The sequence below is a fragment of the Trachurus japonicus genome, chromosome 16 (genome assembly GCF_045865225.1).
Source record: "Trachurus japonicus isolate A0001 chromosome 16, Traja_1.0".
NCBI lineage: Eukaryota > Metazoa > Chordata > Actinopteri > Carangiformes > Carangidae > Trachurus > Trachurus japonicus.
In genome coordinates this window covers 34,066,747-34,188,642 of record NC_140922.1, presented here as the reverse complement: position 1 = coordinate 34,188,642, position 121,896 = coordinate 34,066,747, and the positions used below count along the sequence as shown (strand labels likewise).

General features: G+C 42.5%; 7 protein-coding genes across 7 annotated transcripts in view; 1 reads left to right on the top strand and 6 right to left on the bottom strand.

The window, feature by feature from the left end:
• Positions 1-993: 993 nt before the first annotated feature.
• creb3l4 (cAMP responsive element binding protein 3-like 4) lies at positions 994-23,677 on the bottom strand. Its single transcript, XM_085803122.1, has 11 exons — positions 23,526-23,677; positions 19,789-19,923; positions 16,169-16,469; positions 14,505-14,632; positions 12,188-12,277; positions 10,366-10,472; positions 10,175-10,243; positions 7,262-7,346; positions 5,343-5,436; positions 1,897-2,299; positions 994-1,329 (listed from the first exon to the last, which is right to left on the bottom strand). The coding sequence occupies exons 2-10, from the start codon at positions 19,918-19,920 to the stop codon at positions 1,941-1,943; spliced, it is 1,365 nt and encodes a 454-aa protein (XP_085659248.1). The 5' UTR covers positions 19,921-19,923; positions 23,526-23,677; the 3' UTR covers positions 994-1,329; positions 1,897-1,940.
• Positions 23,678-42,253: 18,576 nt separating this feature from the next.
• LOC146972732 (nuclear factor 7, brain-like) lies at positions 42,254-43,839 on the bottom strand. The gene has a single exon (XM_085803123.1). The coding sequence runs from the start codon at positions 43,655-43,657 to the stop codon at positions 42,254-42,256; it is 1,404 nt and encodes a 467-aa protein (XP_085659249.1). The 5' UTR covers positions 43,658-43,839.
• A 5,895-nt stretch (positions 43,840-49,734) lies between these two features.
• On the bottom strand, positions 49,735-57,362 carry LOC146972731 (E3 ubiquitin-protein ligase TRIM35-like). Its single transcript, XM_085803128.1, has 2 exons — positions 56,277-57,362; positions 49,735-50,049 (listed from the first exon to the last, which is right to left on the bottom strand). The coding sequence occupies exons 1-2, from the start codon at positions 57,360-57,362 to the stop codon at positions 49,735-49,737; spliced, it is 1,401 nt and encodes a 466-aa protein (XP_085659254.1).
• A 7,282-nt stretch (positions 57,363-64,644) lies between these two features.
• On the bottom strand, positions 64,645-66,370 carry LOC146972730 (nuclear factor 7, brain-like). The gene has a single exon (XM_085803124.1). It carries the CDS (start codon positions 66,170-66,172, stop codon positions 64,775-64,777), a length of 1,398 nt encoding a protein of 465 aa, XP_085659250.1. The 5' UTR covers positions 66,173-66,370; the 3' UTR covers positions 64,645-64,774.
• Positions 66,371-69,601: 3,231 nt separating this feature from the next.
• LOC146972729 (nuclear factor 7, brain-like) lies at positions 69,602-71,233 on the bottom strand. The gene has a single exon (XM_085803127.1). It carries the CDS (start codon positions 71,231-71,233, stop codon positions 69,839-69,841), a length of 1,395 nt encoding a protein of 464 aa, XP_085659253.1. The 3' UTR covers positions 69,602-69,838.
• Positions 71,234-75,146: 3,913 nt separating this feature from the next.
• Positions 75,147-76,750, bottom strand: LOC146972728 (E3 ubiquitin-protein ligase TRIM35-like). Its single transcript, XM_085803126.1, has one exon. It carries the CDS (start codon positions 76,748-76,750, stop codon positions 75,353-75,355), a length of 1,398 nt encoding a protein of 465 aa, XP_085659252.1. The 3' UTR covers positions 75,147-75,352.
• An 18,545-nt stretch (positions 76,751-95,295) lies between these two features.
• The window catches only part of LOC146972727 (atrial natriuretic peptide receptor 1-like), a 118,277-nt gene continuing 91,676 nt past the window's right edge, over positions 95,296-121,896 (top strand). Inside the window, exons 1-2 of the mRNA XM_085803121.1 lie at positions 95,296-95,346; positions 98,943-99,797. Coding sequence (XP_085659247.1) covers positions 98,999-99,797 — 799 coding nt within the window. The 5' untranslated portion in view covers positions 95,296-95,346; positions 98,943-98,998. The remainder of the gene's footprint in view (positions 95,347-98,942; positions 99,798-121,896) is intronic.

The window sequence follows — 121,896 nt, the reverse complement described above, 5'->3', positions numbered from 1 at the left end:
TCGTCTGTCACTATAGAGAATGTGAAGCTGACGTCACGCCGCTTTGCGTTGGGGAACGACGGCGCCATCTTTGGAGGAACGCAAACGTAAACGGAGAGTGGGGACTGGATTCAAGACCCAGATTTACTCCCTCCACTGACTTATTAGTCTACTTGCCAGCCCATAGGGCCCCATTGTGAACCCGGAAATGTTGAGTACCCCAAAGTTTTATGTTACAAATATATAGTATGGGTCCCCAGTATTCAGAAACTGCCGGATGCTAACTTATTGGACAATTAGCATAACTGACATAATTAGCATAAATTAGCATAATTGCCTATATGGGCAATATTTCAACAAAATTGACTTGGCTGATCTGGGCAATATTGGAGTGGTTTTAGGGGTTATTGATAATGCTGAATCCATTTCTGACATTTTCAAAATTCAAAATGGCTGTCTAAACCGGAAGTGACCAGATTTTAAGCGCCAGTGGGCTGATTTTGATGGATTTCATCTGGTCACTTCCGGTTTAGACAGCCATTTTGAATTTTGAAAATGTCAGAAATGGATTCAGCATCATCAATAACCCCTAAAACCACTCCAATATTGCCCAGATCAGCCAAGTCAATTTTGTTGAAATATTGCCCATATAGGCAAGTATGCTAATTTATGCTAATTATGTCAGTTATGCTAATTGCCCAATATATATAAGTTAGCATCCGGCAGTTTCTGAATACTGGGGACCCATACTATATATTTCTAACATAAAACTTTGGGGTACTCAACATTTCCGGGTACTCATTGTTGGCAAGTAGACTATAGGCTATCCAGACATCGTGAACTATCTCGTTTTTGGTATTAGTGCATACTACTTTGGCATTTTTTTACGCAGCAGTACTGTCCCACCATGATTACTTTTAAGCGACTTTGGGGAACTTTTTTTAGGGAGACGAGCAAGTGTTTACATCCGCGATCCTCCAAAGATGGCGCCCAACGTCCCACGGCGTGACGTAACTTCACATTCTCTATTGTTCTCATGCTGGTTTTCTACCCAGAAGTAGTTGTAAACAACAAGGCGATTCGGTCAATTGGGAATATTGTAGCACACCACACACACAACACGATCAAAACTGATCAATCAATGGTTTTTTATCTTCATGTGTGTGCGCTCTCACTGATAAAACATCTGTGTGTGTGTGTGAACCAGACTGAAACAAACCGTCTGTGTCTTCGTCTCCGTCCTCTTCAGCTCTCGGCTCATTTTCCAGTCTCATGTTTCACGATCAGCTCCGACCAATCAGAGCGCGTGTTTGTTTCCAGTTCATCTGTCGCCTTCGGTGCCGTTTGTCGCTACCCGATTTGCGACGCTACCCGATCTGTGACAAAACTGGTCTGCGCATGTGCAGACCGGCCGCCATCTTGGACAGCTGCCTACGGCAACTCCACTTGGACAAACTTCATTTGGGCACTGCCCGATTTGCGTACATGCTTAAAGTTCTGTGAATTTAAAATACGGTACTGTGAAATGATTAAAAAATAAAATAAAATAAAAACCGCGGAGGTCCGTCATAAGACAGCCGCGGCAGACTCGTTTATTCAGTGAGTGTTGTGGTAGTTGTGATTGTTTGTGGTTGTCATGGTGATGAGGCCGGCGAGAAAAGAGGACAGTAAACATTAAAAGTCTGCCTCTGTTCCTGTTTTCTGAGCATCAGGATCCTATTACCACCACAACCAACCCTCAATTTACATTACTAATAAAGTATTTAAAAAAATAAATAAAAAGATAAACCGTCTCTGGCGACGCACATAGGGCAGTGATCCTAAGTCAATTCAACTAAGTTTGTCCAAGTGGAGTTGCCGTACGTGGCTGTCACAAATCGGGTAGCGTTGCAAATCGGGTAGTGACACCGTTAACACGTCCCGACTCCCGTTTCCATGACGCCGTCCGTCCGTCCGTCCGTCTACATCTCGTCAGCGTGTCCCGGTTTGGCCGGATCGCGACTTCCCTTCCCGGCCGCCGACCCGCTCAGGCCGAGGGCGAGCTGAGCTTCAGTCTGCCCGGCGACAGCGGCCGAGCTGTTCCCCGATTGGCTCCCAGCCTCCCGTGGGCCCGCGCCGCCGTCCACCGCCGTCATCATTTCGAGCGATTCTATTGGTTCTCGTGGGACGGCGGCCGCGCCGTCCGGAGCTCCCGATTGGCCGAGATCAGAGGGAGGCGACGGGGATTCAGACTGAACCGCGGGACCGTCGACCTCGTCTGCTGACGGCTGAGAGGAGGAGGAGGAGGATGAAGGCTCCGTCAGGATGTTTCTGGAGATAACTGGGGAAAAAACAGAACAACCATTTATTACAAATAAAAATAAAATAAAACAGTTTCATCTTTGTTTGATCTGTTCATGACGGTTTTCATCGTCATGGTGAAGAAACCTCCGTCACCAACCAGTTTAAATAAAGGTTTAACCTTCCTGTTCTCCTCCATCTTTCCTTCTTTCCTTCCTTCCCTCCTTCCCTTTGTCCTTACTTCTTACTTCCTCTTTTGATCCAATTGACCCGATCTGTTCCCTCTCTCCATCTTTCTTTCCTTCTTTTGTCCCTTCCTTCCTTCCTTGAATGAATCTGTTCCCTCCTTCCATCTTTGTTTCCTACCTTTTCCCCTTCCTTCTTTCCTCACTTCCTTTCTTCCCTCCTTTTACCCAATTGACCCAATCTGTTCCCACCCTCCATCTTTCTTCCCTTCCTTTTTCCTCCCTTCTTTCCTTTCTTCTTCCTTCCTTGAATGAATCTGTTCCCTCCCTCCATCTTTCTTTCATTCCTTTTTCCCTTCCTTCTTTCCTCCTTGAATGAATCTGCTCCCTCCTTCCATCTTTCTTTCCTTCCTTTTCCCCTTCCTTCTTTCCACAGTCCTTTTTCCCTTCCTTCCTTCTTTCCCTTCTTCTTCCTTCCTTGAATGAATCTGTTCCCTCCTTCCATCTTTGTTTCCTTCCTTTTTTCTTTCCTTCTTTTCACAATCCTTTTTTCCTCACTTCCTTTCTTCCCTCCGTCCTTACTTTCTTTCTTTTTGACCCAATCTGTTCCCTCCCTCCATCTTTCTTTCCTTCTTTTGTCCCTTCCTTCCTTCCTTGAATGAATCTGTTCCCTCCTTCCATCTTTGTTTCCTACCTTCTTTCCTCACTTCCTTTCTTCCCTCCTTTTACCCAATTGACCCAATCTGTTCCCACCCTCCATCTTTCTTCCCTTCCTTTTTCCTCCCTTCTTTCCTTTCTTCTTCCTTCCTTGAATGAATCTGTTCCCTCCCTCCATCTTTCTTTCATTCCTTTTTCCCTTCCTTCTTTCCTCCTTGAATGAATCTGCTCCCTCCTTCCCATCTTTCTTTCCTTCCTTTTCCCCTTCCTTCTTTCCACAGTCCTTTTTCCCTTACTTCCTTCTTTCCCTTCTTCTTCCTTCCTTGAATGAATCTGTTCCCTCCTTCCATCTTTGTTTCCTTCCCTTTTTCCTCCCTTCTTCCTTCCTTGAATTAATCTGTTCCCTCCCTCCATCTTTCCTCCCTTTGTCCTTACTTCTTCCTTCCTTTTTGACCCAATCTTCTTTCCATCTTTCCTCCCTTCTGTCCTTTCTTCTTCCTTCCTTGAATTAATCTGTTCCCTCCTTCCATCTTTGTTTCCTTCCTTTCCCCTTCCTTCTTTCCACAGTCCTTTTTCCCTTTCTTCCTTCTTTCCTCCCTTCTTTCCTTTTACTCAATTGACCCAATCTGTTCCCACCCTCCATCTTTCTTCCCTTCCTTTTTCTCCCTTCTTTCCTTTCTTCTTCCTTCCTTGAATGAATCTGTTCCCTCCTTCCATCTTTGTTTCCTTCCTTTTTCCTCCCTTCTTCCTTCCTTGAATGAATCTGTTCCCTCCTTCCATCTTTCTTCCCTTCCTTCTTTCCACAATCCTTTTCCCCTTCCTTCCTTCCCTTCGTCCTTACTTCTTCCTTCCTTTTTGACCCAATTGACCCAATCTGTTCCCTCCCTCCATCTTTCCTTCCTTCTTTCCTTTCTTCTTCCTTCCTTTAATTAATCTGTTCCCTTCTTCCATCTTTGTTTCCTTCCTTTTTCCCTTCCTTCCTTCTTTCCTTTTACTCAATTGACCCAATCTGTTCCCACCCTCCATCTTTCTTCCCTTCCTTTTTCTCCCTTCTTTCCTTTCTTCTTCCCTTCTTCTTCCTTCCTTGAATGAATCTGTTCCCTCCTTCCTTCTTTCCTCCCTTCTTTCCTTTCTTCTTCCTTCCTTGAATTAATCTGTTCCCTCCTTCCATCTTTGTTTCCTTCCCTTTTTCCTCCCTTCTTCCTTCCTTGAATTAATCTGTTCCCTCCTTCCATCTTTGTTTCCTTCCCTTTTCCCTTCCTTCTTTCCACAATCCTTTTTTCCTCCCTTTGTCCTTACTCCTTCCTTCCTTTTTGACCCAATTGACCCAATCTGTTCCCTCCTTCCATCTTTCTTTCCTTCCTTTTCCCCTTCCTTCTTTCCACAATCCTTTTTCCCTTCCTTCCTTCTTTCCTTTTACTCAATTGACCCAATCTGTTCCCACCCTCCATCTTTCTTCCCTTCCTTTTTCTCCCTTCTTTCCTTTCTTCTTCCTTCCTTGAATGACTCTGTTCCCTCCCTCCACCTTTCCTTCCTTTTTCCCTTTCTTCTTCCCTCCTTGAATGAATCTGTTCCCTCCTTCCATCTTTCTTTCCTTCCTTTTCCCCTTCCTTCCTTCCTTCCTTCCCTTCGTCCTTACTTCTTCCTTCCTTTTTGACCCAATTGACCCAATCTGTTCCCTCCCTCCATCTTTCCTTCCTTTTTTCCTCCCTTCTTTCCTTTCTTCTTCCTTCCTTGAATGAATCTGTTCCCTCCTTCCATCTTTGTTTCCTTCCCTTTTTCCTCCCTTCTTCCTTCCTTGAATGAATCTGTTCCCTCCCTCCATCTTTCTTTCATTCCTTTGTCCCTTCCTTCTTTCCACAATCCTTTTTTCCTCCCTTTGTCCTTACTCCTTCCTTCCTTTTTGACCCAATTGACCCAATCTGTTCCCTCCCTCCATCTTTCTTTCCTTCCTTTGTCCCTTCCTTCTTTCTACAATCCTTTTTTCCTCCCTTCGTCCTTACTTCTTCCTTCCTTTTTGACCCAACTGACCCAATCTGTTCCCTCCCTCCATCTTTCCTTCCTTCCTTTTCCCCTTCCTTCCTTCCTTCCTTCCTTCCTTCCTTCCTCCCTTGACCCAGGAGGACAGGAGGGTTAAATAAATGAAACTAAACTGCTGCAGAAACTTCATCAGACTCAGTTTTAGACCCAACGACACGTCTGAAGTCCAGACAGGAAGTGACATCATCACAAAGCACCGACCTCCTGTGGGTCTGTAGTCGTCGTCTGCAGACGAGTGGCGGCTGAACGGACTGAAGCTCGGCATGATGATCAGACCCAGAGAGACCAGGATGATCTGAACACACACACAGAAAACAAATCAGCTCATATTATGTTAAAGGGATAGTTCAACATTTTGTCAAATTGGCCCATTGCCATAATCCCTATAGTCATAGCAGTAGGTTCGTTACCTTTAATTGTCGGTGCAAGGCTGTTTTTAGAACGGCGGAGCAGAGCCGTGAGCTGCTCAGAACTACGCTACGGAGGCTCATTATGGGATTTCTTGGTTTCCCTCATCAAACTCATCAAATACACAATCCAACAACTCCACAACAACGCTCTGGTGGACAAGTTGTGACCTGCACATTCACCACGCTATGAGATAATAACACAACGTTACCACACAGAGTTGTTTTAGAGGGAAATGCAGCCGGAACTAGGGATGTCCCGATCCGATATTGATATCGGATATTTGTCCGATATCAGCCAAAAAAACAAATATCGGATTATATCGGACTGCATCTAAAATCTCCGATATAAACGCTCCGATAAAAGCAGTCCATTCTTCCGCTCCAGCACTCACATAAGTGACTCGTTCACACTCCAACACAGTAGGTGGCGCTAATACACCTTAATGTTGGTGCGCCGCCGCCAGAGAAGAAGAGCGCCCGGCTCCAACATGCAGAGATCACATGATTCATCCATGGTGCGATTGTAGCAAGGAGAAGTGATGTCGGCCATGTGGCACGTAGGCTACACACACACAGACACGGGTGCATGGACAGGTCGCGCTTGCCCGCTAATAAACGGTAAATGCGCTATATTGCTCTAAAGGTCGGTGGTCAGATTCTTCTGGAGGAAGACCAGCTGGTCCACATGTTGTGCCGTGTTAACAGGCTAAAGCCAGAATTAAATTAACGATGCTAATTTCTGTTAGCCCGTCTATGGCGTTTTACATTATACGTTAGCATTAAGCTAGCGGGCTTTATGCTTAGTTGTGACACTGGCTGTGTGTTTTGAACGTTGTTTCAAACTATGTGGATTTGATTAAACATATTTGATGCTTAAATATTGCTGCTTAATATATTGCTTTACTCCTCTTTTTATTTTATGTATGCCATTTTTACTGTAGGGCAGACTATAATCTTCAATTTGGAGTGACAAATAAAACCTTGAAGCAAGAAGATTTTGCCTTTTGTTTGACATTGATGTAATTCAATAACAGTTGTAAATAAGGTTTATTTTTTAATATTTTACAGTTCAAAAGTAAGCTCACTACTGTCTGTCCCATAGAAGAACATGACAGCTGTCAGCCAATAACAGGAGGATCTCCTTTATATTAGAATTTGAAAAATATAAATAATCGTTTTTTTTCACCACTCCTAATGTCGGATCAATATCGGTATCGGGCCGATATTGAAGGCTGCAATATCGGTATCGTATCGGAAGTGAAAAAGTGGTATCGGGACATCCCTAGCCGGAACTACATTCCAGACACGGCTGCTGGGCGGAGGGATTTCAGAAGAGAAAGTAGTTCAGAGTATTTGCTACATGTGTCGTAATGTTACATGATTATCTCATAGCGTGGTGAATGTGCAGGTCACAACTTGTCCACCAGAGCGTTGTTGTGGAGTTGTTGGATTGTGTATTTGATGAGTTGGATGAGAGGAAGGTAAAAGTACCATGCGCCTCCAGCTCACGTCTCTGCCCCGCCCATCTCAAAACAACATGCACGATAATTAAAGGTGATGATGAACCTACTGCTATGACTATAGGGATTATGGTGAGAGGAGGATCTGACTGAAATGTTGTGAACTATCCCTTTAAAAACAGTGCGGTAAGAGGTGAAGGGCTGGAACATGAATGAATGAATCAGATTATGGTGAGTGAAGGTGTCGTACCAGTAAGCAGGTGGAGGTCTGGGCTCCTTTACTGACCGTCTGCTTGATGAGCGACTGCAGCTGGCCCAGCTGAGCCAGCAGAGACCTGAGCAGCAGCAAAACATCTGGATTAACACTGAAACATCTGGATTAACACTGAAAACATCTGGATTAACACTGAAACATCTGGATTAACACTGGAAACATCCGGATTAACACTGAAAACATCCGAATTAACACTGGAAACATCTGGATTAACACTGGAAACATCCGGATTAACACTGAAAACATCCGGATTAACACTGGAAACATCCGGATTAACACTGAAAACATCCGGATTAACACTGGAAACATCCGGATTAACACTGAAACATCCGGATTAACACTGAAAACATCCGGATTAACACTGGAAACATCCGGACACTGGAAACATCCGGATTCACACTGGAAACATCCGGATTAACACTGGAAACATCCGGATTAACAATGGAAACATCCAGATTAACACTGGAAACATCCGGATTAACACTGGAAACATCTGGGCCCAGTTGTTCAAAGGTAATCCGATCAGATTTTGGATAATGGATTGGATCAAATCTTGAAAATGGGTTGTTCAAAACCAAAAACGGATTCTGAGATCGGATTAGATCACGTAATCCAATCTTGGTTTTAATCTGGATAAAACCCTCAGTTTGTGTTTTCAGTAGGATCGGGATAACTTTGATCCAAAAAATCAGGATTATTCTGATCCCAGCAGTTTGGTGGATTCAGGGGGGATTTCAGGAACAAAACGTGATTTAAATTAAATTCAAACTGGTCAAATAAACAATATTCATAATGTAGCATATATACATTTATTGATTTATATTTTGCACCTAATTTTAAACCACAACAGTGATTTGTAAATAATGTTAACTTTTGAATATTCTACAACTGAAAAACTTTTCCCCAACTACTTTTCCCCCAAACTGAATTTAAAGAAATTTGAAGTTTGAATTTTAAAATTTGAAGTTTGAATTTTGAAATTTGACGTTTGAATTTTGACGTTTGAATTTGAAACACATGGGGAAATAGTCACAATTTCCCTAATGTAGTGTATATTTGCGTTTTTAAATTTATTTTAACAGCCCAATCAGATGGAGTCTGGCTGTTTTGATTGATTGATTGATTGATTGATTGATTGATTGATTAGTCTCTATTACAAATATATTAAAAAAAGATGAAGAAAGAGAGAAAAAAAAGTCATATAAAATAAGTAACACATTATAGCGTCCTAAAAAACAAGTCCCAAACAAGTATTTAAATCATAAACAAAGTCTGGCTGTTTAAAAGACATTGAAGAAACAACAAAGAGCACAGAAAACAATACATACACTCCGTTTTCAAATAAATACACTTTGAGAGACCTAATGCTGCTGTTCTACCTGTTGTTTACAGTCCATCAGCCTTCATTGTGATGCACAGTCCCATCTAGAGCACTCACTATCCGGATTTGGTAATCTTGAAAATTTGGATTTGGATCTGGGTCAGACTGATCCAATCCAACTTTGCGTTGAACAACTGGGATAGAAGTAAGTAAAACGGATTACGTGATCCAGGATAGCAAAAAAAGGGATTTCAAAATCCGGATAAATTTTATCCAGATTACACCTTTTGAACAACTGGGCCCTGGATTAACACTGAAAACATCCGGATTAACACTGGAAACATCTGGATTAACACTGGAAACATCCGGATTAACACTGGAAACATCCGGATTAACACTGAAACATCCGGATTAACACTGGAAACATCCGGATTAACACTGGAAACATCTGGATTAACACTGGAAACATCCGGATTAACACTGGAAACATCCGGATTAACACTGGAAACATCCGGATTAACACTGGAAACATCCGGATTAACACTGAAAACATCCGGATTAACACTGGAAACATCCGGATTAACACTGGAAACATCCGGATTAACACTGAAAACATCCGGATTAACACTGAAAACATCCGGATTAACATTGGAAACATCCGGATTAACACTGGAAACATCCGGATTAACACTGAAAACATCTGGATTAACACTGGAAACATCTTCTCCACAGACACAAACCTCCACTCACGCCATCAGCTGAACGTTTTAACGGTTGGATGAAGTTAGAAAAAATATCTGTTTGATGAGTTGTGCTGCATTTCCTCCTGTTCGGTGATGTCACAGTTATGGATTTTCTTGTTTCTTGGTGCGATTATTACTTATTGTTTTCATTGTGCGGCTTTTATTTTTACTCACGTTGTACACTGCAAAAACTCAAATATCTTACCAAGAATATTTGTTGTCTTATTTCTAGTCAAAACAAATCTCATTATACTTAAAATAAGACTCATCACAAAAAGTAGCTCGTTTTTAGACACTTTTCTTTTGCTTCTTTCAAGCAGATTTTCACTTGAAATAAGTAGAAAAATCTGATAGTGGAGCAAGTTTTTCTACAGCACAAAAAAACCTGCTTTCACTGGCAGATTTTTCTACTTATTTCAAGGGAAAATTTGTTTGAAACAAGTGAAAATGAACTAAAAACAAGTTAACTTTTAGGTGATGAGTCTTATTTTAAGTGGAAAGAGATTAGTTTTGACTAGAAATGAGACATTTTGACAAGAAATAAGACAAATATTCTTGGAAAGATGTTGAGTTTTTGCAGTGTATGACTTTTAATTGATTTTATTTGTATTTTAAATATAATTTTAAGCCTTATATGAGCTGTTCTGTCTTTTATTTCTGATGTAAAGTCGTATTGGATCATTGTCTCACTGCCAGATGATGAGCAACATCTGTCCGAGCAGCTGGAGACAGAGACGACGGCTCCCTCTGCTGGACGCAGTCTGTCACTACACACCCACTGATCAATAATCAATCATAATAATAATAATCACAACGTGCTCGTACATGTTGCGTTTCTCCAGCTGCTCCACCGTCCTCTGCAGCTCCTTGTTCTGGGCCGAGCAGGCTGCTGCCCTGTACACACACACACACACACACACACACACACACACACACACACACACACACACATTTTAGTGTTTCCTGCAGGTGTGTGTCAGTGTGTCGGTATCTGGTGGTTGAGTCGGGAATCGAACCTGCTCTCCAGCCCGTCGATGTACTCCTTCCTCCGCCGCCGGCTGTCCTGAGCCGACTGCTTGTTGCGGATTTTCCTGCGAACTTTCTTCAGGATCCGTTCCTCTGCCTGCAAAATAAAAGCCCCGTCACTTTTTCTTTTGTTTTTCAAAATAAAAGCCCCGTCACTTTTTATTTTGTTTTTCAAAATAAAAGCCCACAGCGTACGTATCTTTACTTCTATTCTATTCTATTGTATATAAATCCTAAATTGTTATAGCATATGCATATTTTTTGCACTAGAATATTTTTAAATATATTATATTTACATTTTAATTTTATCGCCACCTTTTACTATTTATAATTTTTTGTACCTTTTGTGTTTGCACCTGACACCACGTGAGGCAAGACATGAAAAAAAAATGTTGGCGTATCCCTTTAATAAAGTACTATTCTACTCTAAAAAGACCAAATATCGTCCACATCTGAAACCACATCCTGGATTGTGTTTAGTTTAGTTTATTTATTTATTTCATTCATTTGTCAAGCATAAAAACAAAAAATAAAATAAACAGTGACAATACTGTAACTCTTGAATGAAAGGGGGTAGAAAGAAGCGAACTTATATTGTCTACCCCTTGTTACAAATTAATTCACAAATTAGATAATACCTACATCCAAGCAGAGAAAAAATGGAAGTGGAAGAAGAAAAACATCAACAAACGTTTACAACAAAAGTGACATAAAATAAATTGGACGGCTGCAGCCCAGCCGGCTACTCATCATCTTAGTACATTTCTGTTAAGTGTTGACATGCTACATGCAGTATAGACACATATGTGACCCGATCCATCAAAATGAGTCACAGTGACCCAAATTTCAAAGTTGAGATTTTGGTATCAATGGAAAGATTAGAAAATAAGCTTTAAAATGATACCCTAGTCAGAGTCATACATTTGATGGTTTTCGAGATGTTGCCATTTGAATTACGATCTCCTACTCTCTTATTCTGTTCTAAAACCTGAGAAAATAGCAGTTAAAGTTTTTGCCAGTGACTCTGGCATCTGTTCCTGTACCACGTGATTACACGCACCCTATACGGTCCCTTGTTGTCATAGAGGCAGCATTCAATGACCGTCGGAAAGCAGAGAATCTCACAATTCAGATGCTTTTTACAGCTCGTTTCTATCATAAACGGTTCAGAAGTTGTCATGTTTTGTTGACATTTTGTAAAACATGTGCAAGCGTGTACGTTCGGGTTAGCATCGATGCTACGTTCGGTTTAGCATCGATGCTACGCTCTGTTAGCATCGATGCTACGCTCTGTTAGCATCGATGCTACTCGGTTTAGCATCTGTTTCTGTACCCGTCCCTGCTCGTCATAGAGGCAACATTCAATGACCGTCGGAAAGCGGAGAATCCTGCGATTCAGATGCAGTTTACAGCTCGTCTCTATCATGAACGGTTCAGAAGATATTTCATGTTTTGCACCGAAGCAACGCTCATTTTCAGAGGGTTTAAGTTGCAGGTCAACTTTAATCATCATTTACGTGCCTTTTCTCAATTATCTGGACTGTGAAACTTTGGGAGATTGTTTTTGAATGTCATTGCTTTGAAATTAGGGTAAAATTTTTTTTTGGATTTTCTATGGGTTTTCCATGTTATCAGCTGATTATCTAAAAATAGAACGTTGCGACTTCCGACTCATTTTGATGGAACGGGTCACATATATGAATTTACTGTCACATGCGCACATATACACATAAATAAATACATAAACACCAATATCTGTGTATAAATCCATACAAACAAAAACCATGTGTCCATCCCTGTTGTTTCTTTTACCTTGGTGAGCGGCAGGTTGTTGGGCAGAGAAACTCCCTCCTGGTTCAGCAGCTTCTGCTCCTCCTCGGTCAGCTGCAGGTCGGGGTACAGCTGCAACCCAGACACGGGTCAGTCGGTGCTAAAGGTCACGGGCGTCTACACCGCTCACAGCTAGGGGTGCGTGCACCGAATGGCATTTTTTGGCCGAAGCCGAATAGCGAATAAAATCTAAACGCTTGGCCGAATAACCGAATAATACCGAATACCGAAAGTGGTTATAAAGTTTTGGAATAAAATATTTTTTTAAACTTAATTTTCAAAGAAAGTTAATGTTTATTGACTATTCTGACAGTTTTTGAATATTCCAGTTGCCGTTGCTCATCAAAAAAGCACAACAAGTTAAATAAAGTTTTTCATTTATATCGGCCCATTGTGAGTGCTGAAGTACATCCCAAAAAAACCCAAGTGTCTTTTAAAACAGTGGTTCCTAACCTTTCTTGGTCAGATTTCTTTTACTTCATCAATTAGGCTACTAGACATTTCAGGCGACCTCATTTGAATTTCAGGCGACCCCACGTGGGGTCCCGACCCCAAGGTTGGGAAACACTGTTTTAAAAGCTGTCGGCCACGGACGGAGCGGGCGACATGCTGGGACGAGGAGCTTTCGTTTTAACTGCTGCAGTCGTCTCTCCCTCTCGTAGCCTACTCAGCATGCTGTTCAGGGTGTTTGGTTTTTAATAGGGCCGGGACTTTAACACGTTAATTACGATTAATTAATTACACGAAAATTAATGCGTTAAAAAAATTTACGCATTTTAATCGCACTTATTAAAAAAAATTGATTTTTTTTAATTTTTTTTCCAAATTTTTTATTTATTTTTTTCTCACGTGTGTCTACGTGCGGTGCGCCCACACGCGAGAGAGGCGGCAGTTTGAGAGGCTGACTGGCGGAGATGAGAGCTGGTGAAACACTAGCATGGTTATTTAAAACACCATCTCTGATCTCTGCCTGCACATAGATACACAGACACGGGCGCACGCTAAATGCGCTATATAGCGCTAATTGCTCAGCTGCAGCGCTATATCTATGACCTGTCACTGTCACAGGTGCAGCTCATCTCATTATGACAGGACTTCACCCTCAGAGCTCTGTCTTCAGACTGTCCTGACCTGTCCCTGAACATCACACAGGGACAACATGGAGCTGCCTGTGTGATTGGTTACTGAGTTTTATTAATGTTTACATCAGGCTGAGTTCAACAAATCAGTTTATGCTACTGTGATTTAAGTAGCCTAGTTAAATACTACAGTAATCATCACAGTGTATTGGAAGGAAAGACCATTTAATCTGTATGTATCAAATATCCATTAATGAATTAATCGATAATTTGCATCCCTAGTCTGTTGGTCTTGGTTAAGTACCACCTTGAATGCTTAAGCTTATGTATTCAGTCATTCAATGGTATACTAAAATCCATGTGAAAAAAAAATGCTTCTCACTGTTCTCAGGTCAAATATTTATATGCGATTAAAATGCGATTAATTGCGATTAATTAATTACAAAGCCTCTAATTAATTCGATTATTTTTTTTAATCGAGTCCCGGCCCTAGTTTTTAAATGATTCATTAAAAGACGCGTTGCTACGGTAACGGTCCCGTCACTCAGCCTCTCAGTGGCCGTGTCTCCGCTGCAGACAGGACGCACCGGCACCGGCTCTTGGAGCGACGTGCAGCGGTGCAGCTTCCCCCCTCTGCTCTTGTTGCTGTTGTTTTTCCAGCAGTAGGAGTCACTTACTAATAAAGCTCCATGGGGTTGAAGCTGCCGTTTCCATCATCGCGGGATCGCGTATTTATCAGACTTTTTTTCTCTTCTTTTTTTTAATATTCGGCCTTGCTTTGCGCTCATTCCACCGAAGGCCGAATGTTGCTTTTTTTTGCAATATTCGGCCGAATATATTCGGTTACCGATTATTCGGTGCATCCCTACTCACAACACCAGAGTCTCAGTAGTCAATACCGATACCAGTGGATTTACACGATTCTTGATACTAATTAAAAAAAAACACAAACCCAGAACAAAAAAACAACCCATGTGTTACTACATTCAGGAGTCATACTTTACTGTATGTAAAAAAAACTGTTTCACATCAAACCTTCTCGTACTGAAGCTCCACTGTGATTCAACAACTTCTCAAACTGCGCACAATTTAAAGAGCAGCAGCAAAATAAAGTTACACAGAGTATTGAAGAAGCAGGTTCCCACGTATTGTTTGTGTGGTATGGAAGTATCGGTTCAGCTCTGAAAATGTTTTCTTCGTTTTTGTGAATGAATTCTCACCAGGTCGTCGTCGGGACTCGGAGGATCCATGGGTCCGTTGAGGCGACCGGCGGCGGCGGCGGCGTTGACCACGGGAAGCTCGTTCACCACACACGAGTCAGAGAACAGAACCTGGGAGCTCCACTCGTCTGCACCGGGACAGGAGAATAAAGGAAGGAATTTATTTATTTATTTATTTAGAACAAAACTGACTAAAATGAAAAAAAATTACAATAAAATAAATTATATATATAAGTATCATCAAATCAAACTATGCAAGTTTGCAAAAGGAGTAGGAAGAATTCCCACCCCTTTCTACACATCATGGTAAATATATATATCTACAACATAAATGTCCATATAAATAAACATAATACAGTATACTCAATCCATAAAATATAAAACTACATATTAAAAATAAAATAAAATGAATATACTACATAAATATCCATATTAAAGGGATAGTAGCATTTTTTAAAAGTGGGGTTGTATGATCTACAAATAGCCCCTAAGTACTTTAATTGCAGTAGAAGACTCTCTGCACTCCTCCCGTTAGCAACGCCAGCCCATAATAGCCCTGCCCAGAGATTTACAACATACATTGTTGTGAACAGACCCAAAGAAACGGCCTATTTTCACGGCCTAAAAGAGGTTTTACCTGAAAAAAAATACACAGTTCCATTGTTCGCTATAATATAATTTTTTCCAGCCCTTCAAAGTGCAGGAAAAACACAGTTTTTATTTGGACCTAACCAACTCACGTATCCCTCCGCCCAGGGTTAGCGCCCGCCGATCAGCAGTTGGTTAGGTCCAAATAAAAACTGCGTTTTTCCTGCACTTTGAAGGGCTGGAAAAAATTATATTATAGCGAACAATGGAACTGTGTATTTTTTTTCAGGTAAAACGTCTTTTAGACGTTTGAAAAATGCTGCATTCCAGGCAGGCTTTTGAAATCGTAAATTACAGCTTCAAGTCACGACTTACGACTTTGTAGCGTTCCAGGCAACCCACTCGTGTTTTTCCGACCTGTTTTACCTGTGAAAGTCACTATAACGGCCACTCGTAACTTCTGACCCGTGAACTCGTACCAGATCGAACTGGTATGACTTCACAGGTTGGAAAAAACACGAGTTACGGGTTGCCTTGAACGCACCATAACGTCTTCTCAGCCGATGGAGTTAGCAGCCCCCGCCCTCGTCATAGATCTATTGGTCCTCGTGACTACCTACGTCACCACATTCACGCGCATCCCTTGGCTGCACACACAGAGAGGACTGCCCCTTTATGCCGTTCTCTCTCCTCATTGGATAAAACTTGTAGGATACAAGGAAAGTTTTCTCCTGGGCTCAGAGCAGAGCAGAGTGACTGACAGACCCGTGTTTCAGACCAAACACTCTATAGAAGTGATTGCTGTCGGAAGATACAACTATTTAAGACTTAGATTAACACAAAAATATCGCTTACTTCTGCTTTAAGACATTTTAATGCCAATTAAGGCCTTGTTTTTAGATTAATGAATTCAATGCCTTTTAAGACTTTTTAAGGATCCGTAAGAACCCTGTTTTAACAATTTCTAACATTTTATTGACCAAACGACTAAATCGATCAGTGGTTTAAATAATCAACAGATAAATCAATAATGAAAAGGTGGTTAGTTGTAGCTCCAGTCTGTGTTTCCTCCTCACCCAGCTCGATGGAGATGATGTTCTCGTGTCCGGGCTCGGCCTTCACGCCGCCCAGCCCGCTGATGTCATACACCACCTGGTAGACGGTCGCCGGGGCCGGCTGGGAGGTCGTTGTTGTTGCCGTGGCGGCGGCGGCGGCGGTCAGCGCTGTCACCATGGTGACGGGGCTCTCGAGGACGGGATCCTCGGAGATGCCGCTGTCGCTCTCTGACGACGAGGGGTCGGCGGCCGGCCCGCTGGGGAACACCTCGTTAGGGTCGACGGCGTGGAGGACGTCGTCTGATTCGCTGTCGTTGAGCGTCTGAGGCGGGAAAACTTTATCAGCTTCAAACGTTGGACTTTAAAGGGATAGTAGCATTTTTTTAAAAGTGAGGTTGTATGATCTCCAAACAGCCCCTAAGTACTTTAACTGCAGTAGAAGACTCTCTGCACTCCTCCCGTTAGCAACGCCAGCCCATAATAGCCCTCAGAAAAACCTCAGAAATTGAGAATTTAACTTAGTAAAGTAAAGAATGAAATCCTCCTTCGTTCAGTCAGTATCTTTTGTTTTTGTCAGAATTTTAAACGCAGGTTAAAAACATTTCTCTTTTCATGTTGAACTCTTTTAAAAAACATTAAATCTTCGGTAAATCTTCTTAATTGTTTTAATACAAATCAATATTTCATCCTGCAAACTCATATTTTATGCTCTATTTTAATCTAGTTTTTATTTTATTATATCTTTTTCACCCCCTTTACTTTCTTTTATTCTTTTTTCTTGCTTTTAATTGTATGTTTAATGTTAACAATTTTTACTATTTTTTAATTTAATCTTTAAAAATTGTATGTTTTTTTTCCCCGTTTCCAATTCTTACTGTTAAATGTTTTGTTTTAATGTAAAACACATTGAGTCGCCCCTTGGTATGAAATGTGCTGTATAAATAAAGCTGCCGTGCCTTAATCAAATAGATTTGACATTTATTGACATATTATCATCTAATTGTTTCAACTCTAGATGAAGTGGAATTTGGGTCAATCAGAGTGAGAAAAGCTTTTTTTATTTGTCAAGTAAGTTAAAGGGATAGTAGCATTTTTCTAAAGTGGGGTTGTATGATCTACAAATAGCCCCTAAGTACTTTAATTGCAGTAGAAGACTCTCTGCACTCCTCCCGTTAGCAACGCCAGCCCATAATAGCCCTGCCCAGAGATTTACAACATAGCTACAGTGTTGTGAATGGACCCAAAGAAACAGCTTATTTTTGTGGCCTAAAAGAGGTTTTACCTGGAAAAAAAAAACACAGTTCCATTGTTCGCTATAATATAATTTTTTCCAGCCCTTCAAAGTGCAGGAAAAACACAGTTTTTATTTGGACCTAACCAACTCACGTATCCCTCCGCCCAGGGTTAGCGCCCGCCGATCAGCAGTTGGTTAGGTCCAAATAAAATCTGTGTTTTTCCTGCACTTTGAGGGGCTGGAAAAAATTATATTATAGCGAACAATGGAACTGTGTTTTTTTTCAGGTAAAACCTCTTTTAGGCCGTGAAAATAGGCCGTTTCTTTGGGTCTGTTCACAACACTGTATGTTGTAAATCTCTGGGCAGGGCTATTATGGACTGGCGTTGCTAACGGGAGGAGTGCAGAGAGTCTTCTACTGCAATTAAAGTACTTAGGGGCTATTTGTAGATCATACAACCCCACTTTTAAAAAATTCTACTATCCCTTTAACCCTTATTACTCCAAGTCATTTTTTGCTACTTTTTGCCCGCCTGGTCTTTCTGTCTATTAATGCATGTATAATCTCAACCCTTCCATGTACAGTCAAGTAATGAACATTTCTTTTTTCAGGACAACCTGGGCTATCAAAATATGTATGCTGAAATGATCTCACATGAATGGATTAATAGTTATATGAGTATATAAACTAAAGAAAAAACAAAACGGTAATTGAATATCACAGAATTTAAGTTAAAAAAAACACAGAGATCAACAATGAACAAGCTTTTTCATTCTCAAATATGATTCTCTCAGGCCTTAGCTATTAGGAGAAAAAATTCTAACTTTCTAACATACACACAACAAAAAATATTTATATTTTTAAATTTTTTCTCCACTCGTTTTTCACTCAGAATGCGCACTTAGCACAAGAATGTACACTAAGCACATTCCATACAGTGCATGAAGCTGAGCTTGTGTAGGCTACGTTTCCATGTGCAAAGGTTGTGTGTAAACGTTTATTTTTCTTTATTTTGGCCATGGGGGATTATTATTCCTTTATTTTCGATACGGGCAACTATCTTACTTCACGTTGATCTTTGGCTGCTCCTGATTGGATGTTACCGTCATCAAAACAAAAGAGGGGCCGACCGGAAGTCGCCATCGTTTACATCCGGCCTCAAAATGGAGGCTCGGTACTACACGTCTTTATCATAAAACGTAACAAATAATCACATTATCCCGGAGTTATCACATTGGATTTACTTTACAAAGTTGCCGAAAAAAACGCTGCACTTAACGGCTGGATTGAAAATCTTCTCGAAAGGTTATAATTGCCCCGAGCCCACGATAGATCGCCCAAAGAGTAAGCTTTTGATAACAATTTTCCCCAATAAGTTCTGTTGTGTGGTTTCCGAGATACTCTGAAAAGTACCGACGCTGCCGCCTCACTTAACCGAGTGTTAAGTGATGCTTTTATAAGATGTTAAAGGGATAGTTCAACATTTTTGTCAAATTGGCCCATTGCCATAATCCCTATAGTCACAGCAGTAGGTTCGTTTCCTTTAATTGTCGGTGCAAGCTGCTGTGAGCTGCTCAGAGCTACTTTTCGACTTTCGACTTTAGACATTTATTGTCCCTCTAGGGAAATTCTTTTTCACATGACCATTTCTTCACATTTCATTTCACCAGACACATACAAACACACACAAATTACAACACATTGCCACACATTTTTACACTCTGGCCAGGTGATCTTGGCCTATGCTACGGAGTTCTCATGGGATTTCTTGGTTTCCCTCATCAAACTCATCAAATACACAATCCAACAACTCCACAACGCTCTGGTGGACAAGTTGTGAGCTGCACATTCACCACGCTATGAGATAATAACACAACGTTACCACACAGAGTTGTTTTAGAGGGAAATACAGAGACTGTTGATGAAAAACAGTCCCTGAAGGCAACGCGCATCAGCGGTTTTGCATGAATTTGCCTCTAAAACAACTCTGCTGCACAGATTTCTCTGTGATTTTTTCCTGTGGTCACACTCTGGGACCTAGAGCTGTAGAGCGTTACTTAGAAAATGACCGGAATTCTCCTTTATGTTGAATTAAAATGCCTGATATTATGTATTTTCCCACCTTATCTGATACTATTTGGTTTTGTTTTGTTCTGTTCTGTTTTCCTTAATGAATCCTCTAATATTTTGATTTTTGCACTTTTATATTGAACTTTATTTTCTTTCTTTCAATGGTCTTTTTTATTATTGACATAAGCATGTATAAGTACAACATAAACAACCGAACATGGACATACTCATACTATTGAACTTTATTTTCACCGGTATCATTGCAATCATCCTCTTTTAGAGTTTGCATCCTCAATTTCTCAATAAAATAAATAAATACATAAAAAAAAAACTCACACACTCGGGGTCCACCGCCCAGTCTTGCAGGGGCTTGATGAGTTGGGAGCAGAAGGGGGCGTCGAGCTGCCAGCTGTCTGACGCCGCCGCGCCGTCGCCTCCCATGAACAGCTCGCCGCTCTCCGCGTCCATCACCTGAGAGGACACGCCCATCACAGTCAGCGGTCGCCACGGCAACAGAGACAGATGACACACACACACACACAATACATCCTCCCCCCCCTTTTTTTAATTTTTAATTTTTTTTTTTTTACTTATGATCAAAGAGAGACAGACGAATAAAAGCAGAGCTGCAGTTCTACAGATAATTCAGATAAAACCTCAGAAATTGAGAATTTAACTTAGTAAAGTAAAGAATGAAATCCTCCTTCGTTCAGTCAGTATCTTTTGTTTTTGTCAGAATTTTAAACGCAGGTTAAAAAAATGTCTCTTTTCATGTTGAACTCTTTTAAAAAACATTAAATCTTCGGTAAATCTTCTTAATTGTTTTAATACAAATCAATATTTCATGCTGCAAACTCATATTTTATGCTCTATTTTAATCTAGTTTTTATTTTATTATTTCTTTTTTTCCCTCCTGTACTTTCTTTTATTCTTTTTTCTTGCTTTTAATTGTATGTTTAATGTTTCCAATTTTTACTATTTTTTAATTTAATCTTTAAAAATTGTATGTTTTTTTTTCCCCATTTCCAATTCTTACTGTTAAATGTTTTGTTTTAATGTAAAACACATTGAGTCGCCCCTTGGTATGAAATGTGCTGTATAAATAAAGCTGCCGTGCCTTAATCAAATAGATTTGACATTTATTGACATATTATCATCTAATTGTTTCAACTCTAGATTAAGTGGAATTTGGGTCAGAGCAAAACGTCTCTGGTCAGAGTGAGAAAAGCTTTTTTTATTTGTCAAGTAAGTTAAAGGGATAGTATCATTTTTTCCAGGTCCAAATAAAAACTGTGTTTTTCCTGCACTTTGAAGGGCTGGAAAAAATTATATTATAGCGAACAATGGAACTGTGTATTTTTTTTTCAGGTAAAACCTCTTTTAGGCCGTGAAAATAGGCCGTTTCTTTGGGTCTGTTCACAACACTGTATGTTGTAAATCTCTGGGCAGGGCTATTATGGGCTGGCGTTGCTAACGGGAGGAGTGCAGAGAGTCTTCTACTGCAATTAAAGTACTTAGGGGCTATTTGGAGATCATACAACCCCACTTTAAAAAAGATGTTACTATCCCTTTAAGTTAATGTAACTTATTTATTGTATTTGTGCAAAATAACAAAATAAATAGTCAAATGAATGTGTACACAATATGTAAATCTAATAATATCTGCGGTTAGAGGCGACACAGACACGTGCGAGTGGAAGAAGAGAAAGTAAACACACCAACGACCCAACGGCAGAACAAAGAGTCGGTGTGAGAATCAGGACAAACACATGAAGCAAGAGTGGAGGAGGATATCCTGGTTACACACACACACACACACACACACACACACCTATGTACACACCTACATTAACACATACCTACACACCTACACACCTACACAAACTCTAACCAGTCTGACTGAGTGGAAACCTGAGAAGCTGCTCGACGTGTTTCTGGTTTCAGGCTGAAAACACAGAGTTTAATTTACAGTAAAAAACACCGGTGCTGCGTTCAAGTGTTTTCATATCATGATACTTTTATTTTAGTTTATTTTACTACACTCAGTTACAGGTTTCCTCATTAAGTTTTGTTGCAGTTTATGTAATTAATGTTAGATCAGTTCTCACTTTAGTCCAGAGTCAGTTTAGTTACTTTAATCAGTGAAATAAAGGGACGATTTGTGCAACACTGTCCATAAAATGCTCTTTTTATGTGTTTTTATGTTGTTTTGTTTAATACTATGACTTAAATGATTTTGCACATGCATGTGTTGTGTATTTGTTTGCTTCTTCTATTCGGCCATGGCACAGTGAATTTCGTTTTCCTTTGTGCAATGACAACAAAGTCTAATCTATCTAGTTTAGTTTAGTTTTTTCACCTTTCTGACGTCGTTTACCTTTAGAAAACGATTAAAACCCATGTTTGCTAAAGGCTCAGATGTGATGGAAAGTTATTAACTTCATTTATAAGACATTGTTCTTTCTATTTCACCAGAAAAGTGTCAAATATGAGACTCTAAAGTTGATGAAATAATGTTATGTTCATGTTTGTTTTTTTTTTACCTTGAAAACAACAACTCTCCATGTAAACTGTGCACAGAGCTGCAGCCATGTGTGTTGTAGTATCAATGGTATTTAGCTGATAATACCATAATAATAGGTCAGCTCCAGGCCTGAATCCTCATGACCAGTGAGACGCTGGAGGATCATCTGTAATAAAGTTTATTATTTCATTTAAATTATCTCTTGTGTCCCTGGTAATTTGGTCTTTCACCTTTCTGACATTGTTCACCTTCAGAAAATTAATCAAATCTGTTATGGAAAGTAAAACTTTATACTTTTATCGACCGCATCTCAGAGGGAGACATTGTTCTTTCCTCTTCACCACGTTAGAAAAGTGTAAAATGTGAGACTTTAAAAGTAGTTTTTACTGACTTTACCATTAGAAAAAACACAGAAAAGTGTAAAATATGAGACTATAAAGTAGATGAAATAATGTTATGTTAATGTTTTTACTTATTTTACCTTTAAAACAACAAGTCAACATGTAAACTGTGCACAGAGCTGCAGCCTGACCATGGTTTAATGGCATTTAGATTATAATACATGTATTATAGGTCTATTGTGTTTGAAAAAGGAGTCATAAAGTTTATTATTTCATTTAAATGATCTTTTGTGTCTCTGGTAATTCAGTCTTTTACCTTTCTGACATTGTTCACCTTTAGAACATTTGTAAAAAATCTGTGTAGAAAGTAATACTTGATACTTTTATGGACAGCATCTCAGAGGGAGACATTGTTCTTTCCTCTTCACCACGTTAGAAAAGTGTCAAATATGAGACTTTAAAGTAGATGAAATAATGTTATGTTAATGTTTTTACTTATTTTACCTTTAAAACAAGTCAACATGTAAAGTGTGCACAGAGCTGCAGCCTGCCCATGTGTTTACATGGCATTTAGCTGATAATACCTATGAGTGTTGTGTTTACATTGTGTTTTAAAGCGGAAAAAGGAGTCATAAAGTTTATTATTTAATTTAAATGATCTTTTGTGTCTTGTAATTTAGTCTTTCACCTTTCTGACATTGTTCACCTTTAGAAAATGTATCATAAAAACTATTTGTAAAGTAATACTTGATACTTTTATGGACAGCCTCTTTCCTCTTCACCACGTTAGAAAAGTGTAAAATGTGAGACTTTAAAAGTAGTTTTTACTGACTTTACCTTTAGAAAAAACACAGAAAAGTGTAAAATATGAGACTTTAAAGTAGATGAAATAATGTTATGTTAATGTTTTTACTTATTTTACCTTTAAAACAACAAGTCAACATGTAAAGTGTGCACAGAGCTGCAGCCTGCCCGTGTGTATTAATGGCATTTAGCTGATAATAGCTCTGAGTATTGTGTTTACATTGTGTTTTTGTTGCGTTTTAAAGCTGAAAAGGGAGTCATAAAGTTTCCTATGGATCCACAAACTTCCCAGTGAGCTCCAGGCCTGTGTGTGTGTGTGTGTGCAGCCTGTCATTAACTGATGACATCCCGGTCATTAATGAGTCCAGGCCTGATCCTGGACCAGCAGCAGCAGCAGCACTCACCGTGTGTGGAGGTGTGAAGGTCTGAAGCGGCTGCTGCTGCTTCACAGGCTGCGGCTCCTCATGGCTCCGTCCGCCGGCTGCTCTCCGTCCGGGTCTCAGTCGCTCTCAGTCGGTGTGTGAACCAGCTGGCAGCTCCGGGTCCAGCAGCAGCTCAGTCCGCTTCCTCCTCCTCCTCCTCCTCCTCTTCCTCTGCTGCTGCTGCTGATGCTTCCTCAGCCGAGGAGCGCGACACCGCCACCAACAGGTGTGTGTGTGTGTGTGTGTGTGGGGTGAGATACTACAGGTAAATAGATCTGACAAAAAAGAAAGAAAGAAAGAAAGAAAGAAAGAAAGAAAGAAAGAAAGAAAGAAAGAAAATTCTCTAACAATTAATAATATACCACCATTTGATTCATATCATATTATCTTTTATATGGATCATTTAGCCATACCTGTCTCTGACGTCATTAATATCATCCTATTGCTGGTTAAAAAAATAAAATAAATAAAGGAACTGAAAAAACTGAAATATTTTTCAAGACATCCGGTCTTATGGAAAAAATATTATGATCCAAATTACTAGCTAGATAAAATCTCTACTGTTTTTTTGTTGTTTTCTTTTCTTCATTTTTGCATATATATTTATTTTCTGGCTCTTTGTTGATTAAAATAATCTTTCTGCATCCTGATACATTGTATTTGTATTCATTTATTTCGTTTTGTCAAGCTCTGTTATGCACTCCATGCAGCTACTTCACTGTTGTTTCATGTTTGTACTGTAATGTCTCTAATATGATAATAAAGTTTGTTAAAAAAAAACTAAAAAAAAAAAAAAAACCCTCCGCCTTCCCTGTTTTTTTTTCTTTTTTTGCTTCAACATGACGTGACGTTTATGCGTCAGTTTTGAACGTCGAGACGTCATGGAACGTTGCCAACACCGAATGTTGCTGAGAAACGTAACTGACGTGTTCAGAACGGTGACGTCACCGGCGTGTGCCTGTGATCGACGGCGCCACGTCACAGTGAGTTTATTTTGATGTCTAAACACGTCACAGACACATAGTGAGTTGACTTAGAGGCAAACACACAAACACACACACACACACACACTGTGAGTCCAGTTTAAACACACACACATTGTGAGTTTAATTAGACACACACACACACACACACAAAGTGCGTTTATTTCTAAAGTTTATTATCATCTAGAGAGTGAGTTTAATCAGAGAAAAACACACAACGTGCGTTTAATTTAAAACAACAAAACACTGAGTTTAATCAGACAGCGTTGACTCACAGTAACAGAGACTTTTTCTTTTTGTTTTACCCTTTATTTAAATTAAAACACTGAATAAAGGTAAATAACAGAGAAAGCAACAACAACCGTAGAGACAAACGGACAAAAAATTAAAAGTAAAAAAACAGAAAATAATATTATAGAAAAAAATCGAATATAAAATGTCCATCTTCGGGAGCGTTGTTGGCAGACTGCTGTCAGCTGTGCAGGCGGTCGTCGCTCCTCCGCGTCCGGACGACTTCTGGTTGAAGATGGCGGCGGCGGCGGGCTTCGCGGCGGGCGCTGCCGTGGGCTTCCTGGTGGGATACCCGCCGGTGCGGGAGGCCGTGTGCGCCCGGCTCGTCAGCGGCGCCGTGAACGCCATCGTGTCGGCCAACTCCTACATGATGAACAACCACTTCTCCGTCTGGATGGAGGTGGTGAGACGGATCTCCGGTCCCATCGCCTACGACGCCGCGTCGCTGCTGTTTCACCGCTAGCTAGCTCAACTGCTAGCTAGCTCAACTGCTAGCTCAACCGCCATGTCATATCCCTGTTGTTACTTCCTTTCTCTTTAGCCTTTACTTTAAAGGCTCCTTTTCCCCTTCCTTCCTTTCCTAAGTCCTTACTTCTTCTTCCTTCCTTGAACAAATCTGTTCCCTATACCTCCATCTTTCTTTCCTTTCCTTCCCTTTTCCCTTCTTTCTTCCTTCCTTTAACAAATCTGCTCCCTCCCTCCCTCTTTCTTTCCTTTTCCCTTCCTTCCATCCTTCTTCTTCCTTCCTTGAACAAATCTGTTCCCTATACCTCCATCTTTCTTTCCTTTCCTTCTCTTTTCCCTTCCTTCTTCCTTCCTTTAACAAATCTGCTCCCTCCCTCCCTCTTTCTTTCCTTTTCCCTTCCTTCCTTCCTTTCTTCCTTGACAACAGGAGGGTCAACCATCTAGTCCTCCCAAACTTCCTCTGCTTTCTTCTCTCCTCTTCTTTCTTTCGTCTTCAGGCCCCCACATAGTCGGGCGTACAGTGCACGCACTGTCCGTAAGTATATTGAGGTAGCTGCCTCGTTTACAATATAGCCAAGCTAATAGTACTCACACAATCATACAAATATGTGAAAATGGTGTTTCAAACACTAAAAAAAGAACATATTGTAAAATAATAAAACCATTAAACCAAAATATTATTTATAATTTTCCCACAGATATCTGTCTTGGCTGTTTGTGGAGCTGAGACTCTACACAGACTGAGACAGACTGACTGTTGAGTGAGCAGCGGGTTACGCATTACGCACTTACCCAGGCGGAAGAAAAAGTAGTTCCTAAAAACTGCATGTCATTTAGACAAGGTCTCAATAGTTTAGTTACTTTCCGCCATGTTCCTGTTAATGATATACATTACCACAAGTATGAAGTATCAAAAGTATCGATATTTTCATTTGAGAATCGATTTTTGAGCACACAGACCTGGTATCGGAAGTATCGATATTTCAGTATCGATCCGCACATCACTAGTAGCAGCACAAAAACGACTCCTCCAAACCAATGGGTGACGTCATGGGTGCTACGTCTATTCTCTATACAGTCTATGAGTGAAACGCACGGTGTCACATTTAAAACAGGTTGATGTGAAGATTTCCCACCGAGCAGTCAGTTGTGTCACACCGAGTATGCGTATGCGAAGTCCGTGCGGTCTTAAAAATTTAGCGTTGCGTGGACGGGTCTGGCAGACATCTGCTTTGGTCCGCACTGAGTCCGCCTCGAGTACGCGCGGACGTCTGCGGAGTCAAGTATGCCCAAGTATGTGGGGGGCCTTTCTTATTCTTCTTTCCTTCTTCTCCTTCTTCGTCTTCTTTTCAACGATCTATGTCCCGTCTGTCCGTCCTGGGTGAGGGATCCCTCCTCTGTTGCTCACCCTGAGGTTTCTCCATCTTTTCCCTGTGAGTTTTTCCTCAGTCGATGTGAGGGTCTAAGGGCAGAGGATGTAAAACCTTTTGAAACAAACTGTTTTCTTTCTTCTAATTCTTCTGTTTTTTCTCTCTTTTGAACTCACTCTATAAATGTCTCAACTCACCATAAATCACTCAAAATAAAATACAAAATAAAAATAAACAAGGTCTGACTCAAGCTTATTTGCAGCATTGGATGATGATTTGAAACTACATTAATTAAAGTTTGAACATTGTGTTGTCCTCACTCCAGTGTAGCAACTAGAGCTATACAACCAGATAAACTCGTGTTTGCGAGAAATGATGAGGAGTCGTAGCAAGCTGTTTTTTGTCCTCTTTTACTGTGGCTCTTTACCATCTCACACAGACAGAGTGAAAACTGTAATAAACGACACAAAAAACCGTTACATTCATGACGTGAGCTTATTCACAAGCCTAACTCAATGTACATACACATTTTAATTATTGTTTTTAATTACAACAGAATATTATCTTTGTAAATATGTATTTCAACATTAACTTATTCTATGTATTGTTATTTATCCATTATCTACCATGAAATTACTTACAACATTGCCTCTATGGCGTTCCCAACGCAGGAGATGTGGCTATAAAGAAAAACATGCCAACAGATCAGCCTGCTTCCATGTGGCAGTTAGCGGTTAGCAAGGGAAGAACTCAACAAACCCTATCAAAATAAAAGCTCACTCTTCAGAATAAAAGTCTAAATGTCTTAAAGGACAACACAAACATAAAGAATAAGGCTACATGTTACATTCCTCTCCTTCAGTAGGAGCAGGGCTTGGTGGTCTCCCTCTCTCTTTTTTATTCACATATCCAGGTGGAAGAGCCTGCCACTGGGGCCCCGTTTATACGTACCCGGGTATTTTTAAAAAACGGAGACATTAACCATCGTTTGCACCCTCCGTTTACACGCAAACAGAGAAAACGCCACTGAAAACGATGCTTTTTAAAAACTCCGGCCAGGGTGGAGATTTTGGAAAACGCCCGTTTTCACGTTTGCATGTAAACGGAGAAAAACGGAGATTTGGGTAGCCGACGACAGACCCTGACGTCTAACCGTAACCATATTACATAACTTAATAAAATAAATAAATAATAATAATGATAAAATTTAATGCAGACTGATGTGTTCATTGTAAAACATGTTTATTGATGTAACGTTAAATGGGCTGATTTCTGTACAGAGTCCCGAGGCTGGGCTGCTCTTCTGTCCAGTAATAGTTAACACACATGAAGCTTCACTTTTCATTCAAACAAACTGCTACTGCCACAATTGTTAGATTTCATCAATGAGACCAACATTTATCTCCTAAAAATAATTTAACCAGCCGGTGGTAAACCTCTAAAAACCTGCGGGTAAGTTATTTACACATCGTTTTGATCCCGGGAGGACGACAGAAGCTGGCCGACCGAGCAGCGTTGCAGAGCGGACACCGTCTCTGTGATGTCCCGGTCGTTGCTCCACAGGTGGAGCTTCACTTCTCCGAAAAAAAAAAAAGCTTCAAGCTTCACCTCTCCGAGAAACACGGGAGCAAACGTCTAAACAGCCTCATCTGGATAAACTGGCCGTATATTTGGCATCTAAACTGTTACTTTCTCGCATGAAAAAATATTAAAACTTTACACACAAGGAGGGCAAGTGACGTTGTTGTTGTTGTTGTTGTTGCTGTTGCTATGAGGTTGCTATGCGGGATCATGTGCGGGATTCTGATTGGCTGACGTGGGCTTGAGCTTCTCGCTACACTGCCACCTACAGGTTTGGCGTGCTCTTGACGGCATATATACACGGGTCAGTGTAAACGAAACGTTTTCTGAAAACGGACTGGTGTGCACGCAGTGTTTTTTATAAACGGAGAGGGGGAAATCTCTGTTTTTAAAAATACCCGGGTACGTATAAACGGGGCCTGGGACTCCCTACCTTGCTGCTCCGCCCTACTTCATCTCCGCCCGCACTAAGTGGTGGACCAATCCCGTGCCAGGACTGTGCTTAAAAGGCCTGCTGTGGGAAACACAGCTCTCTCACTCTGCTTGCAAAATGCTTTGCCTCCAGAGCTGGTAGCTGGTGATCAGCAGGCTCTTGTTTTCTTTTTGTTAAGGGTTTGTGGAAGGGAGGTGGGCCAAGGTAAGACTGGGGTACCCTATACACCACCACTCACGTAGGTTGTTTATGTTTGAGACACTAGGTTAGGGGTTGGTGCCACCTGTGTATAGTTTTGCTGCAGCCATTTTGTTAGTTCAGTTAGTCGGGCCTTGTGTTCTTTTCTTTTCTTCACCTAGCAAGCAGTAGTAAGGCCCAGTTTTGTTCTATTTTATTTCATTTCTTTGGCACAACCCACACGGCCATCCTTCCCTCATCCACCTGTAAAATCCTGTTAATTTATTTGCTTCTCATTTATGTGAATAAACCCTTATTATTTTTGTCCTCAAGTTCTGTCTCTCTCTCTCATCATTTGTTTGTTGAGTTACCGTCTCCAACTGGAGCTGTAACAAATGACTACAGGGATTGGCCATGTATTTCTTTATTTTACTGTCGTTTTCTCGTGATAACTACGACGTGACGACACATTCATGTATTTCATTATCTTGATATAACAGAAGAAAATTGTTGGTTTGTAAACACAGGAAGTGACATGTGTGCAGCTGTACAGATGTAGCCTAATGTGCTGGCAGCAGATTGCACTTTATCAAACTATTGTTATAAAATCCTATGGAAAAGAAGATATCAATTAACCCAACATTCATTACTGTAAAACAAGGCAGCTCCAACTTCATCATCAATACAAAATGTGTATTGTTAAGTCCTGACGTCACAACTTTATTTCCGGGTCCACCGGCGTTATCAGGTCCATTGCTAACACAACAAAGTATCCTACCGCATGAAAACAATGAAAACCGGACATTTTCATGAATGTACGGTATATGTACACAGACGTTATCGTTATCGATACGTATTACGTTTGTTTATCTGCTATTCGATGTAAAATACAGTTAACGCTAAGTAGCCGCTCAGCTAAAGGTAGCGTTAGCTGATAGCCAGGCTAACAACAGCTAACGCTCATATCAAAACATATCTCCATCAAAACGTAGTTGCTGGTCACAGCAATTACGGCGAAGAATGCTTCCTTTTTTCTTTTTTCAGCCGAGTTTAGACTGAGAATTGTCGCCGTGTTCAACACCCGCTGGTCGGACCGGGTTTTAATTTTCAGGTCAGTTTATAACTGTAGCAGCAGCAGCAGAGACGGGAGCAGCGTAACAGTCAGATAGGCTATATACAAAAGAATACAGAAGACATAGAAAAGAAAACTAACTGGTGAACCCAGTTTTCATACAGTTTATGTCTGATAGAAATGACACTGATCACATTCTCTGACTAGTCTCCATGGCAACAGCAGCGGCAGCAGACAGTTGCGAACATGTGATGGATGGAACGTTGCCTACGTCGCACGCAGTTGTCTGTTGACGTGTCAACGTTAAAAACTGAAAGTAAAAAAATAAATAACTAAACTTTTTAGGTCTCAAAATTATTTTTTTCCTTCTCAAACTGTCTGTGTCATCCCGACATTTTACCACTCAAAAATCCCACCATTTAGACATACCACCATTCTGACATACCGCAATTCCAGCATGCGAACGTCCCACCATTTCAATATAAGGAAACCTGCGCTACTCAACAAGTTACTCTCTCCTTTACGACATGTTGATAGAGGAATACCCACATGGTTGTGTGTAATTACGCAGCAGAGCGCAGACAGAGACTAGTCTGCCTGTCTAGCCTCGACCTGCTCTTTTTACTAAACTTAACTGTCGGGGTTCGATACTTTGTGTTGATGGATGGATAGATGATGGCCCAGTCGGCAAACTTTTGTTGGGTGATTTGCTTTTTTATTACACCAAAAAAAACCCAAAATACTCACAGGTGGCAACGTAAAAAAAACCAGCAGGAATAATATTTACAACAAGATGGAGGCAAAAGATATGTACAAGAATCAGGCAGCCAGTCTGTATGCTCCTCAGCCGAACACACCTTCAAGTGAGCTGAGCTCTCTTTAAATACCCCCTTGGCCCCTCCCCCGGGCAAACCATTTAACAAAACACAGGGGTTAAGAAACATAAACTGGGAAAAATACACAAAACTTACAGAATCCCTGTAAATCTAACCCCAGTACTGTGGCACTAACAACCCCCCATATGGCTGCGCCACTTTTCCTCCAGAACACATAAATTAACCATACTTTATAACAATTCACCACATATGGTTTAGTCCGTGGTCACCTGACCCAAGGTAGCGCGCCACAGTGCGCTACTTATTACGTGGACCGGAACTGCCTCGGTTCGGCCAGTGAACCCGAGTCAGACCTCTGCAGCAACAGCAGGTGAGCGTGTGTAGGTGTGTGTGTATGTGTCATGTAGGCGCCGAGTGTGCACCCTCGACGACCCACAGTGGGGAGAACAGAGTTCAGGGCACGGGAAAAGTTTATGCCACCGCTGGACCGCGAGATGCGGCCGGCGGGGAACAATTTATAAGGAGCTTGGCTCCGCCGGAACAATGAGGGCGCAGCGCGCGCCCCCGACACCGGCACTCTCTGGGAGAGAGAGCGCGCCGGTCAGGGAATGACGGGGCGTTCAAAGGCGCTCCGTCACATTATCCCCCTCCTCCCCGAGGTTGACGATGTGCGGCAACCTGGAGAGATAATCTGCCACAACGTTGGTCTTGCCAGCTCGATGTCGGATCTGGAACTGGAATGGCTGGAGAGAGAGGTACCATCGGGTGAGACGACTGTTGTGGTCTTTCATGGAGTTAATCCAGGTCAGAGCTCTGTGATCAGTCTCTAAGTCAAACTCCCTTCCCAGCAGGTAGTACCTCAAACTCTCCAGGGCCCATTTGATGGCCAGGCCCTCCTTCTCCACAGTAGAGTACCTGGTCTCCCGTGGCAGCAGCTTCCGGCTCAGGTACAGCACCGGTCGCTCGTCACCCGGCTCACCTTGGGCCAGGACTGCCCCCAGTCCCACCGCTGAGGCATCGGTCTGAACCAGGAACCGCTGGCTGAAGTCCGGGCTCCTCAGAACTGGCGAAGAGCACAAACAGGCCTTGAGAGCTTGGAACGCTGCCTCGCAGTCCTCGTTCCAGATGACCGGGTTCCTCTGGTCCTTCGCCGTCAGTGCTGTCAGAGGTGCTGCGATGGTGGCGAACTGTGGGACGAACCTCCTGTACCAGCCGGCCAAGCCCAAGAAGGACCTCACCTCCTTCTTCGTGCGAGGGCGTGGGCAGCTACGGACGGCCTCGACCTTGTCCACCTGTGGTCGGACCTCCCCTCGTCCAAGCCGGTACCCTAAGTACTTCGCCTCCTCCCTGGCCCATTGACACTTGGCTGGATTCAGCGTCAGGCCTGCCTGCTGGATCTGGCCCAGGACCCGCTCCAGATCACGCAGGTGCTGCTCCCAGGTGGCACTGAAAATGACCACGTCATCGAGGTAGGCAGCACTGCAGTCCTCACACCCCCGCAGGACACGGTCCATCAGCCTCTGGAAAGTTGCCGGTGCTCCATGTAGGCCGAAGGGCATCACCGTGAACTGGAAGAGGCCGGCAGGTGTCTGGAACGCTGTGCAGGGACGACTGGACGCTTCCAGGGGTACCTGCCAGTACCCTTTACAGAGGTCCAGGGTGGTGATGAACCTAGCCCGACCAATCCTCTCCAGCAGGTCGTCGATCCGGGGCATCGGGTAGGCGTCAAACTCTGACATGGCGTTGACCTTCCGGAAGTCGATGCAGATGCGCAGGGAACCGTCCTTCTTCCCCACAATGACCACCGGGCTACACCACTCAGACTGCGACGGCTCGATCACCCCCAAGCGCTGCATCTCCTCCACCTCCTTCTGAAGTTTGGCCACAAGATGCTGGGGCACCCGGTAGGCCCTCTGACGAACCGGCCCCTTGTCTTTCAGCCGAACCACATGCTCCACGAGGGCAGTCTTCCCCGGGTTGGCCGCGAAGAGCTTGGCGACCCCCTGGAACACCTGGCACAGCTGGCTGGACTTGGTGGCAGAGAGGTGCCCGAGAGCAGGCTCCGCAGACTGTCGGAGGTCGGCGAGGGTAGACTCCTCCTCCCCCTCGCTGTCCACTGCCGTCACCAGCAGGGACGCCACAGGAACCCGAACCGGAGCCTCCTTCCACTCCTTCAGCAGGTTGACGTGGTAAACCTGCTTCGCCCTTTTCTTGTCCGGGTGGTGGATCTCGTACGTCACCGGGCCCATCTTCCTGAGGACGGTGTACGGGCCCTGCCATTTGGCCAGCAGCTTGCTGTTGGAGGATGGCAGGAGGAGTAGGACCTTCTGGCCGGGCTGGAACTCCCTGTGCCTGGCCTGTCGGTCGTACCACGCCTTCTGGGTCTGCTGGGCTTCACGAAGGTTGACCTCTGCCTCTTCTCTGTACGCCGCCAACCGGTCCCTCATCTCCAGCACGAACTGGACCACACCCTGGTCGCTGGTGCCAGTTGTGGGAGCCTCCCAGGTCTTCCGCAGCAGATCCAATGGCCCCTGTACCTCCCAGCCATACAGGAGCTCAAACGGGGAAAACCCTGTGGACGCTTGGGGAACCTCCCGGTAGGCGAAAAGCAGGTAGGGCAGCCACTGGTCCCAGTTTCTCCCGGTGTCGTCCACAAACTTCTGCAGCATCTTCTTCAGGGTCTGATTGAAGCGCTCGACCAGGCCGTCCGTCTGAGGATGGTACGGGGTGGTCTTGATCGCCGAAATCCCCAGCTGCCGGTGGAAGAGCTGCAGGAGTCTGGAGGTGAAGTTGGTCCCCTGGTCTGTGATGATCTCGTCCGGTACACCAACCCTGGAAAACAACTGGACAAGACAACGCAGAACAGCAGGAGCAGTGACCGTGCGCAGGGGGAAAGCCTCCGGGAACCGTGTGGCGTAGTCACAGAGCACCAGGATGTACTGGTGCCCCCCACTGCTCTTCACCAATGGGCCCACAATGTCCATGGCCACACGCCTAAACGGAGTGGAGATCACGGGCAGGGGTTGTAGGTAGGCTCGGTCGGACTGGCGGACATAGCAAGTTTTCTGACAGGTGGGACAGGTTTTGCAGAAGGTTTGCACATCAACATACATGGAAGGCCAATAGAACCTGGAGGATATGCGCAAATATGTTTTGTTGCGGCCAAGATGACCTGCCCAAGGCAAGGTGTGTGCCAGGTGCATTATCATCGGCCGACATGACACAGGAACCACAAGGCGTTTGACACCATCCGCCACTGCATACAAAACATCACTGTCAACAACAAAACATTCTTTCTCCCCTTTTGACATATCCAGCCCCCCAACCACCTTGGCGAACAAGGGCTTCAGAGTCCCATCCCCCTTTTGCAGGGCCCCAATGTCCTCTGGCACCTCCCATATGCCCTTTGCACAGTCGGGCTCCCGGGACTTCAGCCCCTTTTCAAACCGCCGCTGGCGGCGAGACTTCCTGGGCCCCTTCACGGCCCCCTCAAACAAACTGCTGTCCAGGGTTGAGAATAGTTCTGGATCGGGCCCCTTTTCCGGCCCTGGGTCGGCCGTCACCCCCGCCCTGGCCTGGGCGCGGGTGATCACATGACCGGACAAGCCCTTCCCCAGGTCACTGTCTTTGGGGCCGGCCTCCAGCAGCACGTCCAGCAGCACAGGTAAGTCCCACCCCAGGATAGCAGCCACGGGTAACCTTTCCACTACCCCAACAGTCAGCAGGTACGGTTGCTCAGCCACCACCACCGTCACCTCAGCTGTGGGGTAGGAATGGCTGTCCCCGTGCACACACAAAATGTCTTCCCTTCTGCTATAATCCACCATGCCCGTTGGCACCAACTCCCTTCGGACCAGCGTCAGGAAGCTCCCCGAGTCAATCAGAGCAGTCACAGCTTCACCATTAATGGTAACATCCTTAAAGCGCTGTTGCCCTCCCCCAGTACTTGCAACCTCAACCCGAGGAGTGTAACATGCCCCGCTAAGCTTAGCTTTTCTGATGGGGCACAACGAAGCCTTGTGCCCTGCTTGCTGGCAGTAAAAACAGATGAACTCCTTACCGGGGCTGCGCTGGCGAGGTGCAGGCCGGGCGTCTCCAGGCAGATGCTGGCTGGCTCTGGCTGCTGGTCTGGGCTGCGACGGCACCTGACGACTGGGACCACCGTGGTAGGCAGGCGGGCCTCCCCTCCGTGCGTTGAGGTACTGCAGTGCGAGCTTGCCTGCAGCTAGCCCGTCCGTCGGCTCGTGCTCCTTCACCCAGGTGCGGATGTCTGCTGGGAAGACTCGCAGCAGCTGCTCCAAAATGACCTGCTCACCGATCTGCTCCTTGGTATGCTGCTCTGGCCGAATCCACCGACGGTAGAGACCCTTTAAGCGGTGGTAAGTCTCTGTTGGGTTCTCTCCCGGTGGAATTGCCATGGCCCGGAACTGCTGGCGATACGTCTCCGGTGAGACGTCAAACTTGGTCAGGAGTGCCGCCTTCAGGTCCGGGTACGAATGAGCCCTCTCCTCGTCCATAGCGGTGTATGCCTCTAGCGCCTTCCCAGTGAGTAGCGGCACCAGGCGACATGCCCACTCACCATCTGGCCAACCCCACGTTCTGGCAATCCGCTCGAAGCGAAGCAGGTAATTTTCAATGTCCTCCCCAGCCAGGTACTGGGGAATCTTGGGGTCGCCACAGGGTCTGCCCTCCGGCCTTGGAGGTTCTGACCCACTGCTCACCCCAAACCTTGGCGCCCTTAAGGGTGAACTGCGGCGGGTGTCGGTAAGTCCATTCTCAGGCTCATCAGCGACCTCTCAGATGGTGACAGGGACCCGATCTCTGGGATAGGTGCAGGAACAGGTGCTACCGGCCTCGGCCCTGCTACAGCCTGACCCAGTTGCGGGGCTGGCCACGAAGCCCGGAGTCCCCGGAGCTCTGCCAGAAACCCCTCCTCTCTTCTCTGCTGTCCCTCCAGGAAGGTCCTCATGACCGCCACCAGCTCCTCTCCTGGACTTGGAGCTCCAGGGCCGGCCTGCAGGACTGGAGCCGCTGCACCCCCTTCGTCCTCCTCGGCTGTGGACCAGGCTCCCTCCTCGCCATCTTCGTCCTGTACTGGTTCCTCCTTTTGTGAGCGCAACCCGGTACGTCTTCCTGTGTACCGGAGGCGCCCTCGTCGACTGGCCATCCCACTTCTGACACCAAATGTCGGGGTTCGATACTTTGTGTTGATGGATGGATAGATGATGGCCCAGTCGGCAAACTTTTGTTGGGTGATTTGCTTTTTTATTACACCAAAAAAAACCCAAAATACTCACAGGTGGCAACGTAAAAAAAACCAGCAGGAATAATATTTACAACAAGATGGAGGCAAAAGATATGTACAAGAATCAGGCAGCCAGTCTGTATGCTCCTCAGCCGAACACACCTTCAAGTGAGCTGAGCTCTCTTTAAATACCCCCTTGGCCCCTCCCCCGGGCAAACCATTTAACAAAACACAGGGGTTAAGAAACATAAACTGGGAAAAATACACAAAACTTACAGAATCCCTGTAAATCTAACCCCAGTACTGTGGCACTAACAACCCCCCATATGGCTGCGCCACTTTTCCTCCAGAACACATAAATTAACCATACTTTATAACAATTCACCACATATGGTTTAGTCCGTGGTCACCTGACCCAAGGTAGCGCGCCACAGTGCGCTACTTATTACGTGGACCGGAACTGCCTCGGTTCGGCCAGTGAACCCGAGTCAGACCTCTGCAGCAACAGCAGGTGAGCGTGTGTAGGTGTGTGTGTATGTGTCATGTAGGCGCCGAGTGTGCACCCTCGACGACCCACAGTGGGGAGAACAGAGTTCAGGGCACGGGAAAAGTTTATGCCACCGCTGGACCGCGAGATGCGGCCGGCGGGGAACAGTTTATAAGGAGCTTGGCTCCGCCGGAACAATGAGGGCGCAGCGCGCGCCCCCGACACCGGCACTCTCTGGGAGAGAGAGCGCGCCGGTCAGGGAATGACGGGGCGTTCAAAGGCGCTCCGTCACATTAACCAACTCCTTTTTTCATTGCCTAAACCGAACCAGTGCAAAATCTTTTGGGGGAAAAAAATACGCCAAATTGTTGGAAAGGCAGGATGTTTAAAAAAAGAAAAAAATACCATCATTACGACCATAGGAGGCCACGGTAGCGTTGCGAATCGGTTAACATGTGCGCCGAAAGGAAACTTGCTCCGCTTCAACCAAATATTAAACATCCCTCAAATTGATACAGAGAGAAAAGCAGAATACTATTAATCCCACTATTCCGACATTTTTTTTTTCCGACATTGATTGATTACCTTATAGTCAGACGCTTCTGATTTTATTTTATTTTTTCATCTGAGACACTGTTTCTCATACACAAATACATAGGCCTATTAGAGAAGAAAAAACAAACCCTCCAAGTTTAAAAACACACCGGCAGCTGAGATTTGGGAGGTTTTTGTTTTTATTGTAGCTTATTAAAATGCAAGATCATTTTTCTGACTGATTTATTGCCCGATGCCATGTATCTCGCTTTCTTTCCCCCACCCTCCGCCCCTTGTCTTCGTTGTCACTTTGTTGCCGCTCCACAGAGCGCACATGGCTAATTAATATGCACGTGCTGACCATATATGGTTGTGTCTAGGCGTTCCCGGGGCGGAGGTGTGTTCACGTGCGCAACTGCGCACCATTCTTGGATCCAGTTTGATTTATCAAAGAGAAATTGCGGAGAGTTGTGCACGCACAGTTTGATAGATCTGAAAAAGGTGTAAATATTTTGGGTGTCTTTTCGCCGTAGGCCTAAGCAAAACATTTAGTAGCAGCAGTTTTACACTGCTTACTTACAGTTTTGATAAATGAGGCCCCAGGCCCTAAGCCCAGAGCCCAGACGCTCACAGCTGCAGCTTCTCCGCGGCTCATCCGCGGCTCATCTGCAGCGCTGTCCGTGGTGCTGAAGGTGACAGGTTAACTTGACAAACAAACTGCAGCATAGTTCTGTTTGTTTATCATGTGTGTCAGTTTTGTTTGTGACTTGATAGTTTAGTTGTTGAGATTAAGAACATCACTCCCTCATCAAACCAGTGATAGGCATGCTGAAAAGAAAAGAGAGAGAGAGACGCACCTGGGTATCGCAGCTGTAAAAAAAAAAAAAAAGACGACGTGTCGGAATAGCGGTATCAAAAAGTGTCGGACTACCGGCATGTCTAGATAGAGGGATGTCGTAATAGCGGGATGTCTAAATAGAGACATGTCGGAATAGCGGGATGTCTGAATACAGGCGGACCCCACTCTGTGTCACACAACAGACTACTCGGCGGGAAATCTTCTCATCGACCTGTTTTAAAATGTGACACGGTACACTTGACTATGAAACCTCTAACGTCCACGGACAGTGCGCGTGGCTCACAGTACACCCGATTCTGTGGGGGCTTTATGCATATCTATCTGTCTGTCATATACATATAACATATCATACACATCCCTAGTGGCCAGGCTTAGTTGAAAGCTCACTCACCACGTCAAGGTGCAGGCCATGAGTGGGAAAAATGGAGGAAATGGTCGGGTGTGTGGGGCACTTAGCCAGCGTCCAGACTCAAGGGAGTGTGAGGGTTTGTGCACAGAGCGTTAAAGCAGAAGTAAGCGGAATATTTGTGTTAATATAAGTCTTAAATCGTTCTATCTGAAACACGGGTCTGTCAGTCACTCTGCTCTGCTGTAAGCCGAGGAGAAAACTTTCCTTGTATCCTACAACCTTTATCCAATGAGGAGAGAGAACGGCATAAAGGGGCGGTCCTCTCTGTGTGTGCAGCCAAGGGATGCGCCTGAATGTGGTGACGTAGGGACGAGGGCGGGGACTGCTAACTCCATCGGCTGACAGGAAGTTAGCCAAAACCACCGGATCGCTTACTTCTGGATGAGCAGGCCCTGCTCAAACCTCCATGTCCGACTCCTTGGCATCAAGGTCCTCAAGGCTTCCTGCTGCTCCTCTTCTTCCATTGCCAGGAAGGTTGGAGGTTGGTTCTTTCACCTCTCCCGTGAAAAGCCCCGGGCGCGAGATGCGTGAGATTTGCTGCGAGATGTTCTTCATCATACATCCAATGGTTTACAACAACAAAAGAACATCTCGCAGCAAATCTCGGTCCTAATTTCCACTTCTTGGGGCGTTCTCCAATGAGGTCTTTGTCGCCAGCTTCCAGGTGGCACGGTCTTTCCCGTTTTCTTTTCCTCCCAGAGAATGCTTTCTTTTGCTGTTCCTGTGCCCTCTCAATGTTGCTAAGAACCTAAAAGATCAGTACACAGAATTTAGTAGACCATAGTCCATGAAAACTGTCCCAACCTTTGTGTTTAGGGCTTTCACAGCCGTCGCCTACTTCTGTGCTTTCATCCATGGGACATGCTGCATTTAACACCTCAGGAAGTCTTTGGTGCCGGTGGAAAAGGAGGTAATAGGGACTGTGGGCTGTCGATCTGGAAGAGTTATTGAAAGCATGACAAATTCCCTTTTGGGAAACAGCAGCAGTCAGGGTTGTGTTTAAAAATATCCATTGTAAAAATGAAATATTACATACAGCCCAAAAAGGTGTCCCACAAAAACAGTGGTTAGTGGTTTCCATAAAGAATCCGGGGTCCGCCCGCTATTCAGACATCCCGCTATTACGACATCGCTCTATCTAGACATGCCGGTAGTCCGACACTGTTTAATACCACTATTCCGACACGTCGTCTTTTTTTTTCTTTTTTCTTTTTTTTTTTTTTTTTACAGCTGCGATACCCAGGCGCGTCTCTCTCTCTCTTTTCAGTATGCCTATCACTGGTTTGATGAGGGAGTGATGTTCTTAATCTCAACAACTAAACTATCAAGTCACAAACAAAACTGACACACATGATAAACAAACAGAACTATGCTGCAGTTTGTTTGTCAAGTTAACCTGTCACCTTCAGCACCACGGACAGCGCCGCGGATGAGCCGCGGAGAAGTGCAGCTGTGAGCGTCTGGGCTCTGGGCTTAGGGCCTGGGGCCTCATTTATCAAAACTGTAAGTAAGCTAAGCAGTGTAAAACTGCTGCTACTAAATGTTTTGCTTAGGCCTACGGCGAAAAGACACCCAAAATATTAACACCTTTTTCAGATCTATCAAACTGTGCGTGCACAACTCTCCGCAATTTATCTTTGATAAATCAAACTGGATCCAAGAATGGTGCGCAGTTGCGCACGTGAACACACCTCCGCCCCGGAACGCCTAGACACAACCATATATGGTCAGCACGTGCATATTAATTAGCCATGTGCGCTCTGTGGAGCGGCAACAAAGTGACAACAAAGACAACGGGCGGAGGGCGGGGGAAAGAATGCGTGATACATGGCATCGGGCAATAAGGGGAGCATACATCAGTCCGACTGCCCAAAAGTCCGACGGCTCATTTCTCCGACTACTCATTCTACAGTGTTAAGGTTAGGTTTAGGGTAAGGCTAAGGGTTAGGGCTACTTAAGTCGGAGAAGTGGGAGGTCGGACTAATGGACGCAAAAATAAAGAAATGTACGGTCGGAGAAATGGGTAGTCGGACAGACGCCATGCGCCCGGGCAATAAATCAGTCAGTGCATTTTAATAAGCTACAATAAAAACAAAAACCTCCCAAATCTCAGCTGCCGGTGTGTTTTTAAACTTGGAGGGTTTGTTTTTTCTTCTCTAATAGGCCTATGTATTTGTGTATGAGAAACAGTGTCTCAGATGAAAAAATAAAATAAAATCAGAAGGACACGTCTGACTATAAGGTAGGTCAATCAATGTCGGAAAAGCGGAATGTTTGAAAAATAGTCAAGTGCCGCTAGTCCGACAATGAAAAAAAAATGTCGGAATAGTGGGACGCTTGAAAAATAATGTTAATGCCGCTACTCCGACAATTAGAAGTCAATGTCGAAATAGCGGCATGTCGGAATAGCAGCATGTAACCGGGCTAATGGTTAGCTATGTTTAACTTTAATAACTCAGTGACTCAATAAACGGTCCATGAAAAAATATTTTCTCCAGCGGATATCTGAGTTACAACATGACTGAGCTAACTGGAGTAGTTTCATGTCGTGTCCGACAGGGAGGGTTTTAACAGCTGACGTCCTGATGTTAACTTAGCTACTGTTAGCTTAGCTGCTGCCGTTAGCGGTCCCTGTCAGCTGAGCCACTGGTGCTTTCTAGACACTGTTATTCCCCCAAACTGAATAAATACAACACATAGCAACACAATTAACTACTTTGCTCGTGCTCACAGAAATAGTAATGTTTCTTTAATCATTTCAGAGTTGTGTAAACGGTGACAGTAGCATGAAAAACATGATATATAGCTAAACTCTTGTTCGTTACTACTGTTCTCATTCAAATTACGTGCTGGTTTTCTACCTGGAAGTAGTTGTAAACAACAAGGAGATTCGTTCAATACACAAAGATTTCGTCCCCAAGACAGAAATCCTGCGTGATCTGACCTGTAGGAGGCAGTTAAACCAAAGATAATCATGAAACCGTTAAAAAACCAAACCAAGAAGAAGAACGTTTGTTGATGGTAGCCATGGAGACGGCAGCCATATTGGTTTGTGATGCTTCCTGTTCTTCGGTCAGCTTCAGCTTCTTTATTGGTCTACATTCAATTCCACAACACAGTGGCACCGACCATGTTTACATTCCACACGTTTTTATTCACATTAAAGGAATAGTTCACCAAAAAATTTAAATTCATGAGTCATTGTTGACTCAACCTCATGCTGATGAATACTCTGTAGTAGTTTTTTATTCCTCAAAGTGCATCTGGAGACCTGGGAGGCCGGTTCCTAGTCCAACCAAAACTTTATATGAGAGTAATAGGGCCAGGCACAAAAAGGTCCATAAAACTACACAAAAACCATTTAATATTCCTCCATTCCTTTTATATTATAAAATTATATTTTATAGATTATAATAGATTATATACAGCTCTGGAAAAAAATAAGAGACCACTTGTTTTATTCAATAAACTACTGACAACAATTCTTTAAAAAGTATTGTTTATTGGCAGAAAATGCATTAAACACAAACAAAAAATAAATTGATCTGGAGAAAAACTAAAAATAAAGATTGATCAATGATGAACTAATCAGGAAAAGTCTAATAATGAGACTTAGTTAGTTAGTAATCGATTCGTTGTTTAGTCAATAAAATGTTCAATCAGTGTTTCTCAAACCACCAGACGACGTCCTCAAATGTCTTGTTTTGTCCACAAACCAAAGAGAGACTCAGTTAATTGTCATAAAGGAACAAAGAAACCAGAAATATTCACATCTAAGAAGCTGAAATAAGAGAATTTTGACTTAAAAAAAAATTAATAACATTTTTTATTTTTGGTTATCAAAATAGTTGACGATTAGTTTAATAATCGATTATTGTTTGATTAATCAGTTAATTGTTGCAGCTCTAGTTAAATTAACCGACTTTTCCCTTTAAACGACATGATGAATATGATCGTCCTCTTTATCTCTAACTGCTCTGCTCCACTGTCACTGACACCTTCACTGGTACCAGCTTCACTGGGAGGTTACTACCAGTGTCAATGTATGGAAACATCTTCTCAGTGAAAGTGTGTGTGAAGGTGTGTATGTGTGTGTTAGTATCAGGATCAGAGAACGACAGTTTTCCTCTGTTCAAGTCCAGATTCACTCTGATCCTCTGGTGCTTCTTCTGCTCTGGGAGATCAATGTCTAGAGTTGATGGTGAATATGCTGAGTATTTATCTCCATAGAACCCTAACAACCATGATCCAGACAGCATGTCGTCTCCCTTCCTCTGCACAGACTCTGTTAACACACCCAGTCCCCAGTTTGTATTGTCTCCAACCTGGACATCCCAGCTGTGAGTCCCTGAGTTAAAACCCTCAGAGCTCAGGACAGAGGGGAAATTATGAGAATCAAACCTCTCTGGATTGTCAGGAAGCTGCTGTTTGTCTCCTCCTCTCACACTGGTCAGATCTTCAGACAGGATGAGCTCTGGATTAGCAGTGTTTGGGTCCAGAACCACAGGACTGTAGGAGACCATGTCCTTCATCTTGTTCCAGATGTTGAAGGTCAGGTTGCCCAGGTGTTTGGCCTGGTCTATCAGAGCTGCTGAGTCCAGCTGTGGATCCTCCAGCAGGGGGCGCTGCTGGACTCTTTCCACTGCAGCCTTGTAGTTGAGCAGGAATGAGACGTCTTCAGCTCTCAGCTCGTCCTCTGTGGCTCTGACTGTGTGTGAAAGAGCTGCTATCTCTCTGCTCAGAGCCTCCATCTTCTCCTTCATCCTCTGACTCTTCTGCTCCTCTTCCTCCCTCAGTGCAGCCATCCTGGCCTCCTCTTCCTCTTCTAGAAACTGGTGAAGCTTCTTAAACTGCTCCTTAATCTGCCTCTCTGTGTGTCGGGCCTGGACCTTAATGTGTTCGGCTGTTTGACCAAACTTCACTTGAACTTCTTCAAAACCCTTTAACTTCTTCTTTAAGGGCTCCAGAGTTTCCTCAAGTTCCTCCTTGAGGTCTGAAGCAGCTTCATCGATGGGTCTGATTCTGTGGTTGGTGTGTTTTTTTGAATCTCTGCAGACGAGACACACTGGCTGCTGATGGTCCAGACAGAAGAGTCTGAGTTTCTCAGAGTGCAGACTGCAGAAAGCCTCTGAAGATCTCTGCTCTCTCTGCTGCAAGAAGCTCTCACACAGGTTCTTCAACACCAGGTTAACAGGTGGTAGTTCCTTTGAAGATCTTCTCTTACAAACTGGACACAGTCGATCTTGTTTCTCTCTCCACCAGCTCTTCAGACAGTCTTTACAGAAGCTGTGGCTGCAGGACAGAAGAACAGGATCTCTGAAGACCTCCGTACAGACCGGACAGCAGAGATCCTCCTCTAGTCTGGAAGCCATTTAGTCTGTGAGTGAAGCTGAAAACACAGCAGACAGGAAGTAGAGTCAGTCATGGCTCCCCTCCCTCCTCTACTGACTTGACTGAAGTTTACTGTGACTCTGAGTCCAGGTTTTAGTCCAACTCACCTTCAGTGTGTGGAGTGTCGGCAGGTTGAAGCAGCAGTGTTGTAGCTGGACTCACTCACAGGAAGTTGTTGGTTCGGTCTGAAGCTGAATCTGATCGTCTCTTCTTCAGTCTGCGTCTCTGGGACTGACAGAGTCCAATAAAGTTGTTCCTGGGACTTTGTCCTCTGCATTAATCACTAACCTGGTTTATCTCAGGTGAAGCCAGGTGAGGGGGCGGAGCTTTGTCACACTGAAAGTTACGTAAGTAAAAATGTTATTATGTTGATGAAAAACAGAAACAAGTGAACATTCAGCTAGTGATGAACTGACACGTTGATACATGTTAGATAATTCTCTCTGAGTCCAGGGCCCGTATTCCTAAAGATTCTTAGAATCCTCTCAGAGCTCCTAACCTAACTTAACCTAAAAAATTCCTAGCAAGGAGTCTTAGGGTGTTTTCACACATGTTTAGTGCGCACCAAATGTTAAAGTGATACATTGTTTCATTTTTCAGTTAGTGCGGTTGCGTTCACACCTGCTTTTTGTCACTCGGGACCAAACTTGGAGAGCGTCATGTCTCCATGACTACCGGCTGAAATCTGGAAGCGCTGATTGATAAAACTTTAATGATGGAGAAGTAGGGCCGGTTGTTAGTAGCTCTGGTCATTTATTTCTATATTGTTTGCATGTATAACTCTGTTTGGTAATTCTGGCTGGTTTCCGGTTGCGTTCACCCAGCTCGGTCCCGTTAGTTCCCGGTTAAATGTTAAACACGGCGGACCTCTGCTGCTCGGTAACCAGCTGCTCTGCGGACACAAGGGACGGAGCCGCCGACCTGTCCGGTGTCTGAGCGACTCAGCGGACACGCAGCGACCGGCTTCCCCGCTGCTGCTGCTTCGTTTGTGGACAGAGCTGCGTAGGACCGGAGCACCGGGCGTCTCCCCGCTGCGTTAACCCGCTGTCAACGACTACAGGAGCCCTTTTAGCTCAAACGTGTTGAGTTCGCCTGGCAGTTGGGTCACACCAGAGTGCGGTTGCTTTCACACCTAAACTAGTGCGCACCAGAGTTCAGCTGGAGCCGAACCGAGACGAGACCACCTCCTCAGGCCGCACTAGTTTTGGTGCATTAGAGTGCGATGTGCTTTCACACTGACCCAAACTGGACCAAATTTAGTGCAATCTAAATTTAGTGCGCTCTAACACTGCAGGTGTGAAAACACCCTTAGCTTAGGAGTGATTCCAGAACACTCTCAGAGAACTCTGAGCAAGGAGTGGACAGAAACTCCTATCTTAGTGAGGAGGTGTGGTTGACCCCCGTTGCTAGGTATGAGTCATCATTTCAAACGCTGTGATTGGTTGATCCTAAAAGTTAGATAAAGGGGCAGAGTTTAGCTCAGTTGGTAGAGCAGTCCTATCCTGCATGTCATTCCCTCTCTTTCTGCCTAACATTTCCTGTCTCTCTCTCAACTGTTCTGTCAATTAAAGGCCAAAAAGCCCCAAAAATATACTTTAAAAAAAAGCTAGATAAAAAATATACTTTTGGTGATAATGGGCAAAGGATGGACCCTCAAATCGATAAACTTAATCATAGAATCTAATCTTATGAAGACTGTAATTGTAAAAAATATCTCACATAAAATATCTGTTAAATGAATAGTAAGCTATACTTTAAAATGATCCTACAAAATGTGTGACAACTTGCACAGTATTCACATAGTGATATTAATTTGCTTATATTAATTACCACACTGGTAATTTTTGCACTTTCAACTTTCAACATTTCAACTCAATTTGGTTGTTTGTTTTTTAAGTATATTTTTGGGGCTTTTATTGCCTGTAATTGATAGTGCAGTTAAGAGAGAGACAGGAAATAGGGAGGCAGAGAGTGGGGGAATGACATGCAGGAAAGGGCCGTCCGACGCAGGACTCGAACCGGGGCCGCCTGCACCGAGGACTGACCCTCAACACGGGGCGGCAGCTCTACCCCGTGAGCTAAACGCCACCCCAACTCAATTTGGTATTAACGAGGGTAAAATGGCTCAGCTTTCATCAGTGTCTGTGATTGCTGACCGGCCTATAAGAAGCAGTGTTGGTTGGCTTTGAAATCTACCACAAACCAGTGAACAGCAATGGAGAAGAAAAGAACAAGGAAACCCAACTGGACAGAGGAACAGGAACAATCTGTAGCGTTTCATTAATTCACTGTCATCCAGTGAATTAATGAAACCAGTGTTTGGAGAATATCTCTCCTGCCTCTTCTGTCCACCATTTTGTCCTCTGCTTAGGGAACTCCTAAGCCACTTAAGAGCTAGGATTCTTTAGGAATAACTTTTGTCTTTACTAGGATCTACTCTTAACTTTTAGGAGAAATTCTAAGAAAACATCATGATTCTAAGAATTTTCTTAGAATTTGGCCATTAGGAGCAACTCTTTGCACTAAGGCCTTGTCCACACGAACACGGGTATTTTTGAAACCAAACTTTTATGGACCCCGGTTAAAAAAAAATTTGCGTCCACACCACCGGTGTGATAAAAAATAACTCCGTCCACATGAAACCGCAAATCCGTCTCAAACAATGTCATGTGCATTCCAAAGTAGTAGGTGGCGATATCACTCCTAACAGGAAAGCAGCTGTAACTTGTACAGAGAGAGTGGAGGCTCAAACAGCTCAAACTGACCGGCACCGCGAGACGAGTCCGCGCTACTAACACACCCCGCCCGTAATCTCTTGTTTATGACAGATACGAAAATACACAAATACACACATCGTAACGATAATCCATCGATCCACTGATTGATTCTGAAAGGCTTCATTGAAAACAAATGTACAGGACGGGAGGAAGCAAAACAGTGGGGAAGTGACCGCAATTTACAATTTGATAAAAGCCTATTTTCGCCGTATCAGCATTATGTTTACATATGGTGACCACGCGATTTTGTATTAGTGTCCGCATGTTTAGTGATTATTGATATTCACAGTAGCGTCTGAGTGGTCAGCGCATGGTCAGTGTCGAGAACTTGACGTGCTAGCAACAGTAACTAGGGAGGGCGGGGATTTATGAAAAACGTCTGGTTTTCCTGTCCACACATGAAGCTGAAACCGGAGTTTTCTAAAAAGTTCACCCTGGACTCCGGTTACAAAAAACTCCGGTTTCAGGAGCCGACAACTGCGGTTACGTGTGGACGAAAGCCCAAACCGTGTAGAGAAACACACGGTTTCAAAAATGCCTGGGTTCGTGTGGACAGGGCCTAAGAATCTTTAGGAATACTGCCCCAGGTTTTAGTCCAACTCACCTTCAGTGTGTGGAGTGTCGGCAGGTTGAAGCAGCAGTGTTGTAGCTGGACTCACTCTCAGGAAGTTGTTGGTTTGGTCTGAAGCTGAATCTGATCGTCTCTTCTTCAGTCTGCGTCTCTGGGACTGACAGAGTCCAATAAAGTTGTTCCTGGGACTTTGTCCTCTGTGTTAATCACTAACCTGGTTTATCTCAGGTGAAGCCAGGTGAGGGGGCGGGGCTTTGAAAGATGAGTGAATGTTGAACAACTCGGTCCAGATGAATTGTATTGTAGGAAAAAATTCGGGGGAAAAGTGGTTCAATTTCTCCAAAAATGTTTACACATTTCTAATTCTGGAGTTAAGTCATAGAAAGTCATAACATTTCTAAAAAAGTTTTTTCTTTCTTTCTTTTTAGAATCTAGAGAAAATATGTCAATTTCTAAAAAAAAAAAAAGAAAAAGAAAAAAAAGGTAAGGTAAAACATTTCTAAAGACAAGTGCTCAAATTTCTCAAATTTCTTTTTAAAAATTCTACAAGAAACTGGTAAAATTTCTAAGAAAAAAAAAATAATAATAATAAAAAGTGGCTAAAAATATCTTTTAAAAAAACTTGAACAATTCTAGGAAACGGTGGTAAAATTTCAAGAAAAAGTTGGGGACCCCCTTGAACCGTCTCAAGGACCCCTGGGGGTCCCCGGACCTTACTTTGAGAACCATTGATGTAGAGGAGCAGTTCCATCATAACTGAGTAAAATCCCCAGATGATTTCAATAAAAGGTGACCGGGAAGTTTAGAGCCAGTTTAGGGCCCCAAAGAGCAAATAACCTTTTAAAGCTATACTGTGTAACTTCTGTAGATCCCTAGAGACATTCTGCACAATTACAAAAACACTTAATTAGGGCCACGGGCAATCGCACCGGGCACTGGCCCGTACAGCTATGAAATAGTTGTAGGTGCGTCTTGATCGGGATCGGTGTGCTATTACTTTTCTCAACAGTTTGCGAAAAGAGCGAAAAAGAACAATCATTGGAGTTTAACAAACGTCTACTGCTCAGGCATACTTTCACCTAGAGACTTCATTTGAACTTTAACCAGTAGACACAAGTCTTGTGTATTGGCGTATTATTCCACGTTTTGATAGGTCATATAGTTTTTGATCAATCCCTGATCAATGACCATGATCATTTTGGGAGAGATTATGAGATTATAATGGGTGTGTATTGCACGGAATGTTCATGTCAGAGTGCGTGACATCATCGGTTACAGTGGGAGAGCCCAGAAAAATTCCTGAATTTTTCTCTTTCCACACTCGGCCCGGCCACAATTTACACTCTACACACATGATTTTTTCAAAATTTGTAAGACAAACTTGTTCTGTGTCTCACCATGTGCTCAAAATATCAGAGAGACTTACAGAATTTGAATTATCAGCCTCTAAGTGCGGCCACGTCTGTCTCTGCTCCTCATTGACTCCAATACAAAGATTTTCTGAGAGAAGCAGAACGGACCGATGTTTTAAAATTGCCAGCCTCTCCAAAATATTTACTGTAGAAACACCAAATCGTACCACATTTTTCAGGAAGTCCTTAGAGCAACGTTGATCTGTGTTTTGTTCTGATAGGAGTTACCGTTTTGTCACAGTAAGCCTTTTGCAAGACCAGTGCAGAGGCAGAAAATCACTCTTTTTCTCCATGTTTCTGTCTGTCTCAGCCTGGGGGGCCCCTATCGTCATTGGCAACCACCTCAAGTTGCCGTGGTAACGTCTGATTCTCAGGTCAGAGCTCGTTAACTTCATAAACAATCCACCTGGCGCTCGTTTAAATGTTTGTAAACACACACACGCTAAATCAGACTGACACAGGATCACACACACACACACACACAGTTAACCTAATGTGATTTCAGGTCCTCCATATCAGTGCTTATAGAAAGATGATCATGTGTCTGATCAGCTCTGTCTTGACCTTAAGATCGTGGGTTTGATTCCCATGTTGACAGAGATGGCAAAACCGGCCGTAGCTCCCGTGGCCCATTCAGTTGTTGTTGTTGCCCGTCAAATTGTTGTTGGAGGTCAGGAGTAGGGAGGTCACGATTATATTTATGTTATAAAATTATATTTTATAGATTATAATAGATTATATACAGCTCTGGAAAAAAATAAGAGACCACTTGTTTTATTCAATAAACTACTGACAACAATTCTTTAAAAAGTATTGTTTATTGGCAGAAAATGCATTAAACAAAAACAAAAAATAAATTGATCTGGAGAAAAACTAAAAATAAAGATTGATCAATGATAAACTAATTAGCAAAAGTCTAATAATGAGACTTAGTTAGTTAGTAATCGATTAGTTGTTTAGTCAATAAAATGTTTAAAAAATGTCTAAAAACATCAATCAGTGTTTCTCAAACCACCAGACGACGTCCTCAAATGTCTTGTTTTGTCCACAAACCAAAGAGAGACTCAGTTTATTGTCATAAAGGAACAAAGAAACCAGAAATATTCACATTTAAGAAGCTGGAATCAGAGAATTTTGACTTAACAAAAAAAAATTAATACATTTTTTTTATTTTTGGTTATCAAAATAGTTGACGATTAGTTTAATAATCGATTATTGTTTGATTAATCAGTTAATTGTTGCAGCTCTAGTTAAATTAACTGACTTTTCCCTGATGAATATGATCGTCCTCTTTATCTCTAACTGCTCTGCTCCACTGTCACTGACACCTTCACTGGTAACAGCTTCACTGGGAGGTTTCCAAAAGTGTAAATGTATGGAAACATCTTCTGAGTGAAAGTGTGTGTGAAGGTGTGTATGTGTGTGTTAGTATCAGGATCAGAGAACGACAGTTTTCCTCTGTTCAAGTCCAGATTCACTCTGATCCTCTGGTGCTTCTTCTGCTCTGGGAGATCAATGTCTAGAGTTGATGGTGAACGTGCTGAGTATTTATATCCATAGAACCCTAACCTCCATAATCCAGACACTATGTTGCCTCTCTTCCTCTGCACAGACTCTGTTAACACACCCAGGCTCCACCATGTATTGTCTCCAACCTGGACATCCCAGCTGTGAGTCCCTGAGTTAAAACCCTCAGAGCCCAGGACAGAGTGGTAAGTATCAATCCTCTCTGGATTGTCAGGAAGCTGCTGGTATTTGTCTCCTCCTCCCACACTGGTCAGATCTTCAGACAGGATGAGTCCTGGATGAGCAGTGTTTAGGGGCGTTCACACCGGAAGCGATAGACGCGAATGGAGCGGCAACTCTACATTGAAAATCAATGTAAATGGCGCGATGACACGCGATTCAGGCGGAGGCGGCGCGAATGGAGCGTCTGGAGCGATGAGACGCGGCGCGAATTAAGCGGCGCGTCTGAAGCGGCGCGAATAAAGTTGAAAATATTGAACTTTTCAGGCGGCATCGCGCCGTGACATCCAATCAGCGACGAGTTCAAGCCGACGACGTCACTTCTCTGTACGGTTGTTTACACTCAGGACAACATGAAGGAGAAGCTGATTGTATTTGAGCTGTGTGTGGGCACCGCTGCCGTCTTCTACACAGAGTGGACAAAAAAAAAAACAACACACACACACACACACACACACACACACACACACACACACACACACACACAGTGAACCCAGACACGACGGTGGGTGGTTTTCCGGTGTTTCTGAGACTTGTACAGCAGTAGTACAATGCAGCAACGGTGGTGATATCAGCCACGATCGACGTGGAAAGAGAGCAGGTTGAGATCACCGGTTTTCAAATGAACGGGCGGAGCGTCTAGCGCGAATGACGCGATGGACGCGAATGATCCAAAATGACCAAGCGGCGCGATGGAAGCGTCTGGCGCGATTATATTCGCGTCTATCACGTCCGGTGTGAACGCCGCATTTGGGTCCAGAACCACAGGGCTGTAGGAGACCATGTCCTTCATCTTGTTCCAGATGTTGAAGGTCAGGTTGCCCAGGTGTTTGGCCTGGTCTATCAGAGCTCCTGAGTCCAGCTGTGGATCCTCCAGCAGGGGGCGCTGCTGGACTCTTTCCACTGCAGCCTTGTAGTTGAGCAGGAATGAGACGTCTTCAGCTCTCAGCTCGTCCTCTGTGGCTCTGACTGTGTGTGAAAGAGCTGCTATCTCTCTGCTCAGAGCCTCCATCTTCTCCTTCATCCTCTGACTCTTCTGCTCCTCTTCCTCCCCTCAGTGCAGCCATCCTGGCCTCCTCTTCCTCTTCAAAAACTCACCTTCAGTGTGTGGAGTGTCGGCAGGTTGAAGCAGCAGTGTTGTAGCTGGACTCACTCACAGGAAGTTGTTGGTTTGGTCTGAAGCTGAATCTGATCGTCTCTTCTTCAGTCTGCGTCTCTGGGACTGACAAAGTCCAATAAAGTTGTTCCTGGGACTTTGTCCTCTGCATTAATCAGTAACCTGGTTTATCTCAGGTGAAGCCAGGTGAGGGGCGGGGCTTTGAAAGATGAGTGAATGTTGAACAACTCAGTCCAGATGAATTGTATTGTAGGAAAAAATTCGGGGAAAATTGGTTCAATTTCTCCAAAAATGTTCAAACAGTTATAATTCTAGAAAATAAGTCGTAAAATTTCTAAAAAAAAAAAAAAAAAATGTTCTCTTTCTTTTTAAAATCTAGAGAAAATATGTCAATTGCTAAAAATAGAAAAAAAAGGCAAGGTAAAACATTTCTAAAGACAAGTGCTCAAATTTCTCAAATTTCTTTTAAAAAATTCTACAAGAAACTGGTAAAATTTCTAAGAAAAATAGTAAAATAATAATAATAAAAAGTGGCTAAGAATATCTTTAAAAAAAAAACTTTAACAATTCTATAAAACAGTGGTAAAATTTCAAGAAAAAGTTGGGGACCCCCTTGAACCCTCTTAAGGACCCCTGGGGTTCCCCAGACCCTACTTTGAGAACCATTGATGTAGAGGAGCAGTTCCATCATAACTGAGTAAAATCCCCAGATGATTTCAATAAAAGGTGACCGGGAAGTTTAGAGCCAGTTTAGGGCCCCAAAGAGCAAATAACCTTTTAAAGCTATACTGTGTAACTTCTGTAGATCCCTAGAGACATTCTGCACAATTACAAAAAAACTTAATTAGGGCCACGGGCCATCGCACTGGCCCCTCCAGTGCGTCTTGATCGAGATCGGTGTGCTATTACTTTTCTCAACAGTTTGCGAATTTGCGAAACTGCGCAAAAATTTGCATTGACGTCAATGGGACGAGCGGAAAAAAAAGAGCGAAAAAGAACAATCATTGGAGTTTTTCAAACGTCTACTACTCAGGCATACTTTCACCTAGAGACTTCATTTGAACTTTAACCAGTAGACACAAGTCTTGTATATTGGCGTATTATTCCACGTTTTGATAGGTATTATAGTTTTTGATCAATCCCTGATCAATGACCATGATCATTTTGGGAGAAATTATGAGATTATAATGGGTGTGTATTGCACGGAATGTTCGTGTCAGAGTGCGTGACATCATCGGTTAGAGTGGGAGAGAGCCCAGAAAAACTCCTGAATTTTTCTCTTTCCACACTCGGCCCGGCCACAATTTACACTCTACACACATGATTTTTTCAAACTTTGTAAGACAAACTTGTTCTGTTTCTCACCATGTGCTCAAAATATCAGAGAGACTTACAGAATTTGAACTAGACAAAGTAACATTTCCTGATGGAAATGTGTGTGCATGCTGAAAGCAGCTGAACGTTATTGCAGAATTAGCAAATAGTGATCACCATACAAACGTTTGACCGAGGTAGGAATTGAACCCACAACCTCGTGGTCAGTAGTCTTTCACTCTGCCTCTAGGCCACAGTGCACACACAGTTGCAAAGACTGTTGTCTGTTGATGAGCTGCACTCTGTCTCACTCTGAAGTTAACAAGCCCAAAGCTGCACCTGTTGGAAACACACTGTCAACACCAAGAAAGCTTGAGAGTCAAGCTTGAATGACTTACATTTAAGATTTCTGTGAATTTCAGGCTGAGAGCAGCAGTTTCAACATGAAGCAAGTTATCAGAAGTCAACAGAGGACGACTGGGAAAATAATTCACTTTATTACACGGCTCTATTGAATCCTGCTCTCTGATTGGTCCAGCGCTGCGTTCTGCGGTCTGTTATTTCTGTATAACGGACCGTCGTCATGTATAACAGACCGTTGCTAGGGACGGAGCTCTGATCAGCGCAGTACAGAAAAGAGAAACTATGCAGGATATTTACCTTGTGTTTCATTTTTACCGTCATTAAACAGCGTCGGACTAACAGTGATGTTAGATAAATGACTGGTAACTTGTTAGAAGGAGAGTGGAGGCTCCTTCCACATCGCTGCTGGAAACCAAACCTGCGATCAGAGCCTCTGACCCGGTGTCACAGCTCTCCTCTCGTCTCGGTGCAGTTGGCACCGCGGCTCCGCGACACAAACGCACCCCGTAAACAGTAAAGTTATCTCTTGTTTATGACAGATACGACTACACACAATACACACATTTTAACACGTGTATGGTAATCTATCGATCCACTGATTGATTATCAAAGGCTTCAAATGCACGAATGGGAGGAGGCTCGGCAAAACAGCGGAAGTGACCGGTCTTGCAGATTCGCTAAATGCAATTTTAAAACGATGAAAGTCGTATTTTGATCAACATTATGTTTCAAATTAATTATTTCACTCGTAAACCGTGTAATAAGCGGGATAATGTACAGTTGGTCGGTTGTTATGGAGAAATAAACCCCTTCATGTTGAATGAAACCATTCCATACAACCTGTCGGGGTTTATTTCTCCATAACAACCTCTGAACTATACATTATCCCTTACATAATTGTTGTTGAGGCAAGATTTGAACCAGCAACTCCAGGTCTTCAGCCCAATGAGCTAACCACTAGGCTACAGACAGAGACAGTATGTGAGGGGCAAAGAAAACCTTTAATAAGAGAATCACTGGTTTCTGCTTAAAAAAAAAAAGTAAGGAAAGTGCAGAAATTAGCCACACCAAGTAAGAAGAGGACTTTTTTGTGACCTGTGACTATTTTTTGGTGAATTAAAACGAATTAAAAAGCACTTAACAGCAAGTTACAAAGTTGAGCTCCTTCTCCTGCTGCTTTGAAAAAAATGCATTGGGCTGAATGAGAGCAGAGAGCTCCCTGGCTGCATTTAAAAAATATTTTTAATTATTATCTAAGTTTCTTTGCATTTTTGACCAGAATTTTAGCCAGAAGACAAGTGTGGCTACAAAACTGGAGAAAACAATGTGTCTAGAGTTTAATTTGTGGCCGTGCTGACAGTTTAGCCAGAAAAACTCTAGAATGTTTTTTTGCCTCTCTCCACTCTGGCTGACAATGTCACCACTCTCTCTGCTCGTTAGACACAACACACACCCATTATAAAGCTGGATTTTGTCAAAAAACTTAATGATTTTAAAACTGCCAAAATATCTGAAACTGTTGCTTTCAGCATTCACACTAATAAAAAGAGAATAAAGAAAATGGCCGAACAGAAGAACTAATTATCAGCCTCTAAGTGCGGCCACATCTGTCTCTGCTCCTCATTGACTCCAATACGAAGATTTTCTGAGAGAAGCAGAACGGACCAATGTTTTAAAATTGCCAGCGTCTCCAAAATATTTACTGTAGAAACACCAAATCGTAGCAAATTTTTCAGGAAGTCCTTACAGCACCGTTGATCTGTGCTTTGTTCTGATAGGAGCTACCTTTTTGTCACAGTAAGCCTAAATGCGAGACCAGTGCAGAGGCAGAAAATCGCTCTTTTTCTCCACGTTTCTGTCTGTCTCAGCCTGGGGGGCCCCTATCGTCGTTGGCAACCACCTCAAGTTGTCGTGGTAACGTCTGATTCTCAGGTCAGAGCTCGTTAACTTCATAAACAATCCACCTGGCGCTCAGTCACGCACGCACGCACGCACGCACTCACACACACACACACACACACACACACACACACACACACACACACACACACACACACACACACACACACACACACACACACACACACACACACACACACACACACACACACACACACACACACACACACACACACACACAGGTAACCTAATGTGGTTTCAGCTCCTCCATATCAGTGCTTATAGAAAGATGATCATGTGTCTGATCAGCTCTGTCTTGACCTTAAGATCGTGGGTTTGATTCCCATGTTGACAGAGATGGCAAAACCGGCCGTAGCTCCCTTGGCCCTCTCAAAATTTCCCAGAGGAAATTTTCTAGTTGTTGTTGTTGCCCGTCAAATTGTTGTTGGAGGTCAGGAGTAGGGAGGTCACGATTATATTTTTATATTATAAAATTAGATTTTATAGATTATAATAGATTATATACAGCTCTGGAAAAAATAAGAGACCACTTGTTTTATTCAATAAACTACTGACAACAATTCTTTAAAAAGTATTGTTTATTGGCAGAAAATGCATTAAACAAAAACAAAAAATAAATTGATCTGGAGAAAAACTAAAAATAAAGATTGATCAATGATAAACTAATTAGGAAAGTCTAATAATGAGACTTAGTTAGTTAGTAATCAATTAGTTGTTTAGTCAATAAAATGTTTAAAAAATGTCTAAAAACATCAATCAGTGTTTCTCAAACCACCAGACGACGTCCTCAAATGTCTTGTTTTGTCCACAAACCAAAGAGAGACTCAGTTTATTGTCATAAAGGAACAAAGAAACCAGAAATATTCACATCTAAGAAGCTGGAATCAGAGAATTTTGACTTAAATAAAAAAAATTAATAACATTTTTTATTTTTGGTTATCAAAATAGTTGACGATTAGTTTAATAATCGATTATTGTTTGATTAATCAGTTAATTGTTGCAGCTCTAGTTAAATTAACCGACTTTTCCCTTAAAACAACATGATGAATATGATCGTCCTCTTTATCTCTAACTGCTCTGCTCCACTGTCACTGACACCTTCACTGGCAACAGCTTCACTGGGAGGTTTCTCATAGTGGCAATGTATGGAAACATCTTCTGAGTGAACGTGTGTGTGAAGGTGTGTATGTGTGTGTTAGTGCCAGGATCAGAGAACGACAGTTTTCCTCTGTTCAAGTCCAGATTCACTCTGATCCCCTGGTGGTTCGTCTGCTCGGGGAGATAAATGTGTGGAGTTGATGGTGAATATGCTGAGTATTTATCTCCATAGAACCCTAACATCCATGATCCAGACAGCATGTTGTCTCCCTTCCTCTGCACAGACTCTGTTAACACACCCAGGCTCCACCATGTATTGTCTCCAACCTGGACATCCCAGCTGTGAGTCCCTGAGTTAAAACCCTCAGAGCCCAGGACAGAGCGGCAACCATCAAACCTCTCTGGATTGTCAGGAAGCTGCTGTTTGAGTCCTCCTCTCACACTGGTCAGATCTTCAGACAGGATGAGTTCTGGATGAGCAGTGTTTGGGTCCAGAACCACAGGACTGTAGGAGACCATGTCCTTCATCTTGTTCCAGATGTTGAAGGTCAGGTTGCCCAGGTGTTTGGCCTGGTCTATCAGAGCTCCTGAGTCCAGCTGTGGATCCTCCAGCAGGGGGCGCTGCTGGACTCTTTCCACTGCAGCCTTGTAGTTGAGCAGGAATGAGACGTCTTCAGCTCTCAGCTCGTCCTCTGTGGCTCTGACTGTGTGTGAAAGAGCTGCTATCTCTCTGCTCAGAGCCTCCATCTTCTCCTTCATCCTCTGACTCTTCTGCTCCTCTTCCTCCCTCAGTGCAGCCATCCTGGCCTCCTCTTCCTCTTCTAGAAACTGGTGAAGCTTCTTAAACTGCTCCTTAATCTGCCTCTCTGTGTGTCGGGCCTGGACCTTAATGTGTTCTGCTGTTTGATCAAACTTCACTTGAACTTCTTCAAAACGCTTTAACTTCTCCTTTAAGGGCTTCAGAGTTTTCTTAAGTTTCTTCTTGAGGTCTGAAGCAGCTTCATCGATGGGTCTGATTCTGTGGTTGGTGTGTTTTTTTGAATCTCTGCAGACGAGACACACTGGCTGCTGATGGTCCAGACAGAAGAGTCTGAGTTTCTCAGAGTGCAGACTGCAGAGAGCCTCTGGAGATCTCTGCTCTCTCTGCTGTAAGAAGCTCTCACACAGGTTCTTCAACACCAGGTTATTAGGTGGATGTGGCTTTGAAGATCTTCTCTTACAAACTGGACACAGTCGATCTTGTTTCTGTCTCCACCAGCTCTTCAGACAGTCTTTACAGAAGCTGTGGCTGCAGGACAGAAGAACAGGATCTCTGAAGACCTCGGTACAGACCGGACAGCAGAGATCCTCCTCTAGTCTGGAAGCCATTTAGTCTGTGAGTGAAGCTGAAAACACAGCAGACAGGAAGTAGAGTCAGTCATGGCTCCCCTCCCTCCTCTACTGACTTGACTGAAGTTTACTGTGACTCTGAGTCCAGGTTTTAGTCAAACTCACCTTCAGTGTGTGGAGTGTCGGCAGGTTGAAGCAGCAGTGTTGTAGCTGGACTCACTCACAGGAAGTTGTTGGTTTGGTCTGAAGCTGAATCTGATCGTCTCTTCTTCAGTCTGCATCTCTGTGACTGACAGAGTCCAATGCACTGTTTCCTGGTTTATCTCAGGTGAGTCATGTGAGGGGGCGGAGCTTTGAAAGATGACTGAATGTTGAACAGGTTAGTCCAGATTAATGTAGAGGAGCAGTTCTAGGCATGTGCCTCGTTTTAAAAGGGCTCTTTTCATGTGTTCTTTTATAAATAAATAAATTACTGTTGTGCATAGGGATGTAAAAAAACAAAAACAAAAAAAAAACGGTATACCGTACACATTTCCTTGTCATACCATGTTGTGTGTGTGTGTGTGTGTCCAGACATATAAACTCATGTAGATTGATAACACAAGCTCTGACAGCTTTGAACCTTGACATACTTGTGGTCAGGAAGCTGCTTTATCAGTTAGAAAAACCTGGGTGTGAATATCTGAATTCTTTGTGTGGAAGGGAGCAACTGTTTAAGTGCAGTACTTGTACCTGTGCCGAGTACTTGTACACATTGTGGTGTCAGTACTTCATCTTAACACTTCCTCCACCTCTGCTGCTAATTATAAAGAGAATGGGATGTTGTGTAGATGCAGGAGACGTTAAAGACGAAGCTGAATATGAATCCAAGTCAAGACGACATTTTATTATGTTGATGAAAAACAGGAACAAATGTACATTCAGCTTTTGTGATGAAGTGATATGTTAATACATTTTAGATCATTGCATGTGAACAGATACAAACTTTTTACATATTTAATTAAACAAGAATCACATTTCAACTTTTCATGTTCGACATTTTTTCATCTAGAGAACAACTCCAGATCCTCTTTTAGAGAAGAAGAATCAAATGTTCAGTAATTGAGTGATAAGAGTGAAAATAATTTACACAAAAGAAAAGTAGTAAAAAGGGAAAAGTGTAATAATGAGACAGCAGGAGGACAGGTGAAGTTTAAATGGGTTCAATTAACTGACTTTTCCCTTTGAGAAATAAACAACATGATAAATATGATCGTCCTCTTTATCTAAAATCTAGAGAAAATATGTCAATTTCTAAAAAAAAAAAAAAAAAAGGTAGGGTAAAACATTTCTAAAGACAAGTGCTCAAATTTCTCAAATTTCTTTTTAAAAATTCTACAAGAAACTGGTAAAATTTCTAAGAAAAAAATAAAAGTAAAATAATAATAATAATAAAAAGTGGCTAAAAATAGGCTATCTTTAAAAAAAACTTGAACAATTCTAGGAAACGGTGGTAAAATTTCAAGAAAAAGTTGGGGACCCCCTTGAACCCTCTTAAGGACCCCTGGGGGTCCCCGGACCCTACTTTGAGAACCATTGATGTAGAGGAGCAGTTCCATCATAACTGAGTAAAATCCCCAGAAGATTTCAATAAAAGGTGACCGGGAAGTTTAGAGCCAGTTTAGGGCCCAAAGAGCAGATAACCTTTTAAAGCTATACGTATACATATGCAGATAACCTTTTAAAGCTATACGTATACATATGTTACAGTCCGGCTCTAAGACGGTAACAAAAGATGGGAGAGGAGACGAGGTTCCAACGCAAGTGATACGTTTATTTTAACATAATCAATAATAATGCAAAAAGATCAGTATCAGTGATCAGTAGTGTAGGCGTGTGTGGATGCATGTGTGCGTGTGGGTGCGGAACAGAAAGGAAAACAAGAGAGCCGGCCGCGCCGTGGCGTCCTCTGAGACGGCGTGGAGAGGAGTGAGAGAGCGAGTGATGCCAGCGTCGGGGTCAAATGCGCTCCACCGGGCCCAGGTGTGGCGCATTCATCCTGATGACGGTCCCACCTCCGACGAACCTGAACACAAAAACAGACCAACCAGCAGCCTGCCAAAGACCAGCCCCCAACCTAGAGGGTGGGGTCGTCACACCCCCCCCCATAAGAGAGGGGTTCCCACAAGGAACACCGCAACTGCTAGCCCCCCAAATCACTACAAATGAAAAAGACTAACAGTGACATATTACATAGTTATTACATAGTAGGCCTACACATTACTTATACCCAATACTTATACCCATAACCCACAAATACATGTACAAAGCTCACACTGACCGTCCTACCGCTAATCCCTGGCACGCCAACGAGCCCAATCCTGTCCCCCAGCAACTCCGGCGCCTGGAGAAGCATTTAAGAGTGACAGAAGAGACTAGAGGGTTACACACAACGGGACAAACAAGGTAGACAGGAGCTATAACCTCTCGACAGGGCATCAGGTTTCAAGAAAGTGTTTACTTTATTTAGAATCAACGCAGACAACTGAGCACTCTGTTCCTCAGTCAAATGTGCCAGCAACGACGGCAGATTTTCCAATGTCTCACTGTTCGAAAGTCGGTCACGCAGCAGCCCCTCATCGGTTGCGGTAACCCCATCGTCCTCCCCCGCCGAGAATGGACTCCCTGCTGCCGCTACAGCTGACACCGACTTGGACTCACGGCAATAATATGGCTTTAACAAGTTAACGTGGCAGAGTTGCGTCGCCTTCCTGCGGTTTGGGGTTGACAGAATATAATTTTGGTCAGGCACCTGACCCAACACAGTAAATGGACCACAAAACCTAGCCTGGGAAGGTGAACGAACCACCGGCAGCGATGCCAAAACCTGGTCGCCCGGACGAAAAACGCGCCGTTCCGCTTTCCGGTCATACACGCATTTCAGCTTTCTACCAGACCTAGAACGCGGTAAAAGGCCGACACCATCGATCCCCACATGCTCAAACGGCTGTGAAACCGCTGGAATGGGATAAAGTGGAGCAGGATTTATTCCCTGATTGGGTTTCCCCCTGCTCTGACAGGTGGAACAATTTTTAATGTAGTGCGACACATCTTTTTTTAAACGAGGCCAAAAAAAATATCGCAAGATGTAATTGTACGTCTTCCGAACACCAAGGTGTCCCAACTGATCATGGGCAGCTTTCAGAACCTCACCATGAAATTTTTCAGGAACCACAACCTGAAAAACTGGTTTTCCAACAAAGCTTACACCATGTGGTGACCATTTCCTCACCAGGAGACCCTCCTGCAGCAGGTAGCCACCAGCAGCGCTCCTCTCAGCCTCCTTGGAGAGAACAGCACCAAACATCTGGCTTAAAGAAGAATCAGCTCTCTGCTCTGCTTCTAGGACACTGCGAGAAACAGACAACAAATCAGGGACATTTACAACATCAATCTCATTCACCTCTTCTCCTTGCTCAGGCTCCTGCTGTGCACGGCTCATGGCCCGTGTCACGGCACAAGCTGTAACCACCTCAGGGAAACACTGAGCATTCTCCTCCAAGTTACCAGGTACGATAACAGGTGAAGATGACACAATTGAGGGTGGTGGACTGTCGGCCCACACTCGGCTGCCAGCGAGCCCATTTCCCAGGATGACATCCACTCCTCTGATGGGCAGCTCAGGGCGAACTCCCATGGCAACCTCTCCCTGCACCAAACCACAGTCAATACAGAGAGAATGCAATGGAACAGGCTCAATCTTTAATCCCATACCCTGCATCGGTACAAAGTCCCCAGTGTCAGAGTCCCTAGAAAAAGGCAACACAGAGCTCAAAATGTACGAGTCATGTGCAGCTGTATCTCTCAAGATTTTTACCGACACACTGGTACCTCCCACCAGCGACACGCGGCCTTCGGACATGAATGCTGAAAAGTCAGGTCCTCTCCCACATTTGAGCTGCTGAGAAGAAGACACAGAGACAGGAACCACAGACACAGCACAAACACCTGAACTTGACTGCCCCCCGCCATTTCCCCGGCGAGCATTAGCTTCGGGGCATTCAGATTTCCAATGTCCCCTTCCTTTACAAAAGTTACAAACTTTTGAAATATCAGAATGAAACTGTCCCCTTGTAGTGTACTCAGACTTACCATGGCGTGGAGGCCGTTTCTCTTCCCACTGGCTGGGGCCTCGATACACACCAGACTCAGGAGCTCCGAAGTCGCCCCTGTGCGTCAACACGTACTCGTCAGCCAATACAGCGGCCTCGGCGGCCGTCTTCACTTTGTGCTCGCTGATGTACACTGCAATATGGCTGGGAACAGAATCTTTAAATTTTTCCAACACCATCATATCACATAAAGCGCCAAAAGTGTCCACCTCTGAAGCCACGCACCACCGACCAAAAAAAGTGACCAGATCCCTGGCAAATTCAACATGGCTTTGCTTGCCCGACTTCTCCCAGGATCTAAATTTCTGGCGGTAGGCTTCAGGAACCAATTCATAAATCTTCAACACTGCAGCTTTAACAGACAGGTAAACCCTACTTTCCGCCACTGACAGCGCTGAATAGGCTTCCTGTGCCTTACCTGTTAACACACATTGCAGCAAAAGAGTACGTTCAGAGTCAGACCAGCCCCTGTTCTCAGCTACACGCTCGAATAAAGAGAAAAAAATGTCAGGGTCTCCTTCACTGAACTGAGGGACCAGACGCAGACTCCCACCAACATCAAATGACGAACTGGAACCACCAACGAGGTCACGGGCATCTCTAGCATGCAACGTCAGCCTCCGCTCGTCTAGCTCCAGCCTTTTCAGCTCAGTCTCACGCTTCAGTTTCTCCATCTGCAGACACAGCAACTCTTTCCTCTGCTCAAACGTCAAAGTCACATCCTCACGGTCAGACACAACACTGCTCCCCACAGGACCAGCAGCCGGTGTTTTGAAACACCCCTCGTCAAACAAATTAGCTTTGAGAATGTTCTTCATATTTTCCCTCATTCTCTTGTCACCAACATCCAAGTCAAAATGTTCCGCAACACGGATCAATTGTTCACGTGACAAGTCCTCCAACAACTCCTCTGAAGGCTCCTTCAAAAACACTTCCGCACTCGCCATTTCTCATCCACACTCACTTTCACTGCGCCCGCTGCTTAAATGGCCACAAAACAAAACAAAACTCGCAGCACGCGGAGCCCAACACAGCCCACGCAGCCCAAGCGTCACCGTAGCACCGTCCCTCTAACTGCCTAATCAGACTAGCTAAAACTCCCCCCTAGTCTTCAGGCGTTAGTTGCGGTGGGTATTTATGCACTTTTTACCAGAGACCCGGCAGAGCAACCAGTAATTGGCGACCTTACCTGCAGCCTCGGCCGTGCTCCCGAGCCAACTGCTCCAGCCACTTTCACACCACACTACAACCCCCCCACTACGAACACCAAAGGGAGTCCGCACTTAAGCCTAACAGGGACAGAAACAACGGCAACTTACGATGGCCGCGGCTGGCCGTCAGGTCCACTGCCACAAAGAAAAAAGAAAAACTGACCAACAGGCCCACAATTACCTTGTTGCAACCAGCAGCGGCTTCACAGACAGAACCACTTCCCCTCGTCAACGCTACTCCCGCGATCAGCTGAGCGTTCACTCAACAAACACTGTAACCAGCAACAGCTGTGTGCTGACGTCACACTACAACCGCTACGGACTTCATTCACAAAACCCATGAAAATCCGCCCACAGGCCTCACCTGCGCTCCGAAAAATTACCTGGGTCAACGAAAATGGACGAGCCCCCACATGTTACAGTCCGGCTCTAAGACGGTAACAAAAGATGGGAGAGGAGACGAGGTTCCAACGCAAGTGATACGTTTATTTTAACATAATCAATAATAATGCAAAAAGATCAGTATCAGTGATCAGTAGTGTAGGCGTGTGTGGATGCATGTGTGCGTGTGGGTGCGGAACAGAAAGGAAAACAAGAGAGCCGGCCGCGCCGTGGCGTCCTCTGAGACGGCGTGGAGAGGAGTGAGAGAGCGAGTGATGCCAGCGTCGGGGTCAAATGCGCTCCACCGGGCCCAGGTGTGGCGCATTCATCCTGATGACGGTCCCACCTCCGACGAACCTGAACACAAAAACAGACCAACCAGCAGCCTGCCAAAGACCAGCCCCCAACCTAGAGGGTGGGGTCGTCACAGTAACTTCTGTAGATCCCTAGAGACATTCTGCACAATTACAAAAACACTTAATTAGGGCCACGGGCCATCGCACTGGCCCCTAGGTGCGTCTTGATCGGGATCGGTGTGCTATTACTTTTCTCAACAGTTTGCGAAACTGCGCAAAAATTTGCATTGAAGTCAATGGGATGGGCGGGGGGGAAAAAAAGCGAAAAAGAACAATCATTGGAGTTTTTCAAACGTCTACTACTCAGGCATACTTTGACCTAGAGACTCCATTTGAACTTTAACCAGTAGACACAAGTCTTGTGTATTGGCGTATTACTCCACGTTTTGATAGGTATTATAGTTTTCAAACAATCCCTGATCAATGACCATGATCATTTTTGGAGAAATTATGAGATTATAATGGTTGTGTATTGCACGGAATGTTCGTGTCAGAGTGCGTGACATCATCGGTTAGAGTGGGAGAGAGACCAGAAAAATTCCTGAATTTTTCTCTTTCCACACTCGGCCCGGCAACAATTTACACTCTACACACATAATTTTTTCAAAATTTGTAAGACAAACTTGTTCTGTTTCTCACCATGTGCTCAAAATATCAGAGAGACTTACAGAATTTGAATTATCAGCCTCTGAGTGCGGCCACGTCTGTCTCTGCTCCTCATTGACTCCAATACAAATATTTTCTGAGAGAAGCAGAACGGACCGATGTTTTAAAACTGCCAGCATCTCCAAAATATTTACTGTACAAACACCAAATCGTACCAAATTTTTCAGGAAGTCCTTACAGCACCGTTGATCTGTGTTTTGTTCTGATAGGAGTTACCGTTTTGTCACAGTAAGCCTAAATGCGAGACCAGTGCAGAGACAGAAAATCGCTCTTTTTCCTCAAAGTTTCTGTCTGTCTCAGCCTGGGGGGCCCCTATCGCCGTGGTAACCACCTCAAGTTGCCGTGGTAATGTCTGATTCTCAGGCCAGAGCTCGTTAACTTCATAAACAATCCACACAGACGTCCTCAAATGTCTTGTTTTGTCCACAAACCAAAGAAAGACTCAGTTAATTGTCATGAAGGAACAAAGAAACCAGAAATATTCACATCTAAGAAGCTGGAATCAGAGAATTTTGACTTAAAAAAAAAAAAAGAATAAGATTTTTCATTTTTGGTTATCAAAATAGTTGACGATTAGTTTGATAATCGATTATTGTTTGATTAATCAGTTAATTGTTGCAGCTCTAGTTAAATTAACCGACTTTCCCCTTTAAACAACATGATGAATATGATCGTCCTCTTTATCTCTAACTGCTCTGCTCCACTGTCACTGACACCTTCACTGGTAACAGCTTCACTGGGAGGTAATCACCAGTGGAAATCCATGGAAACATCTTCTGAGTGAAAGTGTGTGTGAAGGTGTGTATGTGTGTGTTAGTATCAGGATCAGAGAACGACAGTTTTCCTCTGTTCAAGTCCAGATTCACTCTGATCCTCTGGTGCTTCTTCTGCTCTGGGAGATTAATGTCTGAAGTTGATGGTGAATGTGCTGAGTATTTATCTCCATAGAACCATAACATCCATAAGCCAGACAACATGTTGATTACATTCCTCTGCACAGACTCTGCAAACACACCCAGTTCCCATTCTGTACTGTCTCCAACCTGGACATCCCAGCTGTGAGTCCCTGAGTTAAAACCCTCAGAGCCCAGGACAGAGCAGTAATAATCAATCCTCTCTGGATTGTCAGGAAGCTGCTGTTCATCTCCTCCTCTCACACTGGTCAGATCTTCAGACAGGATGAGTCTTGGACCAGCAGTGTTTGGGTCCAGAACCACAGGACTGTAGGAGACCATGTCCTTCATCTTGTTCCAGATGTTGAAGGTCAGGTTGCCCAGGTGTTTGGCCTGGTCTATCAGAGCTCCTGAGTCCAGCTGTGGATCCTCCAGCAGGGGGCGCTGCTGGACTCTTTCCACTGCAGCCTTGTAGTTGAGCAGGAATGAGACGTCTTCAGCTCTCAGCTCGTCCTCTGTGGCTCTGACTGTGTGTGAAAGAGCTGCTATCTCTCTGCTCAGAGCCTCCATCTTCTCCTTCATCCTCTGACTCTTCTGCTCCTCTTCCTCCCTCAGTGCAGCCATCCTGGCCTCCTCTTCCTCTTCTAGAAACTGGTGAAGCTTCTTGAACTGCTCCTTAATCTGCCTCTCTGTGTGTCGGGCCTGGACCTTAATGTGTTCTGCTGTTTGACCAAACTTCACTTGAACTTCTTCAAAACCCTTTAACTTCTCCTTTAAGGGCTCCAGAGTTTCCTCAAGTTCCTTCTTGAGGTCTGAAGCAGCTTCATCAATGGGACTGATTCTGTGGTTGGTGTGTTTTTTTGAATCTCTGCAGATGAGACACACTGGCTGCTGATGGTCCAGACAGAAGAGTCTGAGTTTCTTAGAGTGCAGACTGCAGAGAGCCTCTGGAGATCTCTGCTCTCTCTGCTGTAAGAAGCTCTCACACAGGTTCTTCAACGCCAGGTTACAAGGTGGTTCATCCTTTGAAGATCTTCTCTTACAAACTGGACACAGTGGATCTTGTTTCTCTCTCCACCAGCTCTTCAGACAGTCTTTACAGAAGCTGTGGCTGCAGGACAGAACAACAGGATCTCTGAAGACCTCGGTACAGACCGGACAGCAGAAATCCTCCTCTAGTCTGGAAGCCATTTAGTCTGTGAGTGAAGCTGAAAACACAGCAGACAGGAAGTAGAGTCAGTCATGGCTCCCCTCCCTCCTCTACTGACTTGACTGAAGTTTACTGTGACTCTGAGTCCAGGTTTTAGTCCAACTCACCTTCAGTGTGTGGAGTGTCAGCAGGTTGAAGCAGCAGTGTTGTAGCTGGACTCACTCTCAGGAAGTTGTTGGTTCGGTCTGAAGCTGAATCTGATCGTCTCTTCTTCAGTCTGCGTCTCTGGGACTGACAGAGTCCAATGCACTGTTTCCTGGTTTATCTCAGGTGAGTCATGTGAGGGGGCGGAGCTTTGAAAAGTGACTGAATGTTGAACAGGTTAGTCCAGATTAATATAGAGGAGCAGTTCTAGGCATGTGCCTCGTTTTAAAAGGGCTCTTTTCATGTGTTCTTTTATAAATAAATAAATTACTGTTGTGCATAGGGATGTAAAAAAACAAAAACAAAAAAAATACGGTATCCCGTACACATTTCCTTGTCATACAATGTTGTGTGTGTGTGTGTGTCCAGACATATAAACTCATGTAGATTGATAACACAAGCTCTGACAGCTTTGAACCTTGACATACTTGTGGTCAGGAAGCTGCTTTATCAGTTAGAAAAACCTGGGTGTGAATATCTTAATTCTTTGTGTGGAAGGGAGCAACTGTTGCAGTAGTTGTACCTGTGCCGAGTATTTGTACACATTGTGGTGTCAGTACTTCATCTTAACACTTCCTCCACCTCTGCTGCTAATTATAAAGAGAATGGGATGTTGTGTAGATGCAGGAGACGTTAAAGACGAAGCTGAATATGAATCCAAGTCAAGACAACATTTTATTATGTTGATGAAAAACAGGAACAAATGTACATTCAGCTTTTGTGATGAAGTGACATGTTAATACATTTTAGATCATTGCATGTGAACAGATACAAACTTTTTACATATTTAATTAAACAAGAATCACATTTCAACTTTTCATGTTCGATATTTTTTCATCTGGAGAACAACTCCAGATCCTCTTTTAGAGAAGAAGAATCAAATGTTCAGTAATTGAGTGATAAGAGTGAAAATAATTTACACAAAAGAAAAGTAGTAAAAAAGGAAAAGTGTACTAATGAGACAGCAGGAGGACAGGTGAAGTTTAACAGGTTCAATTAACTGACTTTTCCCTTTAAGAAATAAACGACATGATAAATATGATCGCCCTCTTTATTTAAAATCTAGAGATGTCAATTTCTAAAAAAAATAAAAAATAAAAAAAAAGGTAGGGTAAAACATTTCTAAAGTCAAGTGCTCAAATTTCTCAAATTTCTTTTTAAAAATTCTACAAGAAACTGGTAAAATTTCTAAGAAAAAAGAAAAGTAAAATAATAATAATAAAAAGTGGCTACAAATATCTCTAAAAAAAATACTTAAACAATTCTAGAAAACAGTGGTAAAATTTCAAGAAAAAGTTGGGGACCCCCTTGAACCCTCTTGAGGACCCCTGGGGGTCCCTGAACCTTACTTTGAGAACCATTGATGTAGAGGAGCAGTTCCATCATAACTGAGTAAAATCCCCAGAAGATTTCAATAAAAGGTGAACGGGAAGTTTAGTGCCAGTTTAGGGCCCCAAAGAGCAAATAACCTTTTAAAGCTATACTGTGTAACTTCTGTAGATCCCTAGAGAAATTCTGTACAACTACAAAAAACCTTAATTAGGGGCCACGGGCCATCGCACTGGCCCCTAGCTGTAGGTGCGTCTTGATCGGGATCGGTGTGCTATTACTTTTCTCAACAGTTTGCGAATTTGCGAAACTGCGCAAAAATTTGCATTGAAGTCAATGGGACGGGCGGGAAAAAAAGAGCGAAAAAGAACAATCATTGGAGTTTTTCAAACGTCTACTACTCAGGCATACTTTCACCTAGAGACTTCATTTGAACTTTAACCAGTAGACACAAGTCTTGTGTATTGGCGTATTATTCCACGTTTTGATAGGTATTATAGTTTTTGATCAATCCATGATCAATGACCATGATCATTTTGGGAGAAATTATGAGATTATAATGGATGTGTATTGCACGGAATGTTCGTGTCAGAGTGCGTGACATCATCGGTTAGAGTGGGAGAGAGCCCAGAGAAATTCCTGAATTTTTCTCTTTCCACACTCGGCCCGGCCACAATTTACACTCTACACACATGATTTTTTTCAAAATTTGTAAGACAAACTTGTTCTGTTTCTCACCATGTGCTCAAAATATCAGAGAGACTTACAGAATTTGAATTATCAGCCTCTAAGTGCGGCCACGTATGTCTCTGCTCCTCATTGACTCCAATACAAAGATTTTCTGAGAGAAGCAGAACGGACCGATGTTTTAAAACTGCCAGCGTCTCCAAAATATTTACTGTAGAAACACCAAATCATAGCAAATTTTTCAGGAAGTCCTTAGAACACCGTTGATCTGTGTTTTGTTCTGATAGGAGTTACCGTTTTGTCACAGTAAGCCTTTTGCAAGACCAGTGCAGAGGCAGAAAATCACTCTTTTTCTTGACGTTTCTGTCTGTCTCAGCCTGGGGGGCCCCTATCGTCATTGGCAACCACCTCAAGTTGCCGTGGTAACGTCTGATTCTCAGGCCAGAGCTTGTTAACTTCATAAACAATCCACCTGGCGCTCGTTAAAATGTTTATAAACACAGACACACTAAATCAGACTGACACAGGATGCAGCTCATAACATGTGGCAAGTCAGTCACACACACACACACACACACACACACACACACACACACACACACACACACACACACACACACACACACACACACACACACACAGGTAACCTAATGTGGTTACAGCTCCTCCATATCAGTGCTTATAGAAAGATGATCATGTGTCTGATCAGCTCTGTCTTGACCTTAAGATCGTGGGTTTGATTCCCATGTTGACAGAGATGGCAAAACCGGCCGTAGCTCCCTTGGCCCTCTCAAAATTTCCCAAAGGAAATTTTCTAGTTGTTGTTGTTGCCCGTCAAATTGTTGTTGGAGGTCAGGAGTAGGGAGGTCACGATTATATTTTTATATTATAAAATTAGATTTTATAGATTATAATAGATTATATACAGCTCTGGAAAAAAATAAGAGACCACTTGTTTTATTCAATAAACTACTGACAACAATTCTTTAAAAAGTATTGTTTATTGGCAGAAAATGCATTAAACACAAACAAAAAATAAATTGATCTGGAGAAAAAATAAAAATAAAGATTGATCAATGATAAACTAATCAGGAAAAGTCTAATAATGAGACTTAGTTAGTTAGTAATCGATTCGTTGTTTAGTAAATAAAATGTTAAAAAATGTCTAAACATCAATCAGTGTTTCTCAAACCACCAGACGACGTCCTCAAATGTCTTGTTTTGTCCACAAACCAAAGAGAGACTCAGTTAATTGTCATAAAGGAACAAAGAAACCAGAAATATTCACATCTAAGAAGCTGAAATCAGAGAATTTTGACTTAAAAAAAAAAATTAATAACATTTTTTATTTTTGGTTATCAAAATAGTTGACGATTAGTTTAATAATCGATTATTGTTTGATTAATCAGTTAATTGTTGCAGCTCTAGTTAAATTAACCGACTTTTCCCTTTAAACGACATGATGAATATGATCGTCCTCTTTATCTCTAACTGCTCTGCTCCACTGTCACTGACACCTTCACTGGTACCAGCTTCACTGGGTTTCTAAGAGTGGCAATGTATGGAAACATCTTCTCAGTGAAAGTGTGCGTGAAGGTGTGTATGTGTGTGTTAGTGCCAGGATCAGAGAACGACAGTTTTCCTCTGTTCAAGTCCAGATTCACTCTGATCCTCTGGAGCTTCTTCTGCTTGGGGAGATCAGTCAGTTGAGTTGATGGTGACCGTGCTGAATATATATTTCCATAGAACCTTAACATCCATAATCCAGGCAGTATGTTGGGTCCCTTCCTCTCCACAGACTCTGTTAACACACCCAGTGTCCACCCTGTATTGTCTCCAACCTGGACATCCCAGCTGTGAGTCCCTGAGTTAAAACCCTCAGAGCCCAGGACAGAGTGGTAATAATCAAACCTCTCTGGATTGTCAGGAAGCTGCTGTTTGTCTCCTCCTCTCACACTGGTCAGATCTTCAGACAGGATGAGCTCTGGATTAGCAGTGTTTGGGTCCAGAACCACAGGACTGTAGGAGACCATGTCCTTCATCTTGTTCCAGATGTTGAAGGTCAGGTTGCCCAGGTGTTTGGCCTGGTCTATCAGAGCTCCTGAGTCCAGCTGTGGATCCTCCAGCAGGGGGCGCTGCTGGACTCTTTCCACTGCAGCCTTGTAGTTGAGCAGGAATGAGACGTCTTCAGCTCTCAGCTCGTCCTCTGTGGCTCTGACTGTGTGTGAAAGAGCTGCTATCTCTCTGCTCAGAGCCTCCATCTTCTTCTTCATCCTCTGACTCTTCTGCTCCTCTTCCTCCCTCAGTGCAGCCATCCTGGCCTCCTCTTCCTCTTCTAGAAACTGGTGAAGCTTCTTGAACTGCTCCTTAATCTGCCTCTCTGTGTGTCGGGCCTGGACCTTAATGTGTTCTGCTGCTTGACCAAACTTCACTTGAACTCTTTTAAAACCCTTTAACTTCTTCTTTAAGGGCTTCAGAGTTTCCTCAAGTTCCTTCTTGAGGTCTGAAGCAGCTTCATCGATGGGTCTGATTCTGTGGTTGGTGTGTTTTTTTGAATCTCTGCAGACGAGACACACTGGCTGCTGATGGTCCAGACAGAAGAGTCTGAGTTTCTCAGAGTGCAGACTGCAGAGAGCCTCTGAAGATCTCTGCTCTCTCTGCTGTAAGAAGCTCTCACACAGGTTCTTCAACACCAGGTTACGAAGTGGTTCTTCCTTTGAAGATCTTCTCTTACAAACTGGACACAGTGGATCTTGTTTCTCCTTCCACCAGCTCTTCAGACAGTCTTTACAGAAGCTGTGGCTGCAGGACAGAACAACGGGATCTCTGAAGACCTCCGTACAGACCGGACAGCAGAAATCTTCCTCTAGTCTGGAAGCCATTTAGTCTGTGAGTGGAGCTGAAAACACAGCAGACAGGAAGTAGAGTCAGTCATGGCTCCCCCTCCCTCCTCTACTGACTTGACTGTGAAAGTTACTGAAAGTTTACTGTGACTCTGAGTCCAGGTTTTAGTCAAACTCACCTTCAGTGTGTGGAGTGTCGGCAGGTTGAAGCAGCAGTGTTGTAGCTGGACTCACTCACAGGAAGTTGTTGGTTTGGTCTGAAGCTGAATCTGATCGTCTCTTCTTCAGTCTGCGTCTCTGGGACTGACAAAGTCCAATAAAGTTGTTCCTGGGACTTTGTCCTCTGCATTAATCAGTAACCTGGTTTATCTCAGGTGAAGCCAGGTGAGGGGCGGGGCTTTGAAAGATGACTGAATGTTGAACAACTCAGTCCAGATGAATTGTATTGTAGGAAAAAATTCGGGGAAAATTGGTTCAATTTCTCCAAAAATGTTCAAACAGTTATAATTCTAGAAAATAAGTCGTAAAATTAAAAAAAAAAAAAAAAAAATGTTCTCTTTCTTTTTAAAATCTAGAGAAAATATGTCAATTGCTAAAAATAGAAAAAAAAGGCAAGGTAAAACATTTCTAAAGACAAGTGCTCAAATTTCTTTTAAAACATTCTACAAGAAACTGGTAAAATTTCTAAGAAAAATAGTAAAATAATAATAATAAAAAGTGGCTAAGAATATCTATTAAAAAAAAACTTAAACAATTCTAGAAAACAGTGGTAAAATTTCAAGAAAAAGTTGGGGACCCCCTTGAAACCTCTTAAGGACCCCTGGGGGTCCCCAGACCCTACTTTGAGAAGCATTGATGTAGAGGAGCAGTTCCATCATAACTGAGTAAAATCCCCAGATGATTTCAATAAAAGGTGACCGGGAAGTTTAGTGCCAGTTTAGGGCCCAAAGAGCAAATAACCTTTTAAAGCTATACTGTGTAACTTCTGTAGATCCTTAGAGACATTCTGCACAATTACAAAAAAACTTAATTAGGGCCACGGGCCATCGCACTGGCCCCTCCAGTGCGTCTTGATCGAGATCGGTGTGCTATTACTTTTCTCAACAGTTTGCGAATTTGCGAAACTGCGCAAAAATTTGCATTGACGTCAATGGGACAAGCGGAAAAAAAAGAGCGAAAAAGAACAATCATTGGAGTTTTTCAAACGTCTACTACTCAGGCATACTTTCACCTAGAGACTTCATTTGAACTTTAACCAGTAGACACAAGTCTTGTGTATTGGCGTATTATTCCACGTTTTGATAGGTATTATAGTTTTTGATCAATCCCTGATCAATGACCATGATCATTTTGGGAGAAATTATGAGATTATAATGGGTCTGTATTGCACGGAATGTTCGTGTCAGAGTGCGTGACATCATTGGTTAGAGTGGGAGAGAGCCCAGAAAAACTCCTGAATTTTTCTCTTTCCACACTCGGCCCGGCCACAATTTACACTCTACACACATGATTTTTTAAAACTTTGTAAGACAAACTTGTTCTGTTTCTCACCATGTGCTCAAAATATCAGAGAGACTTACAGAATTTGAACTAGACAAAGTAACATTTCCTGATGGAAATGTGTGTGCATGCTGAAAGCAGCTGAACGTTATTGCAGAATTAGCAAATAGTGATCACCATACAAACGTTTGACCGAGGTAGGAATTGAACCCACAACCTCGTGGTCAGTAGTCTTTCACTCTGCCTCTAGGCCACAGTGCACACACAGTTGCAAAGACTGTTGTCTGTTGATGAGCTGCACTCTGTCTCACTCTGAAGTTAACGAGCCCAAAGCTGCACCTGTTGGAAACACACTGTCAACACCAAGAAAGCTTGAGAGTCAAGCTTGAATGACTTACATTTAAAATTTCTGTGAATTTCAGGCTGAGAGCAGCAGTTTCAACATGAAGCAAGTTATCAGAAGTCAACAGAGGACGACTGGGAAAATAATTCACTATAATTGTTGTTGAGGCAAGATTTGAACCAGCAACCTCCAGGTCTTCAGCCCAATGAGCTAACCACTAGGCTACAGACAGAGACAGTATGTGAGGGGCAAAGAAAACCTTTAATAAGAGAATCACTGGTTTCTGCTTAAAAAAAAAAAGTAAGGAAAGTGCAGAAATTAGCCACACCAAGTAAGAAGAGGACTTTTTTGTGACCTGTGACTATTTTTTGTGAATTAAAACGAATTAAAAAGCACTTAACAGCAAGTTACAAAGTTGAGCTCCTTCTCCTGCTGCTTTGAAAAAAATGCATTGGGCTGAGAGCAGAGAGCTCCCTGGCTGCATTTAAAAAATATTTTTAATTATTATCTAAGTTTCTTTGCATTTTTGACCAGAATTTTAGCCAGAAGACAAGTGTGGCCACAAAACTGGAGAAAACAATGTGTCTAGAGTTTAATTTGTGGCCGTGCTGACAGTTTAGCCAGAAAAACTCTAGAATGTTTTTTTGCCTCTCTCCACTCTGCCTGACAATGTCACCACTCTCTCTGCTCGTTAGACACAACACACACCCATTATAAAGCTGGATTTTGTCAAAAAACTTAATGATTTTAAAACTGCCAAAATATCTGAAACTGTTGCTTTCAGCATTCACACTAATAAAAAGAGAATAAAGAAAATGGCCGAACAGAAGAACTAATTATCAGCCTCTAAGTGCGGCCACATCTGTCTCTGCTCCTCATTGACTCCAATACGAAGATTTTCTGAGAGAAGCAGAACGGACCAATGTTTTAAAATTGCCAGCGTCTCCAAAATATTTACTGTAGAAACACCAAATCGTAGCAAATTTTTCAGGAAGTCCTTACAGCACCGTTGATCTGTGCTTTATTCTGATAGGAGTTACCGTTTTGTCACAGTAAGCCTAAATGCGAGACCAGTGCAGAGGCAGAAAATCGCTCTTTTTCTCCACGTTTCTGTCTGTCTCAGCCTGGGGGGCCCCTATCGTCATTGGCAACCACCTCAAGTTGTCGTGGTAACGTCTGATTCTCAGGTCAGAGCTCGTTAACTTCATAAACAATCCACCTGGCGCTCGTTAAAATGTTTATAAACACAGACACAGCTAAATCAGACTGACACAGGATGCAGCTCATAACATGTGTCAAGTCAGTCACACACACACACACACACACACACACACACACACACACACACACACACACACACACACACACACACACACACACACACACACACACACACACACACACACACAACACACACACACACACACACACACACAACACACACACACACACACACACACACACACACACACACACACAGGTAACCTAATGTGGTTTCAGCTCCTCCATATCAGTGCTTATAGAAAGATGATCATGTGTCTGATCAGCTCTGTCTTGACCTTAAGATCGTGGGTTTGATTCCCATGTTGACAGAGATGGCAAAACCGGCCGTAGCTCCCTTGGCCCATTCAAAATTTCCCAGAGGAAATTTTCTAGTTGTTGTTGTTGCCCGTCAAATTGTTGTTGGAGGTCAGGAGTAGGGAGGCCACGATTATATTTTTATATTATAAAATTAGATTTTATAGATTATAGCCTAATAGATTATATACAGCTCTGGAAAAAAATAAGAGACCACTTGTTTTATTCAATAAACTACTGACAACAATTCTTTAAAAAGTATTGTTTATTGGCAGAAAATGCATTAAACACAAACAAAAAATAAATTGATCTGGAGAAAAACTAAAAATAAAGATTGATCAATGATAAACTAATCAGGAAAAGTCTAATAATGAGACTTAGTTAGTTAGTAATCGATTCGTTGTTTAGTCAATAAAATGTTCAATCAGTGTTTCTCAAACCACCAGACGACGTCCTCAAATGTCTTGTTTTGTCCACAAACCAAAGAGAGACTCAGTTAATTGTCATAAAGGAACAAAGAAACCAGAAATATTCACATCTAAGAAGCTGGAATCAGAGAATTTTGACTTAACAAAAAAAAATTAATAACATTTTTTTATTTTTGGTTATCAAAATAGTTGACGATTAGTTTAATAATCGATTATTGTTTGATTAATCAGTTAATTGTTGCAGCTCTAGTTAAATTAACCGACTTTTCCCTTTAAACGACATGATGAATATGATCGTCCTCTTTATCTCTAACTGCTCTGCTCCACTGTCACTGACACCTTCACTGGTAACAGCTTCACTGGGAGGTTCCTATTAGTTCTAATGTATGGAAACATCTTCTCAGTGAAAGTGTGTGTGAAGGTGTGTATGTGTGTGTTAGTATCAGGATCAGAGAACGACAGTTTTCCTCTGTTCAAGTCCAGATTCACTCTGATCCTCTGGTGCTTCTTCTGCTCTGGGAGATCAGTGTCTGGAGTTGATGGTGAATATGTTGAGTATTTATCTTCATTGAACCCTAACCCCCATAATCCAGACCCTACGTTGAATCCCTTCCTCTGCACAGACTCTGTTAACACACCCAGTTCCCAGTGTGTACTGTCTCCAACCTGGACATCCCAGCTGTGAGTCCCTGAGTTAAAACCCTCAGAGCCCAGGACAGAGGGGAAAGTATCAATCCTCTCTGGATTGTCAGGAAGCTGCTGGTAGTCTCCTTGTCTCACACTGGTCAGATCTTCAGACAGGATGAGATATCGAGCAGCAGTGTTTGGGTCCAGAACCAGAGGACTGTAGGAGACCATGTCCTTCATCTTGTTCCAGATGTTGAAGGTCAGGTTGCCCAGGTGTTTGGCCTGGTCTATCAGAGCTCCTGAGTCCAGCTGTGGATCCTCCAGCAGGGGGCGCTGCTGGACTCTTTCCACTGCAGCCTTGTAGTTGAGCAGGAATGAGACGTCTTCAGCTCTCAGCTCGTCCTCTGTGGCTCTGACTGTGTGTGAAAGAGCTGCTATCTCTCTGCTCAGAGCCTCCATCTTCTCCTTCATCCTCTGACTCTTCTGCTCCTCTTCCTCCCTCAGTGCAGCCATCCTGGCCTCCTCTTCCTCTTCTAGAAACTGGTGAAGCTTCTTAAACTGCTCCTTAATCTGCCTCTCTGTGTGTCGGGCCTGGACCTTAATGTGTTCTGCTGTTTGACCAAACTCCACTTGAACGTCTTCAAAATCCTGTAACTTCTTCTTTAAGGGCTCCAGAGTTTCCTCAAGTTCCTTCTTGAGGTCTGAAGCAGCTTCATCGATGGGTCTGAATCTGTGGTTGGTGTGTTTTTTTGAATCTCTGCAGACGAGACACACTGGCTGCTGATGGTCCAGACAGAAGAGTCTGAGTTTCTCAGAGTGCAGACTGCAGAGAGCCTCTGAAGATCTCTGCTCTCTCTGCTGTAAGAAGCTCTCACACAAGTTCTTCAACACCAGGTTAAGAGGTGGTTGTTCTCTTGAAGATCTTCTCTTACAAACTGGACACAGTGGATCTTGTTTCTCTCTCCACCAGCTCTTCAGACAGTTTTTACAGAAGCTGTGGCTGCAGGACAGAACAACAGGATCTCTGAAGACCTCGGTACAGACCGAACAGCAGAGATCCTCTTCTAGTCTGGAAGCCATTTAGTCTGTGAGTGAAGCTGAAAACACAGCAGACAGGAAGTATAGTCAGTCATGGCTCCCCTCCCTCCTCTACTGACTTGACTGAAGTTTACTGTGACTCTGAGTCCAGGTTTTAGTCAAACTCACCTTCACTTACATTACTTAAAATAAATTTGATCTTTCAAGTTTGAATGATTTTTTTTTTTTTTTCAAAATCAGTAAATCAGTTTTATTATAAAAGAAATACTGCAATATCTTTGCACTTGAGTGTTCTAGATAATATATTGCAAAAGAATGAATCAGGAATGCAGCAATTTACGTCAAGAAAATGTATTTTCTCTGTGCCCTTGCATAGGTACTAAGGGACCTTACAAAAAATAAAACGTTTACTGTAAACAGAAAAATGCAGAATCTCCAGAGGTAGAACACAAAACAGGGGAGATAATGTAAGTAAAACCAACACAAAGGTCTTCCTCTCCTTCCTCTTCTCCCTCTCCTGGCCACTCTTCTCTCTCTACCAACCTCAACTGGTGCTCTTTGATCCAGATTTACAAAGAAAAAACAACCCCCCCCCCTCTTTTTTTTTTTACTGTACTGTATATGGTTTCTAATGAGGCCAAACACAGATCACCTGGATCGGTTTTGAGCTGGAAACTAACTAACACCTGTGTTTGGAGTTGCATAATAATTTTCTTTATTTTATTCAATAAAATATTTTTGATTTGACATTTTATATATTTCAATGTTCCTGCAACAGAAATTCCCCACCTCCTCCCCCCTCCCATCATTCTGTTTTGATTGTGTTTTGAACTGTTTTGAACAAAGTGTGTTAGCATTTGAAAATGTGCTGTAAAAGTCTAGTGTTTTGCAGGTGGTGAACTAGTAACTGAGAAAAGAAACCATGAATTTTGGTGACTGTGGTCACTGAATGCATTTTGTGTGAAAGCAATGAAAAGTGCTTCACAGTTTGGTCCACATGGACTTGTGTTTTGCAGACTGTGTTAAGAGTTTTGAAAATGTGACTTCAGTTTCGACCACTGCTTGTTAGCGATTGAAAAAAAACTGTAACGAGGGTAAAATGGCTCAGCTTTCATCAGTGTCTGTGATTGCTGACCGGCCTATAAGAAGCAGTGTTGGTTGGCTTTGAAATCTACCACAAACCAGTGAACAGCAGTGGAGAAGAAAAGAACAAGGAAACCCAACTGGACAGAGGAACAGAAACAATCTGTAGCGTTTCATTAATTCACTGTCATCCATTGAATTAATGAAACCAGTGTTTGGAGAATATCTCTCCTGCCTCTTCTGTCCACCATTTTGTCCTCTGCTTAGGGAACTCCTAAGCCACTTAAGAGCTAGGATTCTTTAGGAATAGCTTTTGTCTTTATCTACTCTTAACTTTTAGGAGAAATTCAGAAGAAGAAAACATCATGATTCTAAGAATTTTCTTAGAAAATGGCCACTAGGAGCAACTCTTTGCACTAAGAATCTTTAGGAATACGGCCCCAGGTTTTAGTCCAACTCACCTTCAGTGTGTGGAGTGTCGGCAGGTTGAAGCAGCAGTGTTGTAGCTGAAGTTGTTGGTTTGGTCTGAAGATGAATCCGATCGTCTCTTCTTCAGTCTGCGTCTCTGGGACTGACAGAGTCCAATGCACTGTTTCCTGGTTTTATCTCAGGTGAGTCATGTGAGGGGGCGGAGCTTTGAAAGATGGCTGAATGTTGAACAACTCCTCCCAGTCCAGATGAATTGTATTGTAGGAAAAAATTAGTGGGGAAAGTGGTTCAACTTCTCCAAAAATGTTTACACATTTCTACTTCTAGAAAAAAGTTGTACAATTCCTAAAAACGTTTTTTTTTCTTTCTTTTTAAAATCTAGAGAAAATATGTCATCTTCAAAAAAAAAAAAAAAAAAGAGAGAGAGAGAGAGAAAAAAAGGTAAGGTAAAACATTTCTAAAGACAAGTGCTCAAATTTCTTTTTAAAAATTCTACAAGAAACTGGTTAAATGTCTAAGAAAAAAAGAAAAGTAAAGTAATAATAATAAGTGGCTAAAAATATCCAGATGAATTGTATTGTAGGAAAAAAATTGTGGGAAAAGTGGTTCAACTTCTCCAAAAATGTTTACACATTTCTAATTCTAGAAAAAAGTCGTAAAATTTCTAAAAACATTTTTTTTCTTTCTTCTTAAAATCTAGAGAAAATATGTCAATTTCTAAAAGGTAAGGTAAAACATTTCTAAAGACAAGTGCTCAACTTTCTCAAATTTCTTTTTAAAAATTCTACAAGAAACTGGTAAAATTTCTAAGAAAAAAATAAAAGTAAAATAATAATAATAAAAAGTGGCTAAAAATATCTTTTAAAAAAACTTGAACAATTCTAGGAAACGGTGGTAAAATTTCAAGAAAAAGCTGGGGACCCCCTTGAACCCTCTCAAGGACCCCTGGGGGTCCCCGGACCTTACTTTGAGAACCATTGATGTAGAGGAGCAGTTCCATCATAACTGAGTAAAATCCCCAGAAGATTTCAATAAAAGGTGACCGGGAAGTTTAGTGCCAGTTTAGGGCCCAAAGAGCAGATAACCTTTTAAAGCTATACTGTGTAACTTCTGTAGATCCCTAGAGACATTCTGCACAATTACAAAAACACTTAATTGTTGTTGTTGCCCGTCAAATTGTTGTTGCACATGAAAACCAAAACTAAAAAAGCAGATAGTGTGTTTACAGCAGTGGTTCTCAAACTTTACATCAATGACCCCGAAATTGACACAAATTAGACCACGGACCCCCATTGGTCAAAACTTGGAAGCAAACACCAAAGTTCCAACCCGTCACAAAACAAAAGACGAGCAGACAACATACTGTACATGAGCTAAACAAAAGAAAAAGACAAGAAATCAATATATATAATATAATATAATATAATATAATATAATATAATATAATATAATATAATATAATATAGTTTCTCTATAGGTGGTAAAGTAAAGCTAGTGTATTATGTAATGGTAAATTTGAATATTCCTTTGTTTTAATCACTTGTGACGTCCCCACCCCCTGCTTTCCCTCCAAGGTATCAGATCTTCTTTTGTTTGTTACCCATTTGTATTTTAAAGCAGAAGTAAGTGGTCCGGTCGTTTTCGCTAATGCTGCGTTCCAGGCAGGCTTTTGAAATCGTAAATTACAGCTTCAAGTCACGACTTACGACTTTGTAGCGTTCCAGGCAACCCACTCGTGTTTTTCCGACCTGTTTTACCGGTGAAAGTCACTATAACGGCCACTCGTAACTTCTGACCCGTGAACTCGTACCAGATCGAACTGGTACGACTTCACGGTCGGAAAAATACGAGTTTCCTTGAACGCACCATAACAGTCCTCGTCCCTACGTCGCCACATTCACGGCGTCCCTTGGCTGCACACACATGCCGTTCTCTCTCCTCATTGGATAAAAACTGTAGGATACGATAAATGTTTTCTCCTGGGCTCAGAGCAGAGCAGAGTGACTGACAGACCCGTGTTTCAGACCAAACACTCTATGTAAGTGATTGCTGTCGGAAGATACAACTATTTAAGACTTATATTAACACAAAAATATCACTTACTTCTGCTTTAATGTCTATACCTTGTAATTGCATTTCAAGTTTCAGAGACACCCAACCTCTCATTTCCTCATGATATAGGCCTACTCAAACCCTTTTGTATTTTAAATTGTGTTGATTAGACCTCTTAATCAGGGCCGTTGTATAGGGGAGAAAGGTGATGATAATTCTAGGGGCCCAGCGCCCAGTGGGGCCCATAAAAACCCCAGTAGTCTAATCTTTGTATGACTGATTTATTCTGCGTAAGACCCTGACTAATACTCATAGAACACTGTAAAAACTCAACATCTTTCCAAGAATATTTGTCTTATTTCTTGTCCAAATGTCTCATTTCTAGTCAAAACTAATCTCTTTCCACTTAAAATAAGACTCATTACCTAAAAATTCACTTGAAATAAGTAGAAAAATCTGCCAGTGAAAGCAAGTTTTTTGTGCTTGTAATAAGAAAGAAAAACTTGCTCCACTATCAGATCTTTTCTACTTATTCCAAGTGAAAATCTGCTTGAAAGGAGTAAAAAGTGTCTAAAAACAAGCTACTTTTAATATGATGTGTCTTATTTTAATTAGAATGAGATTTGTTTTGACTAGAAATTACATTTTGACTAGAAATAAGACAAATATTCTTGGTAAGATACTTGAGTTTTTGCAGTGTAATGCTGCATTAGCATCAAAACAAAGAAGGCTAAATAAAAAACGATAATACATACGTTAGTCTAAGAAAAAAAAGAGGAAAAGTTAGGGGGAGGGGCCCACTTTAGTATTCTTTAAGGGGGCCCAGAATTCCTAGCAACGGCCCTGTCGACTCATTCACACAACATGATGATGATGATGATGATGATGATTAACCAGATGCAGGTCACTTTCATTTCATTCAGTGTGTGTCACTCAGGTGGTAGATAGATGAGGTTAAAGACGTGTCGTTAACCTGCAGCTCGTTGTCTGTGATGTGACATTTAGCAGCTGACGTGTGTGTTTGTGTGTTTGTGTTTAATGTTAATGAGCTCTGGTCGTTAATGGAGACATTATTATTATTATTATTATTATTACAGCTGTTTGATTCCCAGCCTACTCATTATCCTCTCTCTGCTGCTGTCACTGGTTTTAATATTTATTATTATATCACCATGTTATTAAAGGGATAGCTCAACATTTTGGCAAATTGTTCCATTGCCATAATCCCTATAGTCATAGCAGTAGGTTCATTACCTTTAGTTGTCGGTGCAAGCTGTTTTTAGAACGGCGGAGCAGAGCCGTGAGCTGCTCAGAGCTACGCTACGGAGGCTCATTATGGGATTTCTTGGTTTCCCTCATCAAACTCATCAAATACACAATCCAACAACTCCACAACGCTCTGGTGGACAAGTTGTGACCTGCACATTCACCACGCTATGAGATAATAACACAACGTTACCAGACAGAGTTGTTTTAGAGGTAAATTCATGTAAAACCACTGATGCGTGTTGCCTTCAGGGACAGTTTTTCATCAAGCAGTCTCTGTATTTACCTCTAAAACAACTCCTATTGCTATGACTATAGGGATTATGGCAACGGGCCAATTTGTCAAAAATGTTGAACTATCCCTTTAATAGTTCAAACGTCATTTCAAATGACATAAAACCATAAAACATGAATACTAAATGTACATTTATACAAACCTGATGCATGCCTTCTAAAAGCTTTATCTATTTATTTATTTACATCCATTTAGAACAGTTTTCATTTGTCACTGACCCTTTACGTTCAAAGTTTCACCAGTGGCGTGACAGACTTTTTGAAGGGCAGGGGGCAGGGGCGAAAAGATTTTAAAAAAAGGAAAAAAAAAAAGGGCACATACAGCGTCCTCGCCACTGAAGAGGGCTCTTTATCACCTGTTGCTGTGTCAGAGTATTATAATAATGTGCATTTCTTCAAATGTGTTAACGTCTTCCTTCAAGGTTTTAGTTTGTTGAATCTTCCTTTTTGTGTGTGTGATGATGTCATTTTATTGTGACAGTGACTTCCTGTCGGACACTGCTCATATTTTATAACTAAACTGTTATTAAACTGGACAAATAAAGCTTTAATAAATCATCTGCCCCCCTGTGTGTGTGTGTGTGTGTGTGTGTGTGCGTGTGTGTGTGGTATCTATGTATTGTCCATCCATCTTTAATCAGCTCTGGTTCTGCTCCTCTGTGTATCGCTGCCATTTCAACAGGAAGTGACCCCCCCCCCCGCAGCTTCTTCCTCTCAATTATTAAACACAAAAGAATCTAAATATTCAAAAAGCTGTAGGTTTGCTCTGCAGGTCTCAATCACTCACTAACTCTTGGTTTTTAAGACTCAGAGAATCTGATTGAAAGTTGAAACATCGGCAATAAAATGTGTTAATTTCAGTGTTTAACGAACATAAAATGACATAAATGTTCAGTTTTACATCTATAAAGTTGAACTTGTGGTGAAGATGCTCCAAGGTCAGGCCTTTTCAAAATAAAAGTCTTGTGAATCCCGTACATTATTGTCATATTAGTGTCAAATTCACACTTCGATTAACTGCATCACAAAGAAAACAAACACATTAAGAGAAACCTTTCATTTGCTATTTGTTTTATTCTAAGGTGAATTAAAATGACATCAACCAAATGAAACATAAACTCTGCTCTTCCTATGACCGATGCCTTGAATATGTTATTTTACTGGTACTATGCTTTTATATTTGTATTGTTGCTTTATTTTGCCCTTTTGCACTTTATTGTAAAGCACTTTGTAATTACCTGTTGATAAAAATGAACATGACTTAATATTTACTCTGAGGTTCCTGCTGCACTGAAGCTCCTGGTGATGTTAGTTAGTTAGTTAGTTAGTTAGTTAGTTAAAGTTTATTTCGGACATGTTAAAGAAATAAAACATAATACAGAAATGGACAGACATAACATATAAAAACTTTGCAAAAACAACATATGAACAAAAAAATATATATAATAAAAAAAATAAAATAACCCGCCCCTTATTCATAAATTATCTATCAAGTTATCTCGTCATTATTACTTGAATTTATCTATCAAGTTATCTAGTCATTATCATATATACAGTAAGTTAATTTATGAGTTATTTAACTGGATTTATTCTAATATATTCTTATATTTATATTTATATACATATAGATTTATTCTAACATATGATTACTAGTCTTTGGCCTAATTCTGATTCTATTTTTAATCCCTACCCCTAGCCCTTAACCCTTGCCCTTGAAACGGAGCTACAAGGAGTAGGGTTGAAAGTCAACCCCTACGAATTGGGACACCACTTCAACAATCACATATGTCATTAGTCGTCTCTGCTGGCTTTCACATAAGCAGACGTAACGAGCTTTTGCCACAAATCCTGTATTCAAAACCATGTTAACTTAATAAAATAAAATAAAATTTAATGCAGACTGATCGGGTCATTGTAAAACATTTATTTATTGATGTAAATGTGGTGATTTCTGTCCGTAGGCTACAGATCCCCCAGGCAGTGCTGCTCCTCTGTCCAATACACACATGAAGCTTCACTTTTCATTCAAACAAATTAATGCGACAATTGTTACATTTCATCAATGAGACCAGCATTTATCTCCTAAAAAGAATGTAACTACGCGGCGGTAAACCTTTAAAAGCCTGCGGGTAAGTTAATTAGTGATCGTCTTTTCTCCCCCGGGATGACGACGAAGGTTGGCCGGCTGACGAGCTCTCCGACCGGGTGGTGTCTCTGTGACGAGCCGTTGATCTGCTCCACAGGTCGGAGCAAACGTCTAAACAGCCTCATTTGGATAAACCAACCTCACATTGGGGATCTAAGCAGCTACTGTAATATACCGAGGCGCAGAACAAAATTTTGTCAAATGGTCAGTTCTGTAAGAGGTACACAGTCTTGGAATAAGTTACCACCACACATCAGAAACTGCGACAACTATTTAGTCTTTAAAAAAAATCTCAAACACTGGTTAAAAACAAATCAGACATGCACTCATATAGTTTAAATACTGTTTAAAACTGATGTCTGTTCCCGGGCATGTATGGTATATTGTTCTTTAACTGTGGGTCAAATTTGTCTGTTCTTATTTTGTTTGTCTGCGTCTGTTTTGCCTTGATATTGTCAGTCTGTGCTCTGTCTTGTAATTGTCCATTGTATGACTTGTCATCACAAGGTTTTAAAATTCTGTGTTATGTTTTTTAGAAACCTGCCTTGGGACTGCGGCTGAAATTTAGCAGTTGTGCTAAGTCCGGCACATTTACACTGATACTTAATGCGTCAGTGTTGATGAATGTGCACTGTCCCAATCAAGGGGGCAGTTGTCGGTCTGAGGAGTGAAGCTCACTTCCGCGTTCAAAAAGCTGCAATCCCCTGGGCTGTCGCTGGGGGCTGGCTCCAGAAGGGAGCAACTCCAATTGAGCCCCATGTTAAATTAGCCGATTTTACAGCTTTAAAAAACATATTTACAGCCTGGTACATTTCATTTTTTTGGTCTCAACCGATAGTTTCTACCCCCGCACACACTCTGAGGGGGGTGAATTTTTTTTAAAACTCTACCGTTTTACTGTTATTAGGTTTAAAGTTCTGGCCAATTAGGGCGCAGAACCGTTGAGTGACAGGTCCGGAGACCACTGCTACGAGGCCAGTGGGCGGGCCCTCGGCCGGCCAACGGCCGCACCGCTCCAAATATGGCAGTAGAATCCAACATGGCGCGGCTCAAACCCCCGTAGTAGCGGCACAAAACAGACTGCCCCAAACCAATGGGTGACGTCACGGTGCTACGTCCATTCTTTTTACAGTCTATGGTCCCAATTCAATAAATAAAGAAATGAAATGAAATGAAATACTTTCTCGCATGAAAAAATATAAAAACTTAACAAAATGATGTAATAACAGCGCTACAGTGAGAAATAAAACAGCTGCCGGGTGCCGCGAGATGCATTCTGGGAAACTTGCCATAGCCCTCGGTCCGTAGTGTGCCCCTGAAAAATCTCAGTTTCGAGGGCGAGATAGCCCTACCAGCCCTCGTCTGAACCAGAATTGGGACACCCCTACCACTTCACGTGAACGCGCAAAACGAAGGGTTAGGGCCAAGGGCTAGGGCTAAGGGGAGAATCGGAATTCACCAGGGGCGGGGTTAGGGGATGGCTACTTGGGCTCAAGCCCCGGATGTTTTTGCCAAAGCCCCGAATGTTTTACAGTAGGGGCAAAAAAAAACCTCAACACGGTTTATGTCAGTCAGACCATAGCTTGGTCGCTATGTGTAAATAAAAGGAGGGATTTAGAAATAAAGGCTTCCCTCAGTTTTCATTGCATCCTTCTACTTAAAAGGCCTCATGATAGAATATCACTGTGTAGCATGAATTTTTTTTATAGGGATATTCTTATCAAATATCCCTAACTTTTTGTGAGTTGTGTAAATGTAAGTCAGACAAATTGAGTTTAAATTCAGATTATTTCCTTTTTTTTTTAAAGCGTAATGCTGTGGATAGGGAGGCTGATGTCAATCAGGATTAGTCTAGTAGGAAGAGGGAGGTTTCTTTTCTTCCTACTAGACTAGATTACATGCACTGCCATATCATTTTTATTTTAGTAGCTTCTGATTAGCTTCTGATCATGTTTTATATTTTCTCTTTTTATGATGTATCACCTGTTTGTGGATCCTTCAGGACAATGCTTTTGTCTACCTAAAGTTGATATGTTGAAATTTCCAGTAGGCCTATCACAGTCAGCAACAAAGACAAAAAAAAAAAAGGCAGATCTTTGTCTTTCCTCCCTCTGGGCTAAGCCTCGGATCTCCCATGAACCTAGATCCGCCCCTGGTTGGTCTCCTTCCTGTTCCCAGTCCGTCTGCTGCAGATGAATCTATTATTGATGTTCTGCTTCCTCTTGGCTCTTTTCTGAACAAACCTCGACATCACCACTTCACCGCTGTCGAGTGACACATCGGGTCCCAACAGCAGCCAGTCGCTCGTTAAACTTTAATGTTGCAGGTATTTTTATCGACAAACGTTCAGTGAGACTCAACGGCCTCAGTTTGTGTTTCTGTCAAGTGATGATCACATTATAATATTGTTGTTTATTCACACTGATGATATAAAGACACATAAACTGATTTAGATGGATAGTAGTTTTCGGTCCATTCAGAACATAATATATACATACATACATTTAGGATTACTATGTCAATAAGGCCGAAAAGGCGTAGGCTGAAGCCGCAATTTATTTTGCCTAAAAGAAAGAAAGTTGCACAACAGAACAAGATAGCGAGATGACACACTTTTAAACATTGAACTGAAAACAATAAATAAGATTTATCGAAGCAAGAGTCTTACAAATCATCAAGTTTATACACCTTATATACATACACATATGTGTTGGTATCCATAATGTATAATACTCACTCACTTTATACACTAATAGCGATGGACTGGACCATAGCAGTTTAGTTTAGTGGGTTTATTTCGGTCTTAAAAACCAATATAAAGGTATAAATACAAATCAGAACAAATCAGAACAAAAACAAAACAAGCAATACAATTCACATGACCGAAAAGGTGTAGGCTGAAGCATCAGCTTATTTTGCCTACCCTTCTTATATTAACATTTTCCATTCACTCATTTAAACATTTTTTAAGGCAGTAGGCCTACCAAGTTTATTACACAAGTCAATACATTCATTACTCATTTGTAATTAATTTTACGGCATTAGCTTCAACCAAAAGCGCTAGCAGTAGAGCAGCTAAAAGTCCGCTGTAGCGCTGTTAAAACCTCACTTTATTCATGTTTAACATTTTTTCATGCGAGAAAGTCACAGTTTAGAGTCCTAATCTGTGGCAGGGCCGTTGTATAGGGGAGAAAGGTGATGATAATTCTAGGGGCCCAGCGCCCAGTGGGGCCCACGAAAACCCCAGTAGTCTAATCCAGTGGTTCTCAACGTAGGGTCTGGGGACCCCTAGGGGTCCTTGAGAGATTTGAAGGGGGTCCCCGATTTTTACTTGAAACTTGAACACTTTTTTTAGATTTTTTTTTTAATTGACTAAATCACTAATAACCAAAAGGTGTAAATACACAAAGAGGTTACATCCAGTCTGAGGTAAAACTTCCATTGTTTCAGAGACAACATTTCAGGGTGGGGGTCTGACTGTCTTACACCCTCCCAGGTAGCTCTGCACTTCTCCCAAAACCTCGGAGCAAACTTCCAAACAGACGTCAGATGGATAAACTGACCACAGATCAGGGCCGCTGCTAGGAATTCTGGGGCCCCTGAAAGAATACTAAAGCGGGCCCCTGACTTTTCCACTTTTTTTCTTAAACTACATATGTATTATCATTTTTTATTTAGCCTTCTTTGTTTTGATGCTAATGCAGCATTACTAGTATTAGTCAGGGTCTTATGCAGAATAATTCAGTCATACAAAGATCAGTGGTTCTCACCTTTTGCACATCAAGGACCCCTAAATTGACACAAATTAGACCACAGACCCCCATGGGACCAAATTTAGAAGTAAACACCAGAAATGCACAAATATTTGTTCTGAGACTGAAGAACATTACTTTTTTATACATTTAAATTAGGGCCAATGGCGTGAATTTTTGGAAATATTATAGAGAAATTTCTGGAAAAAAGTGGTCCAATTTCTCCAAAAACATTTAAACATTTCTAGGAAGAAGTGGTAAAAATTCTCAAAAAAAAAGTGAAAAATAAAAAAAAGGAAAAATTGTCTCGAAAAAAAGTGGTAAAGTTTCAAGTAAAAATCGGGGACCCCCTTCAAATCTCTCAAGGACCCCTAGGGGTCCCCGGACCCTACGTTGAGAACCACTGGATTAGACTACTGGGTTTTTTATGGGCCCCACTGGGCGCTGGGCCCCTAGAATTATCATCACCTTTCTCCCCTATACAACGGCCCTGACGTCAATATCATGTTATTGAGCACACAGACTGTTAGCTTAGCATTAGCCTTCATAAGTCCATCACTTTTAATGTGTAGGCTACTCCAGAAACACATCCTGTTGTGTTGAGTGTGTGAGTTTTTGTCAAACTGATGATGTGGTTTCTGAATTTCTAGCACGTTTGTGTGTTTGTGTTTGTGTTTGTGTGTTTCCTAAAGCTGCAACGAGTTGACCCTTCAGAGCCACCGTAGCTCTGACACAAACACTTGTTCACTCGTTTATCCACTTACCAAGAGATCAATTATCGCTTCATGTTACATCACAGTCGTTGCTTCTCTGCCTCATACACAGATCCAGGGCCGTTGTATAGGGGAGAAAGGTGATGATAATTCTAGGGGCCCAGCGCACAGTGGGGCCCATAAAAAACCCCAGTAGTCTAATCTTTGTATGACTGATTTATTCTGCATAAGACCCTGACTAATACTCATAGTACACTGTAAAAACTCAACATCTTTCCAAGAATATTTGTCTTATTTATTGTCCAAATGTCTAATTTCTTGTCAAAACTAATCTCTTTACACTTAAAATAAGACTCATTACCTAAAAACTAACTTGTTTTTAGATAATTTTCACTTGTTTCAAACTAATTTTCACTTGAAATAAGTAGAAAAATCTGCCAGTGAAAGCAAGTTTTTTGTGCTTGTAATAAGGAAGAAAAACTTGCGCCACTATCAGATTTTTCTACTTATTCCAAGTGAAAATCTGCTTGAAAGGAGTAAAACGTGTCTAAAAACAAGCTACTTTTAATATGATGTGTCTTATTTTAAGTATGAGATTTGTTTTGACTAGAAATGACATTTTGACTAGAAATAAGACAAATATTCTTGGTAAGATACTTGAGTTTTTGCAGTGTAATGCTGCATTATTAAAACAAAGTAGATAATAAATACATGATAAATAATAATAAATACATGATAATACATACGTAGTCTAAGAAAAAAAAACTGGAAAAGTTAGGGGGAGGGGCCCACTTTAGTATTCTTTAAGGGGGCCCAGAATTCCTAGCAACGGCCCTGCACAGATCTACAATTAAAACCTCACTTCTTGTTTTGTTCTGATGAATCTGCTTCATGAATAATAACAATAATATTAAAGATAATGATAATGATAATATAGATAATCAGCTAGTAAACGGTGTCGGTGTTGGTGGAGCATCCTCCAGTGAAGAGCAGCTATCAGCTCTGATGGGAAACAGCAGATAAGAGGCAGCGGAGACGACGTACACAAAACACTGGAGCTAATGGCTCATCGCCATGACGACGCCCACAGGGTCACCTACTGAATATGTAATATATCACATTATACAACCCTATATGATACTGTATGTGTCCTATATTAACATCCTCTGTCTGGATACATGAAGATATAAGCTTATAATTAGGATTTTTCATATGGTAGCTAAAGATGATGTTGACAAATTAAGATAAATCAAGAAAACAGATAACACTGTCTGAATAATAGGTTATGAAATGATCCTGCCTTTTATTTTATTTAGTTGTATTTAATTTATTTATTTTTGTCTCATTTTATTCTTATTTATTTATGTATTTATTTATTTTACTCCATTAGTCTGATGTCTGATGTCACTATTCATTCGCTTTTTTATTTTATTTTTTTGTCTGTTCGAGGGGATATGGGTGAAAATGTTTGTACATTCAATGTTGAATTTGAAATGCATTTTGAAATTTCAATAAAAAATATTGTTAAAAAAAAAAAGATAAATCAAGAAAACGAAATTAAATTGACGTCTAACTAAGAGACACGCTGCTCCTTGGAGAAAACATTCAGAGACAGAATAGAGAAGATGAACTCATCTTTGGAAAAACAGCTGGATGGCAGAATCAACAGCATGCGAGACTTCATGGTTTGCAAAATTAACAGTATACGAGACTCGATTGTTGAACTGATAACACAAAACCATGCAGAAATAAATATTCATTCATTAACATATGGAATTAAATGCATATTTAATTGCTTTATGCAAGTTTATTATAACATGTATATGTCATATCAAGAGATATTCAACTTCTGTAGGTATATATGACATTTGTGTGAGGAAAAGTTTGTTTTTCTGAAACTCACTGAAGTGGATGTGGATTAATCTGTCCCGTACAAATGCACTTTGTACATTTCCATGTGTTTGTTTGAGCCTCTGTCAAACATGAACTACTCTAAAGTTTTACGTCTTCCTTCTAAATCCATCCTAGTCCCTACAGTTCCCCTCACGTCCACCAGATGTCCTCAGTGTTGCCTCGCTGCCTGCACACCTGGACCTCCATGAGTCAAGGACAGATGTTTGTCTTCCTAAACTGTAGCTAAGGAGACTCTAGAGACGTTCTTATCATCATAAGAGCTGTTGAAGAGACTTTAGGGGACCTGTGGGTCTTAGGCTCATCTGAACAGAGTCATAAGTTTAAGAGTTTAGGTAGAACTGGTTAGGGTTGTTAATAACTATGTTTCCATCCACACGTTTTTATTCACCTTAGGCAACATCGAATTAAAAATGCCCAATGGAATTCGATTAAAGGTTGGGTTGGAGATCTTATTCTGGACCTTTTTCTTTTTTACTAATATGTTAGAAATCCTCTTAATGCCCGATTGTAACTGAGTAAATAAAGGCGTTTTCACAAAAATGAAACAAAACACTTGCCTGGGGAACGAACAAGCCCCAAAAAACACCATCCAATCACGTAAAATGTCACGTTGTAGTCAATTGGATTGTGATGTGTCAATCAAGCGATCAGAGTCCACGGAAAAGCCCCACTCCAGCCTGGTGGGTGGTAATGTAGCTCTGGCAACGCGTGTTGAGTGTCTTCACCCACGTCCGCAGAAAGGTGAAAGCGTGGCTTCAGACATTGTATTTTCAAAATATGGCCCCAGGATCTCCAACCCTACCTTTGAACGTCATGAATATCGATAAAAAGTTAATACGGTCGATCTCATCGGATTTCCTCCTGATCGATAAAAAGCTGATGTGACAAATCTTTTAGATAGGTGGTTTAGGAGGTTTGAGGAAGTCCTAAAGGTCAGTACAGAAGGTCTAGATGTTCCTCGGGTCCCTATTGTGGTCCTTCATGAGGTCTAGTGATTCATTTAGGAGGTTCTAGCAATGATTTACTCTCAGTGGGTCATCAATTAAAAGGTTCTTTAGGTTGATCTGAGGAGCTTCTAATAATGGATTTAGTCCCAAGTTTCCTGATGGGGTTCAGCCTGGACTCAAGTTCAGGTAATCACATGATTTTTAAGGTTCCCTCAAGGTCCTTTAAGAGGGTTCTGGTGGTCAGTGAAGAGATCAGAGTGGACAAAAGTTCAGTAGTCATTGAAGATATTGTCTCTGTTTCTGTTCTTAGGTGGTTCTACAAGGTCCTTCAGGTGGTTCTTTTAGCCATTATGAAGGTCCTTCAGGTGGTTCTCTTAGCCATTATGAAGGTCCTTCAGGTCCTAGATGATATTTATAGTCATTATGAAGGTCCTTCAGGTCCTAGATGATATTTATAGTCATTATGAAGGTCCTTCAGGTCCTTTAGATGATATTTATAGTCATTATGAAGGTCCTTCAGGTCCTTTAGATGATATTTATAGCCATTATGAAGGTCCTTCAGGTCCTTTAGATGATATTTATAGTCATTATGAAGGTCCTTCAGGTCCTTTAGATGATATTTATAGTCATTATGAAGGTCCTTCAGGTCCTTTAGATGATATTTATAGCCATTATGAAGGTCCTTCAGGTCCTTTAGATGATATTTATAGTCATTATGAAGGTCCTTCAGGTCCTTTAGATGATATTTATAGCCATTATGAAGGTCCTTCAGGTCCTTCAGATGATATTTATAGTCATTATGAAGGTCCTTCAGGTGGTTCTTTTAGCCATTATGAAGGTCCTTCAGGTCCTTTAGATGATATTTATAGTCATTATGAAGGTCCTTCAGGTCCTTTAGATGATATTTATAGCCATTGTGAAGGTCCTTCAGGTCCTTTAGATGATATTTATAGTCATTATGAAGGTCCTTCAGGTCCTCTAGATGATATTTATAGCCATTATGAAGGTCCTTCAGGTCCTCTAGATGATATTTATAGTCATTATGAAGGTCCTTCAGATCCTTTAGGTGGTATTTATAGTCATTATGAAGGTTATACACATCCTTTAGGTGGTTCTTATGGTCGTTATGAAAGTTCTACCCTTTAGGTGGTTCTTGTGGTCATCATGAAGGTTCTGCAGGTCCTTTAAGTAATTCTGTTGGTCTGTGAGGAGACTTTCAGGTTTAGTGGTCATTGAAGAGGGTTTCTGTTCACTAGGTGGTTCTACAGCTCCTTTTGGTTGACTAAGGAGGTTCTTATGGTGCTTTACATGGTTCTTGTGGTCACTGGAGGACTTGAAGAGGGCTTAAAGGATAATTACCTTTTTTCACATTCTGGACCTTATTTCTAGCATAAAATACGATCATTTACTCACCATCCGGGGTCTGTAGGTTGACCTACTGACCTCTGACCTGGATGATGTCATCTCTGAGCGCTGCCCGGCTCATTCTGATAATAATCATTCCGCTTCGGCATTCGGGTCCATTTTTATCTCAACTAGCCGGAGCTTTAGTGAGTTCAGGTTGAGGAGAGGAAGCCTGTGGAAGCTGAACTTCATCCAGCTGCTCATTTTGTTCTGACAAGTCAGAAACACGCAGAAACGAACCGTAGCATTAGCGGTAGCAACAAGGCGCGCTGCACGTCGCTCAGAGATGACATCATCCAGGTCAGAGGTCAGTAGGTCAACCTACAGACCCCGGATGTTGATAACAGCTAACACCGGACTCAGAGGGGAATAGCACTAGCCTATCAGAACTAAATATTGGTGAAATGAAGGAGTTTCTCTGCAGATAATGTGTTATTTAGAGGCTGCATTCTGCTGCCCTGTAGACTCCATTATATGGATATACACGGCTCTCGGCTGGAGCTCATTTCATCACAACCACTTGTAATGACACTGAAGTTATCTGGGTGAGGAAATGATCGGATTTTATGCTAGAAATAAGGTCCAGATTGTAAAAAACGGTAATTATCCTTTAAAAGTGGTTCTTACAATCATTTAGGTGGTTCTTGTGGTCATTATGAAGGTTTTGGGGTCTTTTAGGTAATTGTGAGGAGGCTTTTAGGTTGTTCTTGTGTGATTAGGTTCCTGGCCTCTTTAGGTGGCTACAGCTTCATATTCACTGAAAAACATGAAAGTTACATCTCCTACATTTCAACAAGACAACAACATGCACGTTTTCCCAAACTAGTTGTTGTGCAGCTTGTCGACATTGTCACGGTGTTTTGTCCAGACGAGGTGAGCGTCCAATGAAACGTCTGCTCTGATTCAAACCATAAAAGCCAGCCAGTCTGTATTAAATCCAGCTGCTGTGGCTGCACAAGCAGCAAACCGTCCTTCCTGTTGTCCTCCTTCCCTTTTTAAAAAACCATCGTGTGCTGGCATTTGCTTTTTTATTGATCTGTGAAGTGCTTGTAAAAGAGAACAGCCACGATAGGAAGGAGATCATTCTCAGGCTGCACTGATGGGAGATAAGGCAGCTATAAAAGGTAATGGTAGGAAAACATAATGGGGGCAGGGGGACGGAGCGGGACTCAGCGTTTCACTGCACTTCAGTCCACACAGTAAACACAGTGCAACACAACGGAACATAAGGAAACACACTGCTGCTACTTTGTAAATATGAGAATGAAATCATTGAAAATCTTCCTTTTTTACACATTTTTATCCAAATCCTTCCCCATAAAATATAGTCATCAGATTGCAGCAGGAGTTCCTAGATTATATAAACATGACTTTATATTTCTATTAAAGCTGCATAAGGTATAAAGGTAGATGTTTGTGTTAAAGCTCCTTCAAAATAAAGGTAGATGTTTGTGTCAAAGCTCCTTCAAAATAAAGGTAGATGTTTGTGTCAAAGCTCCTTCAAAATAAAGGTAGATGTTTGTGTTAAAGCTCCTTCAAAATAAAGGTAGATGTTTGTGTCAAAGCTCCTTCAAAATAAAGGTAGATGTTTGTGTTAAAGCTCCTTCAAAGTAAAGGTAGATGTTTGTATTAAAGCTCCTTCGAAATAAAGGGAGATGTTTGTGTTAAAGCTCCTTCAAAATAAATGTTGTTCATGTGTAGTGTGATTATAAAACAGTTATAGGTTCTATATTATTCTATAAGTATCAAAAGATTTCTCTGAGCGTTTTATTTTGAAATCGGCTCTATTTTTTTTTTACTATCTATCTATCTATCTATCTATCTATCTATCTATCTATCTATCTATCTATCTATCTATCTATCTATCTATCTATCTATCTATACATAAACAACACCATTTCCTCTTTCCCTCCCTTAATTATCTCTCTGCTTCTCATTCCTCCTCTCTTTTTCCTTTCTCACTTTCCTTCCTTCCTTCCTCCCCTCCTCTCTCTCTTGCTCTCTCACCCCCTCCCTCCCTCTCTCTCTCAGTCTTGACTCTGACTCCAGCAGCAGCGGACTGGCACTAACACAACAATGAGCTGTCAGAAGACTCACATCTGATAATCCGACTCGGATTAATTCAGATGAATTGACCGTCCAGACTCGTTCAACGTGGATTAAACGTGGATTAATAATCCGATCTAAATCTTGTCTTGTTAAACGGACTTCAACCCGCAGGAGCTGGAGACAGTTGAGGCAGCTCAGGTGAACTTTGACGGACACCTCCTCCTCCTCCTCCTTCACTTTGATTCATGGAAGACACATGGATATAGAAACCTGTTTCACACCTCACTTTCTTTTCTTTTCTTTTCATTTAATTTAATTTAAAAAGTCACATTTTCCTTGTTTTAAAACCGGAACTGGTTCTGGTTCTGGTTCTGCTTCTGGTTCTGCTAACGTTTCCCTCCGTGGACACCGGCTGAGCCTGGACCTCCAGAGCCCCGGGACACTGCGCTCCGAGCGGCCGCTTCCAGAGCTGCTGTCGGCGGCATGGGAGGCTGAGCCGCTCCGCTCCTCTCCTCCGGTTCTCTCTGTTTCTCTCGCTCTCTGTCTCCTCCGTTCACAGCCATGAGGAGGAAACCGGACACGTGCTGAGGTACAGACGGTGATGATGTCATCTTATAGGTGTATTGATTTACATTTGAGAGGATAAGTGGCGTTGTGTGTGTGTGTGTGTGTGTGTCCGTGGGGAGTTGATGCTTTTAGCCCCGGCGTGTGTCGCTGGAGCTGCTGCCAGGGCCGGAGCAAACCTCCAGAGGGGACCACGGGGCCAGGGCTGTGTAGTTAGGACCCCCCCAATTCCATTTTTGGATCAACATATTCTGCACATAAACTTATAAATAAAATTCCTTAGCAAGGCATTGGATGTGGGTACATTACAGGACACAGACAAATGGCTCACACTTTCCCACCGTGGGTACTTCAGCAAGATATATAAACATCTCCTGGATGAGTTTATAACATTTACATTTCAGAAGATGTTGCGACCACAAATCTTAACAATACACTGCATTACAGTAGCCTAAATGTAGATTTAATTAATGTTTGTAAAAAACAAAACAAAACAAAAACAATAGTATATTCAATAGTATAAACTATATTACATATCTGTACATACAAATCAGATCAGAATAACTTTATTGTCACCCAAGGGGAAATTTGTCTTGGGCCAAAAAGTGCTGCAGCCAACATGAGGCACAATTACATAAAACACCTGCACAGAAACCACATTAATTCCATTATAATACAAAATAAAATGACACTAGACTGTCTTTATATACATGCATGGAAACATTCTACATAAGTTACCTGTTGGGCATCAAAACAACTCTATATATCGACACATTTGGTCCATACAAACATTTATGTTTATGTTTATTGTTTATATTGTCACATTTGTTACATATCCATGATCAAGCCTGTCAATATATGTTGATATTATAAACAGAATGTAAATATACAACAACATTTAAAGGAAAACCATCCAGTTAATAAAGAGTTTTATATGTTTGATTATTAATAAATGAGTTAAATATGCATTTAATTCAACATATTGTTAACAAATATGGTTGCAACGTATCATATCATTTGAAAAAATCGAACATCTGTAGCTTTTTTTTTCTTTTTTAGTTTTCTCTACGGAGCGTTTGAGTGTCACAGTTAAATCTGTCAGTTCTGAGGTGGAGGTTCAATCTTTCCTGTTTTTGTGACAGGACGTGTTCAGAAAAAAAACAAAAAAAAACACTAGTCAGTCTAAATCACTTCACTTTCACTCAGTGGGAGGAAGAGGAGGAAGGAGGAGGAAGGGGAGGAGGAGGAGGAGGAGGAGGAGGAGGAAGGAGGAGGAAAGTCTTTTTTTTTGCAGCTCTGGGGAGTTTTTCTCTCACGACTCTCGGCGGCCTCAGGATGACGGCTGTGGGTCGGAGCGTGACGCCGGCCGTTTTGATTTTATTAGATTTTTGGTCGTAGGAGGAGTTTCTGTCGTCGAGGTGACTTCAGGTTGAATCGCCGTGGTAACAGATAGCCGACTGGACTCAGATCCTCAGACTGCGACCGATGAGATCTTGACAGGGACAAAATGATCAATGATCCATGATATCGATCGGTGCAGGTCTTTCTTTCTTGTTTGAATTGAGCAAAGATTCTTCAAGCCGACAGTGATGAAGCTTTTAAAGCAGGGCCGGCTCTACGCAGGGGCAAGAGGGGGCAGCGCCCCCTCAAATACATGTCTTGCCCCCTCAAATCAAAATTTTAGAAGTTGAGAAAGCACATTTTAATATACTCAAAAAATTTGTATATTACAAGTTGACAAAATTATCTGCAGTAGCACAAAAATCCGCCAAAAAGGGGACACTGTTCTGTTCTAAAATGTTCTGTTTGGTTTTTCTTTTTTAGTATTCATAAGACTACCTTTAAGTTTTGTAAATCTTGACCATAGTAGACCCCCCCCCCCCACCAGAAATTTTTCACCCCCTCTGGGTTTGCAATGCATCTTCAGGTATATGCACAACACCCCCCCCCCCCATATAATGTGACTCTTTGCATTACGACAGTAACAAATCTGGGCTCTAAGACCCTGGTTGCCCCCCCCCCCCGGCCCCTAGTTGGACAGGTCTGAAGGTAGAGGTCTGACAAAGTGCAAGCCACTTCTCCAGGTTGGGGTTGGACACATAGTCAACAACCCAATGCAATGAAGTTACTATATAAGCACAGAGAAAAAAAAGTGCTGGAGCATGATGTGTTCACATGATGCCCCCTTCACATTTCTGACTGCCCCCTCATATACGCCTGCCTAGAACCGGCCCTGTTTTAAAGCAACATGAAGAGACTCTGTGATGAGACCTGGAAATAAAAACTAAAATAAACTCTGCATTTGGTCCAAAACCAAAGCCACAGTACCACAGTTTGAGAATCACTGGTTTATTTCATAGGGACAGTGCACCACCAATCAACAGAGTTAAAAGAAAGAGAAACTGTAAAGTGGGCCAGAGTTAGCCAACAAGGCTAGTTCTCCTCCGCTGTCCCTGGCCAGATGTTAAAGGCAACCTAAAAGCCAAAAAAAGGGGGCAACAATTAAGTACTTTCAAAACACAACTTACATAACAATCTACCTAGTAAAAGCTCATAATGAGTATAAGTACAGGTAAGAAGTCTGACACACGGCATAACAAAAGCTCATGCCATGCAGACATAACACAAGAAAAAAACAAAAAACAAAACAGGACATATAAGCACAAGCATTATACAAGCATTGAGAAACAGCACAAATAATGATTGATTAGTGATTTACATGATAAATGATTCTCCACCCAGAAACGTCCACATGCACAACAAAACAGAGCAAAAGACCAAAATACAGGCGGGGGGAGGGGGCGATGCAGACACAGCCCCCACCACACAGGACTAGGAGCCCATAGGTGATGATTAAGACGGATTTCATTTGTACAAGTCTAATGTTTATTTTTGGGCACAAAACTCCAGACCCAACCTTTAAAGGGATAGTAGCATTTTTTTTAAAGTGAGGTTGTATGATCTACAAATAGCCCCTAAGTACTTTAATTGCAGTAGAAGACTCTCTGCACTCCTCCCGTTAGCAACGCCAGCCCATAATAGCCCTGCCCAGAGATTTACAACATACAGTGTTGTGAATGGACCCAAAGAAACGGCCTATTTTCACGGCCTAAAAGAGGTTTTACCTGAAAAAAATACACAGTTCCATTGTTCGCTATAATATAATTTTTTCCAGCCCTTTAAAGTGCAGGAAAAACACAGTTTTTATTTGGACCTAACCAACTCACGTATCCCTCCGCCCAGGGTTAGCGCCCGCCGATCAGCAGTTGGTTAGGTCCAAATAAAAACTGTGTTTTTCCTGCACTTTAAAGGGCTGGAAAAAATTATATTATAGCGAACAATGGAACTGTGTATTTTTTTTTTCAGGTAAAACCTCTTTTAGGCCGCGAAAATAGGCCATTTCTTTGGGTCCATTCACAACACTGTATGTTGTAAATCTCTGGGCAGGGCTATTATGGGCTGGTGTTGCTAACGGGAGGAGTGTAGAGAGTCTGCTACTGCAATTAAAGTACTTAGGGGCTATTTGTAAATCATACAACCCCACTTTTAAAAGAAATGCTACTATCCCTTTAAGATGTGTCCTGATGTGTGAATGTGACGGTGTTTTGTCTCCGTCCTCAGGTCACCCCCATAAATAATTCAGCGGCGGAGGAAGTGGACGAGCTGCTGGGTGGAGGATGGGCGTCTCTCTCCTGCTGGTTCTGCTGGTTCTCCTCGCCGCGGGGCAACAGGTCGCCCCCACCGCCGCCGCCGGGGGCCGATCGGCTCAACGCCACGGGCCGCGACCGCCGCGCCACCCTCGATCGCACCGGTCGGCGCGCCAGAGCGCCGCCGTGCAGCAACAGCAGCGGCAGCGGCACAACGTCACGCTGGGCATCATCCTGCCGGAGAGGAACACCGACTACCCGTGGGCGTGGCCGCGCATCGGGCCGGCGGTGGAGCGCGCCGTCAGGACCATCAACGCCGACGGCGCGCTGCTGCCCGCGCACCGCCTCGCCTACGTCTTCAAGAACAGCGAGGACAAAGGCGGCGTCTGCTCCGAGTCCGTGGCGCCGCTCGTGGCCGTCGACCTCAAGTTCTTCTACGACCCGTGGGCGTTCATCGGGCCGGGCTGCTCCTACACCGCCTCGCCCGTCGGCCTGTTCACCACGCACTGGGACGTCCCCATGGTGACGGCGGGCGCCCCGGCCGTGGCGTTCTACGGCGAGGTGTACCCGTCCATCACCAACACGGGCCCCACGCACAAGAAGCTGGGGAAGTTCGGCCTGCGGATCTGCGAGCACTTCGGCTGGCGCGAGCACGTGGTGCTGATGTTCAACGACAAGAAGACGGACGACCGGCCGTGCTACTTCGCCGTGGAGGGTCTGTACACGGAGCTGAAGAGCGTCAACATCACGCTGGTCGACCGCGTGCTGGAGGAGAACAAGCTCATCAACTACACTCACATCCTGTCTGAGATCCAGAGCGACGGCCGAGGTGAGTCACCGATACGCCGCCGCCACCGCCAATCGTTTTTATTTATTTATTTAAAGGGACAACGAGGAGTTTCTATTTGGTTATAAAAAAGTCTCACGTTAATGTGGATGAATCTACGTTACCACTTGTTAATGGCTCCATTTTCGATAAATATATCGTTTTGTCTCTATCGTTATTTTGTTATTATTAGTGGTGGTGGAAATTCAGAAACTGCTTGATGAAAAACTGTCCCTGAAGGCAACGTGGTTTTGCATGAATTTCCCTCTAAAACAACTCTGTCTGGTAACGTTGTGTTATTATCTCATAGCGTGGTGAATGTGCAGCTCACAACTTGTCCACCAGAGCGTTGTGGAGTTGTTGGATTGTGTATTTGATGAGTTTGATGATGAGGGAAACCAAAAAAAATCCCATTAGCCTCCGTAGCGTAGCTCTGAGCAGCTCACGGCTCTGCTCCACCGTTCTAAAAACAGCTTGCACCGACAATTAAAGGTAACGAACCTACTGCTATGACTATAGGGATTATGGCAATGGGCCAATTTGCCACAATGTTGAACTATCCCTTTAAGGCGACTGCTTTGTTGTGACATCACAAAGTCACAGGAAGTCCTGACGGCTTGTTTTAATTACATTTTATTGAAAGATTGACAGTGAGATGTGACTGGAATGGATTTGATTGGTTGTTATTAATGAGACATTATTATTACTAAGAGACATTGATCTCCATCATGTGAAGCAGTTTGATTATCAGTTATAGATCAGTCTGGTAGAGCAACACATGAACACAGGACCTGGTTCTTCTCTGTAGAAGCTGTTTTAAATCGATACGCTCCAGGTGAGAACACTTAACTTGACTCTGTGTGTAATTATTGATCAGCTCATTGATGATTTCTCCTCCTTTAAGCTCATTATTGACGTTTTGTGAATCCACTGCCTGTAAATGGAGTCGATGCTTCTTCTCGGCTTCCTGTAACTCAGCTCCACGGTTATTCAGTTTGTCTGGACGACGCAGCAGCTTCTTTCTTCATCTAAATTCAGCCTCAGTTTCACTTTAGTTGTTTTTTTTTGTGTTTTTTTTTTGTAATTTCTCATTATTATTGTTTATTTCCGTCCCGTCTGCAGGAAAATGAACCTGATCTGACATGAATATGAGAAATAACAGCAGCTCGGCGGCGTCTGATAAACAGTTAATCCCCCAGAGTTGCCTGCTCATAATCACAGGTTAAGATTCTTATCACGAACCGACGGCCGCCAAACAACTAGAACTAGATTTATTTTTTTCTTTTCTTTTCCAGAAGAAGGAGCTCTTCTGTTCATCTCAGGGGAGTTTCCTCACGAAGACGCCTGCAGACCTGAACAAGAGCTATAATCGCTTTATTCTCTGTTTTTAATTGGAAACACTTCAAATATTCTTGTTGCAGAAAAGTCTTGGAGATGTTATGATCAGGGCCGTTGTATAGGGGAGAAAGGTGATGATAATTCTAGGGGCCCAGCGCCCAGTGGGGCCCATAAAAAACCCCAGTAGTCTAATCTTTGTATGACTGATTTATTCTGCGTAAGACCCTGACTAATACTCATAGTACACTGTAAAAACTCAACATCTTTCCAAGAATATTTGTCTTATTTCTTGTCCAAATGTCTCATTTCTAGTCAAAACTAATCTCTTTCCACTTAAAATAAGACTCATTACCTAAAAATTAACTTGTTTTTAGATAATTTTCACTTAAATTCACAATAAATAGAAAAATCTGCCAGTGAAAACATGTTTTTTGTGCTTGTAATAAGGAAGAAAAACTTGCTCCACTATCAGATTTTTTCTACTTATTCCAAGTGAAAATATGCTTGAAAGAAGTAAAAAAAAAAAGTGTCTAAAAACAAGCTACTTTTAATATGATGTGTCTTATTTTAAGTATAATGAGATTTGTTTTGACTAGAAATTACATTTTGACTAGAAATAAGACAAATATTCTTGCTAAGATACTTGAGTTTTTGCAGTGTAATGCTGCATTAGCATCAAAACAAAGAAGGCTAAATAAAAAACTATAATACATACGTAGTCTAAGAAAAAAAAAAAGGAGAAGTTAGGGTGAGGGGCCCACTTTAGTATTCTTTAAGGGGGCCCAGAATTCCTAGCAACGGCCCTGGTTATGATGAATGTAGGACTGACGCAGTTTGTGCTGTTGGTCACTGAAATGTCACAGAAAGACATTTAATTTCATTTAATTTCATTTATTTATGAAGATGAAGCAAAGACTAAAATGTGTCATTTGTCTTCTGCCAAATTAGAAGATAATTATTTTTCCTGAGCAGCTGACATTTTGGAGATTCAAGGTTTTCCTACAGCAACACAAACACAAACACAAACAGCCCGTCCTGTTGTCATGGTTCCTTCCTGTCCGTCACTCTCTCTGTGCGGTGCCGGTGCCCGTTAACCTCGGCGTTAGCTCTTGATCTTTTGCCGCCGCGGGCATCGTCGTGGTCGTGGTTGTTGTTGCCGTGGCAGCAGCAGCAGCAGCAGAAATATGAGCTGGATCGATGCGTCCACCGGCCAGACGGACGGGCGGACGGACGGCTGCTCGCTGCTGTAAACGACTCTGCCCCGAGGACACGGTGGAAAAGTCGACATCAGAGAGTGATGCAGCAGATTTCCACTGAGGAGACACACACACACACACACACACACACAAACAGACACACACCAACATCCAGAGACACAATGGAAAACTTAACCTCCTCTCAACAACACTTAAATACATCCAGGTTTTATTGAGATTAAAGGGATAGTTCAACATTTTGGCAAATTGGCCCATTGCCATAATCGCTATAGTCATAGCAGTAGGTTCGTTACCTTTAATTGTAGGTGTAAGCTATTTTTAGTACAGCGGAGCGCAGCAGCTGGCTGCTCAGAGCTACACTATGGAGGCTAAGGGAATTTCTTGGTTTCCCTCATTAAACTCATCAAATTCGACATCCCAAAACTCCACAGCGCTTTTGTAGACAAGTTGTGACCTGCACAACCACCACGCTATGAGATAATGACGGAACGATACGAAACAGAGCCGTTTTCGAGGTAAATTCATACAAAACCGCTGATGCGCGTTGCGTTCAGGGACAGTTTTTCAGCAAGCAGTCTCCGAATTTACCCTGTATTTACCTCGAAAACGGCTCCGTTTCGTATCATTCCGTCATTATCTCATAGCGTGGTGGTTGTGCAGGTCACAACTTGTCTACAAAAGCGCTGTGGAGTTTTGGGATGTCGAATTTGATGAGTTTAATGAGGGAAACCAAGAAATTCCCTTAGCCTCCATAGCGTAGCTCTGAGCAGCCAGCTGCTGCGCTCCGCCGTACTGAAAATAGCTTACACCTACAATTAAAGGTAATGAACCTACTGCTATGACTATAGCAATTATGGCAATGGGCCAATTTGCCAAAATGTTGAACTATCCCTTTAAAGCAGAAGTAAGTGATATATTTGTGTTAATATAAGTCTTAAATAGTTGTATCTTCCGACAGCAATCACTTCTATAGAGTGTTTGGTCTGAAACACGGGTCTAACAGTCCCTCTGCTCTGCTCTGAGCCCAGGAGAAAACATTTATCGTATCCTACAGTTTTTATCCAATGAGGAGAGAGAACGGCATGCAGGGCTGTGTGTGCAGCCAAGGGATGCGCCTGAATGTGGCGACGTAGGGACGAGGACTGTTATGGTGCGTTCAAGGCAACCCGTAACTCGTGTTTTTCCGACCTGTGAAGTGGTACCAGTTCGATCTGGTACGAGTTCACCGGTCAGAAGTTACGAGTGGCCGTTATAGTGACTTTCACAGGTAAAACAGGTCGGAGAAACACGAGTGAGTTGCCTGGAACGCTACAAAGTCGTAAGTCGTGACTTGAAGCTGTAATTTACGGTTTCAAAAGCCTGCCTGGAACGCAGCATTAGCCAAAACGACCGGATCGCTTACTTCTGCTTTAAGACTTTTAGACACTACTACTACTTCATCTGTCTTTTATTTTGAAGGGCTGATCTAAAAAAAAAAAAATCTCAGTGTAGTTTTCCATCTCCTCTCTCTTTTATCAGCTTCTCTCTGGAGCTCTGGTAACAACAGGTCGGTGTCAGCCAATCAGAAGAGAGGAGGAGGAGGCTCTGAGCCTCTCTTCTGATTGGCCGACTGTTTTCTAAAGTGATCCAATTAAAAAAATTCAGAGCAGATTTCAGAATAAAACACTCAGAGAAACCAAATCCTGCAAGTTGTTGTTGGTTGAATGGATGGTGTAAGAGCCATTCTGGGCTTTTATTTTTTGGTATATTTTTGTGTCTTATTTTGTAACTTCCGCCCACATAGGAAGTGAGGTGGGGCATACGGTCACGGTGGCTTATTTAAACTGAGCTAAACGATCGGCAGGTGTTGCTGATTGGAAGCAAACAATTCTTTGACCGTGACATGCTGTGCTGTGACATGAAGACCTGTTCCACTGGTTTGTACAAATAAATCCCTTTTTTATGGTAAACTTTGTTGTGGCAATTGGGTTTACTAGCACCATGCACGCGTCAACTATAAGCTAACTACATCAGCAACAGTGAGTGACTCTCTTTTATGGTCCGAGGAAAAGAAGTCACTACATTAAGTCAAAGAATTGCTTCATTTGTGGACTGAGGAAAGCATGGTGGGAGCGAGCGGCCGTTCATGCCGAGTGGAGTGGGTTTGAGCCACGCCACGCCACGCCACGCCACCTTGCTGCCGTCTCCGGGGCCATTGGGGCTGTTGCCACAGCGGAGCTGTCCGAACTGCTGGCCCTCACCAAAGCCATAGGGGCTGCGGTGGGGCGAGGGGAGCGGCTGCCGAGCTGTGGATCGCCGACGGCGCGGAGCGTTTGGTGTGGAGGAGCTGCGGAGCAGAGCTGCGGGTCATCACCGGTGCGGATCGGAGCCATAGGGGCTGCGGGTCGTCATCGGGGTGGAGCGGCTGGAGCTACGCAGTGGAGACAGCGGCTGCGGCACAGAGCGATTGGCGCTGTGGGTCGACAACGGAGCAGCGGCGGCGGAGCGGAGCGGCTGGAGCTGCGGGCACCGTGACTATAGGGGCTGCGGGTCGTCATTGGAGCTGCCAGCTGTTACCGTGGCTATTGGGGCTGCGGTCAGCGGAGCTGCCGGCCGTCACCGTGACCATTGGGGCCGCGGGTCGTGGCTATTGGGGCCATGGGTCGTCAGCGGAGCTGCCCGCCGTCGCCGTGGCTATTGGGGCCATGGGTTGTCGTCGGAGCTGTGAGAGCTAAGTTACCTGTCAGCCGTTGCCGTGGCCATTGGGGCTGCGGAAGGCCGACTGCCACTACTGCCAGCTAATATGAAACATGAACTTGACTGTTTTGATTTGTGTAAATGATGGCTCCTCATATGTATATTTTGTAAATTGTTTTGTCTACCGCCAGAAAGCAATTTAGGGGCCGGTGTAAGAGCCATTCTGGGCTTTTATTTTTTGGTATATTTTTGTGTCTTATTTTGTAACTTCCGCCCACATAGGAAGTGAGGTGGGGCATACGGTCACGGTGGCTTATTTAAACTGAGCTAAACGATCGGCAGGTGTTGCTGATTGGAAGCAAACAATTCTTTGACCGTGACATGCTGTGCTGTGACATGAAGACCTGTTCCACTGGTTTGTACAAATAAATCCCTTTTTTATGGTAAACTTTGTTGTGGCAATTGGGTTTACTAGCACCATGCACGCGTCAACTATAAGCTAACTACATCAGCAACAGTGAGTGACTCTCTTTTATGGTCCGAGGAAAAGAAGTCACTACAGATGGTGTTGTCCAGGTGGTGAGGGGGCGGGGCTTAGTTGTGACATCACAAAGTGACAGGAAGTCCTGACGGCTGGTTTTAAGGCTCAGTTTCTGAATACAGGCTGTGTGCATTTCTCTGTGGACTGAGGCTTTGATACTTTCACAGTATTAATATAGAACCTAGAGCTGCTTTATAATCACACTACACATGGACATCTACCTTTATACTGTATGGAGCTTTAATACAAACATCTACCTTTATACTGTATGGAGCTTTAACACAAACATCTACCTTTATACTGTATGGAGCTTTAACACAAACATCTACCTTTATACTGTATGGAGCTTTAACACAAACATCTACCTTTATACTGTATGGAGCTTTAACACAAACATCTACCTTTATACTGTATGGAGCTTTAATACAAACATCTACCTTTATACTGTATGGAGCTTTAACACAAACATCTACCTTTATTTTGAAGGAGCTTTAACACAAACATCTACCTTTATTTTGAAGGGGCTTTAACACAAACCTCTACCTTGGAGTCACTTCCTGTTCTTGGACATTAACAAAAGACACTTTTTAAATCGATATTTAACCCTTTTGATGAGTCCAAATATCAAAACACCCAGTGACCAACATGATTCATTAAGTTTTAATTATTTAAAAGCAGAATATTGTTGTGAACTTCTTTCCTTTGTCTAATTTGATAGTTAAGTGAAGATAATCTTATTTTTAAACCGCTCAAAAAGAACAAAAAAAAGGGACAATTTGACATTTTCAAGGAGAGTTAGATAACAGTGAGGAGCTGATAATGGACCATGCAGGATGAGCTGTGTGGAGGTTCAGGTTTGTGGGAATAACAGAACAGTTTCATCAATAATTAACCAGAGAAATGAAAACAGAGAAGCTTAAACACGTGGGAACAGATTTTCTTTTTTATTATTTCTCCTCTGCACTCTGGACCGAGCCGCGGTCATAAAAGTGTTTCAGTAATTGAGCCATAAATCCAGCTTCCTCTTCTTCCTCTTCTTCCTTTTTAGTTGTAGTTTAGTTTAAGTTTATTTCGGACATGTTAAAAGAAATAAAACATAATATAGAAATGGACAGACATAACATATAAAAATAAAATAAAATAAAATAATTGAAAATAAAGGTAATTTGATTTTTTTTTTTTTTTTCATATCCGAAAAGGAGTGGGAAGAAGTAAAACTTATTTACTCCCACCCCTTATTCATAAATTATCTATCAAGTTATCTAGTCATTATAATCTATACAGTAAGTTAATTTATGAGTTATTTAACTGGATTTATTCTAATATATTCTTATATTTATATTTATATACATATAGATTTATTCTAACATATGATTACTAGTCTTTATCTCTCTATGTAGTCATATAAAAACATATACAAACACATTCATACACACAAAGACAAACTGAAAGTAACATGAACCGAGCAACAAATAAACTAAGTGGGGAAATAATACCCAAATAAATAATAATAATAAGCACCTTGTGGTTGTCAGACACCCTCATTTCTGTACATACTGAAAATAATTCCTTTGTATTTCTTTTTGAACTGGATTATGTTTGGACATTCTTTTAACCCCACATTCAAACTCTTCTTCAACCGACCTGAGAAGCCAGAGGAGCTAGAAAACAAACGGTTCCCAGTCCTCCTCCTCCTGATGATGACCCGTTGTACCCGGCAGGGTCAGGAACCTGCGCCCTTATATGGAAACTAACAGCCGTCCTATCAGATCTGTAGGCATTTCCTGACAAACAAGCTCGGACTAATTTTACCTTGAGCAGGGGCGGATCTAGGTTCATGGGAGATCCGAGGCTTAGCCCAGAGGGAGGAAAGACAAAGATCTGCCTTTTTTTTTTGTTGTTGTTGTCTTTGTTGCTGACTGTGATAGGCCTACTGGAAATTTCAACATATCAACTTTAGGTAGACAAAAGCATTGTCCTGAAGGATCCACAAACAGGCGATACATCATAAAAAGAGAAAATATAAAACATGATCAGAAGCTACTAAAATAAAAATGATATGGCAGTGCATGTAATCCTGATTGACATCAGCCTCCCTATCCACAGCATTACGCTTTTTAAAAAAAAGGAAATAATCTGAATTTAAACTCAATTTGTCTGACTTACATTTACACAACTCACAAAAAGTTAGGGATATTTGATAAGAATATCCCTATAAAAAAATTCATGCTACACAGTGATATTCTATCATGAGGCCTTTTTAAAGCAGAAGTAAGTGATATATTTGTGTTAATATAAGTCTTAAATAGTTATATCTTCCGACAGCAATCACTTACATAGAGTGTTTGGTCTGAAACACGGGTCTGTCAGTCACTCTGCTCTGCTCTGAGCCGAGGAGAAAACTTTTCTCGTATCCTACAATTTTTATCCAATGAGGAGAGAGAACGGCATAAAGGGCTGTGTGTGCAGCCAAGGGACGCCGTGAATGTGGTGACGTAGGGACGAGGACTGTTATGGTGCGTTCAAGGCAGCCCGTAACTCGTGTTTTTCCGACCTGTGAAGTCGTACCAGTTCGATCTGGTACGAGTTCACGGGTCAGAAGTTACGAGTGGCCGTTATAGTGACTTTCACAGGTAAAACAGGTCGGAAAAACACGAGTGGGTTGCCTGGAACGCTACAAAGTCGTAAGTCGTGACTTGAAGCTGTAATTTACGGTTTCAAAAGCCTGCCTGGAACGCAGCATTAGCCAAAACGACCGGATCGCTTACTTCTGCTTTAAACTGTTTTAACCACGCAATGACGTCATCAATCAGTCGATCCTGTCTGTATTGATTCTGTAACAACTTATTATTTAGTGGTCGACTCGCCCAGTATTTCCTAGTTTCCTGGTTTCCCGGACGCGATATTTTTTTTCGTAGGATAGGTCTGAGAAAGTCCCGCCTTTCCCACCTCTGATTGGCTAGATGGGCTCCATTTTCGACTCTGATTGGCTAGAAGGGCTCTCGCCTGATTGGTTGTTTGTTTTGGCTGTGAAACGGCTGTGAAACGCAGGCTGTCGGCAAAGCGTGATAAGTGCTTAGATCTACCTGGACTCTCTCTACTTATCTGGCCTGTCTAGCCTCTACCTGGTCTGTTTACTAAACTTAACCAACTCCTTTCTTCATTGCCTAAACCCAACCAATGGCACAATTACACTTCTCTCAAACTCAATATATAAACTTGGAATATAAATTTAAAAACTAAATTTTTTGGAATGTGAAACCAGCGGGGATCGAACTCGGATTCACCACACCGCAGGCGAAAACACAAACCACTACGCCATGGCATCTGATTACATCAAATAATTCAGTTGTGTCCATAAGTCAGTACTATTGTGAGATTGTGTCAATCGGAGGAGAATTCATCCAGCCAATCAGAGGCGGGGAAGGCGGGACTTTCCCAGACCTATCCTACGAAAAAAAATATTGCTTCCCAGACGCTGCCCGGCGGGTCATGGGAATAACGCCGCCGGATCGCTGGTTGGCATCGTTTATAGTCGGAACTACGGCGGTATCTGATCGTCTTCCAACCTCCTTGATGAATGAAAACATTCTTGGCAAATGTTTTCTCTTTTGTCCGTCTTGCGCCGATACAAGAATTTCACCGTATGCGTGGAGGCTCATGGGAAATGTAGTGTGGAAAACACATCGCTTTCCGAAACTCCTTGTACAGTCCCTTTAAAGATAATTATGATAATTAAAATAATGATAATAATAATAATGATTTTTTTTTTTTTTTTTTACAGAACAGTTCATTCTCATTCACAAAAGACATAAATTTGACAACAATGTTATGTAAAATGAAAGAGGAAATAAAACTTCACTTGATGATATGAAGATTAAAAAAAATGGAATAAAAAAAAAAATGAAATCATTTTTAAAAAGTTAAAAAAGGAAAATATTTATATATGAAATGTAGTAATGTAATAAACTTTTCCTTTAAACATCAGCTTTCCCCTGATAAACACCACCTCAGCTCTGAGATACATCTAAATATACTGGATTTGAATATATGTAAATAATAATGTAGGCCTACATATAAAAACTCATTTGTAAAAATGATAAATGAAACTGGAACACTGACATATGTATGATACCCTTACACATATTTATGATTATATTGTGTAAATATGTTGTATAAATATATATATATCCACCCCAAAGATGAACATATGAGCAAATGTAATTCCTATATAAACACAAGTAGCCAATAGTTTATAGTCTTAATGGTTTAAACACAAGGTTTATAGTTATTAATATACTGTATGTTATTGATGATTAATGTGTATGATAGGATGAGCACACACACATATATTATGATGATATATATGAACAGTGTTATATTTTACACATTTTATGTCCCTGTTTTACCGACTGACTCAAACGCATCACAGGTTTTGATCCGTCAGGTGTCACAAGAACATTTTCCCCACAAGTGAAATTACACCAGATTAATATAATAGACCTCCCGCTGACTTCAGTGTTTGTAGTTGAAGCTGCTTCACTGGTTTCATTCAGACTTTTACTGGAACCGTCATTAGAGCAGCAGCAGGTGGAACCGGTTGGAACCAGTCGGAACCGGACCTGGACCTGGACCAGGACTCATGTGGTTCCAGGGCCGGTGGCCGCTGGCATAAACCCTCTATGCGGTTGTTTAGGGCCACAGCCGTTAGGTGGGGGGCCACATGATCAGAAAGGTACCGGGGTTCATCAAGTCATTTAAACATCCTGAGGTCTGCACGTGCAGCTATGAGCTTTATATGTAATGTGAAGTCAATATTCAGCTTCTTTTATCTCACATTTGAGACATTTGGTGAAAATAGAACGGCAGAATGACAACATTTGTGCTCAAAAAACAATCTTACAAAATGTCATTTTAGACTTGTTTTCTACACTTATCTATTACTGTATTCATATCCTATTTCAAGCACCAAAAAACAGTTCATTCTCATGACTGAAGGAGTGTTTTCACAAGGGATTTGACATGTTTCAAAAAGCAGACCTCAAATTTCCAGCATTTGGCCTAAATTATTTCTTTCTACAGTGTTCTAGGACAAACTGGCCTCAGTGTGCTTACAGCGGAGGTTCTAATATTTAGACATAAAACACTGGAGTATTGTTACATCTGCAAGTATCTTAAAAAGATACATTTAACCCTCCTGTTGTCCTTCTGGGTCAAATTGACCCAATCTGTTCCCTTCTTCCATCCTTCCTTCTTTCCCTCCTTTCTCCCTTCCTTCTTTCCACAATCCTTTTCCTCTTCCTTCCTTCCTTCCTTCCTTCCTTCCTTCCTTCCTTCCTTCCTTCCTTCCTTCCTTCCTTCCTTCCTTCCTTCCTTCCTTCCTTTCGTCCTTACTTATTCCTTCCTCCTTTGATCCAATTGACCTGATCTGTTTCCTCCCTCCATCTTTCTTTCCTACCTTTTTCTCTTCCTTTTTTCGTCCCTTCTTCCTTCCTTCCTTGAACGAATCTGTTCCCTCCCTCCATCTTTCTTTCCTTCCCTTTTCCCTACCTTCCTTCCTTCCTTCCTTCCTTCCTTCCTTCCGTCCTTCCTTCCCTTCGTCCTTACTTCTTCCTTCCCTTTTTGACCCAATCTGTTCCTTCTCTCCTTCTATCTTTCCTTCCTTTTTCCCTTCCTTCTTTCCTCCCATCTTTCCCTTTGTCCTTCCTTCCTTCCTTCCTTCCTTCCTTCCTTCCTTCCTTCCTTCCTTCCTTCCTTCCTTCCTTCCTTTCTTCCTTCCTTCCTTCCTTCCTTCCTTCTTTCCCTTCGTCCTTCCTTCCCTAACCCAGGAGGACAACAGGCGGGTTAAGAAAATATGTAAAAGTCGAGAAAATGTCCTCAAACCTCAGAGGGCATAAACACGTCTGTATTCAGTTATAACCAGTGATTTGGTGTTTGCGCTTCGAGTGCAGGGCCACAAACAAAAACCTTGTTTAGGGGGCCAACAACATCCTAGAGCCGGCCCTGTGTGGTTCTGATGGTTCTGTTCGGTTTTATCCTGCAGCAGCAGCAGAGCGATCCGTATTTAGACCAGTTCTCATTAATGCAAAGCCACACACACACACACACACACACACACACACACACACACACACACCCTCTCAGCGTTATATGAGCAGAGCTGGACTCTGACTCGGTGTCTGTTTCTGTGGAGCTCGTTAACGCCGATGACGCAGCAGATTAAAGTTCGTTATGATGAGGAGGATGATGATGATGATGATGATGATGATGCGTCAGTGTCACATGATGAAGGTTTGTGTCACTTCAGCCTTCAGACTGATCGGTCCAGTGTCCGATTCCTCCACACAGCTCAAACGTAGCCTAGATTATCAACGTATAGCATCCCATAATAATCTATAATCTATATATAATATTGATGTGCAGAGAGCATCATGTTCACCCTTCACATCTGTGTCTGAGTGCGTCGAGGCAAAACACAGGAGAGCAGCGTTCGATACCAGCTGTTTATGTTGTAACCATGACGACGAGGCGGATTAAGCTGTAACCGTGACAACGATGCAGAGACCGCTTGCCGAAAAACTGCCCCCCCCCCCGACGGGAACACGCACCAGCGGTTTTGCATGAATTTCCCTCTAAAACAACTCTGTGTGGTAACGTTGTGTTATTATCTCATAGCGTGGTGAATGTGCAGCTCACAACTTGTCCACCAGAGCGTTGTGGAGTTGTTGGATTGTGTATTTGATGAGTTTGATGATGAGGGGAAACCAAGAAATCCCATAATGAGCCTCCGTAGCGTAGCTCTGAGCAGCTCGCGGCTCTGCTCCGCCGTTCTAAAAACAGCTTGCACCGACAATTAAAGGTAACAAACCTATACTGCTATGACTATAGGGATTATGGCAATGGGCCAATTTGCTAAAAAGTTTGAACTATCCCTTTAAATTTTTGTTACTGTAACCACAGACCTAATTTGAGGTATTTTACCAAAATCCCACTCAAAAAACGTACTGACTTTTAGACGAGGGAACAGGAAGTGATGAAAGCGCTTACTGGCAGACTCCATTATTGGGAAAAAGAACTTGTTTTTGACAACAAATCATCATCTTTTCCTAAACCCAACCAGTTTAGTCTGTGGTTTTTCATGACGACCTCTTTTTTAATTTAACCTTTATTTAACTAGGCGAGCAGGGCCGTTGCTAGGAATTCTGGGCCCCCTTAAAGAATACTAAAGTGGGCCCCTCCCCCTAACTTTTCCTTATTTTTTTCTTAGACTACGTATGTATAATCGTTTTTTATTTAGCCTTCTTTGTTTTGATGCTAATGCAGCATTACACTGCAAAAACTCAAGTATCTTACCAAGAATATTTGTCTTATTTCTAGTCGAAGTGTAATTTCTAGTCAAAACAAATCTCATTCTACTTAAAATAAGACTCATCATATTAAAAGTAGCTTGTTTTTAGACACTTTTTTTTTTTTTTTTACTTCTTTCAAGCAGATTTTCACTTGGAATAAGTAGAAAAAATCTGATAGTGGAACAAGTTTTTCTTCCTTATTACAAGCACAAAAAACTTACTTTCACTGGCAGATTTTTCTAGGCTACTTATTGTGAATTTAAGTGAAAATTATCTAAAACCAAGTAAATTTTTAGGTAGCCTAATGAGTCTTATTTTAAGTGGAAATAAATTAGTTTTGACTAGAAATGAGACACTTGGACAAGAAATAAGACAAATATTCTTGGAAAGATGTTGAGTTTTTACAGTGTACTATGAGTATTAGTCAGGGTCTTACGCAGAATAAATCAGTCATACAAAGATTAGACTACTGGGGTTTTTTATGGGCCCCACTGGGCGCTGGGCCCCTAGAATTATCATCACCTTTCTCCCCTATACAACGGCCCTGCAGGCGAGCAAATTGGACACCGTCACCGAAACTTCCAGACTGAATGGTTTTTGAAGAGTTTGAGTCAACAGCCCTTCAGCTGATCGACCACTCTGGCCCAACGACCCGAGTCGACCAATTAGGACGAGAGGCTGCTTATAGAGAGAGAGGGAGAGTGTGTGTGGGGCTTGACGACTTCTCAGCGGCTGATTGCCTTGACGACGGTGCGTTCAGAAGACGTTTCCACAGTGGGAGAATCTCATGACTCTGACTGACGGCTGAGGTTAATGTTCCACCGGCTGCTGGCTGCTGCTCAGGCTGTATCTGCTCTGCCCTCATTAAACCGAAGCTGCAGTTCAGTTTAGTTAGCGTCTCACGGCTAACGCATGCTAATTAAGAGGGGAGAGAGTGTGACGGCAACGAGAGCAGCGGAGCGTCTCCAGCCCCGTTAGAGGCTAAAACAACGAGCTGTAGGCCTAATGAATCTGTTGAGTCTGTTTACAATGAGCAGAGGATGAAGAGCCGCAAATGGAAAGATATTATAAAGAAAGAAAAAAAGAAACAAACGTCATGATATAGCCTAAACAAAACCAACAAGTCTGTGTCACAAAAGGTTAATAGAGAGTTAAATAGATTGATCTTTAATTATTTTCATAATCTTATAATGTTTAGAATTGTTTATTAAGGATCCCCATTAGCTGGTACAGTACCTTAGTAGCCAGCTAGTCTTCCTGGGGTCCACAAGGAACAACACAAAATATACATATATAGTACACAACATATCATACATTTACATTTACAGTCAATCCCAATAACCTCAATGTTAAAAAGTTAAAGCTGACATTTGAAAATTTCCACAAATCTTAAACAGAGTTTTTCTTAGATATATAATATATAATAACAAAGTGGAACCACTCTTACTCGTAGGCTGTTTTCGAAACCGCATACTACCGTACTGCCTACTACATACTGCGTTAGTATGTACTGTATACTGCATACTGAATGTGGGATTCAGTCTGCTACTTCAGCAGACCGACGCCGTTCACACCGCAGTATGCAGTATACGAGTTTCCCAGAATGCATTTCACGGCAACCGGTAGCGGTAGTTGTAAAACAGGCTAAAAGCTGTTTTATTTCCCGCTCTAGCGCTGTTATTATGTAACTTTATTAAGTTTTAATATATTTTCATGTGAGAAAGTAACTGTTTAGATCCCAAATATACGACCAGTTTATCCAAATGACGGCTGTTTAAAAGTTTGCTCCGATGTTTTTCGGAGAAGTGAAGCTCCGCAGCGACCGGGACATCACAGAGGTGGCAGCCGGTCTGCAGAGCTGCTCTGTCGGCCAACCTCCGTTGTCACCCCGGGGGAGAAAACGGTCGCTAATTAACTAACCCGCAGGTTTTTAGAGGTTTACCACCGGCTGGTTAAATTATTTTTAGGAGATAAATGTTGGTCTCATGGATGAAATGTAACAATTGTGGCATTAGCATTAGTTTGTTTGAATGAAAAGTGAAGCTTCCTGTGTGTATTGGACAGAAGAGCAGCGCTGCCTCGGGGCTCTGGAGCCTACGGACAGAAACCACCACATTTACAAAAAATAAATAAATATTTTACAATGAACCGATCAGTCTGCATTAAGTTTTATTTTATTAAACTATAGTTACGGTACACGGCTACACTACCGTCTTCGGTTAGGGGTTAGACGTCAGGGGAGCATTGCATTGTGGGATACAGTACGCGATGTAGACTGGTCAGATGCATACTGGAAATATTTTCCGAATCAGTACTACATCCGGGAACCTTTCGCATACTGCAGATTTTGCTTTTGTTCGCATACTGCATACTACATACCACATTTTGGCCAAATCAGTACGTACTAGCAGTATAGTATGCGGTTTCGAATACAGCCGTAATGTTGCACAAGTAGCTTATTATCTGAAACTACGGTGGCCCTGAGGGCTCAACTCACTGCAGCTGAAGAAAACACAAATTCCCAAACATACTGCAAATTCACATAGAGCTATAAACACTCAACACAACAGGAAGTGTTTCTGGGGACACGATAAAGCGAGGGACCAGTCAATAAAGTGAAGGACCGGTCACAATAAAGGGAGGGACCGGTCACAATAAAGAGAGGGGCAGGTCACAATAAAGAGAGGGGCAGGTCACAATAAAGCGAGGGACCGGTCACAATAAAGCGAGGGACCGGTCACAATAAAGAGAGGGACAGGTCACAATAAAGCGAGGGACCGGTCACAATAAAGCGAGGGACCAGTCACAATAAAGCGAGGGACCAGTCACAATAAAGTTAAGGACCAGTCACAATAAAGCAAAGGACCAGTCACAATAAAGCGAGGGACCAGTCACAATGAAGCAAAGGACCGGTCACAATAAAGCAAAGGACCAGTCACAATAAAGCGAGGGACCAGTCACAATAAAGCGAAGGACCAGTTACAATAAAGCGAGGGACCAGTCACAATAAAGCGAGGGACCGGTCACAATAAAGGGAGGGACCAGACACAATAAAGCGAGGGACCAGTCACAATAAAGCGAGGGACCAGTCAGTAAAGCGAGGGACCTGTCACAATAAAGCAAGGGACCGGTCACAATAAAGCGAGGGACCAGTCACAATAAAGCGAGGGACCAGTCACAATAAAGCGAGGGACCAGTCAGTAAAGCGAGGGACCAGACACAATAAAGCGAAGGACCGGTCACAACAAAGCGAGGGACCAGTCACAATAAAGCGAGGGACCAGTCACAATAAAGTGAGGGACCAGTCAATAAAGTGAAGGACCAGTCACAATAAAGCGAGGAACCGGTCACAATAAAGCGAGGGACCAGTCACAATAAAGCGAGGGACCGGTCACAATAAAGCGAGGGACCGGTCACAACAAAGCGAGGGACCAGTCACAATAAAGCGAGGGACCAGTCACAATAAAGCGAAGGACCAGTCACAATAAAGCAAGGGACCCGTCACAATAAAGCGAGGGACCGGTCACAACAAAGCGAGGGACCAGTCACAATAAAGGGAGGGACCAGTCACAATAAAGCGAAGGACCAGTCACAATAAAGCGAGGGACCAGTCACAACAAAGTGAAGGACCAGTCACAACAAAGTGAGGGACCAGTCTGGGGACACAATAAAGTGAGGGACCAGTCACAATAAAGCGAAGGACCAGTCACAATAAAGCGAGGGACCGGTCACAATAAAGTGAAGGACCAGTCACAACAAAGTGAGGGACCAGTCTGGGGACACAATAAAGTGAGGGACCAGTCACAATAAAGTGAGGGACCCGTCACAATAAAGCGAGGGACCGGTCACAATAAAGCGAGGGACCAGTCGATAACTTTTTATAGCAGACGGAGCTGAACTGGGACCTGAGAGATGAATAATTAATAACTCTTCATAATCTCATGCATGAATTATTAAATGATGACTCATTAACGTCTGCAGCACCATATTAGTAAAGGACGGAGGCGATGTTTGTGTAATGAACTCAGTCAAGTCGCACATTGAAACCTGTGTGTGTGTGTGAGTGTGTGTGTTTGTGTGTGTGTGTGTGAGTGTGTGTGTGTGTGTGTGTGTGTGTGTGTGTGTGTGTGTGTGTGTGTGTGTGTGTGTGTGTGTGGTCAAACATGAAGATGAGTCGATTAGGATTTCATATGTAAACAAAGCTCCTTCACATCATTATGAAGTTTAATTCAAAACTCAGTTCACTAATTATGACACGATTAAAGTCAAACGACAACAGGATTTGATATTTAATCTGTAGATCTATTATATTATATTATATTATATTATATTATATTATATTGTGTTATATTATATTATATTATATTATATTATATTATATTATATTATATTATATTATATCATATTATACACTGAACTCTGTGGGCTCCTGCGCTGGCCAATCAATATCTATAGTATCAATAACAGATGATCAATATATCTGTAGGGAGTTCTCATTTTGTCATGGACTTTTTCCTTGTTTTTGTGTTTGTTGCAGTTTCATTTCTCTTTTTTTTTTTGCGAATGTTGAATTTGTTGTGGGTCAGTGGAGGATGTCACAGGAAATAGGCACTGAAATAAAATAAAATAAAATTATAAATCAACTACTAATCCAATAAACATTCATGATTTACGAATGGGTAAAAACAGCACGAAACAAAAGTCTCATTTAAATAAAAAAGCATTCATAAACAGTTTTATTATGTTGATATCAAAGTTAATTAACTGAAAGCAAAAGGAAATTAAAGAGTCGATCCAGTCCTTTATTTCCATTTTTAATAAGTCTTGGACCAAATAGTTTTACTTATTACTTATTTATTCATGGATTAATGAACGTGTTCATAAATGTTTCATTTAATGAAGTTCACTTTCAAACAGGATTCATAGCTTATTTATGAATTCTATTTTTAATTTTTATTAAACATTATGAGGCGTCTGATCATTTGAGGCCGTTAGGAAACTGTTTGTTTTGTGCTCGTTCAACAGACGATGAAGGAATGAGTCAAAATGAATCAATATGAGCTGATTGTGATCTGATGTTAAAGCTCACTCATTAATGTTCAGATTGATTAACGATGAGTAACTCAAACATCCTCTGACATCTTCTGATATCACCGTCCTCATCTGCCGCCACCGTCGTCGTGGCGGCGAGGCGAGGCGAGGCGGGCGATCATCCTGAACAAATCTACCCACAAGGCCGTGCTTCAGCCCCCTTTTCCTCTTCCTCGCCGCCGTTCCCGTCCATCTGGCAGTAGTTAAAGATTAATACGCTGGAATCTCAGAGCGAGCGGAGGAGACGGAGGAGACGGAGCAGCCGGCCGGTTTCACCCTGAACGCCGACCGACACCGAGCCGGGACGAAGAACCACTAGAGCAGGGGTTCTCAACTAGTCTCACTCTGGGCTCCACATGTCCCCATGGTCATTAAGTCACGACCCACTTTTATAGAATTCAAACCAAGATATATATATTTTTAAAAGCCTTTAAAAACTCATTTTGCTCTTTATTGAGCAAAGTGCATTTCAGAGCACATGAATGAAACTGAGGAGTTACCATGACAACTGCATGTACGGAAGTGAATAAAGAAATATCAAACTGCACAAAATGGAGACCAACAAAACGATATATTTGACTTCTAATGCATCTCATATTCACAAAAGTGAATAAATTAGGGTGACCATATTTTGATTTCCAAAAAAGAGGACAGCTGACAGGGGGGGGGGGGGGGCGTACCAACCCCAGGCTGCACTTTTGGCTGAATTTGATATCATTTCAGATTAAAAACCATAGATGGCTATAAACATTCTAGGCTATGATGATCCGTAACGACAGACTAGAAAATGTTTAGTAGCTAGGTGTGTAAATTATCAATATTGGTAATAATAGGGGGCCCCTTAGGGCCCCATGGAGGCTTGTGCCGGCCCTGATCACAGATTCACAGATAAACACGGCTGTCGGATATTTAGGAAAAAAAGAAAAGGAAAACAGTGACTACGTGTCAGCCGCCGGCCGTCCTGGACTACCGGCCGTTCTTCTCCAGAACACACCATGTCCAGTCCGCCCCTGGTAAAGCTACACTTGCGCTTCGGCATTTTGTGAGCAGAGGCAACGCTGCTCCGACGTCTGCTCCCTCTGTATGAGTGCGTCACAGAGCCGCACATACAGATGCAGCCCCTCGGGAATTACGTCAGAGACGCAACAAAATACCGTGTGCAAAGCGCCAGTCAAGTATGTTTAATGGTCCCATGAAAAAACATTGAAAATCGGACATTTTCATGAATTTATAAAACCCGCCCGGACGCCCCGGACAGGACGTAAAAAGTGGACATGTCCGGGTAAAAGAGGACGTTTGGTCACCCTAGAATAAATATCAAATTGCACAAAATAAAGACCCACAAAACAAAACAAGATTCACTGCATTCAGGCCACATTAACAAGAAAGTGAGGAAGAGCATTACAACTGCATGTGTTCACGTGTCTCCTGTGTCTTTCAAAATAAGTTATTTTTCAAAATAAAAGACATGTCCAACATCAGATGTGCATTAAATATTATTTACTTTTTTTGACCAGCTGTCTGCGACCCATCCAGAACGGGTCTAGACCCACTTTTGGGTCCCGACCCACCAGTTGAGAACCACTGGTCTACATGACGTAGTCACTAGATCATATACATGATGCAGGGGAGAGTGAATGAGTGGAGGATTTACAACACAGCTTGAGTTTGCACTTCACGCGACCTGTATCACAGCCAGAACAGAGGAAAAAACATCCTTTTTTCAGGAACAATGGAGTGGATGTAAATGTGGTGAATGTTTCAGAAGGTTAAATGTTGCATGAGTCTCCTCTCCTCCCTCCAGCTGCTGCAGATGGAGGCCTGCAGGCTGCAGATAGCAGAGGAACCAGCTGATCTGTTGCTGCTCTGTTAGATATGAGCACATGAAACCAGCCAGGTTTCACAGTAACATCCAACATGAGTCTCAGTCAGCGCAGCGGTCAAGTGGCTTAACGCTGTGGTGTGAAGGTCAGGAGGAATTATTGTAACTTCCTATTATTTGTCAGGAAATGGCAGAGAATAATAATAACAACTCTTGCAAATAAACAATTAATAAAGAACCACCACCTTGACGACACCATCCATCCAACAACTTTGCAGGATTTGGTTTTATTCTGAAATCTGCTCTATTTTTTTATTGGATCGCTTTAGAACCTGGAAGAGATCAATGTCTCTGGATCATTGGTTTCATCTGTGCAGCTGCCAGCTGATTGTTAACAACCAATCAAATCCACTCATCATATCTCAATAGCTGTGTTTACACTGAGCCAAATATAACGATTAGAATCAGTGTAGAGTCAAAACCGAATGAAAATGCTCCATAAACAGCTCAATCAGAATAAACAGAGGTGAATCAACCTTTTCCTAAACTGAAAGAAATGAAAATAATATCATGTAAACGGTGAAACTGAATGTCGTCTGGTTTCGTTCTTTCTGCTCCGTGTCGACGTTAATGTGTAGTGATGTTTCTTCACTTGCAAACGCTTCAATGAAAGAAACTATGAACAACTACTGAGCTGATAAGAGATCTGATCTGGGATCAGTCGCAAGATGTTTTGATTTCTAGAGTTCTTAAAGGGATAGTATCATTTTTTTAAAGTGGGATTGTATGATCTACAAATAGCCCCTAAGTACTTTAATTGCAGTAGAAGACTCTCTGCACTCCTCCCATTAGCAATGCCATCCCAGGTAAAACCTCTTTTAGGCCGTGAAAATAGGCCGTTTCTTTGGGTCTGTTCACAACACTGTATGTTGTAAATCTCTGGGCAGGGCTATTATGGGCTGGCGTTGCTAACGGGAGGAGTGCAGAGAGTCTTCTACTGCAATTAAAGTACTTAGGGGCTATTTGTAGATCATACAACACCACTTTTAAAAATTGCTACTATCCCTTTAACCCTCTCATCTTCTCCTGTCTTTTATTTTGAAGGGTTTGATCCATAAAAACCATCTCAGTGTAGTTTTCCCGTCTCCCATCTTCTCTCTGGAGCTCTAATGACAACAGGTCGGTGTCAGCCAATCAGAAGAGAGGAGGAGGCTCTGAACCGGTGTTGTTTTTGGCAGGCATTTTAGATTTAGTCTTAGTCTTTTTGACAAAAATATTTATTAGTTTTAGTCAATTGTAGTCATCTCTATATAGTATAGAGATTTTTTTGAGTTTTCGTCCACTAAAAAACTATGATAGTTTTAGTCTAGTTTTAGTCGACGAAAACTCAAAAAGGTTTTAGTGTAGTTTTAGTCAGTTACTTCCTGCTTCCGCTTCGGCTCTCTATAACAACCATCTACTGAACCTCTGTGTGTGTGTATATGTGTGTGTGTGTGTGTGTGTGACCTGCTCTCTCTCCTCCATCGCTACCTAACATGGACATGATGTGTTCACTGCTCAGGTGTGGTCGTTCCTTCTCTTTATTTGGTAAAAGTCGATGCAGCAGCAGCAGGAACTCACTCTGCTCCGTCAGGTGTGAGGCTTCATGTTGACGCTGTAACAGAGCTGCTGCCTTCACAGTCACACACTCATCACAGCTCATTACAGAAGAGAGCTGCTGCGACACCCCCGGGGCAGAGGGAGGGAGAGGGGGGTAGAGGGGGGTAGAGGGGGGGCAGGGGGGGTAAAGAGCTGCAGATAAAGAGAAGCAGATGAGGTTTGTAGCTCAGGTCGACTCCATTAGGTTTCATAATTGTCTGTGTGTGTCCAAAGCTGCAGGGGAGTGAAAGTGAAGTCGCTCTGTCATCACCGGCTTTATGCTGCGTTCATTTATGCTCCAGAGACCCCCCCCACACCCCCCAAAACATGACATCACAACGCCAGGGCCGTTGCTAGGAATTCTGGGCCCCCTTAACCCTGTAAAACCCAAATATAGAAAAAGGCAAAAAAAAAAAATTTCAACCATTCA

Excerpts from the sequence above, each read along its gene's own strand:
- LOC146972730 (XM_085803124.1), bottom strand. The coding sequence starts at position 66,172 with ATGGCTTCCAGACTAGAGGAGGATTTCTGCTGTCCGGTCTGTACCGAG.
- LOC146972731 (XM_085803128.1), bottom strand. The coding sequence starts at position 57,362 with ATGGCTTCCAGACTAGAGGAGGATCTCTGCTGTCCGGTCTGTACCGAG. Across the intron at positions 50,050-56,276 it reads TGGGTGTGTTAACAGAGTCT|TCTGTGCAGAGGAAGAGAGG; the intron begins GTGCAGAGGAAG and ends GTGTTAACAGAG.
- LOC146972732 (XM_085803123.1), bottom strand. The coding sequence starts at position 43,657 with ATGGCTTCCAGACTAGAGGAGGATCTCTGCTGTCCGGTCTGTACGGAG.
- LOC146972729 (XM_085803127.1), bottom strand. The coding sequence starts at position 71,233 with ATGGCTTCCAGACTAGAGGAAGATTTCTGCTGTCCGGTCTGTACGGAG.
- LOC146972728 (XM_085803126.1), bottom strand. The coding sequence starts at position 76,750 with ATGGCTTCCAGACTAGAAGAGGATCTCTGCTGTTCGGTCTGTACCGAG.
- creb3l4 (XM_085803122.1), bottom strand. The coding sequence starts at position 19,920 with ATGGACGCGGAGAGCGGCGAGCTGTTCATGGGAGGCGACGGCGCGGCG. Across the intron at positions 10,473-12,187 it reads ACAACCTGCCGCTCACCAAG|GCAGAGGAACGGATCCTGAA; the intron begins GTAAAAGAAACA and ends TTTATTTTGCAG. Across the intron at positions 10,244-10,365 it reads ATCGACGGGCTGGAGAGCAG|GGCAGCAGCCTGCTCGGCCC; the intron begins GTTCGATTCCCG and ends GTGTGTGTACAG.